At 43.9% G+C, this 144,179-nt stretch overlaps 2 protein-coding genes across 5 annotated transcripts; one reads left to right on the top strand and one right to left on the bottom strand.

Moving 5' to 3' along the window:
* Positions 1 to 55,744: 55,744 nt before the first annotated feature.
* HINT1 (histidine triad nucleotide binding protein 1) lies at positions 55,745 to 66,851 on the bottom strand. Its single transcript, XM_062189224.1, has 3 exons — positions 66,637 to 66,851; positions 64,750 to 64,854; positions 55,745 to 56,055 (listed from the first exon to the last, which is right to left on the bottom strand). Exons 1-3 carry the CDS (start codon positions 66,745 to 66,747, stop codon positions 55,891 to 55,893), a joined length of 381 nt encoding a protein of 126 aa, XP_062045208.1. The 5' UTR covers positions 66,748 to 66,851; the 3' UTR covers positions 55,745 to 55,890.
* A 5,571-nt stretch (positions 66,852 to 72,422) lies between these two features.
* LYRM7 (LYR motif containing 7) lies at positions 72,423 to 111,906 on the top strand. 4 transcript variants are annotated; one of them, XM_062189220.1, is made up of 5 exons: positions 72,423 to 72,527; positions 82,056 to 82,128; positions 85,600 to 85,667; positions 91,503 to 91,584; positions 110,736 to 111,906. In XM_062189220.1, exons 1-5 carry the CDS (start codon positions 72,510 to 72,512, stop codon positions 110,837 to 110,839), a joined length of 345 nt encoding a protein of 114 aa, XP_062045204.1. In that variant the 5' UTR covers positions 72,423 to 72,509; the 3' UTR covers positions 110,840 to 111,906. The 4 variants fall into 4 exon arrangements, with proteins under 4 accessions (XP_062045204.1, XP_062045203.1, XP_062045206.1 ...); XM_062189219.1 differs by having other exon boundaries at positions 85,597 to 85,667; positions 110,736 to 111,904; XM_062189222.1 differs by lacking the exon at positions 110,736 to 111,906 and adding an exon at positions 98,837 to 99,637.
* Positions 111,907 to 144,179: the final 32,273 nt, after the last annotated feature.

Genomic DNA, 144,179 nt, shown 5'->3' with positions numbered 1-144,179 from the left:
CAGCATTGCAGGCAGTATCTTAATCCATTATACCACGATAGCAGCCCCATTGATGACAATCTTTAACTGAATGAGCAAAATAAAGAGCCTCTAAATCTTGGGGAAAGAAAGGAGCTCCACAATGACTATAAATTATAGACTCTAGGGTTGACTGAAATAGGTATTTCTTTGGTCACGAGCTTTGTTTAAGGACTTGTTTATGAAATGAAAGGTTTACTTGTCTGCTCCAGAAGTTACTATACCATGCTTCAGCTCTGATTCCATTGCCTCAGTGTTATATTATAAGCATTCACCACTATAATTAATGTGTTTTCTCTGTACAATTATAAAGAAAGGTGTGCTTTTGTAGGGAAGAATCTATTCTTACTTAGAATCTGAACTGAAAATAGATATCTCCTTTTCACAGACGTGACATTTTCCATGCAGCATCATTGAGCATCCTTTAGAAATGCCCAAAACAGATCACTTCATTACCACTTAACAATTGTAGCACATTTAGCACCTAGACAAGTTTCTCACTCCATACGAAGCACTCCAGGATATGTGCTTATGGCCCTTTCCTATTAAGTAACAAATCTAAGGACGATAAGGAAGCCCCTCTCATTTTTAATTAGTGTTTTCTTCTGATTTTTGGTGTATTTTTACATTATGTTAAGCTTGAGTTTGTCTAACTATTTTTCCCCACACTTAGAGCAACAGATAAAAGCCTTTCAGCCCTGAGTGCATCTACAAATGCTCCTTGGCTTTCAGTTACATTACATTATAGTGGGGCTGATTTCTCTGGAACTACTGCACTGACCAGTGGCTCAGATTCTATATAATCTTCTCATTGAACTGACCACTAAATAGATCAGCCTTTGCTTCCTAAGTACAAATTCCCAGAAGGAGGTAAGTAATTTTCCTAGCTTACGCATTGGATTGATACCTGTTTACTCAATTAGCTGAGGTCACATTGTCCTGAACTTGACAGCAGAAATTCATCTACAATTTGAGGTCAGTATTTTTAGGAAAATATTAAGTCATTTGATAGTATCCCATAAACTCAAGTACAATTTTAAGTTCTTCTAATTCTTTTTAAAGATTTATTTATTTGAAAGCCAGAGTTACACAGAGAGAAGAGAGGCAGAGAGAGATGGAGAGAGATGGAAAGAGAGAGAGAGAGAGATAGGTCTTCCATCCGATGGTTCACTCCCCAATTGGCCGCAATGGCTGGAGCTGCGCCATTCCAGAGCCAGGAGCCAGGAGTTTCTTCCGGGTCTCCCACACGGGTGCAGGGACCCAAGGACTTGGGCCATCTTCTACTGCTTTCCAGGCCATAGCAGAGAGCTGGATCAGAAGTGGAACAGCAGAGTCTCAAACCAGCGCCCATACAGGATGTCAGCTCTTCAGGCCAGGGTGTTAACCCACTGCGCCACAGCACCGGCCCCAAGTTTTTCTAATTTTTTCTTCTTGTTTTTTTCTCTGTATGACTGAGAAATTTCCAAAGAGTTGTCTTGTAGCTCAGATATTCCTTCTTCTACCTCAACAAGTCTGTTGTTAAGTCTTTCCATTGTATTTTTTGACACATTGAATTCTTCATTTTTAGTATTTCAGAATGGTTTCTCTTCCATATCTCTGTACTGACAAAAAAAAATTTTCATCCATGTTGTATATGGATTTCTTTAATTCGTGAATTTGTTTCTCATGCTTTTTGAGTAATATTATGATCATTCTTTTGAATTCCTTTTCTGGCATTTCATCAATCTCTTCATCTTCACAACATTCTAATATTGAAGTGTTGTATTCCTTTGCAGGAGTCATGTTATTTTCCTCATTCATGTTTCTTGTATTTCTACATTTATTTTAGGCATCTGTGGAACCACTAGGTTTACTCCTCTGATGGCTTTTTTCTTTGAAATATGCCTTGTGGATTAGTGAGGTTTCTGCTCCTTCAGTGAATAAACAAAGGCCTGTGGTCAGTGGGGCCAGGGAGCTCCAGTTAGTGTGAATGGCAGAGCAAGAGCCCAGGGTGACACCCACGTTGGGTGTGGTAGAGCCCCTCTGTTGTCAGCAGGGGGTGGGAGGTGATCACTACCTCCTCTTCTCTCTGCCCGGGTGATCAGTGCCCAGGGTGAGCCCACAGGGACTACATACCCCACCCATGAAGGTGCATGAACTGCATAGAGAATCTGCACAGTCCTCAGGGTGAACACAGAACCCTCCGCAATGACCCACCCCAAGCACTCAGGAAACTCTGAAGCCAGATACAGTGATTTCCCAGAGACCCAGCTAGACCCCGTGCCCTGTCATACAGTCACAGAATTCCCACAGTCACAGGGAGCAGGGAACACACTCTCGGCCCTGTGAGCCTGCCCTGTCCTTGGAGAGGGCCAAGCTGTCCCCAGAGCCTGCTGCCCATTGATGTTCTGCCTTGAGAGTTTGGGTACAGTTTCCTTAATAGTGAGGAAAGGGGAGCACATCACAGGCTTCAGTGGCCGCCTCGCCACTGCCAACTCTCCATGGCACTCAAGTCAGTGGGGACCTTGGATTTATCCCTCAGACAAAATCCCCCACCTGCACACTCACAGGTCTTGGCTGCTTGCACTCACCTTATCAAGATGGCGCCTCTTCCCTGCTAGTTGTGGGGAGCCCTCGTGGGGGCAATGAGAAGTAGGCAATGTGCTCTCCCTTTAAGGAGTCAGCTGGGCACCCTGCCCCCGCTAGCAGTCCAGGCCAGACTTAACGTGGGTATGGACTGAAGGTTCTCCCTCGGGCAGTATCTGCTGCCGCACAGGTTGCCACAGACTCCTCTCACGTCACTCCAAGGGGGTGTCGTCTCCTCCTGATGCCGATTCAGACGCTGGAAAGAGTGACCAGAGGCTCACTGCCCGACGTTGCTGCCGAGTGTGGCTTCCTGTGGGAGGAGAGGAGGACTGTGGCTTCCTGTGGGAGGCGAGGAGGGGAGGAGGCAAGGCAGCTTCCCTGCTCCAAGCCCAGGAGTTGCTCAGACCACAGTCAGCTCCCCAGAAAAGAGCTCCACAGGCTGAAGTGAAAGTCGTTCGGTGACTCTGGAGTTCCCTTTCAGCTAAAACTGCAAGCCGTGGGGTGCACAGCAGCGTCTTCCTACGCTGACGCGGCAAGATGGCGGCTCGCAGCCAGCAGCTGGCAGCACTGTGCGACTGGCGACAGCAGTGTCCCCGTCTTCTCTCCTCTTGTCCCACAGGGTCTTCATTGTTTTCCGTTCTTCACTGAAGATTTCCATCACTCAGTCCCCTGGAACTGTGGTCCTTCCTTTGTTCTTTTCATATCCCAGAGCAGCTGAAGTCCAGCCATCTTGGAAGTCCCAGATAATCACTTTGTCTTTTCCTCTAATAATAATCTAAAGCCAACACAACTATTTTAGATGAGAACTGAATAAGGCAGAGTATGTTGGCCTCTGTCCAGCGTGCAAATACTTCATTTAATGCAACACTAAATTGCATTATACTAGTATTTTAATATTTTTAATCTTAAGTATCAAAGAGACCAATGATTGCTATCCTTCCAGAAACTTTCTAATTTTTTTTTATTTTTATTTATTTATTTTTTTTGACAGGCAGAGTTAGAGAGAGAGAGAGACAAAAAGGAAGGTCTTCCTTCCATTGGTTCACCCCCTAAATGGCCGCTACGGCCGTCGCACTGTGCCGATCCAAAGCCAGGAGCCAGGTGCTTCCTCCTGGTCTCCCATGCAGGTGCAGGGAGGCCCAAGCACTTGGGCCATCCTCCACTGCCTTCCCAGGCCACAGCAGAGAGCTAGACTGGAAGAGGAGCAACCAGGACAGAATCCAGCACCCCAACCGGGACTAGAACCTGGGGTGCCGGCACCGCAGGCGGAGGATTAGCCTAGTGAGCGCGGCGCCGGCCAGAGAACACTATCTTAACCAAGGAACCAAAGTAATAACATCAGTGATGTCATATATTCCCTAATATGATGCGGGAAGGTTGCTTCATTCCTCTGGCATTCCTCCCCAAACCTCATAGGCCCAGCCTCATCAAAAGAAAGACACCAGAAAATCCCAAATTAAAGAGCGCCCCACTAACTTCATTCTTCAAATGTCAAGCTAATGAACGCATGGAAACTTGGTTAATTTTTCAAAACAGTTAAGGCTATGAAAAAAAAAGTAAGGTCTGAGCAGCTATCACTCATCAAAGAAGTCAAAGAAGACAAAGTTAAGTTCGTTTTGGTCCCCTGGCTTGGGTCTTGTGAACAGGGAAAGGATGGTAGTGGCAAAACTGTTGAAAGCTATGTAAGTTTTTAGTTAATAATTTGGACTAATATTAATTTCTTAATTTGGACAAAATTGTAATAGGTGAGATGCTAACATGAATGGATATTAACTGAAGGTTATTCAGAACCTTGCTTCATTATTTTTGCAGCCTCTTAGTAAATGTAAAAATTATCCAAAAGTATTTATTTTAGAATATATATATGTTAAATGAAGGTGGTCTTGCATATGATGAACTACTTGAGTCTCTGTTTTCCAATTTTGCCATTTACACTGCTTTATCATTTCTTACTTTTGTTCCACTTTTGGGGAAAATACATGATGGTGCTTGAAAGCATGTTGGTGGGGCTGGTGCTGTGGCTCAGTGAATTAAGCCTAAGCCTGTATGTAGTGCCAGCATCCCATATGGGCACTGGCTTGTGTCTTAGCTGCTCCACTTCCCATCCAGCTCCCTGATAATGTACCTGGGAAAGCAGTGGAGGATGGCTCATGTGCTTGGGTCCCTGCTGCCCATTTGGGAGACCCAGATGAAGTTCCTGGCTTTGGCCTGGAGCCATAGCTAATGTGGCTACCTGGAGAATGAACCACCAGGCGGAAGACCTCTCTTTGTTTATCTCTCCTTCTCTCTTTCTCTCTCTCTGTAACTCTGCCTTTCAAATAAACAAATTAATTTTTGAAAAGCATCTTGGCTCTCGATTCACCTATGGAAAATAGGACACAAGAATAAATAGCTGTATAAAGGGACTGTTGTGCTATCCTTTGTAAGCTTGGAGCAATAACTAATGTGCTAATGATATTTTAGGATGGTTTTAAGTGTATTTGATAACATACATTAGAAAAAAGACTATAATTGTTCTGTGTTCTTGAAAGCCTTTTAGACACATGGTACAAAGCATCTTTGAACACCCTGTGATTATTTTTCTTTTACTAAGTTTATTTCGAATGTCGCACTCAGTGATGTATGCTGAAGGCAGAGTATTGACAGTTCCCATTTATGGAGGCCTTGCCCTTGCCAGTGTGCTGACAGACTGTTTTTCCCCGCAGAATGCATTTCAATGCTATTTCAAATACAAACGCTTTTTGGGAAATATTCCAGTTGTTTCTTCTTTGTACTAAAGGGTAGGATGAATGACTAAATCTCCCTCCATTGACCTGAAATGAATGAACAGGGCCAATACCTTTGATGTTTATTAATTTCAAATGTAAATTGTTTTGGTTTTAATAACATTTTTGCTGCGTTTTCCAAGGTTTCTGTTTATCCTTGGTGAATGGCAAGTATTATACACATATCACAGGAAGTTGGTAGAAGGAATAAAAAATGTTGGTGGGTGTTGGGTACATCTTTAAAAATAGTCTGTCTTAAATAAACGGTTTCTTTGTGGAGAAAAAAAAAGAATTAAGAGTTTGTCTCCTAAGAAATATACAAGTCTCAAGAAGGTAGGGCTGGGTCTTGGTTTATTTTTTTTTCCCTCTGCACATCCATAAAGTGCACTTGATAAATGTTTGAAAAGAAAAAAAAAAAACGGTCTATCAACAAAGAATGTCTGAAATTGTGTCTGTGTTTGAACAGAAAATCTAATGTTGTAAAGAAAACCCAGCACTCTAACGTGTGCACATGCACGCGCACACAGTCATTCACACATACATATTCTTAATCATCACACTCACTGAGGGCACTCCATCCCCATGGAGCCCTCCTTGCCCTCTCAGCTAGAAAGAATCCCTCTAATACTGTCTTAAAATACTTTAACACTGAAACTGTATGTTAGTCATTGAGAGGGTTGTGTTTTCTTATTCAAGAAGAGCGCTTTGTTCCAATAACCCGATATAATGCTGACAACGATTAGCATTTACTCATCACATAGATACATTTATTTGTAAAATAATTTTTATTAAATATTATTAGAATAAAAACTACATGATGACTGCATTATCAGTTTATTTTCATAAATTCCCATATATTAAGTAGAATGGCTGTGTATTAAATTTTGTAACCTCCATGGGCCTACTATAGTCATTTTCATTTAGCAAGTAATCAATAAATATTCATTAAGTGAAGGAATGTATGCAGTTGGTAAGTTTTCATTTATAGTTCCTGAGTTGGCTCCCCCAGTGCCAGTGTTCTTGCAAAAACAAAACCATATCCCAAACATGACCATAAACCAATGGACATTAAGCTCAATGCCATATATGACCCATGCCTCTATTCTCATCTTCTTTATGGGTGCTTATTCATCTGTGAAATCGAGACAGTAACACCAGGGCTGTTCTGAACTTCAGTCCTTCATCATTTCATTCATTCCTTTATCAAGCATTTTCTGAATACTTCCAGGGAAATCAATTAAAATAGTGATATATGAAAATGACAATATAAAAATCAATATTAATGACAGATATTAACAAATGTGATCACATATGTCAACAATTTAATTTTCTTGTAACATTAAGCTTTCCACACTTTGGAGAAGATAAAAATATTCTACTGCAGGAAAATAGGACTGAGCTTCTAAATGGATCTCCTATAATAAACCTCAGACATGCCCCACAACATGCGGATAGATCAAGGCTGGCAATAAAATAAAATTAAAGAACAACAGTAGGAAGAAATACTTTCTTTTGTTCCCACATTCTCGTGGTTTAACTTTCATGTTGTAGCTGCAAGTTTTCTCATGAAGAATAAACCCAGATGACGCCTATGTTACTTAAAGAGAAACACTCAAAACACAGCACCAATGTTGATCATTATTAGTATTACATGGGTTACTGAAACGAAGGGCTCCTCTTGAAATAGGAAAGCATAGCCTTCTAAACTATTGACAAGTAAGACACATTCCCCAGCTGCATCCAAAGTCAAAAACACCTGCAGGCTTCGAAAGGATTCAGATGATGCACTCAACAGGGGTGGAAATGTCCTTCTTTCCTGTAAGCTTAGTGTCAAAAAACAAGGAAATTCAACTTAATATTAGACATAATCACTCTTTAATTAAACACTCAAGTGTTTTCCTGTGCACAGTAGTGATTTTCTTAGACATGCGAAGAGTTTCATTACCAAAGGTCATAATATAAATAGCTTTGGAGGATTTTCTATAAAACTTACATTAAAGCCACTTCCAAGAGTTAAGTAGTGGTTTAATTAAATATTTGATCATGTTTACTTATCAATTTTTCAGTTATTCAGTTTTTCTAATGATTATACATGAAATAATCTCATAAAGTTTGTAGTACAAATTGTGAGCAATTCCAGCTTAAATGTACTGCTACTTCCACATGAATTTTGTCTATTAGCACTCATAAGGAAATGCCAAATTAAAAAGCTAGCATGACATACACATTTTTCATTCAGAACTTCTAATGTGTTTACTTAAAAAAAACTAAGTCTTCTGTTTCAACATTTACAATATGAAGCAAATTATTTTTATTTTTTAATAAAGAGAATCAATTTCATGTATTTCATAGATAAAATTTTAAGGCAAAAATGGTGTTTTTAACACCATTTTACAGATTATGTCACTACTTTCAGATTAGACTGTATACAATTAACATTACGGAAATCTATTTTAATGGTTTAAATGTATCATTTGAAGCTATTGTAAGCCCAGTGCCGGGGCTCTCTAGGCTAATCCTCTGCCTGTGGCGCCGGTTGGGGTGCTGGGTACTAGTCCTGGTTGCTCCTCTTCCAGTCCAGCTCTCTGCTGTGGCCCGGGAAGGCAGTGGAGGATGGCCCAAGTGCTTGGGCCCTGCACCCCATGGGAGACCAGGAGGAGGCATTTGGCTCTTGGCTTCGGATCGGCACAGCGCGCCGGCCATAATGGCCATTTTGGGGGTTGAACCAACAGCAAAGGAAGACCTTTCTCTCTGTCTCTCTCTCTCACTGTCTAACTCTGCCTGTCAAAAAAAAAGAAAAGAAATTGAAGCTAATATTATCTCTTGTAACATTAAATATATATATATATGTGTATATATATATATATATATATGCCTTATTACTAGGGTAGCTTAGTGTTCACAGAAAATTTTAATTTATCTTTTCCAAGGTTAGAGAAGCCCATGTAAGAGCAATTTCAAGTTTTTTCTCCAGTTTTATTTTAATTATGAGTTTACAGGCACTGTGGTTTACAGTTCATGGTTTAAAATGTGATCAAGCCTATACACAGGAGAGGCAGAAATAAAATCAGAGCATCTAGAGAGAAAAACAGAGGAGGATAAATTAAGGGAAAAGATGAAAGAAACTGAGATTGAAAAAGATAATGCATTAATAACAATAACCTACCATACATAAAAAGATTTAAAATGCCAGTTACTGATTATGGAAGAACAGCAGTTGAATAGACCGCTTAGCAAAGTATGAATTGAAAGAACTTTTGTAAGGGAAATTTGGAAGTACCTGCCAAAATTTAAATATATTCACTTCGAACCCAAAACTTTCAAAAATGTCTACTAGTGAAGATTAGAATCAACTGCTAATGACAGGGGAACAAAGCAGAATGTGTTCAAACAATATTGAAGTTTCTTTGGTTCTCATACATGGGCATGGAGATAGGCAGGCCAGGAATGTCCTGGGAGATCCAGGTAGTAGTCAGCTTGTCCATGAGGTGTCACCCACATGCTTATGACCCAAGGGACTACTCACACTTCAGACAGCAGGACAGGAGAAGTGAGGAAGAAGAGGGGCAGAGGGCACATACAGGTGTCTCTGAAGGAAAGTGCCCTAGTTGCTGCAAAATACTTCCGTTTACAATCCATCATGCACAATTTAGTTACATGGCCATACCAAAATCAAGTGTTTCTTCTTGGCAACCATTGAAATCAATAGTCCTCTACCCAACTGTATATTTTGTTCCCTTTAATGACATGCCGTTAGTACCTAAGTCTCCAAATATTCCCAGCTTCCTTCTGAGATGTGGTAGCTAAGTCTTGTAGCTCCTTTAGGGCTCCCTTATGAGGCCCAGCATACCCTTAGCTGAGTTCTGAGACTTGGCTTCAGTTCAAGATCCAGTGACTAGAAAGGCAGGAGTGGGCAGATGCCTTAGGAAGCCTCCTTTGCTTTTCAAAGGAATGGACTTGGCTCTGTTGGCTTCTACCAGAGAGACAGACTCCTTCTATAGATCTGAATAGTTCAGAAGTGTCTGGGGAGTCAAAATCTTTGAGGGCATTCATCCAGATGTCTGTGTCCCATGTTTCCAGTTTTCAGGTCATCCAAAAAAGAGGCCTGACCTTGGCATAACATATCTGCCTCGCTGGGTATTTAACCTTCTTTGAAGTTCAGCTGTGAGGCTGTTAGCAAGTCCTAGCTAACATTGTCTTGTCATTACAGGATATACTGCCTTGTGCATGCAAATGAAGTGACATTTTGACTTTCACACCATGCTTTCTAGAGGATATTACTTCCTTTTGATGATCAGTGGATCATCAGTAAGTTTTAGCAACAGGCAATTAATCCATTGCCTCCCCCATTATTATTATTTTCTCCAGAATTTCCAAACACTTGCAACAATGTATCTGTAAGAGAATTCCCTTCGTTTTTTTTTTCTTTAAAGATTTATTTATTTGAAAGTCAGAGTTACACAGAGAGAGAAGGAGAGGCAGAGAGAGAGAGAGAGAGAGAGAGAGAGAGAGAGAGAGGGTCTTCCATCCGATGGTTCACTCCCCAATTGGCCGCAACGGCCGGAGCTGTGCAGATCCAAAGCCAGGAGCCAGGAGCTTCTTCTGGGTCTTCATGCTGGTGCAGGGGCCCAAGGACTTTGGCCATCTTCTACTGCTTTCCCAGGCCATAGCAGAGAGCTGGATTAGAAGAGGAGCAGCTGGGACTAGAACCGGCGCCCATATGGGATGCCAGCACTTCAGGCCAGGACGTTAACCCGCTGCACCACAGCGCCAATCCCCGCTTTTTTTTTTTTTTTAAACAAACTTATTTCTCACACTTTTGAGGACTGCAAAGTCCAAGACCAGGGCACCTGGAAATTCCACGTCTGGTAAGGGCTCCTCTTCTTACTGATGAAGCCCTACCATCTGCTCTTACATGGTGGAAGGGGCTTGCTGGCTAGCTCCTCCAAGTTTCAGTTCTTTTTTTTTTTTTTTTTTTTAATTTGAGAGGTGGAGAGACAGCGAGACAAAGAGACAAGGAACTCTCATCCACTGGTTCACTTCCCAATTTCGCTCAACAGCCAGCACTGGGCCAAGTCAAAACTGAGGGGCAGGAACACAATTCAGGGTCACCCACATGGATAGAAGAGACATGTGAGCCACCAGCTGCTGCCTCCCAAGGTCTGCATTAGCAGAACTCTGGAATTAGAAGCCAGAGCTGGGCATCAAACCCAGAATCTCTGATACGGGATGTGGCCATCTTAACCAAAGTCTTAACTGCTAGAGCATTACCTTGTGATAAAACCTTCCCAGTTCACCACTAGAGTTGTAGCAAGCGCCAAGGGGCTGTCTAGGCTCCACCCACCACTAGAGTGAGGTCCTCTTTACCAGGCAGTCAGTCATCCATCTCCAAAACCTCATCTTACTGTGCAGACAACCGTCATCAGTTAGGTTCTCTGGGATGGAGTTTGGGATGCAAGAAGTTTACTAGGGATCAATGCCTGTAAATAAGAAGTTGGGGAATCAAACTGAGCAAAAATTCAACTGTGATGCAAGCCTGACAAAGCCTTGGCCAACATGGTAAATAATATCAGTGATTGACAAATGTTTCCAGTCGGAATGCAGTAGTCCCTTACACCTTGCTGTCAAATGGCCAGATCCCTGTGCTGCACCTGCTGAGTCTTCAGACGCTGACTGCCATGATCCTGTGTAGCTCCAGCAGAACCTGAAGAGACTGCAGTGGAGGGTCTGCTGGCTGCTGTCTCCCAGCTGCCACGCGAGTCCTTCTGTGACTTGTCCGCTCACCCATGTCCACCACAACACGTGTGAATTTTTTTAAAACTTCATTTAAAAATGAAAAGCCTGGAACAGGCATTGTGGCACAGAAGTTAAGCAGCCCCTTGGAATGCCTGCATCCATATCTGGAGTGTCTGCTTCAAGTTCTGGCTACTCCACTTCTGATCCAGCTCCCTGCTGATGCACCCAGGAGGGTAGAAGATGGCCCAAGTACTTGAGTACCTTTCACCCAGGTAGAAGACCCAGCAGTGGCTCCTGGCTCCTGGCTCCTGACTACAGGCTGGCCCAGCCCCAGCTGTTGGCAGGCATTTGGGGAGTGGACCAGCAGATGGGAGATAGCTCTCTCTGTCTCTCCCTCTCTCTCTGTGAGTTTCTCAAAATTAAAAAAAAAAAATACATCTTTGAAAAAAAATGAAAAGCCTGAGACAAATGATAAACTGCAGTGGATACAAGATAATGGATTTAAGTTGTGAATCCTCCCGGAAAACCAGAACATGTGGTCATCCTGCTTCTACGTAAACCAGGCTGTGGTTGTCAGTCTTCAACCCTGTCCCTCATGCAGAAGCAACCCACGCAGCCCACCTGAACAAGTCTTGAAGGGACACCTGACTCAAGAACACATTAAAATTATAAGCTACCAACAAAACACAATGTGGCCTTAAGCAAGAACAAGATCAGCTGATCAATTTCTCTTCCTAGGAATTTTACTCAAGAGAAAAAAGAGAGAGAAAAGAGCAGTTTGCACCATGAAGCAGAAGGGAGGTGGTCTGATGCAGTTAGGGGGCGGGGTGGGGTGGGGTGGGGGCGCGGCTAGAACAGAGGTTCTTTGTTTTGAGGACCGAGGGAAGCAGACAGACACAGGCCCAGTGGGTCGCGAGGAGGGCAGAGCACTCCTGTTGCTCTCATGGCAGCCTCCCGTCCTGCTCTCCCACAGGCCCTGCCAGACTTCAGCTCTGTTGTACAGGAATCTTCCACCACGTTACCCCCACTCCTTCCTCAGAAGGGTAGCAAACCAGTGCTTCCCAAACTTCTGCTTCTGAGAGATTCTGTAAAACTTAAAACCCAAAGTTCTGCCTGCTGCTTTCATTTTGACTTGGGATAGATCTGTTGTGTCATGAGCAGGTTTTGGCTTAATATTGCTAAGTTCTGAGTTCTTCTTTCCTGTCTCCACCCCCAGAAACTCCAACTCCTTCAAAATATCTTATTCAGTGGCGATTCTTTCTGGTTCATCTGTTACAGTTATTGAGCCTCACGCTCCACTGCAGCATCTCCTGACCCAAGAGATAATTGCACCCACAGCAAGAATCTCAACAGCACCATGCCGGATCCTTTAGCAAGAGGATGACAAAATTGGATTTTATGACTGCTTATCGTAGATTCCCCTCAACAACAACACCAGCTGTGGGAAGTTCAGATAATACGCGTGTGTTTCTGACTGCCTGACCTCAAAATGTAAGTACTAAATTGCTTTTCTAGTAAAAGGGCTCAGTGCTAGTTTCCCCTACTTGAATTGTATTTCTCTACTCTCCTTACAAAATATCATTCTCAACCGGGTCTAGGGAGCCACCTGCTGTTTCAAAAACAAACTGCAATGAATGATTATTTCTCAAACCTAAAAAGGCCCAACCAACTGATAATGTATTCTCTCATCTTCCCTCACCTCCCTTCCAATGTCCTGCCAGTTCCTCTCTCGTTTCTCCGTTGTTGTTGGTAGTAGGGATACAGATGGTGGTGAATCCCTGTTTTCCAAATATTAGGCTGTGCCAAATTCAAGAGAGTATTTCTATTGTGGTTGTGAACATACCAAAAAAACTCCCTCTAATTATATGTCCAAAGTCAGGAGCCAGGAACTCAATATAGGGCTCCCATGTGGGTAGCTGGAACCCACATACTTGAGCCATCATCTGTTGCCTCCCAGAGTCTACATTAACAGGAAGCTGAAGTCAGGATCCAGATTCTGGGGTCAAACCTAAGTATTCTGGTATATGATGTAGTATCTGAACCTTAAGTTAAATGCCCACCCACATGCTGTTATTGTTTTAAGATTTATTTATTTATGTGTTTATTTGAAAGACATAGTTAGAGACAGAGAGAGAGATTGTCCATTTGCTTGCTCACTCCCCAAATGGCTGCAATGGCTGGGGCTGGGCCAGGCCGAAGCAAGGACCCAGGAGCTTCATACTGGTTGGGTGACAGGGGCCTAAGCATTAGGACCATCTTCTGCTGCTTCTCCACGAGCATTAGCAGGGAGCTGGATTAGAAATGAAGCAGCTAGGGCTGGAACCGATGCCCATATGAGATGTCAGCATCACAGGCAGCTGTTTAACCCACTACTATACCATCATGTCAGCCCATATTTTTCAGTTTTTTAATGCACAGGAATCATGCCCTGTTGGAAATGAGATAGAAGTTTTCTCTTTGCTGCTTTTAACTGGAGAATATAGCATCAGCTCTTCCTCTAGATTATTCTTGAACTTTAGAAACACTCTCAAAACAAAGGTCAACTACATGGGATGTTAAACACAGTGCCTGCTATTAGAACTGCAGTTGGGCTTTGATAAGGAGCCCGGTCCAATTAACAACCTGGGGAGCCTACACTATGTTTCAGAGAAAAACTGTACAAGGACTTCCAGGAAATAGTTTTATAACAGACCCGCTGCTCTGATGCCTTCCATTTGAAAACCTGAATGTGTGATGAATGAAGACACTCACGAGTCTGGGAGTGCATGCACAAACTCCCAGAGCCATTCCCTGTCCTCCCGGTGCCTGGTGCCCGATGCAAGAGAAAGCGCCTTGCAGTTAGTAAAATCTTTACAAATCATCATGTTTATTCCTGAGAGTAGATTGAAAAAAACCAAAGGAAGAAGAGATGCCTTGGGCTTGATGTTAACTGAAGCAAATGGCCTCTGGAAGAGCAAAAACATAAAACTCTTGATTTCTTTTTTTTTTTTAACTTTTATTTAATGAATATAAATTTCCAGTATACAGCTTATGGATTACAATGGCATAATTAAAAGATAATGACTCCAGAGGGTGGTTCCAGTTAAGATGGAGAAAGCACGCTCCGCCCTGTTTTATCCATTGAATTCAACTAAAATCCATGCACCCACTGTGTGGAGCAGTTATCTGGGGACTTTCAGAAGTAATATAGCAGGCTAACTGGAGAATAAAAAGTAGAACTTCAAGTAAAATCAGGCCACCGAGGCTCTCTTCCCCCCACTATTTTTTGGCCTTAGTTTTAAAAGTACCCAAAACCCAGAACTCTGCATGGGTCCAAACACAGAGATCTGAGGAAGTCCTCCCATTCTGGTCCAAAGAGCAGGAAGGGGCATCCCTAGGGCTCGGAGAGAGGGAGGGAAGTCCCCCAGGATGTGTTTCGGTTCTGCCCCATCACAGCCCAGGGGCACCCATGGAACTACTCAGAGTGGCGCAGTGGTGGCTGTGCAGGCACCCACACTTCTGAGGCGGGAGACGCCCTTCACTCTGGCCGGTACTGTGCTGGCAAGAGCATAGAAGAGGATCCTGATGCTTCCCCCAGCTCTCCCTCTCCTCATGGTCCTGGAGGCGGACGCAGTCACTGGAAGCGAGCAGGTGCGCAGAGAAAGTGAACATGGCTCCCAGCCACAGCGTCACACTTCAGAAAGTGGGCACAGATTATCCGTGAGCAGGGTAACACAGCTCAGCCACGGCTGACTAACGTGAATACACTGATTAAGCCATTTCTGAGAGCAGTAATTGTGGACGTGGGCACTGAGTAGCTCTTTGTTTTGGCCGTAGGTATTTTGAGATAATATTTTGAGGCACATCTAAGTTGAGACCTGCGCCATCATCAGGATGAAGCATTCTGTTTTCATCCTGTGTGGACCCTCTTTATCTCTGCAAGGTCTGCCCTGGTTTGCATGTTTGAAAGGACTTGCCATATTTTCCAGAATATCTATGCATAAGGCTTTTGTTTGAAGGCAGATGGCAGAAAGTAGCAAGAGAGAAAGAACGCACACAAGCCTGCCAGGTCCCAGCATGAACCTAGAGGTGTGCAAGGAACTGTACAGAAAGGGCTAAGGACCCCAGAACCTTCTACAGACTGGGGGAGTAAAAGGATTGTGCGTCACCCAAGAGTCTCAGAACCTGGTTTACTGTCAGAATCATTCAGGAAGCTAATTGGAGAATACAGGTTCCTTATTTATTACTATTATTTTTTATTTTGTATTTATTTAAGGTGAACACATTTTGTATATGCAGATTTAAGAATATAATGATACTTCCCACTCTACACTCACTGCAGCCCACGCTCCCACCCTCCCTTCTCCTTCCTTTCTTCTTGTTTCTTTTGATTTTTACGATATGCTTTCAGTTTGTTTTATAATCCCAAATTTAATGCTCCACTAAATAAAGAATGCAGCAAGTAGTAAGTGGAGAATCCACTGTTCCTCAAGAGTATAGTCAAGGGCTATAAACAATAATCAACTTTCAAAATGACAGTTTTGCTTATCCTGCCCATCCCTGCCATAGTCTTACATAGATAATGGGAGAAGAGTATCCTAGGCGAGGAAATGGCACATGTGGACAGCCTGAGGGGCATGAGCGCTTGACCCATGCTGAGGACTGTAACACTGGTCACAATATCAGAGCGCTTTTTACATTTTCACACCTTTTTCCTAACAGTGTGTATGCAGCTGTAATGTGGATATTCTGCAGGGTACTAGCGTTAACAAGCACATGAATAAATGCTAGAATGCTGGTAATATGAGAATTCATGTTCTTTTTTAAAGATTTATTGGGGCCAGTGCTGTGGCACATGGGTTAAGCCACCCCCTGCAGCACTGGCATCTCTTATGGGAGCTGGTTTGAGTCCCAGCTGCTCCACTTCCTATCTAGCTCCCTGCTAATGTGCTTGAGAAAGCAGTGGAAGGTGGCCCAAGTCCTTGGATTCTTGCCACCCCCATGGGAGACCCAGAGGAAGCTCCTGGCCTCCTGGCTTCAGCTTGGCTCAGCCTCAGCCGTTGCAGCCATTTAGGGAATGAAACAGCAGATGGAAGATCAATCCCTCTCTCCCTTTCTCCCTCTTTCTCTGTCATTCTGCCTTTCAAATAAATTAATAAATATTTGTTTATTTAAGGATTTATTTATTTGAAAGGCAGAGTGACAGAGAGACAGAGAGAGAGAGAGATCTTCTGCCTGCTGTTCCACTCTCTAAATGTCCAAAAGTGCCAGATCTGGGCCAGGCTGAAGCCAAGACCTAAGAACTTCATCTGGTCTCCCCCATGGGTGGCAGGGGCTCAACTGCTTGGGCCATCTTCCAGGGCCCTTCCATGTGCATTAGCAGGAAGTTGGGTTGGAAGCTCAAACCCACACTCTGATGAAGAATGCTAGCACCACAAGCAGCAGCTTAATCTGCTGTCACAATGCCGACCCCCAGAAATTCTTATTCTTAATCACCCATAGATTATTGCTTTTATGGTAAAAATTTTATTTTACTTTTCCTTTAAGAGCCTGATGGTTGATTTCAGATGCCAGTCTGACATGTAAAGAACTCGGGAGTTCTTACTCCCACCCACACAACAAGAAAAAAGCTTAACCTACTGAAAATCAACACCTCTTCTTTGATCAGAGAATTGAGCAACTACAGCAAACTGCTGCTCAGAAAACAGGAGGGCCAGGGAGGTCGATACAGAGAATCACAGCTTTCCAGGAGCAGATGTTTGCAGCTGCAGGCAGTGTTGGTAGGAGCACTTTACATTCTGACAGATTGCTGAGTGCTCAGTGTAGATGGCTTGAGAGTAACTCCACAGGAGGCTTGAGGCACAGGGGTCCCACACACAGAAGCGGGAAAGTGGCCATTTCCTTCATCTGAGCAGCAGAGTGACAGAGATCTCGCATCTGCTGCTTCATTCCCCCAACACTAAAGCCAGGAGCAGGAACTCAACCCAGGTGTCGCATGAGGGTGGCAAAACCCCACTCCTGTGAGCCATCTAAGAGTGCGACTTTGAATTCCCTATCACTGACATCCCTGGTGATTTGCTCACTGAATGTGTGCATTAACAGAAGCAGGCACCCAAACCACTACTCTTTTCTCCACACCAAAGGGATAGCTTCACAGGTCGGGTAAATCAATCAGATGGAATGCCACCCAGGAAAGCACAAGCCACATGAGCCCAAGGGGATTGGCAATAATATACAGCAAGGCAGTGTTTAAAAAGAGAGCGAGAGAAGAAAAATAGCCCAAAACACATTCACTATTTGCCTAAAATAAGTTTTCTCTGCCTGTTAGTACAGAATCAATACGGAGTTATATGAAATGTCTGGCAGCAAATACCATGCTGGCTCTCAAGCAAAGCCCGCATCATGAGATCTGGACTGATGATGTGACCCTCATTATCCTTCCTAAAGGGGAAAAAAAAATGAGAAGCCCCACACAGCTGCATCCATCAGCTAAGTTTAGAGTTGGCCTTTACCTTCTTGCTTCCTCATTCCCCTTTCCTCATTCATTCCTTGTAGAAATATGTGCATCTTAAAATTTGTGTTAATGACTTCAAATACAAAGTTCTAACTTGTTATTAAGATCCCTACTGCAATCACTGGAATTCAAGACATAAATAACTACCAGTGCACATGGAGACATTGCACTCACTCATTCCCTCTACAGCTAAAGAATAGAAATGAGTGCAACACGGCTGTCCATTCTCTCACATTGTACTGTCCAGGGTTTTCGTGTCTTGGTACATCCAGATTTCCATGGTCACCCATCCCAGGCCTTGGCATGAGCCGAGAATTGTGCAGAATTCCCTAAGCAATATTCTAACTCCTGCCTGGTGCCCATGCATTAGTGGACCAGAATCCTTCTATGAGGAACTACGGATCTAGGTGACAGAAACAAGCCTAAAATCATTGATTACGGTAATGTACTAAACGTTCAAGGACAGGGTGGGCGTTTGGTGCAACATTTAGGTTGCCCCTTGGGACACCCACATCCGATATCAGAGTGCCTGGTTCAAGTGCCTCCTGCTCCACTCTTGATCCCATTCCCTGCCATTGCGCTGGGGAAGGCCCCTGCCACCCACAAGGGAGGCCCAGATGGAGTTTCTCAACCCTGGTTTTGGCCTGGCCCAGCACAGCCTGTTGTGGACATTTGGGGAATAAATCAGTAGATGAATGTCGCTGAGCGTAGTAATGGCATGGAGGCAGTGTTGTTCCCAGTAAGGCTTTTTTATTATGCAGTAGGGAAATCACACATTTTAATTTATATAACACAACACACTGGATAAACCAAGCACCCGAGGTTCCCATGGTACCTCAGGTGCTCCTCACACCATGTCTTAGCCAGAGGGCGGAGCTGCACAGCGTTCTCAGGCTGGTGCCTCTAAGCCAGAAAGCACAGGTCTTCAAGGGCAGTCGATCAGAGTCTCAGCATCTGGCTGGTGGTTCATCTTCAAGTGGGCGAGTCTTGGCTCAGAGAGAGCAGAGCCTCAAAGGCTGGCGAGCACAGAGCTGGCTGGAAGAACTCTCTCGCAGGAAGATCTGAATGCGGTGCCTTGACCCTGAGCTTCTGCTCGGCCATGCTCAGAAGAATCTGTTCAGAGAGTCTCCACTAGCCTCCTGAGTTTGTGATTTTATGTATTTTTGGACAATCATTGTAGGTTTGATAAGGTCCCCAGGAGGGTGTGCACATGCCATGGGTAGTTCTTAGCAAGTCCATGCAGATCTCCTATAGTCAGCTTGGCTCTTGCTTTTTTTTTTTTTTTTTTTTTTTTTGACAGGCAGAGTTAGAGAGAGAGAGACAGAAAGGTCTTCCTGTTTTCCGTTGGTTCAACCCCCAAATGGCCGCTATGGCTGGCACGCTGCACCGATCCAAAGCCAGGAGCCAGGTGCTTCCTCCTGGTCTCCCATGCAGGTGCAGGGCCCAAGCACTTGGGCCATCCTCCATTGCACTCCCGGGCCACAGCAAAGAGCTGGACTGGAAGAGGAGCAACCGGGACTAGAATCTGGTGCCCCAACCAGGACTAGAACCTGGGGTGCTGGCACCGCAGGCGGAGGATTAGCCAAGTGAGCCGCAGCGCCAGCCAACTCTTGCTTATTTTTGTTAATATTATGGTAAAGTTGTTTAATTTTCTGCTCCTTACAAATGAAAGATATGTCTCTAAGTGTGTGTCTCTCTGCCTTTTAAGTGAAAATAAATAGGTAAACAAAACTTTAGAAAGTGATAACTGCCTCTAAGAAAAAAGAAGTTCAAGGTTAATGTCATCAAAATCAGTAGACTCTGCCCATCCCAGCCCATTAAGTAACTTTGGGCACAAACTTTTCCCTCCTTCTTTCCCAACCCTAATATGCAGAAACAGTGAGGGTGGGGAACCAAGGAATCTGATAGGTGTTCATAACCCATGGAAGCACTGTGGGGCTGGGAGGGGGTTAGAGCGAGAGAGAGGAGTGCGGAAGGGCATCCTTTACAAAAAGGTCCTGTGAATTTTGAATTGGATTTTCTTTAATGTTCCTTGAAAAACACTAGCAAAGGTTTGAATGAATTAGAATTACTGCTGACTGGTCAGCTCTGTCTTCTTTTTTTTTTTTTTTCCTTTTTTCCTTTTTTTCTTTTTTCCTTTTTCTTTTTGTAAATTTTAATTTTTAAGTAGTTGCTAACAGATTCAATGTAATTTGTAGATATAATTCTAAGAACATAATGATATTCCCTTCATCCCTCCCTCCTGCTCTTTCCTCCTATCCTCTCTCTTTCTCCCTCTCTTTTTTTTAATTTTTGAGATAATATATTTTAAAATTACATTACAGTAAAAAGGCTTAATACTCCAACAAATAAGTTTAATAAGTGAAAAGGAGGCCGGTGCCACAGCTCACTAGGCTAATCCTCCCCCTGCAGCGCTGGCACCTCATGTTCTAGTCCCGGTTGGGGCGCTGGATTCTGTCCTGGTTGCTCTTCTTATAGTCCAGCTCTCTGCTGTGGCCCAGGAAGGCAGTGGAGGATGGCCCAAGAGCTTGGGCCCTGCACCTGCATGGGAGACCAAGAGAAGCACCTGGCTCCTGGCTTCGGATCAGTGCCGGCCGCAGTGGCCATTGGAGGGTGAACCAACGGTAAAGGAAGACCTATCTCTCTGTCTCTCTCTCTCTCACTGTCCACTCTGCCTGTCAAAAAAAAAAGTGAAAAGGAAAAAGGCTCTGGCTTAGTGAGAATAGAGAACAGCTATAAACAATAATTGAATGGAAAAATACCCATTTCAACTACGTATAGTAAATTTTAAAGTTATCAAGGATCATTAAAACTATAGTAGTATCACTTTTTTTAAAGAGTTATTTTATGGTGTTTGAAAGGCAAAGTTATAGAGAGAGGGGGAGACAGAGAAAAAGAGAGGTCATCCACCTGCTGGTTCACCTCCCCGAATGACCACAACAGCAAGGGCTGGCCAGGTGGAAGCCAGGAGCCAGGAGCTTGTTATGGGTCTCCCGTATGAGTGCAGAGGCCCAAGCACTTGAGCCATCCTCCACTGCTTTCCTAGGCACTTTAGCAGGGAGCTGGATCAGCAGCAGAGAAACCAGGGCTCAAACCAGCGCCCATATAGGATGCCAGTGCTGCAGCCAGTGGCTTAACCCACTGTGCCACAGCAGCAGCCCCAGAAGTCTAACAATTCTTAGTTTTACAGAGTTACAAAACAAAGTTATGTAAGACTGTATTTGCAGCAATACTTATGTACACAGACTTTTTTTTTTTCGTTTCTTTTTTGTTTTTTAAAATTTTAACTCCCACATATAAGGGAAAACATGCAGTATTTGTCTTTCTGGGTCCAGCTTATTTCATTCAACATGATGTCCTCCAGTTTTGTCCATTTTACTGCAAATGCTAGTATTTCATTATTTTTATAACAATAATATTCCATTGTATTTGTATACCACATTTTCTTTATCCATTCATCTGATAATGGACACCTGGGATGGTTACAAATTGTGGCTGTTGTGAACAGTGCTGCTGTAATGATGATAGTGCAGGTATCTCTTTGATACGTTCTGTTCAAGTCTTTAGGGTAAATACCCAATAGTGGGAGTGCTGGATCATATAGCAAGTCTATTCCTAGTTCTTTAAGAAATCTTCAAACTATTTTCCACAGTGGATGCACTAATTTACATTCCCACCAACAGTGTTTAAGTGTCCTCCTTTGTTCTCACCAGCATTTGTTAGTCTCTGTGTTTGGGACTTCAGCCATTATGATAGGAGTGAGGTGATTTCTCATTGTGGTTTTGATTTCATTTCCCTGATGGCTAGTGATGCTGAGCATGTTTTCATTTATTTGTTGACCACCTGTATCTCTTCTTTTGAAAACTGTCTATGGAAGTTGTTTGCCCATTTCTCAACTGGACTGGTTATTTTCATGTTGAGTTTTTTTAAGTTTCTGATATATTTGAGATATTAATTCTTTGATATATGGTTTGTAAATAATGTTTCCCATTCTGTTGGATGCCTCTTAATTCTGTTGATCATTTCCTTTGCTGTGCGGAAGATTCTGAGTTTGATAAAGTTCCATTTGTTTAATTTTGTTTTTGTTGCCTGTGCCTTGGGGATCTTGTCCAAGAAGTCAATCTGTACACCAATGTCTTGGAACGTTCCCTTACATTTTCTTCCAGCAACTTCATAGTCTCAGGTCTTAAATTTAGTTGTTTGATCCATCTTGAGTTGATTTTTGTATACAGTGAGAGGTATGGATCTAATTTCATTTTTCTACAGATACACATCCACTTTTGCCAGCACCAATTGTTGAAGAGATTATTCTTAGTACACTGTATGGTCTGAGCATTTGTGTTGGCTATATGCATGTGGATTGATTTCTGGGCTCTCTGTTCTGTTCCACTGATCTATATATTGGTTTTTATGCCAGTACCAAGTTGTTTGAATTACTATAGCTTTATAGTATGTTTGAAATCAGGTATTGTGATGCCTCTTGCTTGATTTTTCTTGCTTAGGAATGTATTGGCTATTCTAGGTCTTTTGTGATTCCATATGAATTTTAGGATTTTTTTTCTAACTCTGTGAAGAATGTCATTGGTATTTCGATAAGGATTGCATTGAATCTGTACATTGATTTAGGTAGTATGGACATTTTAATGATGTTGATTCTTCCAATCCATGAACAAAGAATATCTTTATATTTTTGTGTGTGTTCTTGATGATTTATTTCATCAATAATTTTCATTGTAGAGATTTTCATTTCTTTTGTTAATTCCTAAATATTTGATTTTTGTGGCTTTGTGAATTGGATTTCTTTCTTAATTTCTCTTTCTGTGAAATCATCATTAGCATTAAAAAAAAAAAACTACTGTTGAAGCCAGCACTGTGGTATAAAGGATAAAGCTACCACCTGCAGTGCTGGCATCCCATATGGGCACTGGTTCAAGTCCTGGCTGCTCCACTTCCAACCCTGCTCTCTGCTAATGGCCTGGGAAAGCAGTAGAAGATGGCCCAAGTGCTTGGACACCTGCACCTGTGTGGGAGACCCAGAAGAAGCTCCTGGCTCCTGGCTTTGGGTCAGCACAGCCCTGGCTGTTGCAGCCATTTGGGGAGTGAAACAGCAGATGGAAGACCTTTTTCTCTTTCTCTCTCTCTCTGCCTCTCTATAATTCTGCCTTTCAAATAAATAAATAAATCTTCAAAAAAAAAAAAAAAAAGCTGTTGGGCCAGCGCTGTGGTGTAGTGGCTTAAACCACAGCTTGTAGCATGCAGTTTGAGTCTCAGCTGCTCCACTTCTGGTCCATCTCCCTGCTAATGCAGCTGGGAAAAGCAGTGGAAAATGGCCCTGGTCCTTGAGCCCCTGCACCCACATGGGAGACTGTGAGGAAGCTCCTGGCTCCTGGCTTCGACCCAGCCCAGCCCTAGTCATTGCAGCCATTTGGGCAGTTAACCAGCAGATGAAAGGCCTCTCTCTCTCTCTCTCTCTCTCTCTCTCTCTCTCTCTCTACCTTGCTCTGTAACTCTGTCTTTCAAATAAATAAAATTAATCTTTAAAAAAAAAACCTACTGGTTTTGTGTTCATTTTGTAACCTGTAACATTACTGAATTGGTTTAGCAATTCTGACAGCTTTTTAGTTGAATGTTTAGGTTTTTACTTGTACAGCTCTGAACTGTGGCAGTATATTAAGATTGGGCAACACAGAGCCTTTTGAGCTACCCAATTACAAGAAAACTGTACAGGAGAAAGGTCTAGAACACAGTGAAAAGAAAAGGTTGAGCGGCAGAGTCAAGAGAGGCAGGCCCAGCTTTCCTCGTGAGCAGAACCAGCTTGCAGGCACCATGGTTCTTTTCCCACCCTCTCTCTCGAAGACCAGCTCTGTATGTAGATATGTTCTGGGCCCCCAGGCCAGGATGGGCAGTGGCCCTGCTAAGTGTGGGTAGAACTAACTCTGTAGGTATAATTGTCTTGCTGACTGCTAACTAAATCATCCCTAAGCCTGACAGGATGAAGTCAGATTTTATTCTTCCTTTGGAGAAATAACGTCTCTCGTAAAACACCAGGAACTTTTCCTGGTCTCATAGGAGAGATGAGTGGAACAAATATTGTATGTCTAGAGGAGGCTAAAACTACTCAAGTGGGGCCCCGAGTTTCGGTCCCAGCTGCATTTAGCAGGGCTCAGGAGCCCACTTCCTTCTCCTTTGGGCGCATTCTACCATCCCTGAGCTTTTCTAAAATCCAGTACTTTCAACTTTGGACCAACAGCATTCACGGATGCTCAGCAATAAACTTAGGCCAATTTTCTCCTCTTTGGAACTCTTGTCCCAGGTCCGTTATTTTAAAACTCTGTTCTTCCAACCCACATTTAGATATTTTACTTTGGTAAGTCAGCCTTTATTCACGCTTTAATCTATACCCAGTCACCCAAGCCAAACACTAGGGACAGAGTAGGGGGGGAGGGGGGGCGTTCATCCTTGCCTCGCCTTTCTTTTATTGGACTCTTGGTCATGGGATTGAACCTCCTCAGAATCTCAGAGTCACTCTTCTGCTGCCAGAGTCTTGCCCTGTAGGCCTTCATCACCTCTGGGCTGACTAACGTCTGCACCATCACTGAGGGCTCTTTCCTGCCGGTGTGGCCATGTCGCTGCCCAGGTTTAAACCCTGGTTTTTGTCCTTCAGTTTGTTAATGTGATTATCACATTGACTGATTTGCGAATGTTGAACCATCCCTGCATACCAAGGATAAATCCCACTTGGTCTGGGTGAATGATCTTTCTGATGTGTTGTTGGATTCAATTAACTAGCATTTTGTTGAGGATTTTTGCATCTATGTTCATCAGTGAAATTGATCTATAATTCTCTTTCACTGTTGTATCTTTTACAGGTTTAGGAATTAAGGTGATGCTGCCTTTGTGGAAAGAATTTGGAGGGCTGACATTGTGCATAGCAAGTAAAGCTTCCACCTGCGGTGTCAGCATCCCATTTGGGACTCCATATCCCATTAAGCTGGGTGGTAAAAATGCCATCTTAAGTGTTAAAGTGACCATATTAAGTTATGAAGTTATCATATAGATAGACTTAAATTTTAAAAGGATCATATAAATAAGATCAAATGTCTGATAATGATAATAATAATAATAGATAAAATTAAAAAGGAGAGAATGTTTCAATATGGGAAGCAGTCCACACAGATGACTCATAGAATGACAATTGCTTTAAATAGCACTCTGACCTCAGAATCAGCCCTTAAGGCATTCTGGTCTGGCTGAAAAGCCCATGAGAGCATTTCAGACATGGAAAGCCAAGACACTGTGGCAAAAAATATCCTAAATGAAGGACCTCTGTGGGTGAGACCCCAGTGGAAAGAAGTGGTCATCAAAGAAGGATGTACTTTTCTCTAAAGGGAGGAGAGAACTTCCACTTTGCTGATGGTCTTATCTATATACTGACCAAGATTGTGGATTCAGAAGACTTCCATAGCCTTGGCAGCTCATGTCAAGAGCGCTGAGGTCATACATAAGAGTGTTAATTGTTAAATTAACGACAGGAGCCACTGTGCACTGATCTCTCATGCATGACCTCTGCCGTCAAAGAGTTGTATTAGGAAGAGTTAGCAATACAACTTGTTTTCATAGATTTATTCAATTTTAGTATATTAAGTGGAGGATATACTTAGGTCTCATAAATTTTAGTTAGACCAAAATATCCAACTCCACTGCTTATTTTCTTAGATGCTTCTTTAATAACGACAAAAAAAACTTGTTTCCAAAGACTTACTTTCTCTTAATGTTTTAAGTGAAGGATACTCTTATGTCTTATAAGCTAGTTATGTCTAAGTGCTCAGAAAAGATGAATCACTCTTGGGTGGTTCTTTAAAGTTAATTAAGTTTCTAAAAGACAAACAAACAAAAAAAAAGGAGTGAAAATTAACTTAAGATGTAATGACTTTGAACAGCACTTGTCTCAGCTGTTGAAAACAGTTTCATGGGTTTTTTTAATTTCTCTTTTACTTTTTGCTTTTATCATACAAATTGATGAACTTGTTACTTACTATAGACTTAATCTTCTGTGCATAAAGTTGATTGAAAATAGATCTTAGTATAAAATAAGACTAGGAATAGGAGAGGGAGGAAGAAGGGGATGGGAGTGGGGATGGGAGGGCTAGCATGGTGGGAAGAATCACTATGTTCCTAAAATTGTACATAGGAAATGCATGAAATTTGTACTCATTAAATAAAAGGTAAAATAACCCACTACCACAATCTATCTCTGTAATACTCTTCATTAGATAAAACTTAAACTTGATACTCATTAAACTGTAACTCCTTGTTTCCCCAGGTCCCGATTCCTGGGAAACCATTTTTCTATCTTCCGTCGCTATGATTCTGACTAGTCTAAGTACATCAAATAAGTGGAATTTTACAGTTCTTGTTTATTGTGCCTGGCTTATTTCACTTAACCTGTCTTCTCAGTTCATCCATAGTGGAGCAGGTGTCAGAACTCCTCTTTTAAGGCTGAATAATAGTGTATATTTCTCTTACTTTCATCTACTGATGGTAGGGGGCTTCTACATTTTATCGATTTTAAATAGCTAGGAGCATGGGTTTACAGATATCTGTGAAGCCCTGCTTTCAATCTTTTTGGACATATACCCAGAAGTGAGATTGCTGGATCTCATGTTAATTTTATTTTTAGTTTCTCAAGGAACTACCATACTACTGTACTGTTTCTACAGCATCTGTACCATTTTACATCCCTACCAACAGTACAAAAGGGTCCGATTTAGTTAGTGTGTGTCCCAACATATGGTCTATCCTGGAATATGTCCCATGTGCACTTGAGAAGAATGCATATGCTGTTGTTGTTGGGGAGAGCGTTGTGCATATGTCTGTTACATCTAGTTCATTTATTGTGTTCTCACTTTCCTTACGTATCTCTGTCTGCCTGTTATTGAGAGTGGCATATTAAAGTCTCCAACTATTATTACAGAATTTTATGTATTTTTTTTCAGTTCTGTCAGGTTTTGTTTCATTTTCATGATCAGTTATTAGGTGTGCAAATTTTTATAATTGTTGGGACACGCATTTGGCTAGAAGATGCCACTTAGGATGCCAGCATTCCATATCAGAGTGCCTTTACTCAAGTCCCAGCTTCACTTCCAATTCCAGCATCCTACTAATATGTACTTTGCAAGGCAGCAGCAGTGGCTCAGGTAGTTGAGTTCCTGACACCCACGTGGGAGACTTGAATTGACTTCCCAGCTCCCAGCTTTAGCCTGGCTGTGCATGGCTGCAGGCATTTGGGGGAAAGAACAGGAGGTGGGAGATTCATATTTATTCATTCTCTCTCTCTCTCTCTCTCTCACTCTCTCTCTCTCTCTCTCTCTCCCCTTTCCTCCCTCCCTCCCCCATCCTTCCCAAATATATAAATATTTTAAGCTTATAATTATTATGTCTTCCTACTATCTTGCCACTTATTAATATATAATAATGTCCTTCTTTGTAAACTTTTTATTTGAAGTCTGTTCTGTCTGGTATTAGTAGAGCCACCTCCAACCCTCTTTGGATAACTATTTTCACACAATATTTTTTATCCTTTCACTTTCAATCTGCTTGTATCTAAACTGAGTCTCTTGTAGAAAACTATGTCAAATCATGTGTTTTTCCCACTCTGGTAATTGTTATTTGATTGAAGAGTTTAATCCATTTACATCTAAATAATTACTGATATGGAAGGACTTACTCTGTCATTTTGTTATTTATTTTCTATATGTTTCATAACTTTTTTGTCCTCTATCTCCTGGACTAGTCTTTTTTTTTTAATTTATTTTTAACTTTTATTTAATGAATATAAATTTCCAGTGTACAGCTTATGGATTACAATGGCTTCCCCCTCCCTAAACTTCCCTCCCACCCACAACCCTCCCCTCTCCCACTCCCTCTCCCCTTCCATTCACATCAAGATTCATTTTCAATTCTCTTTATATACAGAAGATCAATTTATTATAAAGATTTTAACAGTTTGCACCCACATAGCAACAGAAAGTGAAACATACTGTTTGAGTACTAGTTATAGCATTAAATCAAAATGTACAGTACATTAAGGACAGAGATCCCACATGAGGAGCAAGTGCACAGTGGCTCTTGTTGTTGACCCAACAAATTGACATTCTAGTTTATGGCGCCAGTAACCACCCTAGGCTGTCGTCATGAGTTGCCAAGGCTATGGCAGCCTTCCAAGTTTGCCGACTCTGATCATATTTAGACAAGGTCATAAAAGACAGAGTGTGGATAGTAACCAATGGTCCTAAGAGTGGCATTTACCAGGTTTGAACAATTATACAGCTTTAAGTGGGGAAGAGGACCATCAGTACACACAGGTTGGGAGTAGAGCCATTGGTGGTAGAGTAGAGGTTATGATTACAAAGGAATGAGGCCCAAGTGCACTAGACAGGGCCTAGAACAAAGGACAGAGTCATTATTAGAGGAGCTAAGAAAGGTGCTGTCTAAGCTACAATTAAGTTTTCTGATTGAGAGGCAAATAGAACCTGATAGAAGGGGCTTGATAATAATCTGTTGGGCTTTAGGCCTTGTGAGTTAAGAGGCCCAGACCTATCTATCTCTTCACATGGGGTATATCCTAAGGGAGGTGTGAACCTCCTAGGGGAAGGCACTCTGTTGACTTTCATTACTTGGCTGGCCTGGGAGGAGAGCTGGCCAGGTAAAGGCAGGGGGCATCTCTAACAAGAAATTTACAGTTCTGCCTGCAATGTTCCTGACCCTACTTGACCATCCCCTCAGCTGCAGTGGTCACTTTGGAAGTTGGGCTGAGTGAAGGGCTTTTCAGCTTGGAGCCAATAAGATCTGTGGCTCTGACCTGGGCATCCTTCGACTCCAGGGCAGGTCCATTTCCAGTGATCCAACTCTTGGCAGAGCTGCCAGGGCTCTTCACAAGCTGACTTCTGCTGAAGCCCAGGCTTACCATGGACTAGTCTTTCTTTTAAGTTTAGTTGGCTTTTTTTTTTTTTGTAGTGAATGTTTAAGTTACTTTTTAATTTCCTTTTGTGAATATTCTATACTACTTCTTTAAGGTTACCATGGTAATTACATTTAAAATACTAGAGTTACACTTTAATTTGAATTTCTATCAGTTTTACTTCAGTAATGCTTTAAAAATACCATTCCTCTACAGCTCCATCCCCATCTCTTTCAGTTGTTGTCACAAAATTACATCTTTAAACATTGTGTGCCCCTAAAATAGAAACTGATAATTCTTCTAAATGCATTGGTCTCTTAAATTATGTATAAAGCCAAGTTACATTACTACTAGCTTTTAGACTACTTTGGTAGAGTATTAATTTGTTAAATCATGAGAAAACTAAAAATGGAATTACAAAACATTATTAACAATACTGTTAGATTCTATAAGGGTCCATGGCTTTGGCTTTTGAAAAGTTGGGTCATAATGTATGTCTGTATGGCTCTCAAGTGAATTTTTTATTTCAGCTATGGTAATTTTTAGCTCCAGAAATTTTTTTTGTTTCTTTCTAAGTTTTTTATCCATTTTTTGATGTCTCCATTTTGTTCATGCATCGTTTTCTTTGCTTTCTCCACATCTTCCTTGAGTCCTTTGTATATCTTCAGGACAACTATTTTAAAATCTTTATTTAGTAGCTCTGCCTTCAGGACTCTCTCATGGTCTGTTTTGTTGATTTGGGTATTTTGCCTTTGAATGGGACACACTTCCTATTTCTTTGTATGTTTGATCAATTTTTTTAAACTGAATATTGAATCTAATAATATATTAGAAATATATTATTAGAAATTATTATATTAAATCATATTGCCCTCCCTTCCCCCAGTGTTTGCTGTTTGATTATTGTTTAATTTATTGTGTTTCTTTTTACTGCTGTAGGCTGTCTCTTTGCCAAGGATCAGCTGAGGTGTACATTTAATGCCTTCTCGAGTCTTTTCTGAGCCTGTACCTTTCCTCTGAGCATGTACAGTCCCTTTCTTATTTTCTTCCATATATGCAATTACTTTTGAACGTCCTAGTCTTTAATGTCTGGCCCCCCCAAAAAAAAAAACAGAAAGACCACAGTGAAGGGGAAAGGGTCTAGCCTTTTAAATCCCCCTAGAAACTCCTCAGCCTGCAACAGTGGAGGGGAGGGCAGCAACAATGACCACCTGCCTCTTTGCACTTTTGTGATCAGAGGAAGCAATAAGCAAGCAGAGCACAAGTTCTGATATTTGGATCACAAGGTCTCTTTTGCCCACTCTGCCTCCTGCAAAATGTGTCTAGGTTGCTTCAGGAATGCGTGCATGGCTGCCTGCCACAGAGCTGAGCAATGAATAATGGTAGCTGCTACTGTGCTATGACCTGAAATTAACCCAAATGAACCATGATTTTTCATATCAATTCTGCACAAACCATCCCCAAGTCTACTGCGAGTCTTCAGTAGAGTCCAGAGTTCTGAAATAGTTGCGTGAGACAATTTTTCCAGTATGGTGGTATAGGTAGAGACAGAGCTTCCTAATGTATTGTACCCTCACATCATCAGAATCCTTAACTTTCTTATATTTTCTGTTACATTTCCAGTTTTTGACAAAGTTCTTGCAGGTAAAATATCTTGAACCCAGAGATTAAAAATTCAAATTGCATGTATGGGTAAAATTAGAAAGTGACTGTATATACTCAGAGAAAGGAACAGGCTCAGAAAAGACCTGACAAGGCATTAAATTTACACCTCAGCTGATCCTTGGCAGAGAGACAGCGTATAACAATAAAAATATTCAACATATTTAGAAAGGAAAAGTGAAGGATTAATTTCAGTGTTTGCTTTTTAGAAAAAAAAGCCAGCACCAGATTTTACAGAATCTTTTTACATTTCTCAAAAAGAAATGTAGGAGCACAATATATTACCATTCATAATGCTTCTGCTTTTAAAGCTTGTCAGGCTTTGAAGCTTTAAATAGTTGATAAGTAAAACAGTCACAGCAGTATAAGCAAGTTAATTATCTGATTCCTTCTTGATGTCAAGGGGTTTCTCTTGTGCATTTAACTTAACCTAAGGTGGCATCAGGAGGTAGCTCTTTGTCCTCTCTGATTAACCATTTCCATTTCTCTATAGCTTCTGAGATAGCCAGTTAACTCTCAAGATAGGTAAAAGTTATAGTCCATTTATATCAACATGGGTGGGATTCCTAGGCTCTAACCAGGAGAAACACATCAGAAGATCTGATCAAATGATCTGCAAATATTTAATGATAGAAAATGCATCTACTCTTAACATTCTTCAAAGACCAAAAAGATCAAGGGAAGTGACAAATCCAGCGCACATTTTAGGACATCATGTAATGGGGCTAGCCCTGCAAACAGTAATTAATGTTGTGTCTTTGTCTCTCTCCCTGGCTCCTTCTATAATTTTCCTGCCTACCATCCATCTCAATTTATATTGGTTTCCTATGGCATTGTAACAAATTACCACAAATTTAATGGCTTAAAACAACACCAGTGCACTATCTTACCGGTCAAGAGTTCAAAATGGGTCTCACTGGGACAAAGCTCCAGGATTCCTTTATCTGAGACCAAGAGCTTAAGTCACATAGAATCAACTAGTAAACATTATTCAATTGGTCAATGTGGTGGAATGAGAAGGCCATGCCAAGGTGGCCACTGGCAAGCGAGCGTCAGTTACTCAGGAATGGCTTTGGAAACTGCCTGGCAACAGGCTGTGATTGGATGGCTTTAGAAACTGCCTGGCAACAGGCTGTGATTGGATGGCTTTGAAACTGCCTGGCAACAGGCTGTGATTGGATGACTTTGAAACTGTCTGGCAACAGGCTGTGATTGGATGGCTTTGGAAACTGCCTGGCAACGGGCTGTGATTGGTTGGGGCATAGACCACCCCTTGACCAGATTGGCTGGTCTTGGCTATATAAGCTGTTGTACCAACTGAAATAAATGAGTCTGCCGGCTGCTTGCCTCAAGCCTGCTTTCACCCTATTCCTGGGGTCTGTGTGGTGACTCTGCGCCTCTTGCCCGCACCACGCTGCTCCTGTCAGAAACAAATCCACTGCAACAGGTCAACAGAGGTTAAGCTTAGATGGGAAGGTTGATGCAAGTGTCCCAGGGTTCAGAGATAACTATAGATCCCAAGGTTCAGATAATTTCCTATACTGTCTCCCTCCAAACTCTGTAGAAAATATATGTGGTTATTTGGAGCGAACTCTCTCAGCTTCACTTCTCAGGTATCAAATTGGTTAGAAAGTTATATATATTTTAGAACTTGTTAAGGGATATGAGGATGGAGAAAGAGAGGGTCCAGGGCAGGTCACCACTGAAAGCTAAGCCCTTGGACCACTAGAGCTTACTACCACAAAATCGGTAACTGCTCGCTTTAGAGAAGCCTCAGAAGTTACACCGAGGAGAATGGTATTTCAATCTGTTGAAGATTACTTACATTCACTCTGAAAAGTGCCTTTTTTCTTTAGGAAATCTCCTACCATTTGGTAGTGCTCCCACACTACTGACAGTCATAAAAGACAAGCCTGAGATTTCTGTTTTAGTTTTGGTTGGAGTTTGCATTTCAGACAATAAGATGGAGCCAGTATTGTGGCATAGCAGGTAAAGCCACCACCTGCAGTGCCAACATCCCATGTGAGTGCCGGTTCAAATCCTGGCTGCTCCACTTCTGATCCAGCTCTCTGCTATTGCCTGGGAAAGCAGTGGAAACTGGCCAAAGCCCTTGGGCCCCTTCACCTAGATGGGAGACCCAGAAGAAGCTCTTAGCTCCTGGCTTCAGATTGGCCCAGCTCCGGCTATTGCAGCCATCTGGGGAATGAACCAACAGGTGGAAAACCTCTCTCTCTCTCTTTCTCTACCTCTGTAACTCTGCCTTTCAAATAAATAAATAAATCTTTTAAAAAATAATAAGACAATAAGAAGATGGAAAAGAGGTTTAAGAAGTGACAGTGAACTCAATGAGTTATTTACTGCCCAACTTTCCCTTCTCTCCCACCATGAAGCATGTGTCTTATGTTTTCTCCCTCTGTGCATTTACATCTGAGAAGCCTCCAGAGATGGAAGGGAGTGGGGGAAAGTGTGCTTATTCTGCATGCAGAGAGATGCTTCATTTTGTTTAAAGCTTGTAATACCAACAGGATGCTTGAAGCAAGTGAACTTCTTGGTGGAAATTGTGTCGGTCCAGCTTGATTTTTAATACTGTGATCAATCCATTTTCATGTTACTCATATGGCTGGATGGAGTTTATATTTCAAAGCCACAGAAATACACAAGTTACAAATTTTCTAGTGTTAGGTGGAGTAGGAAAACCTTTTGATGTTTCTGAGGTGAAAATTGTCCATCAAAGAGGTGAAATTAATCATGTATGATGGAAAAAGTATTATATCTTAGTAAGAAAATTTATATCCTTACGTTTAGAAAAAAGAAAGACAAAAACCAAAAATCCTATAATTCAACGTGTTTGGACTTCCACGGTAATTTTATTAATTTTGAACTTCCACAGTGATTTTATTCTTAGGAAATATTAAGACAAAAATATCAAAATTAGGTTTATCATCCAAGCCTTGACTTACCCATTGCAAAATCTAAAATTCCAATTATCTTCTGCATGTAGTATTTCTGCCCTATTCCATTCTTGCCCCAAAACTCACACCAGGAGACTGGTTAGTCTTCATAGATTGTAACAAAGTGTTTTTTTGGTGTTTTTTTTAAGATTTATTTTATTTATTTGAAAGCCAGAGTTACAGATAGAGGCAGAGAGAGAGGTCTTCTATCTGCTGGTTCACTCCCCAGATGGCCGCAATGGCTGGAGCTGAACTGATCTGAAGCCAGGAGCCAGGAGCTTCTTCTGGGTCTCCCACCCAGGTGGGACTTGGGCCATCTTCTACCACTTTCTCTGCCCATAGTAGAGAGCTGGATCAGAAGTGGAGCAGCTGGGACTTGAACCGGCACCCCTATGGGATGCTGGCACTGCAGGTGGCAGCTTTACCTGCTTTGACACAGCACCGGCCTCTGTAATAAAATTTAATGCAGTAAAACCTGTCATTGATAACTTGTTCTCCCACTGATTTTCAAGGACAACATGAAATCTGTAATTCATTCCCCTCCCATGCACAGTAGTTGGATTCCAATGAAGTTAGCCTAATAAGTAAACTATCAGGAAGAATAAATAATCAGTCCCTCAAACAAGTTATCTAAGCGTTGGCACTATCGACCTTGGTGCTAAGTTGTCAGAAGTTGTCCTGTGCTTTGTAGGAAGTTTCACAGCACCCTTGGCCTCTACTCACAAGACGCCAGGAGCACGCCTCTTCGTTGTGACAACAAAACTGTACAGAGGCACGGCCCTAAGTCCCCCGAGGAGATTTTTCTTCCCAAATGCCTGCTTTCTGTACAGGAACTCTAAATTTATGTTACCCTGCGGTGGAAGTTGGGTCCCCCCCCCCCTTAGTGGAATGGTGAGTTCAGTTGTGCATGGCTGTATCCACACAATCATCAGTAGGGAGCAACAGTCCCTGAAGAACTGGACTCCTAGAGTTCAGGGCTCACACTGGGCTGGGCGAGAAAGGGGCTGAAATGCCAGAGGAGAAGGAAGCGGGCAAGTGACCTCGCTCGGAAACACGGCCCCACTCAGCCTCACCTGGAGGCCGAGGGCCTCGCAGCAAGGCCCCTCCTCCACATGCCACTCTGGCTGTTGCCTTTTTATGGTTTTTCTTCCCCTCACTCTCCCTCTATGGCTCCCACGTCTCACGTGATACAAATGAGCAGCAGGATATACATGAAAGAGAGATGGTGGCTCATACGATGGTGTCTGAGCTCCCAGCACTGGTCCTGTGAACACTGGCCCAGCTCTTTCAGAATGAGTCCGTACCTACTTCCAAAACCACACGTTGCCTTTGCTGTGCAGTCTAAAGCATCCCGTGTGTCCTGTACAGAAGTATAATCTGCACAAACCTTGTGATACCTCAGGCTGAATTCCTCCTTGGTCAGCTAGTGCAATGCTTAGCTTTGCCAGTGGAGGGCGCCGAGTGGCCACTTCAGGAAGAAAGGGCCCTCTTACTAGGGCTCCTGGTGTGCTCTCCTGCCTGCTTCCCCCTGCGGCGTCTGACAGCATGCGGGGCAGAGTAGAGCTAACCCGCAGCAGCTGGCAGGGCACCCAAGCAAGCAGCTTTCTGGCAAGTTTCGTGAATTCCCCGGATGACTCAAGGTCAGCAGCATCCTGCACAGGTACTTTCTGTCCCATAAGTTTTGCAGATGCTTGCTATGGTTGGGGTTTTTGTCTCCCCAGTCTCAGGAGTTTATTCCTCAAGTATGTTAATGGTACTAAAAGAGTGGAAACTTAATCCAATTATGGGTAAATGCCACCTCTCCAGACACACCTCCCATGACCTTCCAGCTGCAATGCTTGCTTATTTCCTTAGTAATGCATAATGCAGTGTGCAGGTGTGTCATTTATTTACTTGTCTGCCTTGCCCACTAGAACATCAGATCCATGAAAATGAGGAACATTGCTGCCTTGTTCATCGTTGTATCCCCAGTTACTAGCACAGCCGTGGCTGAGTAGATGCTGAGTGAGTGAATGATGAATGGTGCCTAGTGAAAAGGATCATCTGCAGTACCCTAGCTTCACCTTCAGTTGGTCACTGATTGACGTTGCTAATTTCTCAATCAGGCGCCTGCATTACTCCGTTGTGGTACTGATATTTAATCAGCTATCTAAAACTAAAAAAGAGAGGCGGACATCTGACCCAGTGACTGAGATAAGCGTATCCCATCTAGGAGTTCCTGGGGTTGATGATCGCCTCTGAGACCCGACTCCATCTTCCTGCTAACACAGGACCCTGGCAGGCAGCAGTGATCACTCAAGTGGTTGGGTTCCTGCCGCCTATGAGAGACCTGGATTGAGTCTCCAAGTCCCAGCTCCAGCCTGGCCCTGACCTGGCAGATATTCTCTGTTGCTCTCGCTCTCGCTGTCTCTCCCTATGCCTGAATCTCTCTTGCTGTCTCCCGTAAAGCAGACATTTTTTAAATTATGAAGAACTAACAAAGACTTACTAGATATATCATAGCCCCCTAGAAATCCTCAAAGACAGGAACTGTAGCACATTCCTACTGGAGACATCTGAACGGGAAGACTGCGCGACACGATACTTTCCTTGGACTTTAAAAAAAGAAGCAGGAGCATAGTTTGAGATACAGTGACCCGTGAACAAGAAAGGGACGGGTAGAGGACTGTTTCCAGTTCCAGAAACCTACTGAAGAACATGGAAGTGGTGAACATGTTCTTTGATTATTGTAAATCCCAGCCTCACACTAAGCCACCAGCACAGTGTTGGTGAAGGGTTCCCATCCTTCCCAAACAAACAAACAAAAAAATGTGAAAGGGAAGGGAAAGTCCTCTTTTAACGGTGTGGAAAACCAGTCACAGAAATCTGGCACAGTTAGAACTTCCTCAGCGTCCCCCGGATGGAACTAAAGCAGTGATGAGCATGAAAGCGGGGCCAGGGGGAGTACCTGCACTGTGGGCACAGCTGGTTAGTAGTAGGACGAAGGTCTTCAGACAGATCCTTCATTTGGCTTTTTGAACTAAACTCTCAAAATAAAGTAACTTTTTTTTTTTGACAGGCAGAGTTAGACAGTGGGAGAGAGAGAGACAGAGAGAAAGGTCTTCAGTTGGTTTACCCCCCCCCAAAATGGCCACCATGGCTGGCGCAGTGTGCCAATCCGAAGCCAGGAGCCAGGTGCTTCCTCCTGGTCTCCCATGCGGGTGCAGGGCCCAAGCACTTGGGCCATCCTCCACTGCCCTCCTGGGCCACAGCAGAGAGCTGGACTGGAAGAGGAGCAACCAGGACAGAATCCAGTGCCCTGACCGGGACTAGAACCCGGGGTGCCGGTGCCACAGGCGGAGGATTAGCCTAGTGAGCTGCGGTGCTGGCCAAAATAAAGTAACTTTTTTTTTTTGACAGGCAGAGTGGACAGTGAGACAGAGAGACAGACAGAGAGAAAGGTCTTCCTTTTCGTTGGTTCACCCTCCAATGGCCGCCGCGGCTGGCATGCTGCAGCCGGCACACCACATTGATCCGATGGCAGGAGCAAGGTGCTTCTCCTGGTCTCCCATGGGGTGCAGGGCCCAAGCACTTGGGCCATCCTCCACTGCCTTCCCTGGCCACAGCAGAGAGCTGGCCTGGAAGAGGGGCAACCGGGACAGAATCTGGCACCCCAACCGGGACTAGAACCTGGGGTGCCAGCACCACAGGCGGAGGATTAGCCTTGTGAGCCGCGGCACTGGCCAAAATAAAGTAACTTTTTTATTTTTTATTTTTTTATTTTTTGACAGGCAGAGTGGACAGTGAGAGAGAGAGAGAGATAGAAAGGTCTTTCTTTTTGCCGTTGTTTCACCCTCCAATGGCCGCCGCGGTAGGCGCGCTGCTGCTGGCGCACCGCGCTGATCCGATGGCAGGAGCCAGGTGCTTCTCGTGGTCTCCCATGGGGTGAAGGGCCCAAGCACTTGGGCCATCCTCCACTGCACTCCCTGGCCACAGCAGAGAGCTGGCCTGGAAGAGGGGCAACCGGGACAGGATCGGTGCCCTGACCGGGACTAGAACCTGGTGTGCCAGCGCCGCTAGGCGGAGGATTAGCCTAGTGAGCCGCGGCGCCGGCTATAATGTAACTTTTTAATATTCTACTATGCCTACTCCATACAAGGGTACTAGCCTCAGCAGTATATTGTCAGTAAGGATAAGTTCATCAGTTTCCTTCTCAGTCTCATTACCCACAGGAACTGTTTCAGTAAGTATTCTGTGGACTTGTTGGTGGTGCAAGCTAGGCAGATAAAATCTCAATGCTGAACCCCAAGGCAAGTCCGACCATGCCATGCCTTCCACGCCTTCAGGAGCGTGGCCTCCCCCACTGCAGCTCGCAGCACGCACGATAAACAGCCACTGTGTATTTGTCAGAGAGCTCCCTGCAAGATGCAGACATTTCCCCGAAGTCTGGGAAGAAGATCAGGGACGTTAACTTTTGGTTTACATTCATTGCAGACTCAGCAAAGGCAAGCCCTGCACTCTTTTATCTCCTTGTGAATGTCCCACAGTCTTTTCAGGATCCCCAGGGACTTGTGATTCATAAGGATGGTGGACTATGTGTGCCCTTTGTGTATTCTAGCAGAAATTTCCTGACTTCCCAAGCCGACAGTTTCTTCCAGAGGGACAGATGATCACTTCTTCCTGACTTGATACCAGTCCAGTCTAAGCATTTGGGAGGTCTAAGCATATTAGTCATTCTTGAACGTTTCACTGGTCAAAATCAGACACAGAACTTGGAAGTCCAAGTCAGCTCCTCATTTATTCTCCCTTTACTAAATCATTCACTCAGTTGGCTGGTCATCTGATGCAGACGGAGGGCTACTGTATCTTCAGTAGGGAGAGGAGATGGTGAGTAACAGACAGCCTCCATTTCAGTCAGGGAATTATAAACATCAAATACTCAACAAGGCCAAATTTGATCAGAGGCACTGCTATTGATTTGGTCGGTAGGGAGAGCACTGCAAATGGAGCAAACAAGGGAGATTCAACTAAAAAAAAAATAATGTTGTCATATCTTAGTTCAGAAAATTGGTTAAATTATGAAGACAAAAAAAAAAAAACCACAGAGCAGATAAACAAGGTGCAAGCGCTAAGATATAAACACATGGCTAAGCCTGCTGCAGGGTCCTGGTTCAGTATAAAGGATCACAGCATGTAGGAATCTTTGAATGCCAATTTAGGCTTAATCTCCAAAATAACAGAGAAGTTCTAACATTCTTGAGTAGAAGAATAATGGAATTGTAACATCTTTGAACTGGAGTTTCTCGAAAAATTAAAAATATAGCTACCATGTGATCTAGCAATACCATTATTGGGAATACATCCAAAGGAAATGAAATCAGTGTGTGAAAAAGATATCTGTACACCCCTGGTCATTGCAGCACTATACACAGTAGCCAAGATTTGGATCCACCCTAAGCCTCCTTCAACAGATAAAGAAAATGTGGCAGAAATACACAATGCGGTACTATTCTAGAAAAAAAGGAAATCTTGTCATTTGCAACATGGGTAAGACTGGGAGACACTATGTTAAGTAAAACAGGTCAGGCTTACCACACAATCTCACTGATATGTGGAATCTAAAATGTTGATGTCCCAGAAGTAGAGAATAAGATGGCAGTTACCACAAATAGGTGGGGAGAGAGTGTTGAGGAGATGTTGGCCAAAGGATACAAAATTTCAGTTAGATAGCAGGACCAAGTTCAAGAGCTATTTGATACAAGTTGGTGACTACTGTTAACAACAATGTATTATAGTCTTTTGTTGAAAGATAAATTTATTTTGAAAGCATCACAGACAGAAAGAGAAAGAGACATGTTCTCCATCTGCTGGTTCACTCCCCAGATAGCTGCAATGGCCAGGGCTGGGCCAGGAGCTTCACCTGGTCTCCCACATGGCTGCATGGGTCCAAGCACTTGGGCCATAGTCCACTGCTTTTTGAGGCACATGAGCAGGGAGCTAGACCAGAAGTGGAGCAGCTGGGACTCCAACTGGCACCCATATGGGATGCCAGCACCACAGGCGCAGTTTTACCATCTCAATCTCAGCGCTCATACTGTAGTCTTGAAAATTGCTGGGGCCGGGGCCGTGGCGCAGGTTAATCCTTTGCCTGCGGTACTGGCATCCCATATGGGCGCCGGTTCTAATCCCAGATGCCCCTCTTCCAATCCAGCACTCTGCTATGGCCTGGGGAAGCAGTGGAAGATGGTCCAGGTCCTCAGGCTCCTGTACCCGCATGGGAGACTGGGAAGAGGCATCTGGCTCCTGGCTTCGGATTGGCACAGCTCCAGCCATTGCGGCCATCTGGGGAGTGAACCAATGGAAGGAAGACCTCTCTCTGTCTCTACCTCTCACTGTCTGTAACTCTACTTCTCAAACAAATAAATAAAATTTTTTAAAAATAAAATAAAAATTGCTGAGCAGTAGATTTTAAATGTTCTCACCATAAAAAAAATGACAAGTATTTGGGATAGTGAATATGTTAATGAGGTCAATTTAGCCATTCTACAACGTATACATGTTTCAAAATAACATACTGTGCATGGTAAATATGTACAATTTTTATTCATCAATTTGAAAATTTTAAAGAAGAAAAAAGCATTTGGTATAGCACAATAAAAAAAAAAAAAGAATTTCTATGCACTGGAAATGACCTTAGAGATCTAAAACATACTCTCCCAAGACTAATGTGGAAACAGGGGCTAGCCAGAGTAGAGGACAGAGAGATGGAGGTGAAGGGGCAGACCAGCTGATAGGGAATTACCCTTAGATGATAATTTCAGAAGTAACAAGGAGGAGTCTAAAGATGGAGATGGGAGGAAGTAAGAACTGATTGGCTTTGATGAGTGACCGCGTCTTAGATAATGCCCACGTCTCAGCCTCACATGAATGCACAGTAGTGGTGCCCAGCATTAAAGATGTCTTAGGGGCTGGGAGATGATGACCACTGGATGGTCGAGTTCATCTAAGGTCAGCAGGGTACCCAAATGCATTTCCACAAAGTGGTTGGAGTTTTATAGCCAGAATTCAGGAGTGATCAAAGCTAGGGATGTGGATTTGGAAGAATTGTGTAGGGATTCTGCCAATGTTGAAACTATGGTCCGAGAACAGCCTCCAGCTTCCGAGAAGCCACAGATGTTGTGGCTCTTTCATGTGGACCCACAAAAAAGAATTCCCTATGTTTTAGTTACCCAAGAGAGAAGAGTAGACAGAGCATATTCCACAAACAGTAGTTTCCTATAAAAATCACAACAAATACAATGAAGTCAGCACATCTGATGATGAACAAGAAGGCCTTATTCTTCTTGTCTTTGCATCCCCTGTGCTTTGTGAATAGACGGTGACTCGCCAGATACTTGCTGATTGAGTTAAAATGAAAGCTAGCTTTGGCTGTAATTAAAATATCTAAAATACACACTTAGGGGGTTAACAGTGCCAAATGAGAAAATAGTGAAAACCCCATAGAAGCTGAAAAAGCTCTGGCCGTATTTTTTCCAAAAGGAAGGAAAAAGATTTTAAAGCTCTTCATTTTGTATCTTTTTTTGTAAAGACTTATTTATTTATTTATTTATTTGAAAGTCAGTGTTACAGAGAGAGGAGAGGCAGAGAGAGAGACAGGTCTTCCATCCGATGATTCACTCCCCAGCTGGCCGGAACGGCCGGAGCTGCGCCAATCCAAAGCCAGGAACCAGGAGCTTCTTCTAGGTCTCCCACGTGGGTGCAGGGGCCCAAGCATTTGGGCCAACTTCTACTGCTTTCCCAGGCCATAGCTGACAGCTGGATCAGAAGTGAAGCAGCAGGGTCTCGAACTGGTGCCCATATGGGATGCCGGCACTTCAGGCCAGGGAGTTAACCCACCACGCCACAGCACCGGCTCCTTCATTTTGTATCTTAAGTACTTTTTTTTTTAAAGATTTTATTTATTTATTTGAAAGGCAGAGTTAGAGACAGGCAGAGTTACAGAGACAGATCTTCCATCTGCTAGTTCACTCCCCAAATGGCTTCATTGGCCGGTGCTGAGCCAATCCAAAGCCAAAAGCTTCTTCCAGGTCTCCCACACAGGTGCAGGTGCCCAAGCACTTGGCCCATCTTCTACTGCTTTCCCAGACCATAGCAGAGAGCTGGATCAGAAGTGGAGCAGCCAGGACTTGAACCAGGACCATAGGGGATACAGGCACTGCAGGTCGCAGCTTTATCCTCTACGCTGCAGCACCAGCCCCAATATTTAGTTTTGTACCACAAAATTTAGCATCTGGTCATCTACAAGGAGATCTTCACGAAGTTCATGGAAACTGCATATATATAAAACAAAACTATGCATTGATTTTATGATGTTTTTGCACCAAAATAAACTTAAGTCAGTTTTCCACAAACTTTGTGAAGTACCTTTGTATGCTTTGCCTTTATCCTCTAAGTCACAGAGTGAAGATTTTAGAACTAGAGAAGCCTTAGTTCTTTTCCGTTTGCAGGGGTAACAAATTTAGGTTGCCAACAGTGTTTCAACATGCAGGGGTCTTACCCCTACAGCTTACCTCCCACTCCCAAACTGTGCATTCTGAAGGCTTCCTTCCTTGCTGTTTTGAAATTCCTTGTTTTGGCCAAGTGGTCAACACATGGTGTTTCATAAGTACTTGTCATCTTGTATGCATGTGTCCCAAACAAAACCTTAACCTTACAAACATCAGCAGGCTATATCCTGCTCAAATGAGGGGTCAGAAAGCCATTTTTCGTGAGGCATTAGTCTCTTGCGTCAGCGAAAGTCCTAGGCCAGAAGGAGCCAAGTAGCAGGGTGAATGCTGGCTCCCCCCCACCCCCAGCTGGGAGCTGTGATGCAGGCTCAGGGCAAGCTGCCCACGTGTCCTCACACACTCTATGTATCTTTGCTATTTTTCGACGTACTGGCACCTTCCCAGAGACCTACTTATAGACCAGTCTAGAAGCCAAGATGTTGGGAAAGCTTCCACAAGGTGTTTATATATCTGTAGAAAGGACAACACATGGGCTTTACGTCCTGCGCCTAAGGCATAGAAAGACCAGGTGCAGCATCAGGTCAGTGCTTCTCAAACGGCTGGTCCTGAACCACAAGAGCAAAACCAGTGTTTGTCTCAAGCACAAGGCTGACCCAGACAGAATTAAAAGCAGTGTTTCAGAGCCAACCCTCAGTATCCTTCAGATGATGTTGAACACACACAGACACACACACACACTTTTACAGAGAGCGTGGAACTTCTTGAGGAAGAACTTGTAAATTAAACTAGCACTACTTGAAGCAAAGCATTCACAGGGTTTCAAATTAAGCTGCACAATCCAGTAAGGCAGCCCATGCTGGTGATGTTCCAACTGCAACACCACAAAATGTATCAATTCAATGGTGCTGCTCTGCCCTCCTGTGGCAAAACTGAGACATGCAGGAAATGTGGTTCAAGTTAGAATCAGGTAATGCGTCTAGCTAGAAGCAGGCAAAGTACAAATAAAATATAGAGGTTTCTCATCTGATAAGAAATGTATGCAAAATACTCATGTTTTCTTAGTGTAATGTTACTGTGTGTGAAAGGAGATGATATAAATACCTTAGAAGGAAAATAATTTGCAAGTGTCAAATGATTTCTAGTTCACCCACTTATAAAGTTAAATTTAATTCTTCTGTATATTTGTTTCCCAGTTTTTCCAAGGTGAAATGTCATTTGATGATGTATAAGACATGGTTATGGGTTTAAATGTGAAGAGGGCAGGAACTGTGGCACAGCGTGTTAAGCCACTGTTTGTGATGCTCATATCCCACATCAGAGTGCCAGTTCAAGTCCAAGCTCCTCCACTTGCAAACTTCAGCTCCCTGCCAATGCATCCTAGGGGGCAACAGGTGATGACTCAAGTGCTTCAGCCCCCACCATCCATTTGGGAGACCGAGGTGGAGTTCCAGGCTCCTGGCTTCAGCCTGGCCATAAAATAAACTTTTTTTAAAAGATTTATTTATTTATATGAAAGGCAGAGTTACAGAGAGAAAAGAAGAGACAGAGAGAGAGCTTCCATCCTCTGGTTCACTCCCCGAATGGCTGTAACAGCCGCAGTCTAAGCTGATCTGAAGCCATGACCTAAGAGCTTCTTCCAGGTCTCCCACACAGGTGCAGGGGCTGAAAGCACCTGGGCAATTTCCTTGGGCACATCAGCAGGGAATTGGATCAGAAGTGGAACAGCTGGGACTCAAACCAGTGTCCAGATGGGATGCTGGCACTGAAGGCCATGGCTTTAAACCTGCTGCACCACAGTATCAGCCCTAAAAGAAACCTTTAAAATGTGAAAAGCAAGTGTTATAGTAACAATTTAACATTTATTGAGCAATTAGCATATGTCAGGTACCAAGCAAATATTCATTCATTTCATCTTCACAGCAGACCTAGGAGATGGATATTAGCTTTTTACGTTTTCCAAGATGCTCTCATGTACGTGTTTGCTCCTCACGGGTGCTCTGAGACGAGGAACCTCACAGTAGTCATAACACCTTGAAGACCTTCAGAAAGCAAACAGGCCCCCACCACTTCACAAGAAGGACACAGTCCCAGTCCAAGTATCCTGACTCCTAGTCCGGCACCCGCTTCCCTCAGATAAACACAGATGAGAGGAAGCCATTTAGCAGACCAGCCTTCATTGAGAACCGACTTAGAAGCAGACATGTGGCCTGCATGCCGTGTCTCAGTGTTTGGGTTGAGTTCCTGGTTCCACGTCCTGATTCCAGTTTCCTGCTAATGTTGACCCTGGGATGCCACAGTGATGGCCCTAGTGATTAGGTTCCTGCCACCCACACAGAAGACCTGGATTGAGTTCCTGGCTCCCAGCTTCAGTAACTGCCCCAGCCCAACCCCATTTTGGGCTTTTGGGAAATGAACCAGCAGGCAGTAGCTCTCTGTCCATCTCTAGATAGATAGATAGATAGATAGATATGTATGTATAATTTTTTTAAAATGAAACACCGATAAAAATTGAATATGCAGGGGCTGGCACTGTGGCATAGTGGGCTAAGCCTCCACCTGTGGCTCTGGTAATCCCATATGGGCGCCAGTTCATGTCCCGGCTACTCCTCTTCTAATCCAGCTCTCTGCTATGACCTGGGAAAGCAGTAGAAGATGGCCTAAGTGCTTGGACCCCTACACCTGCATGGGAGATCCAGAAGAAGCTTCTGGCTCCTGGCTCTGGATCGGCCCAGCTCTGGCCATTGCAGCCATTTGCAGAGTGAACCAATGGATGGAAGACCTTTCTCTGTCTCTCCCTCTCTCTCTGTATCTGTACCTCTCAAATAATATAATTAATATATTTTTTAAAAAATTGAATACATAGAGAGTATTACAACTGCAGCTGACAATCACATATTTTTCTTTCTTTTTTTTTTTTTTAAATTCACCTATTTATTTACTTGAAAGAGTTACACAGAGAGAAAAGGAGAGGTATACAGAGAGAGAGAGGTCTTCCATCTGCTGGGTCACTGCCCAGTTGGCCGCAAAGGCCGAAGCCAGGAGCTTCCTCCGGGTCACCCACTCGGGTGAAGAGGCCCAAGGACTAGGGCCATTTTCTACTGCTTTCCCAGGCCACAGCAGAGAGCCAGATTGGAAGTAGAGCAGCCGGGACTCGAACCCACACATATATGGGATGCCGCCTTCAGGTGGCGGCCTCACCCGCCACGCCATAGCGCTGGCCCCATCTCTTTTTTAATATTAAAAGAAAAAAGCTGAGTTAACTCTGAAAACAATAAGATGTAATTGTTCTATTACATATTAAGCGGGCTCAGTTTAAACTAAATTATTTAGCATTCAAGTCCCATTTGAAGGCCCCAAGTGAACTTGAGAAGATTCTGCTTTCCCAAAATTCACACATTTCCCCCTCATTGATTTGACCTACTTGAATCCTGTTGCTAAAATCTAGCCATGCATATGAGAGTTCCCAAGGAGCTCCTATGGCTCGGTCTGCTTTCTGCCTGGTTTCTGTGTCCGGCTCGCTTTTGGATTTGGCTTTCTTTAGTTTTTTGTTTGTGTTTTGGCTTGGTTGGGTTTGGCTGACTTGTTTGGTCACTAGGCTCTTGCCATCAGTTAGGTTTGTACTTTCCGGTCTGGTTTTCAAATTCATTTTGAAAATGGCACACTAGGCCCGCACCATGGCTCAATAGGCTAATCCTCCGCCTTGCGGCGCCAGCACACCGGGTTCTAGTCCAGGTTTGGGCACCGGATTCTGTCCCAGTTGCCCCTCTTCCAGGCCAGCTCTCTGCTGTGGCCAGGGAGTGCAGTGGAGGATGGCACAAGTGCTTGGGCCCTGCACCTGCATGGGAGACCAGGAGAAGCACCTGGCTCCTGCCTTCGGATCAGCACGGTGCGCCGGCCACTGTGGCCATTGGAGGGTGAACCAACGGCAAAGGAAGACCTTTCTCTCTGTCTCTCTCTCTCACTGTCCACTCTGCCTGTCAAAAAAATAAAAAGAAAAAAAAAAGAAAATGGCACACTAAACTGAACTTCATTGCCCTAGCAACATTTTCAAGATCAACATGTCCTATATAGTTCACACTTAGTAAAATTCCCAACTTTAAACTGTGTTCATACTGACAGTTTACAACTACATCTGGGAATGGACAGATGCAAGGACTGGGGTCAAGTTGGCACAAAATCTATGGGACCTGGTTTCAGACTTACACATGGGTTACAGTCCGCTGTACAAAGTACATGGAGACGAATCCACCACAGGCACTTGTTAGGGAATCTGAGCGTAAGGACTGTCCACCTCCATTATTTCTCCATAAGAAGCAAAGCAGAAAGACCTGCACTGAGTTGTTTTGAGAGACTGGGTAGAGTCTCTCTACTGGGAGACTTAGCTGCTCCCCACCCTCTGAGCTCACTGGCTCTACAGCAGACTAGGGTCTGAAAGTCTGTGTCTAAAACAGGGCCAGTGTGTGCTTCCAACTCTGTCAAGTGGGAAGCTCAGGAGAGACTTGGCTCTGCATGGGTACTTTTCAAAAATCCTAAAGGAAGCTTACACCTCCCATTACTGCCCACTAGTTGTGGCTCTGAAAGGAACCGGGTCCTCCCCAAAGCCTACAGCCTCGGGCTAAAATAGACTAGGAAGAAATGAATTTTGTAGTTAGATAATTCTAGACTTTGGCGAATTTAATTTTGGATTTTAATTCCTTTGACCTTACGTGTCTGTGGGATTAAATTTGTAAGAGGATTTGAATCACTGGACTTTCTTCCTGTGAATTTCAGAGAGAATTTATATTCACATCTGGCACAGTTCCAGATTTTCAGGTTTTTTTATTATGTAGAATCTCTGACATGCTGCATTGGATAATGTGACTGGCATAAATTGGGATGGAAAATAGAGAATAATCAGCTTTGGACACTGAACTTTTTTTGTAGAGTTCAACCCAATTTTCTTATTAAAAATGTCCCGCATTTTGGACTTGAGGGTTTATCTATCACTTCCTCATTGTTAGATTCAGATTTAACATTTCTGGCAAGAACAATACTTATGCTAGGTGTTATTTGCTTCTTACTCAGTTATTATTGGTAATAGCATGGGGGGGGGGGTGTCTCCCATTTGCTGTCATTCCACAAATACCCCCAACAGTCTGGGTTGAACCAGGGCTGGACCTGGAGCCCGGAACTTTCCGCGGGTGTCGCACAGGGTTGGCAGGGACCCAAGTACTTGAGCCATCGCCCCGCTGCCTCAGGGGTGCGTTAGCAGGAAGCTAGTCAGGAGCAGAGCTGGGGCCGGAACCCCAGCAGTCCGTCGTGGGGTGCAGATATGGGGTACGGGCATCCCAAGCCCGGGGCTGTGCGCAATGCCAAATGCTGGTCCCAGTGATGTTTTTGTTTTTGGGGTTTGTTTTTTCTAAAAGAAAGGCTTCAATTTCATTTGGGCCACGGCCCGTGGAGAGGCTCCAGGGTGTAAGACGCTGCCCAGTTGCTGGAGGGAGAGGCCCTCAACCCATCGGGCTGGGGCGGCTCCCAGCGGTGCTCAGGGGGAGCCTCCCCAAAGACCCCCGCCCCGCCAAGCCAGGCGGTTGCCGTCTCCTGGCGACCCCATCTGGGAAGCGGCTCTCCGGGGAGTCGCAGAGACCCGCGTGCGTGCGGGCAGAAGCCTGGGCACGAAGGTCCGAGGGGGCCGGGCAGAGAGCGCGGGGCAGGCCCTGCGCGGCTCCGTGGCGGCCGGGGCCTGAGCGCTCTCGGCGCCACCGGAAGAGGGCGCGCACGCCGCGCGGGTGTTCGTGCTCAGGGCGCGCCCGGCGCCTCACGGCAGTCAGGTCTCTTTCCCCGTTTGCGATTAAGAAATGATTGGGCAGAGGCTGAGCCCGGCTCTTTCATCCAGTGGTGCGTTAGCATGGGCGAGCCTTGCTTGGATCAGTTGTCTTTCAGTGAATTGCAAAAGGATTTTTTTTTTTATTTGAACATTTCTTCTATATTTACTAGTCGGCACTTTTTTTTTAAAGGGTCCCGCAGTACAGATTTTTCCCATGTATTCTTAGACTCGGGTTGGCCACACTTTGAGGACAGGCGTTTGGCGGTGAGTGGCCGCTGCGGATTGCAGCTTCCTACTGAAGGAGACCCTGAGGGGCCCCTGGTCAGTGCTCAGGTATTTGGGTTCCTGCCAGTCACCTGGGAGGCCGGGTTTTGTTCTGGGTCCCTGGCTTTGGTCTGGCTGTTGAAGGCATTTGGGGAATGAACCAGCAGATAAAAAATCTCTGCTTCTCCCCGCCCGACACTGCCTTTCCAATAAATTGAAAATAAATGTTGAATTTTGTTAATTGCTCAAACTTGGCCACTGGAAGCCCCTTCAGCCCATCTCCTCTGAACTCCTGATGTGATCTCCTCATTCTTCAAGCACTTCCACTCCCCAGGCTGCAGGCACAGATACCCCGTGTTAACCTTGAACTGCCCCTGACAACACCTGGAGGCGGCCATGTGTTTCAAGGAACCCTGGTACCTTCAGGTTGAGGATGGCATTTAGAAACCACGAGCAGGGTGTCACATAGCAGTGACTGTTATTAGGCCTTTCCAGTAGCTTTGTTTTCAGTCATCAGTGTATCTTCTCAACTTCATAGGGATTCTTTCTCACCATCCCCCATTTTGGTTTTTATCTCCTTTCTTGCACCATGATAACTCTCCCATTCTCACTAATATCTTTACTTATTTGTCCCACAGAACACACACACACACACACACACAAAGTTACAGCACCTAGGACAAGCCCAGGTTGTAAAGTACAAGATTTCTTTGTGCTTGTGCTTGTCTTTAGAAGTTATGCTTAAAGGTCAGTGTGCTGTGTTCAAAGTTTCTTGCATAACATTCTCTGTGCGTTTATGTCTGCAGTGTTTGTACACAGTTGACTTTACTTGGTTCTCATACTGGACTTCAGGGTCTGTGTTTTTATGTTTGTAACGTACTTCCCGATTGCTCACTTTTCGGTGTCTCCAGCACTTCTTTATCCGTATCAGTAGAAGGTTTTACCGTTGCCTGGCAACTTCTCTTTCTCCAGTTCTAGGGGTAGTCTCAATAGGAAAACCTGGGTCTCTTGGGTTTTCTGATAATTACAAAGAAGAGAAATGCAGGAGGTGCGTGCAAGAAGTGAATCGGGCATGAGACAATTCCTTCTCTCTCCGGAGAGAGAGGCATAGGGATAGCTGCAGTAGGGAGAGATGGAGAAAGGCCTTCAAGCTTCCACGCCTGCGGAGAGGCCGCTTCTGCAGACGTGGGAGGCTCGGAAGTTGGCAATACGAGTGTTCCGAGTTCTCCAGGTAGCGCATTCCAGATATTTGGATCTACTCTTGGCTGGCATTATCCTAATTTCCTCTTAAGAGACTATGTAAAGTTATGAACTAAAATAATAAAATTTGGCAACCTTGAGGAGCAAACATTGCTTGGCTTACATCTCTTTCAGAGTTTACATCTTGCAGAATCTCTTACAGATTTATATGGCAAAAGTTCTTGGGTTTCATCTCATAACTTGAGTGAGTAATTTGGAAAACTTAGTTTCATTCTTTCTTTTTTAAATTTACTTATTTATTTGAAAGAGTTGCACAAAGAGAGGAGGAGAGGCAGAGAGAGAGGTCTTCCATCTGCTGGTTCACTCCCCAATTGGCTGCAACAGCTGGAGCTGCGCCAATCCAAAGCCAGGAGCCAGGAGCTTCTTCCAGGTCTCCTACGTGGGTGCAGGGGCCCAAGGACTTGGGCCATCCTCCACTGCTTTCCCAGGCCACAGCAGAGAGCTGGACCAGAAAAGGAGCAGCCAGGACTCAAACCGGCACCTGTATGGGATGCCGGCACAGCAGGCGGCGGCTTTACCCGCTGCGCTACAGCACCAGCCCCAGCTTCATTCTTTAAAACGTCCTGTGATACTAGAAACAGTAGCAGCATCTCCACAGTCCTTGAATTCCTCCCACAGTTTATAAGGCCCAGTGGCAATAGCATTTAGAAGCCCAAAGCCTTGCCTTCAATTGGTACATCAATAAAGATGGAATTAAAGGACTGATTTAAATAGCTGTTTTTGCTCTTTGCCACTGGTCATGAAAATGCCAGCTCTCCACCACCCCATGCCACCTTTTCCTGAGAATCTATTGCTTACACACATTCCTGTTAAGAATTTCTCCATCTTGAAACACTCCTGACAAGTAAAATAGAAAGAATAAAAATAAACTCTGCAGATAATACCAGGACCCTAAATAAAAGCAGAGTAATGGTCTGTTGCAAAGCTCTACAGCTGCTACTGCACACAGGAACCACAGCTTGCACTGTTGTCATCCCAGATATTCAACACTGGATCCAAGGGTTGGCAACACAGACACTGTTGTGCCTGCCAACCTGATGCTGCTGCCACTGACACCAGAAAGAAGTCACCATTGTCCTTGTTCCTTTGTGCCATTAGTTTCAGATTCAAAATCCCAGATGAGTGCATCTGATCGGCAGAGCCTGAGTCAAGGGCCTACATCCCAGCTGGCACAGAAGCTGAGATACTAGGTGTCTGTTCATTTCAGCTTCCCTTTGGGGAGGCAAGGAATCTCTCAAATAGAGAGGAGATTCAAAACCTGTACTTCAATAATTACAAGTGGGGCAGGCATCTGGCCTAGCACTTGAGATAGCAGTTGGGATTCCCACTTCCCGCTTCAGAGTGCCTGGGTTCAAATCCCAGCTCCCCTCCTGATTCCAGCTTCCACCTAATGCACCCGGGGAAACAGCAAGTGATGGCTCGAGTAGTTGGAGCCTTGCTACCCATGTAGAAGGCCTGGATTAAGTTCTTTGCTCCTGGCTTCCTCCTGGCCCAGCCTTGGCCATTACAGACATTTGGGGAATGAACCACAATATAGGAGCTCTGTGAGATAAAAAATAATTACAAGTATCCATTATGCATAAGATGCTCTGAGCAAATACCACATGATATAGTAGATATTCAAGTTGTTTATATGTAGTACTACGTTTAATATTTATAGCACAGTGCCTGTCTCATAGCAGGCACTAAAAATTAGCAATTGCTATTAATGTTATTGTAATGGTTTGGTAATTGCTATCATAATACTGTCATCATTACAAAATGTCAACCTATAGAGAGCAATGAACAAGAATCAAATGAGAGGGGCAGGTGTTTGGTGTAGCAGTTAAGATGCCACTTAAGACACCAAGGTCCCATATCTGAATCCCTAGGTTTAAGTTCTGGCTCTGTCCCTGATGCCAGCTCTCTGCTAACGTGCACCCTGGAAGGCAGCAGGTAATGGCTCAACTAGTTGGGTCCCTGGCAACCACATGGGAGACCTGGATTGGGTTCTTGTCTTCTGTTTTCAGCCTGGCCTGGCCCCAGCTGTTGTGGGCATTAGAGAGTGAACTAATGAATGAAGGACTGTGTGTGTGTGTGTCTTTGTGTGTGTTTCAAATAAATAATAATTTTTTAATCAGAGGTTCTGCCACACCCCCTGTCCCTTTCTGTGAGAGTTCACACACTGGCCACCACACCAGCTTGCCTCACTACAGAGGAAGACAGTCAATAAGATGTTCTGCAGCCCAGGAGATGTCCTGACCCCAGACTCATGCCTTGGCAGCCCCGTAATCTCCCTTAGGAAGCATGGACTCAAGTCAGACAGAAACAGTCTTTGTTAAAACTTATTTTTTGTTTATTTGAAAGGCAAAGTTACAGAGAGAAAGAGAAAGAGGTCCTCCATCCGTTGGATCACTCCCCAAATGGGCACAATGCCCAGGGCCGGGTCAAGCCAAAGGCAGGAGCCTGGAACTTCTTCCAGGTCTCCCACATGGTTGCAGGGCCCACGCACTTGGGATATCTTCTGCTGCTTTTCCAGGAGCATTAGCAGGGAGCTGGATGGGAAATGGCATGGTCAGGACTCCAGCCGTCACCCATATCGGATGCCAGCATTGCAGGCAGCAGCTTAACCAGCTATGCCGTAACACTGATGCTAGAAACAGTCTTAATGGCAGGACAGAAAGAAAGTAGCTGAGTCAACAACATAATAGAAGTAGGACAAACTTTTTATTAGCTGTATGTTCCTGCAGTCCTAGTATGCACATCCCTTTGCAATGTGACTTTTCTCCTCCTGTGCAGGAGTGATGTCTATTAATCTACCCTGCTAACTAGCCTTGACCAACAGAATGTGCTGGAAGTACCACTATGTGAGGTCTGAAGACCATGCCTCAGTGGACCCTGTGGCATGTTTGCCATCTTGGAATGGTGTTCCTGAGAACCATATTCTGTGATGAAACTTGGGTGGAAGACAACATAGGGAGAGGCCGAAGCATCTACGGTAAATGCATCGTGCTGCCAAACCCTCCATTGGATATGGCTGCACGAGTTAACCCAGGGGAGATGAGCAGGAATAAGAACTAAACACAAGCAGGAGAAATAATAAATTTTTTTCCCTGCAGTCAAACATTGATCTCTCACTGTAAGACAAGATATTAAAACATCTTCAAAGGTCAGGGCTGGGGTGTAGTGAGTTAAGCCAGTTCAAGACCCAGCAGCTCCACTTCTGATCCAGCTCCCTGATAATGTACCTGGGAAAGCAGCAGAGGATGGCCCAAGTGTTTGGGCCCCTGCACGCACATGGAGACTCAGATGAAGTCCCTGGCTCTTGGTTTTGCCCTGGCCCAGCAGCGGACATTGCAGCCATCTGGGGAGTGAACCAGCTGATAGATCTCTGTCTCCTTCTCTCCAACTTTGCCTTTCAAATAAATAAAAAATAAGTCTTAAAAAAAGGAGGGGGGAGTCTAATGCTGACATGATTTTTGCCATTTTCTTCTTTGCTTTTTTTTTTAAAGATTTATTTATTATTTATTTGAAAGTTGGAGTTACACAGAGAGAGAAGGAGAGGCAGACAGACAGAGAGGTCTTCCGTCTGCTGGTTCACTCTCCCATTGGCCACAACGGCTTGCAACTGTTTTATGGATTTTGTAGGCTACTTCTAACCTACACAAATGAAAAATACAAAATAATGAAAATAAGGATAAATGACCACTTTGATTTTGTGAGTGGCTTATTCAGTGATAAACCAAGTCCCAAATCTTCAATCTGACATTTGATATTAAGGGTAAGAGTTACTTCCCTCACAGATCAGGTCAATCAAGCTATGATACCATAGTCCCCATAGAAACTAGCTTACACTCCAGTTACCATCCCAGTATCTCCAAGTTCTGAGCCACCAAACAGCTCATTCGTTGCTGCACCCCTTCTGCATCTTGCCAATCAAGGAAAGGAAAATGCAGGGAGATCTTTTAGGGGCTTGGCAATGGCCTGAATCATTTCCTCACATATCTCAGGGACCAGACTACAGACACACGGCCCCACGCAGCTGAAGGGAGGCAGGGAAATGCAGTCTAGCTTTATGGGAAGAAAAAAGAACAGTTTTGGTTAGCTTTTGCAATGTTATAAGTTACCTCAAAATTTAGTGCCTTAAAATAGGATTCATTCTCTGTTTCTGTGGATCAGGAATTTGGAAGTGTCGCCAGGTGCTTCTGACCCGGGGACTCTCGTGAGGTTGCAGTGGGATGTTGACTAGGATCCTAGTCATGTGGAAGCCTGACTTGGCTGGGCAGTCTCCTTCCAAGGTGGTTTGTTCACACAGCTTGACAGCATTGCTGACTGGTGGCAGGCCTCCGTTGCTCTCAACACAGACTTGCTCAAGTGTCCTTGGCCATAGTGGCTGGTTTACCTGAATGTCTTGTATTAGACAGGGTGGCTTATAAACAACATTTACTTCTTACTTCCTCTTGGCTGGGAAGTCCAAGATCAAGTAAATTGTCAGATATAGTTTTGCTGAGAGCCCACTTCCTGGTTCATAAGGAGCTATCCAGTCTCATCCCGTAAGGACACTAATCCCATTGATGTGAGTCTGTCCTCACCATCTGATGATCTGCTAAGGTCCTACCGCCAATCGGAGGTTAGGCTTTGCAGCATCCAGTAGGTGTTCGGCCTGTTGGTACGACAGGGGTTAAGATCATTGTATCCCATGTTAGAGTATCTGGGTTTGATACCCACTACCACATCCTGACTCCAGCTTCCTGCTGGAGCAGACCCTGGGAGCAGCCATCTTCTGTGGCATTCCCAGGCTCATTAGCGGGAAGCTGGACTGGAAGCAGAGCAGCTGTACCACAATGCTGGCCCCCCATATTAAGTCATTCTTTATTGTGACATTAATTCCCTCGATCTTTCCCCAAGAAAAAATATACAGCCATAAAAATAAAAATAGTAGGGAGGGGCCGGCACTGTGGCACAGCGGGTCAACACCCTGGCCTGAAGCGCCGGCATCCCATATGGGTGCCAGTTTGAGTGCTCCACTTACAGTCCAGCTCTCTGCTAAGACCTGGGAAAGCAGTGCAAGATGGCCCAAGTCCTCGGGCCCCTGCACCTGTGTAGGAGACCCAGAAGAAGCTCCTGGCTTCGGATTGGTGCAGTTCCGGCCATTGCAGCCAATTGGGGAGTGAATCAATGGATGGAAGACCTCTCTCTCTGCCTCTCCTCTCTCTGTGTGACTCTGACTTTCTAATAAATATACATCTTTAAAAAAAATAGTAGGGAAAAAATAATGGTCTTTAAAAAAATCCTCTTGGGATTGGGAAAGGCTTTTTAATTAAATTCATTACAAATGGATGTGTGAGCTATACAAATATTTTAAACACCATAAACAAAGTAAGGAGGTAAATAACAAACTAGGGGGAAAATTGTTACACATCAAGGGCCAATTTCCCCAAGTAAAAAAACTTGAAAAAAAAAATCACTAAGAGGGGCTGGTGCTGTGGCATAACAGGTAAAGCCACCGCCTGCAGTGCCAGCATCCCACTAGTTTGAGTCTCAGCGATTCCACTTCCAATTCGGCTCTCTGCTATGGCCTGGGAAAGCAGTAGAAGATGGCCCAGGTGTTTGGGTCCCTGCACCCATGTGGGAGACCCAGAGGAAGCTTCTGGTTCCTGGCTTCAGATTGGCCCAGCTCTGACCGTTGCAGCCATTTGGCAGGTGAACCTGCAGATGGATAACCTCTCTCCCTCCCTCTGCCTCTGTCTATCTGTAATTTTTCTCAAATAAAAATATTTTTTAAAATAATCACTAAGAATAAAAAAATTAGAAGAAAAACAATTTTCAATTAAATATGTCAAAACCCTACTAAAGATCTTTTTAGAGATCTAGAAGAAATCCGTATGCACAAAGAGAATGGAAGAGGAGAAAAAACCAAACAAGAAATGTCAAGTGAACTTTGGAAGCTGCAAACTGCTTACATGAAGGAGAACCACTCCAGTTACAGAACACTAGGAAGGGTCCATGTCAAGACTAAAACCGGGCTGATGCCGTGGCTCACCAGGCTAATCCTCTGCCTGCGGTGCCGGCACACCGGGTTCTAGTCCCGGTTGGGGCGCTGGATTCTGTCCTGGTTGCTCCTTTTCCAGTCTAGCTCTCTGCTGTGGCCCAGGAAGGCAGTGGAGGATGGCCCAAGTCCTTGGGCCCTGCACCCGCCTGGGAGATCAGGAGGAAGTACCTGGCTCCTGGCTTCAGACCGGATCGGTGCAGTGCCCGCCATTTCTCTCTGTCTCTCTCTCTCTCTCATTGTCTAACTCTGCCTGTCAAAGAGAAAAAAAAAAAAAAAAGACTAAAACCAGAAGGGTTGGCTGGTAATCTACAAAATCAGATTCTGATGTTCCCTCAATTCCATATAGCAATGTGTAGCTTCCAATGACAGACCTTTCACCCCTTCCAGATTCTTCAAGATGAGAAGAAATGTGGGCTGGATATAAAGCATTCACTGTTTCTAGATCCACTGTCATTTTCTGGACCAATCACTTCAGTGAGCCTGTGTTCTTAGAAAATACAATGAAGAGTAGAAAATCTCCTCCTAGGCTAATATTTTGAGATGAAAGGATATTCCTAAGTCAAAGCACTGAATTTAGGAATTCTTATCATTTGTCTTCCAAGACCAGTCAAGCTATTATCATTCTATGAATGCAATGTTCATATGTTGAGTCATCCTAGGCAAATGAAACCTCCAAAACTAAGAGCCCAACTCCCTACATTCCAACAAATACATTTTTTAAAATAATCAATTCAGAGAGACTATAAAAACCATGCAATAATGTCTTTTATTATGTATGTTTTTATTTTTCGCCAGTATTTCCTCAATCTGTATACATAGGCAAAAGTATGCTGTTTGACATTAGATGGCAAACTTTATCACTGCCTGGAAAAGGAACAATTGGCCTAACATGCTTAACCAGGAGGCCAGTTCATCTGCCGACCCCCAAGAACGTGGAGATGAACGTGATAGACCGACTGTCCGCCATCGGAGCCCTCGTTCACCACCATTCGGTAACCCTTCTTTAGGCCCAGGTCAGCAGCACATTTCTTGCCAACAATCATTAAATGTCCAAGAAGCTGGAAAAGAAAAAAAAAAAAATGTGTTAACTAAGAACAAAGGATTTATGACTTCTTAGCATTAAATAACAAACTATCATGCTAAAATATCAAATTAAAAAACTGCAAGCTTGGGCAAATATTTGGAAAACTCAATCCCTATATAATTTAAAATTCATTAAGATTATGTATTTATTCAATACTAATCTCAATAAGGACATACATTTGTTACTCAATTTGAAAATATTTTTTTCTTAAAGATTTATTATTTGAATTACAGAGAGAGCGAGTGAGCAAGCGATCTTCCATCCACTGGTTCATTCCCCAGATGGCCACAACCACTTGTGCTGGGCCAATCCAAAGCCAGGAGCTTCTTCCAGGTCTGCCATGTGGGGGCAGGGGTCCACAGACTTGGATCATCTTCCACTGCTTTCCCAGGCACATTAGCAGGGAGCTGGATTGCAAGCAGTCAAGCAAGCAACCAGCTCGAACCGGCACCCATATGGGATGCCAGCACTGTAGGGGCAGGTTAACCTGTAATACCACAGCACCAGCCCCAAAAACTTTTTATTTTAAAGATTTATTTACTTATTTGAAAGAGTTACAGAGAGGGAGAGACAGAAACAGAAATCTTCCCCTCCACTACTACTATCTTCTACTCCCCAGATGGAACAGTCAGGGCTGGGCCACACCAAAGCTAGGAGCTTCATCTAGATTTCCCCCATGGGTAGCAGGGGCCTAAGCACTTGGGCCATCTTCCAAAGCTTTTCCCAGGCCATTAGCAGGGAAATGGATCTGAAACAGAGCAGCCAGGACAGGTACCAGCACCCATATAGGATTTCAGTATTGCAGGCAGCACCTTTACCCGTTACACCATAGTGCTGGCCCCCAGATTAAAAAACTTTTTTAAAAAAGATATATTTATTTGAGAGGCAGAATTACAGACAGAGAGAGGGAAAAACAGACAGATCTTCTGTCCACTGGTTTATTCCCCAAATGGCTGCAAAAGCCAGAACTGGGCCAATCTGAAGCCAGGAGCCAGAAGCTCCTTCTGTGTCTCCCACATGGATGCAAGGATCCAAGAAAGCACTTGGGCTATTTGGGCTATCTTCTACTGCTTTTCCAAGCTATTAAGAGGGAACTGGATCAGCAGTGGGGCAGCCAGAATGTGAACTGGAGCCCATATGAGATGCCGGCACCACAAGCAGAGGCTTAACCTACTATGCCACAGTACTGGCCCCCTGAAACTTCCCATTTATACTCCAAGTGGTATTTAAAGTTTTCTAAATAAAACAAGATATCCTGCTTTCTTTGTATGGGGTAGTGTAATAACCAGGATAGGTTTGGTTGTACTGTGGTAACAAACCACCCCGAAGTTTGGTTAACAACAAAATGTACAGAAGCGTTTCACATTCTCTACAGGTTCACCACAAGCTAACTAGGCTATAGATTCCACATCTTTTTTCAGTTTCTGATCTAGACTGATAAAGCAGTGACAGAGTTAAAAGGGAATAAAGCAAATCAGGTACTGGCTTTTAACATTTCTACTCAACAGACACTTAGCACTTGTGCTTGGATTCACTGGCCAAATCAAATCTTAGAACTAGGCCTGCCTTTAGTAAGGCAGGAAGTATAATTACCCCTAAAAAAAAAAGTGGTGAGGGCCAGCATTGTGATACAGCAGGTTAAGTCACTGCCTGAGACACCAGCATCCCATACTGAAGCACTAGTTTGGATCCCCGCTGCTATGCCTCTGGTCCAGCTCCCTGCTACTGCACCTGGGAAACCAGCAGATCACCCAAGTGTTCAGGCCCCTGCTACCCACATGGGAGACCAGGTTCCTGGCTTTGGCCTGGCCCAACCCTAACCACTGCAGCTATTTGGGGAGTGAACCAGCAGATGAAAGGTTCTCTTTCTCTGTTACTCTGCCTTTAAAATAAATCTTTAAAAAATAAATAATGGGGCTGGTGTTGTGATGTAGCAAGTAAAGCTGCCACCTACAATGCCAGCATCCCATGTAGGTGACAGTTTGGATCCCAACTGCTCCACTTCCAATCCAACTCCCTGCTACTGTGCCTGGGAAAAGCAGAAGATGGCTGGAGTACTTGGGCTCCTGTACCTACACAGGAGACCTCTCCTTTGGCCTATCCCAGCCCCAGCTGTTGTGGCCATTTGGGGAGTAAACCAGCAGATGGAAGATCTCTATCTTCCTCTCTTTCTCCTTAACTCTGCTTCTGAAATAAATAAAAATAAATCCTTTCAATAAATAAATAAGAGTAATAAGTACTTACAAACAATCTAGATACAATCTACCACGAAGAACATTATTAAAAATTTTAATTGAGACAGTGCTCCAAGGCAAAACCAAGTAATTCTTTCTGCTCCCTGTGAAATCAACTGTACCCTTCTATGTTGACAAAAAAACCAGTGTGACCAACTAATCCTTGTTTGGGATGCCTTTTTTTTTTTTTTTTTTTTTTTTTTTGACAGGCAGAGTGGACAGTGAGAGAGAGAGAGAGACAGAGAGAAAGGTCTTCCTTTGCCGTTGGTTCACCCTCCAATGGCCGCTGCGGCCGGCACGCTGTGGCCGGAGTACTGCGCTGATCTGAAGGCAGGAACCAAGGTGCTTCTCCTGGTCTCCTATGGGGTGCAGGGCCCAAGCACTTGGGCCATCCTCCACTGCACTCCCGGGCCACGGCAGAGAGCTGGCCTGGAAGAGGGGCAACCGGGACAGAATCCGGCGCCCCAACTGGGACTAGAACCCGGTATGCTGGCGTTTGGGATGCTTTTGTGTAGGAATCTTCTTCACCTGTTCTTTTGATATGTATATATACATAATTTGATGAGAAACAACTTGTACATTCAAAATTAACGAAAGAACTAAAAGTTGGGCCTCAAAAAATGAATGTGAAAGTCTCACATCTCCCACTGGTGGAAGCTTACTCCAGCTGGCCCAGGAGAACACTGCCTATCAGGTACAGAAGCTCCTCTTTGCCACTGCGCCCAGATGCTAAGAAAGCAAAGCCTGCTCCAGAAATGAGGGCACTTCCGGAAGTAGAAGACCGAATACAGGATGGCAATATTGTTTGCTAAATACTGTTTCCCTACTGTATTTAATACTGAACAAATGTATGTGAAACATTTTCTCTGTCTTTTGTGACCTTCAGTGCCTCATTGACATTTTAAGAATCAAATTATGGCTTTGGCCAGAACAGGGACACAACCGTAAGATTCAGATTACAACAGACCTTACTGCATGAACAACACAGTTCACAGGTGCTGAGGCTTAGAGGGCCATGGGAATAGAAATACATGACTCTGTCTACCTTCCCTCTTTTCTTGCCATAGAAATGAAAGCAGCTTCCTTCCTTGAGGGTTTGATAGAATATTGGGAAGAAAGGTTAACCTGCGCCATTGTTCTCTTCCATGAGAAACCATAAACCATGAACTGAAAGTTTCAGGTTTTTCTCTGGCCAACCCTCCCACCTTTAACTTTTATTAGAGAAGAAAGTTGGCAATACACAAATAAACTCCATCTGCAAATGCAAACTGCGCATAAGCTGATTAAAGAAACAGAAACAAGATGGCCCAGGGTGACACCAACTGTTTGCCTCAGGACCTAGATAGTCCTCAGGAAAAGCTACCAGCAGATACTAGGAAGTTTACTGGGCAAAGCAGAATATTTTGTCACAAAACATTCTGATAACCAAAGAAGTCTCCAATCAGTTCCAAGTAGGCTTAACTATTAAAAGCCCAAATTCAAGAAAGAAGATTTCTGTGAGTTAACTCTGAAATCAGGTTTTGAAATCGTAAAAAAAAATCCTTATTTAAAGTGTTGAACTATATACAGCATGTACCTGTGCTGGTCACAAATTTAATTATGAGCTAGCAAAGTTTTAAAGCTGGTCCAGTAAATTACTGCTGACAATGAACAGTGTATTCTTTGTAAAAGAGCTGACCTTAAATCTCCAATTAAGAATGTTAACTGAGTAAAAATTCACAGTCTACCCTGACCGACAAGAGCTGCATTTGAATAAGGTCTGACTTCAAAATGCCAGAATTGTGCAATCAGACTGAATGTTAAAAACAGTATTCTGATGTTTTCAACCTTCTTATGACAAGTAAGATGGCATTTCACCATTAAGCACTCACTGTAAGCTTTGAACTCTCTGGTTAAAAATTAATGTCCTAAAGTTTTAAGTTTCAAAAGTATCTTGCTTTAAAAAGGTATCCCCCAAATAAATAGGTAAAATGCTGAACACAAAACATCAATTTCTTAATTTCAATATCTTTAAATATTTTGTGAGATACTACATACAGATAAAAATGAAAACATGTGAATCAAATAAAGAACAGTAACAGAACACTACCTTCCAGATCAAGAAATAGAACTTTACACGATTCCAAGTGACCCAACTCAGTCACACTTTCTCCACCTATGTCCCTACTCCAAAGGTTACCAATCTTTTTCTCTCTGTGGTTTGACTTTTAAATCTCTTTATGGAATCTGTTGGTGAACATTAGGTTCTTAAATTTTCATGTGCTCGGCCGGTGCTGTGGCTCAACAGGCTAATCCTCCACCTAGCGACGCTGGCACACAGAGTTCTAGTCCTGGTCGGGGCGGTGGATTCTGTCCCGGTTGCCCCTCTTCCAGTCCAGCTCTCTGCTATGGCCTGGGGAAGCAGTGGAGGATGGCCCAAGTCCTTGGGCCCTACACCCCATGGAAGACCAGGATAAGTGCCTGGCTCCTGCCTTTGGATCAACGCGGTACACTGGCCGCGGCAGCCACTGGAGGGTGAACCAACGGCAAAGGAAGACCTTTCTCTCTGTCTTTCTGTCCACTCTGCCTGTCAAAAATTAAAAAAAAAAAAAAAAAATTTCATGTGCTCAATTTAACCTTTTCTGTTTCTAGACTGTACCTCTTGTTTCTTGTGAAGAAATCCTTTGCAGCACCAAGGTCATAAAGATAGTCTTAATTTTGGCTACTAGAAAAAGCATCCCTAATAGATTTTTAGTGGACCTGAAATGATTTTTGTACAAAGTAATAAGCTGTCCGGTTTTATTTTTTGATATGAATAATAATTATCCCAGCATTATGCTATGTCCATGATTTGCTTAAAAAAAAAAAAAAAGACTAGGGGGCAGGGCAGCAATTGGTGCTCGCAGTTGATACAGCTTGGGACAAGAGCATCCCATAACAAAGTGCCTGAGTGTGAGTCCTGGCTTCTCTACCAATTTGGGGTTCATGCTAATGCGCAACATGAGAGGCAGCAAATGGAGTCTCAAGTACTGGAATCCATGCCACATATGTGAGAAACCAGCTGAGTTCCAGGCTCCTGGCTTCAGGCTGGCCCAGCCCCAACTGCTGCAGGCATTTAGGGAATGAATCAGCAGATCAAGATCTCCATCTGTCTTTCTCTGACTCTGCCTTTCAAATAAATAAAGATAGAAAAATAATGAATAGCAATGGTGAGGATGTGGAGAAACTGAAATATTCACACGTTGCTGGGGAGGATATAAAATGGCCCAGCAGCTTTGGAAGACATCTGGGAAGCGCCTCAAAAGGATAAACATTGTTACCCTAGGGCCCAACAATTTCAGTCCTAGGAATATATCTGAGCAAATGAAAATTTATGTCCATACAAATATGTGAAACAGACGTTCACAGAGCATTATTCACAGGAGTCAAAAAGTAGAAAAATAAAATGGGGCCTATCTCTACAATGGAACATTATTTGGTCATTAAAAAAAAAAAGAAGAAGAAGAATGAAGTACCAAAACATCCTATGGGAAGCTTGACAACATTAAGTGAAAAAAAAAAAGTTACAAACATCATATAGTGGATCCATTTCTATGCAATGTGCAATAGGCCAATCTAGAGATGAAAAGTGATTACAGGTCCCCTTTGGTGCAGTGGCGGGGGACATGGAGAAGTGGGCAGAATGGAGAGCAACTACTAATACCTTTGGAGTTTCTTTTGGAATGAAAATGTTCTGAAACTAGCTAAGGTGATGGTTGCCTAACTTTGTGAACAAAGCAAAAATCAGTGACCTGCATACTCAAAATAGGTGGAGCATATGACGTGAATTACATCAGTAAAGTTGCTTGTTTTTACGTGTGTCTATCCAAACTGCTCCAGTTAAGTCACTTCATGTAGTAAACGGAGAGGGTCCTTGAGAGAAGCATCCCGTACCAAGCTCATATACGACTTTTTCTTTATGAAAATAAGTGAAAGAACAGCAAGCACTGTGCTTCAGTAACAGGCCATTCCTGTCTGCCTTGAGGGAAAGCCAGCATCTCCTACCAAGTGTTGGCCAAAACGTTTTGTTTAGTAGTAAAGAGGGAGAAACCTACTGTCCACCCTTAAAACACCGCAAAATGAAATGGATTTCATCACAGACTACCGACTTATGCCCTGTAAAGGGGAATAAAAAGGACAAAGATATCCTTTTTCTTTATCGGAACAGCAGCACAGTAGAGCCAGCAAAGGCATTCACTTTCTCTCACCAAAGGGAAATGTCATCAAAATATTAAAGAGGCAGCCTTCAGAAAGAGGGCTGCTAGCAAGTAAATAGATGAATTTGGTCATCGTTCTTCTTAAAAGAATGAGATTCTTCAGCTCACCTGTTTTTTGATGTCCTTGAAATGTTCATCTCTCTGCTTTGAAAGAACTGAAATAAACTCTAGTCCTCCCAAGAATCATTCACATCTTTTGCAGACCAAATAAAACCCCAAAAACTTACACTTAGTAACCCAATCTCAAAGGAATTCTCAAGACAAAGGAAAATGAACAGATACTAAGCACTGAAAAAAACAAAACAAAACAAACAAACAAAAAAAACACCTGACCTTCTCTGGCATTCACAGCTACTACCTAAAACTATCCAGCTTTACATTACTCAAACTAGATATATCATAAAAAGTTTTGTCAGAAAGCAAGTATTATTCAAGTAAAACCATTACCCTGAATTAGGGGAGTATTTACAGTTTTTTATTATTATATAATTTCAGGGAATTTTGTTCCCTTTTTTCTACTCAATCTTAAAGGATAATGAAATTCAAGTAGAATATAGATTTAGAACCAATAAACTCATTAATAATGAAAATCAAGATTACCAGAAAACATAGTTTAAAGAAAGATATAGAGTAGGCTTTTGTCCTAACAGGTAAGCCATCACCATTCCACCCAAACTCCACACTGGAGTGTGGGTTTGAATCCTAGCTTTGGCTCCTGATTCCAACTTACTGCTAATGTGGATCCTGCCACCCATTTAGGAGACCTGGATTGAATTCCTGGATCCCAGCTTTGGCTCCCTACCAGGACACTATGGGCATTTTGGGAATAAGCCAGTAGATAGGCACACCCTCTGCTTCTCAAATAATTTTAATTTTTTTATTTACATATATACAGATTTAGGAGCATGGTGATACTTTCCACCTTACCTTCTCTCCTACCCACACTCTTAGCCTCCCTCCTCCTTCCTTTCATATTTTTTCTTTTCATTTTTCCAGTGACATACTTTCAGTTTATCTTATAATCATATGCCTAACCTCCCACTAAGAATGCAACAAATAGAAGAAAAAAAATCCACTGTTCTTCAGCAATAGACAAGCGCTGTAATCAATAATCACATCTCAAAATGTCAATTTTGCTCATCTACATTACTTTTTTTGTTTTCTATTAGTTATCACAGGGAAAATGTGTTATCTGTCTTTTTTGGACTGGTTTCTTTTCACTAAGCATAATGGTTCAAATAATCTGTTTAAAAAAACAAATGTTTAGAGCATTTATCAGCCTTCTAAATATTTGGTTTTCAAGTATAATGAGATTAATTGCTTATATATAAGATTTGGGGCACCTTCCGGCTCTAAAATATTGTTTTCCAGCATAGATGACAAAAATAGTTATAATTCCTCTCATTTACATGTAAGTTAGCAATCTACAGCTAAGTTCCAGAAAAAGTATTTCTATAAAGTTCTATAAACAACAAAATGATGTTCACTAAAATAATGAAGATTAAAATAGCTTGAGAAATTCAAGCTTTTAGTAAAGATTTCCTTTGGAAAAATATTTACTCTATAGGTCTAAAAAACCCTGATAGTTAAACAAATGTCATAAATCCTCACAGAAGGAGCAACTTATGCATACGGGTGAAATGATGGAAATTTACAAAATCTTTCAATGTGATATAATTCCATCTTACTGAGTTTACTCAAGATAATTTACCTTTTTGTGACCACTCAGAGTTCTAATTATAACAATTAGAAATCCTATCCAGTAGGATGTAAGATATTAAAACCTATTTATTTTATGAGTAGTTTCTGTACTATTATGCTTTACAAGTAACATCTTTATGTCACAGGTTTCTTCATTCCTTCTACAGTTAAGTAATCAATTCTGACTAGCTCTAGCAGTCCCTCCAAGAGTCAGTAACTTTCTCTCAAACACCAGAATTTCACAGCTTTAATATTTTCCATTCATATATTTCTGTCTGATTGAAACATACTATGCCAATTCCTGGTCTGAAGACATGCTAATAAAATAAATCTTATTTCTGAAGGTACCCCCTTTAGAAAAAAATCACACTTTATATAGCACATTGGACTCCTTTTGGTAATACCCTTAGGAAGATGAAAATGTGACATCACTTTAAGGACAAAGTTTGATCCCCCATTTTAAAAAGCAAGAAAAGAAACTGTCAGGAATTTACTTACACTTTCATCAGCCTCCTCTGCTGCGGAAATCTGGGATATATGTTTCTTAGGGATCACCAGAAAATGTGTTGGTGCTTGAGGGGAAATGTCGTGGAAAGCAAGGCACTAGGAAAGAGGAAAAAAATCCAAGTTTCAGTACATCATCTAGTAGGCTAACACTTCAAGTATATACTGAGCACTAACCACGTGGAAGTCGCTGTACTAGATGCTAAGGAATCTACAGGATTCACAAGGCCTTTTCTTGTGCAACTTTTGAGGCTCATGGAACACTGACTTTAAACAAATAAAAGTGTAATTACCAAAGGTCGTGCATGTTGGGAAAGAAGAGCAAAGGGTGAAATACATGATTACCTCGCAAAACCTGATGGAAGTTGAGTGTGACGGACAGCCACTCTAAGCAAGTGGCATTTAAACAGAGCCAGTGGATGAGCAGAAATGAGCCTCCCAGTCCGTCGACCCCTCCAGGCTGATCTGGGGTCCTTCTCAGGGCGCCACCCTCGGGGCTTCTCCAGCTGCCGCCCACCCCACTCTACCGCAGTGCTCTCCCTCAGCTCCAACCTCTGCCTTCCCAACACAGAATTTCTGAAGGAACTCCTGATTCCCCTCTGTCCCTCCTGCCCACTCCCTTCCCCCATCTTTCCAAGGTCAAAGTCTTAGTTTTCTGTTTTTTTCCTTTACTGTAGTGATTGGTAGTCACATATTTGATAGCTTATTAATACCCATTCTACTCAACTACTTAAGAAATAGGCCCATTTTCTTTTGTGGAACTGAGTAGTTTAAGTAGCATTTAGACAAATTCCCAACCACACTGGAAGCGTCTGTTCCTAAACATACGACATGAATGTTTTCGTGCCCTCGGCTCTCTACTGATGCTTAAAGCCACCGGTGTGTATGTGTCTTTGGGGAAACCTTACCGGGCACGCCCTACAAAATGCTGCATCATTTAGAACACTTCATGCCGTGGTTCAAACGTCAGTATTTCGAATATCATTCACAGTACGCAACTGTGGACTTTTAGATAGACATCATGCTTCTAAAACAAAAGAAGACCCTCCTAACGAGCGACAGATAAAGGTAGTTAAACGAAATTCACCTTTAAGGAACCGAATTCAATCTTAGTTAACGCTTTGAATCTAAGTAAATACTACTAGCAGCGTCAGATGAATCGTTTTCTTATACTCCCCATTTCTGACATATGTTTGCAGAAACTTTTCCTAACTAAACGAACCAAGCATCTTGCCAAGCTGAGTATCTGAGATCCACACCCACAAACACCAAAGTCCGCGAAACACTGGCAATTTACCCATCAACAGGGACTCCACCTCCAACGAAACCAACCAAATAAAACCTTCATGTTTAGCTCCTCGACGTGCAAGAGTTTCCTGTCGAATATAAAAGGAATCTTCCGACCGCTTCTGAGCGCGGAAACCCTCGGCCGGGAACGTGGGATGAAGCGAACCCCGGGCGTGGGCGCGGGCTTATCTCCGGGTCCGGGGGCGCCTGCAGGCCGGAGCAGCGCCCCGGAACGGCCAGGGCAGGCCGGCCGCGCGCGGGAGATCGCGGAGATTGGGCCCGAGTCAGGGCGCGATCGGGTTTCTCCCAGTCAGGCAGAGCGCTGACGAGATTGCGAGATTCCTGACAGCGGCGAGGTCCCAGGCAGCCGGGAGCCGGCGCGACCCGCACACGCGCCTGGGCCCCGCGGCCCGGCCCGCGCCCGCCGCTGATAACGCGTAACCGGAGCGCCGGCACGCGCCGGCAGGCCGCCTCCGGGCGTCCGCGGCCCTGCCCGCTGGCGGGGGGCCCGTCCCTCGGCCGAAAGCCCGCGTGTCCGCAGGCCGCCGGCCCGCGCCTCAGCCCACCGCCCGGCGACGCGACCCCGGCCCCTACCCGCTCATCCTCGAAAATGATCTTGGCCGGGATTTCCTTGCGGATGATCTTCCCGAAGATCGTGTCGCCACCAGGCCGGGCGACCTGAGCCTTGGCGATCTCATCTGCCATCTCGGGCTGCCTCCCGCGCCGCGGCCCCGGGAGAAGCGCAGAGGAGGGAGGACGCCGGGAGCCGGCAGAGGGCGGGCGCGCGCGGCCAAGCCTGCGCACCGACCGCAGCTCCCGGGCCCGAGCGCGCCCGCGCGTGCGCACCGGCGACCCGGGCGGCGGGTGCGGCCCGCGCGCGGGAGCCGCGAGGGAGCCGCCCCCAGGGACTGGCCGAGGCGGCTCCAGGGAGACGCACCCGCGCCGCACTTACTTATTCTTTTCCTGGATCCGGGGAAGTGGAGTCACTGATGTTAGCCCTTAATTCGCCTGGCCACGTTGGTGGGAAAAGCTGAGTCCTGTAAGAGAGATTTGAGAATTCAGGCGGTCCTGGCCACAATGCTGGCTGAGGCCCCAGCTGCACTTCTGTGCAGCTGAAGGTCTTCGCGGCTGCAGTGAAGCCCTCCATGCTTCTGCTCTGTCTAGCAGTGGTTCTCAACCTTGAATTCACAGGAAAATTACCTGGGGAGCTTTTCAAAATCCTGAACCTGGCTGCACGCCAGAGCAATTAAATCAGAGTATCCGGCGGGGCGACGCAGGCATCAGTAGTTTGCAAACCTCCCTAGAACGTTCTACAAAGTAGTTTGCCCAGCCGCCATCATCCTGTAAGATGCTCCACCTTAACGGAACGGAACCTTCCTCAGTCCTGCATCTCCCGCCCTATCGCTTAGTTTTCCACATACTGTGTCTACTTTGCTCATCTCTCATTTCTTTTCAGGTTTATTTTATTTATTTGAATGGCAGGACGCTAGAAGGAGAGTGACAGAGATCTGCCATCTACTGGTTCACTCCCCCATATGGTGGAAACAGCCCCAGATGGGCCAGGCAGAAGCCAGGAGTCAGGAACTCCATCCTGGTCTCCCACATGGGTGGCAGGGGCCCAAGTACTCCAGCCATCATCTGCTACTTTCCCAGTCATATTAGCAGAGAGCTGCATGTCAAGAGGAGCAGCCAGGACTCAAACAGTACTCCAGTATGGAATGGCAGCATCACAGGCTTTGGCTTAATCCAGTGAGCCATAACACCAGCTCATCGACTTTGATTTCTGAGCCCATTTCCCTCTTGCTGAGGTCACTAGGGACCTCCACTCACAAAATCCTACAGGCAGCTCCAGTACACATCCCACTAGACCTCTCGGCATTATTCGCCACTGTTGACCTTCAGCGACAGTCTTCACGCTCCTACCTGTGTGAATGCTCTGTCTCCTCCTGGTGAGCCTCCAGTTCCAGACCTCTCAATGGGTGTGTGCTTGGCCCTCTTCTCTAGCGAACGCCCAATTTCCAAGTGTCCATCTTTAGGAAAAATCAACTATACCTCCTGAACTGCCCTATGTGATTACAGCTTACCTGTGAAATTGTCTCCTAAATTAGTGATTCATTTTCATTTCAAAACTCCCATTTGCTGCTATCAGAGACATTACTGGGACATTTGGTGAAATCTTAATCTAAATAATGTTAATCTCTTATTAAGGTAGTTAGAGATTGGAAGTCATGTTAACATCTCCTTTCATAACCACAGCAAAATTATCAAAATCACTTGGTCTGGGGTAGAGTCCTACAAATTGGAGTTCCTGCTGGCCCTGGAACCATACTTTGAGTACTGCTGATGAAAGGGAATGCCTTTGCTTGTAGGGGAACAAAAACCCATGGAGGTATTTAGGAGTTGCAAGGTTTATTTCTGCAATTTGATTTCAAACAGCTCAGAGAGAGAGATTCCATATATACAAAAATAGAAAAATGGACAAAAGCATTTGCAGTAATATGTTAACATTTGTGCAATCTGAGTAAAAAGTATATGCTCATTCTATGTATTATTCTTGCCACTTTTCTGTACACTTGAAATGGTCAAAGTAAAAGGTTAAATCACAGACTGGGCGTTTGACCAGCAGTTAAGATCCTGCATTCCACAACAGAAGTAGCTGGGAATGGCTCTGCCTCCTGACTTCAGTGAACATCCTGCTGACACAGACCCTGGGAGGCAGTGGTGATGGCTCAGGTGACTGGGCTCCTGCCACCTGTGTGGGAGAACTGAATTGTGTTTCCAAATCCCAGCTGTGGTCCGCTTCAACTCTGGCCACTGTGGCCACTGGGCAGTGAACCAGTAAATGGAAGATTGTTCTATATGTCTCTCCTCTCTCTCTCTCTCTCTCTCTCTCTCTCTCTCTCTGTGTGTGTGTGTGTGTGTGTGAGAGAGACTCAATTTTTTTTTAAAACTGGAGTTCTACTTTTTTTAAGTTTTTTTTTTTTTTTTATCATCCACTTAAAAGGCAGAGCCACACTGAGAGAGAGAGCACGCACTTCAGTGTGCTGGTTCACTCCCCAGATGCCTGCAACAACCAGGATGGACCAAGCCAAGATAGGAATCCATACTACATAGAGTCTTCCACATGGATGCAGGGGCCCAAGCACTTGAGCCATTATCTGCTACCTCCCAAGGATTCAACAGCAGGAAACTGGAAATTATTTTCTTAAATGTTAAAAAAAAAAAGTGTGCTGGTTTAACTAATAAATACAGCTAACTCTCACTCAATCCAAAAGCTTAAATACCTATAGAGAAATTACTCCAAAGTACTTGTCTCCTGATCTGCCTGTTAACTTAATTTCAAAATGGTCTATGAAACACATGGCTACCTACTCACTACCCCCACTTGGATATATATCAGGAAGTTCAACTTTGTTTTTACTTCCTCCACAACAAACAAAAACTTCCTCTTGCTGTATTTGCTATCACCATTCACCCAGCTGGTCAAGCTAAAAACCTAGAAAAATCTCTAAATCTTTCTTCTGTTTTCAACACATATCAGGATTCTAATCACCTCTCACTTCCTCCACCTTCAAAGACTCCAGTCTAAGCCTGTACCATAAGTTGCCTGAAGTACTTTGAGATCCTCCTAGTTGGGAGAGATTCTCTCCTCCCACAACAGTTTGCAAAAAAAGCACCCCAAATTATAAAATATAAATCATGTTGCAACTGTCCTGCTAGTACTAATCCATGGCATCCCATTACAGAATGAAAACAAACATACTGGGGGCCAGCACTGTGGCTTAGCGAGTGAAACTGCAGCCTGCGGTGCCGGCATCCCATGTGGGCAGCAGTTCGAGACCCGGCTGCCCACTTCCGATCCAGCTCTCTGTTATGGCCTGGGAAAGCAGTAGAAGATGGCCCAGGTCCTTGGGCCTCTGCACCCACGTGGGACACCTGGAGGAAGCTCTTGGTTCCTGGCTCTGGATCGGCGCAGCTCCGGCCGTTGTGGCCAGCTGGGGAGTGAACCTGTGGATGGAAGACCCTCTCTCTCTCTCTCTCTCTCTCTCTCTCCCTCTCCTTCTCTCTGTGTGTGGCTCTGACTTTCAAATTCATAAATAAGTCTTTAAAAAAAAAAAGAAAACACGCTTACCGTGGCTTACGGCCCCACGTGATCAGCAACATGTCTGCTCTCCTACCTCGTTTCCTTCCATGTCAGCCTTTTTGAATGTGCTCACCCAAACTAGGAGGGGTAGGTAAGGCAGCAGATGCCCAAGGCCTAATCCCTAGAACCTGTGAATATCTTACCTTACATTGCAAAGGAGATTCTTGCAATTTGATTAAGTTAAGGATCATGAGATGAGAAGATTGCTGGATTAACCAAGGAAGCCTCATGTAAGGACCAGGACCTTTGTAAAAGAAAGACAGAACACAGAGTGAAAGCAGCAGATGTGATTATTTAAACAGCAGCTTACAATACTGCCTTTGAAAATGGCAGATCCGTGAAGAGGTGGCATTCTGGAAGTGAGACTGAGTGTTGCTGAATTAAAGTCTGGGTTTCCAGCAGAGCTCCCTTCTTTTCAGAAATTCTAGGGAAAATCCTTTCCCTTGCTTTTTCCAGCTTCCAGAGACTACCTACTTTCCATGATTTGTAGCACCTTCCTCTTCCTTAATCTCTAAAGCCCGCAGTGGAGGCTCTTCCAACCTCCCTCCCTTCCTTCTTCCACTTACAAAGATCCTTGTGCTTACATTTGGCCTACCAGACAATCCAGGATAACTTTTCCATCCTAAATCCTTAATCATATCTGCAAAGTCCCATTTGTCGTGTAATAGAATCATAGCTTTTAGGGATGTAAGCATAGACATTTTTGGAACCATTATTTTGTCTACTACACAGTGCCACATACTCACATTGTGAACATGTTGAAATTTCTTATTCAGCTCTATGCCATAAAATTGGAGATGCATACAGATCAGGACATATTCCCAATAACAACCAAAACAGTAAAGAGCCACCTCATTTGTGGAGCCATTGAAGGAACCCCATAGATCAATATAAGAGAAACCCCAAGACTGAATTGACTTTTTGGCACTATAGAAACTATTTCCAGATATCAGCAGATAAGGAGTTTTGGTTAACCGAATACAGGACCCTAGTTAGCCAGAAATTGGGCAATGATCCTGAACTGGAAAATGGAGAAAAGCATCTTTTCCTCATGGTCAGCATTCAGAAGATGCTGTAATACAACATCATATGGGGAACCTGTCTTCTGCCAAGGGCCTTTTGGCTATTTGTAACATCACACCTGGGGCATACAAAGTTATCAACTTGAAAATTAGCCTGCCAGATTTACTGAATTTAAAAGTCCTGCCTGTGGTTGCCTTGGCAGGGGCAGACCAAATGATTTTGCTGGCCTTACACTGCCCTGGCCATACATTTCCCACACCGGCTTCATGATTCCCTAGATAAAAGGCATTATCCAGTTCCGCTTGTTTAATCACTCACATTAAGTATTCTGTATGTCTAATACACCTTAATAATAATTTTTTTAAAAAGCGGACAATTATCTCGTTAGCTTTTGATGACTTACAATAATCTTTAAATTAATAGACCACAGAAAAGGAAAAGGGCCTTGGGGACTCATTGGTCCAAATCTTTCTACCAGGAATGCTGTGCAGGTATAGATATGAAATCAGCACAAAGTTGCTATTTTTCTTGACGCTTGTAAAGACATAAAGTAAAACACTGAAGTGCTTTATGATTGTTTATGACCATGATGCTACTAATAAACCACCCATTTGCAGCCTCTTTACAGCAGAACCAAGTAACAAGGCAAGTTGAGAAGGCAGGATGCAGAGGGAGACTGGAAGCTTTGGGGCCAGACACAGTGGATTTGTACCCCAGACTTCCATTTAGTAGCCACGTGAACTTGAGTAAGTTCTCAACCTCAGTGTCTGCATGAGTTAAGTGAGGGAAAGTACAAATAAAACTTTGAGGAGTCAGCGTTGAAACCAGGTTGTGGTGGTGAGTGCTCTGCTCTTATTTATGCACATTTCATTGGAAATGGTTGCAGCTGGGAACGTTCAAGTAAGGGCTCTTTAACAGACGGGCCTGACCTCCAAACAGGACGCCAATGACGCACAAGTGCAGACGCTATCCGTTAAATAACCCGATCTATGCACCAGAAGCTTCTTGGGCCGGAAGTGTCTCTGCCCCTAACTAACATGGCGGAAAGGTGATTTCCGTTCTCTTCCAGCCGCCAGTAATTGGGCTCCGCAGCTTCTCGCGGTTTTACGGGTAAGCAACACCTCTCCGTCGTCCTCCAGATGAAGGCGGGGCAACGAAGGAAATACTGCCTAGTGATTGGTTGCGGCGCTCTAGGAACGTGGCTACAGGGCGTTGGATACTCCACGCTCGGCTTTAACTGGTTGCCAAGAGGCGGGGCGACGCGACCACTACAGAAGTGGCCGCCGCGGCGAGGAGAGCCATGGGTCGGGCGGCGAAGGTGACAGGGCTCAGGAGCGGGTGGGGTGGTGCCGACTGGGAGGGTCAGGGGGTGGCCTTTCGAAGGTTTCCGGAGTCTGGCGGCTGGGCGCGGGACCCGCCATGGAGGACGCGGCCGCTGCCTCAGAGGAGCCGAGTGGCCAGCCGAGGGCGGAGGAGGTGGGAGGGAGGCTGCCCGGGCGCTCGTACTTCTGCTTCCTAATAGGGTGCGGAGCGCGTGTCTGATGCGGGCCAGCCCCGTGAGCACCGCCCCGGTTTCAGCCCGGCCCAGCTCGGGGAGGCGTGGGCGATGCGCCGGCCGTCCTGAGCTGCAGCCTATGCTGATGGGCACAGCTGGCGGGGACACACAGAGGTGCACAGCAGCCCAGGAGCCGAGGAAGCCGAGTTCGCACAGACACGGCTCGCCCAAAGTACCACTCCCTTAGCCAGACGGAGCGGAGAGCCGTGAGATCTGAGTGTGCAGCGGGAGCCCCGGCCCCTCCCAGGTCACCCCTCTCAGTCCCGGGTCTGATTCCCTTCTTGTCAAGCCGATGCTTGTTCCTGGCCGGGGCACGCATCTTCGGGGGCAGCCGGCGGTTAACTTCAGGTTAACGCCGTCAGAACGGCCAGCCGGGACTCGCGGGTGCTGCTGGTGAGCAGGAATCGGACTGGGGAGGGGGAAAGGCCTGCTACAGCCCCGTGAGGGAAAGCAGTGCGCTGGGCTGGTGAATGACGGAGCCACCAGGTTGTCCTCAGTGCTTCTGATCTTGGGTTATCAGCAGACTTTAATGTGTGTCACAGCACCCACAGGAACACTTGGACAGCGTTATCCATGTGAGGAATATAGTGACTGCCCGTGAAAGCTATTAATAATGGTAAATGCTAGCCAGCGTGCAGCCCGTATCGACCAGGCTTCACGGATGCAAAAGTAAACTGACCCCGGGAGCCTTCATGAAGTCTAGCTGGTAGTAAGATTTTGAACAAGTTTTTAATTACAATTGTAATAAGTGCTTCAGAATGAAAATACAGTGTGTTCTGTACACATATAACTAGGATTTATTCTATTTGGAGGAACACAAAAAAAAAAAAAAAGAAAAAGAAGCCTCAAGGTGGTATAAATAAGGTGAGGCCTGACGTTTGACACTAATCAGCTAGAACAAAGTATTTCAGAAAGAAACTAGCACATGGGAAGCCATTGAAATGGCAGGTTGCTTGGAGGACATGGATACAATTGAAATTAAGTAGGATTCATTCCACCAACACTTGCCAAGGCATACCATCTTTAGTAGGCACCTATACTGAGTAAATGTGGAGGACACAAAGGTGACCTAGAAGGCTTTGAAGAAATATGGAACAACAGTAAGTAAGCATTTAATACGCGAACAGTGTAGTAAGTGCCCAAAGCCGTGGCTGTACTAGGGAAGAGACTTTGAAGGGATGCATAAATACGACTGTCTAAAGTGGAATCTAGTACAGAAATTATATCATACTTATACACTGTTCAAATTGGCCCATTACTTAAGAATATTGAGGTCAAAGGGGTAAATAGTTTATCCAGGCTTATAATAAGTGACAATGTCGGATTCATACTGATTTGACTATAAAGAATCCTTTTTCCATATACCATGCATAAATTTATCCAATCAACCTAAGTAAAAGAGGAAGACAGTCTGTGACCTAGCTTTCAGCATTTTAATAAAATTGATAAGCTCCAAGATTATATTAGCTCCAATGGTTCTGTGCAGCAATAGTGAAATTTTCTTTTTCTTACACAAGTTCTTATATTCGAGATAGAGTTCATTATATTAATGGAGTCATCTTTTTCTCTTTTTTCCCCTTAAGTAGTGTGTGAAATGGTTAGGTTTATACACATTAAACTTTCCTAGTGCTATGTACCTGTCTTTTACCACTCTTGCATAATTAAACTCCCTGGATTTCTATAATTTTTTTTAAAAAAGATTATTTATTTGAAAGGCAGAGTTACAGAGAGGCAGAGAGAGAGAGAGAGAGGTAGGTCTTCCATTTACTGGTTCACTCCTTAGGTGGCTGCAATGACCAGAGATGCGCCGATCCGAAGCCAGGAGGTTCTTCTCGGTCTCCCACAGGGGTGCAGAGTCCCAGGGACTTGGGCCATCTTCTTTTGCTTTCCCAGGCCACTTCCAATGTACCATATTGTATACCATGTTGTATATTCCAATATACCAACATGGTATATTGGAAGTGGAGCAGCTGGGACTTGAACCGGTGTCCACATGGGATGCCTGCACTGCAGGTGACAGCTTTACCTGCTACATTCCATAATGCTTTTAAAATGCATATATTTACCAAAACAGTGTAGGCTTTTACAATCAAGCACTTCAAAAAAAAATTTTTTTTTTAAAGATTGTGTGTTTGAAAAATAGAGAGGAAGGGAGAGAGAGAAAGAAATCTTCATCCACTGGTTCACTTCTCAAATGACAGCGACAGCCAGGGCTGGTTCAAGGTGAATCCAGGAGCCAGAACTCTAATCTGGTCTCCCACATGGGTATTAGGAGCCCCAGTAGGAGCTGTCTTCTGCCTTCCCATATGCTCCCTGCAAGTGGAATATCAGGATGAACTGGCAGTCTGATACGGATGCCAGACTCTTAAGAAGCAGCTTAATCCCAGTGTGCCACAATGCTAGTCCCCTTCCTATGTACATTACTCAGTTCCAAAGCCACTTCCATGTTTTCAGTTACCTGTTACAAGCAGTCCATTTCATAGTACTGAAATCTGTTCATTTTCTCTGGCTGCCGTTAACGGTGCAGGTCTGAAATCAGGAACACTACTGGTCCCAGATATTTTGGGTGAAGAGTATTCAACCTGTGCCATAAACTGGGTGGCTTAGAACAACAGAAATTTATTATTTCACAGATCTGTAAACTAGAAGTCCTAGTCAACATGTCGTTAGCACTGTGCTCCCTCTGAAATTCTGGAATCTCTGCTTTCTTTTCTTCTTTCCTGCTGTTAATCCTTGGTGTTCTTTAGCTTGCTGTTGTATCACACCAGCGGCTGCTTTTGTTGTCTTCACACGACTGTATTTCTCAGGACATTAGTCCTATTGGATTAGAGTCACCCTAATAACCTGATCTTTTTTCATTGTTATTCTGTTAATACAGTGTATTACATGGATTGATTTTCAGTTATTTCAGATGTTAAAGCATCTTGCTTTCTTCAGCTAAACCTCACTTGATCATGCTGTATAATTTATATTGTTGGATCTTCACTGCTATTACTTACTGAGGACTTGTTTGATATCTTTGTCTAGTTTTGGTGTGGTTGTAATACTAACCTCATGATAATAACCCTGTCTTTGTTATGTCTTCAAAGACCCTTTTTCCAAATAAAGTCACACTGGTACTTGAGATTAGGATTTTAACAGGACCTTTGGGAAGACACAATTCAAGCCATAACACTGTGGATAATCCACATTTTATTTATGCATTCATGAGTTGATGGACATTTTTTTTCCACTTTCTGGCTATAATGAATATTGCTGCTATGCACATTAATGTATAGCTTTTGTGTATCCTATATTTACACTCAATAGTGGAATTACTGGGTCATATAATATGGTATATTTAACTTTTCAGCAAATGCCAAACTCTTCCAAAGCAGTTACACCGTGTTACGTTCCCACCAACAAAGTATAAGAACTCCAATTTTTCCATCCTTGCCAATACTTGTTACTATCTTTTTTACTTTAGGCATCATATTGGATTGTAGTAAAGGGGTTTCTTATCAAGGTTTAGGTTTCTGTTTCCCAGATGGAAAATGATGTTGAGCATCTTTTCATGGCTCATTGTGCATTCTTATTTTAGATAAATTTCTATTCAAATCCTTTTCCTAGGGGCAGAATTTATGGTGCAACAGATTAAGCCGAGGTCAGTTCAGCTTTCAGCTACTGTATTTCCAGTCTAGCTTCCTGCTAACGCAGCTGAGAAGGCAGCAGATGGTGGCCCTGCCCACCAACATGGGAGATCCAGGTTAACTTCCTGGCTCCTGTCTTGGGCCTGGCCCAGTCTTAGCAGTTGCAGGTATTTAAGGGAGTGAACCAGTGGATGAAAGATAACTTTGTGTCTTTCATCCCTCTTTGCTCTGTTACTGTCTCTGCCTCTCTCTGTCACCCTGCCTTTCAGATAAATAAACATGTCTTTTAAATCTTTTGCCCAGGGGTACACATTTGGTCTAGTATTTGAAGACATAGTTGGAATGCCTGCATTCCATAATGGAGTGTCTGGATTCTAATCCTGGCTCCACTTCCAGTTCCATCTTCCTGCAAATATGCACCTTGGGAGATAGCATGTGATGGCTCAGTGGTTGGGTCCTGGCCACCTGCCTGGGAAATCTGGATTGATTGCTGCCACCTGGCTTTGGCCTGGCGCTTCCCTGGCTATTGCAGGTCTTTGGGTGGTGAACTAGCAGGTGGAAGATCTCTGTTTCTGTCTGCCTCTCTGTCTGCCTTTCAAATAAATTTAAAAATAAATAAACATTTGTATGTTTTAAAGTTAGGGATTTCAAAATTGTCATTGAGTTGTAAGAGTTTATATACTGTAGCTACTAGACTTTTCTCATATGTATGATTTGCAAATATTTTCTCCCCTTCTGTAAGTTGTTTTTAATAGTGTCCTATTTTTCTTTTTAAGGTAATTAATGTATTTTCATTATTAATATTTCACCATAATTGGGCCAGGCTGAAGCCAGAGTAAGTTGCAGGGACCCAAACACTTGAGTCATCATGTGCTGCCTCCCAGCGTATGCATCAGAAGGAAGCTAGAATGAAAAACAGAGGCAGAACTTAAATCAGGCACTCTGATGTGCAATGTGGTCATCCCATGTGGTGTCCTAATCACTGCACCCTCTCGTTCCCTATTTAAAATATATTTTTATAAAGATGTGAATGCATATATAGTGCTAAAAGGTGTTACAGAAAACTAATAATTACCTACCTCCTTCTATTGGTTCTTAATTCCTGCAGGGAAAGGCCCTTTTAATCATTTTATCTTGCCTCCCTGCTTCTAAACAACATGTTTAGACTGCTCTTTATTGTTGCTTTCCCCTTTGGACTTACCCTTTATTGACTTTTAACCATGGAAGATTAGGGCTAATCTCCCCCTTTACCTCCTGTCTTCTTAGTATATAAAAGGTGGTCATTCACTTTTAACCTTTGATCCTATTATTCCTATGTAAAAACTGTCCCTAGCTGGGCCCTCTAATATAGTACATGATTGCATTGCCTTTCTTTTCTAATTCTTAGCTTTTCTTGAAATTAATAACTTCCAACAGTATCTTTTCTGGAGCAGGCCAATCTTTTCCTGTCCTTTGGACCAGTTGTGGGCATTTATTTGTCCTTCCCCCTCCTCTCTTTGTCTCCTATTTTAAATCACACGTTGTTAGATTTTGTGAGTCACCCTCTTGTTTTCATCAAGCAGATTCTTCTTTAGCATTTTAATAAAGGATATACAACAGTTTTAAAAACTTGACCTTTCTGAAAATGTCTGCTTGCCCTTGTATTGGGGTGGTAGTTTGTGTATGGTATTCTGAGCTGCACCTTTTCTTTCAAAACTTGAAATTATTGTTAGATTATTTTCTTTCTTATAGGGATACTATTTTGAAGTCAAATGCCTTCTGACTTTATAATCCTCTGCATATAAATTATTTTTTCTCTATCAGCAATGTGCAGAATTTATATCATGAAATGCTATGATATGAGTTTTATATTGGATACTTGGTAGAATCCTTTGTGTCTAGCAACTTAAGTGGTTTACTTAGTGAAATTTTCTTGATTTACCTTTTAACTTGTTCCTCCTGTCTATTCTTTTTGGTACTCCTGTCAATAGGTTGGACCTTCTAGACTACTCTCTATTTTCTATATCTCGATCTATAACTCTAAATGTTTAGTCTGCATGTGAGGTAGTTTTCTTCTTCATCTTCACTGTCACTTGATATCTGATTCTGGCGAGTTTTCCGAATATTCCTTTATAAATTTACTATAGCTTGTATTTGTTGTTATTCTATGTTTTCAATAATTCAAGTTTCTGAAGAAGTTTGTTATGGTCATTTGGTTTTTAGTTTTGTTTTATTTTTAAGTTTTCTCCCCATTCCCTGTTTCTCTTTTGGTGTCTGCCTTTGATATTATGGATTTATCATTACGGCCATGCACAACATAATGACTTTTTGGTCAATGATGACTGCACAGAAATGTAATCCCGTAAAACTGTAGTGGAGCTGAAAATGTCCTGTCTGCAAGCACTACACATTACTCACATGTTTGTGGTCATGCTAGTGTAAACAAACCTACTGCACTGCCAGTCAAATAAAAGTATAGCACATCCAATTATATACAGTCCGTGATCCTCACACTTGGTAATGATAAACGCTGGCATACTGGTTTATGTATTTACTATACTAAACCTTTTGTTCTCATTTTGTAGAGGTATTCCTTCGACTTATAAAAATAAGTCATTGTAAAGTAGTTTGCCACATTACGCAGCAGTAGCCGTCTATGTCTTGTGTTTATTAGGTTTCTTAATTGCATTGAGAGCACGTTGTGTGGCCTGTACCACCTGGCTTTGTGTAAACATGCTCTATGATGTCTGCACAATGTCAAAATCACCTAATGACATGTTTCTTAAACCATATCCCTGTCATTAAGCAACATATGACTGTGCATAAAACACAAGACGGTGCTTAGCACACTGTGCTATGTCCCTGTTGAATACTGCTCTCTGGAGAGCAGCCTGGAGGAAAAAGGCAGTGGTGGCAGTGTGGCAAACCTTTATCAAACATCTCAGGGAGATACAAGGAAGGTATGGGGATTGGAGGGTTGGAGGATATGAAAAAGATGAGTGACAGTCCTAAGGTTTCCACAAGTAGGGTCAGGTACTTGACCTGTAGGGCAGGCAGATGGCCTAGCGGTTAACACACCTAGGTTCACTACCTGGTCCCAGCTCCTGACTCCAGCTTCCTGCTGATGGGGATCCTGGGAGGTGGTGGTGATGGCTAAGGGATTGGGTCACTGGGGAGTAAATCAGCAGGTGGGATCTCTCTTTCCCTCTTCCCTTATCCCCTTCTCCCCCTCTCCTCTATATATTTACTTCTCTGCCTCTCAAAGAAATAAATAACTTTTTTTAAAAAAGAAAAAAAAATGACCTTCAGATTTCTGACTTGAGGAACTCAGTGACCTGTAATAACTGTAAGTGAGAAAGAGCAGAAAGAGCAGCATTGGGAGAACAGTTCTAACTGTCTTTGTGCAAGGTGCTCAGGAAGTGTGAGATGAACGCACCCTTTCGCTAAAGCCTCTTCACAACCTGTCTTCTGCAGAAATTCCAGACTCTGTTCTCTCCATTTGTTCCCACACACACTCAGCGTGTTCTTGGATCTCAGCTTTCCTCTTTGCTTTTGAGAACTCGCAATCAGACTTGCCTAAATTGTTAGAAACTTCCTTTTGGGGTCTCTTAAAATATAATAAATTCCTGATTTTGTGTTTGTATTATTTTAAGAGAAGGTGAAAGCCTCAATATATTAAGAAAGATCAGGGGTAGGCATTTGGCAGAGCAGCTCCGTTGTTGTATGGGATACCTGCATCCCATCTCTGAGTGTCAGGTTGAATCCCAGCTCCTCATTTCTGATCTAGCCTCCTGCTCAGGCTCACTCAAGGCAACAGATGATGTCTCAAGTACTTGGGCCCTGCCACCCACATGGGAGACTGGATGGAATTCTGGGCCCCTCAATTCACCCTGACATAGCCTTGGCTATTGAAGGCGTGTGGGGAGTGAACCGGATAGAATTTTCTTTGTCTCTCTACCTTTCAAATAAAATTAAAATTTTAAAAAAAGATGAGACAGGGCCGGTGCAGCGCCATGGCTCACTTGGTTAATCCTCCGCCTTTGGCGCCAGCATCCCATATGAGCGCTGGGTTCTAGTCCCAGTTGCTCCCCTTCCAGTCCAGCTCTCTACTGTGGCCCCGGGAAGGCAGTGGAGGATGGCCCAAGTGCTTGGGCCTTGCACCCGCATGGGAGACCAGGAGAAGCACCTGGCTCCTGGCTTTGGATTGGCGTAGCTCCAGCCGTAGCGGCCATTTCTGGGGTGAAGGAAGGAAGGAAGACCTTTCTGTCTCTCTGTGTAACTCTGTCAAATAAGGGGGGGAGGGGGGAGGGAGGAAGGAGAGAGAGAAAAAGAAAGGAAGGAAGGAAGGAAAAGTAAAGAGACTACTGTAGCCTGGTAAAGTTGGCTATTTTGGAAGAATGGTCTCTGGCAAGAGGATTGCAAACTTTTCAAGAAGCATGTCTCAATTCAGTTATAGGCAAAGTGGACATGCATCTTTTGACTTGAGAACTGGGCTTTGCTTCAGATGAGATAAAATATCTCTTAGGATTTTTGTTTTTATTGTTGTTTAACTTACTTGAGAGGCAGAGGGAAGGAGCTCCCATTTGCTGGCTGACTCGTAATGCTTTCCCGCCTGGGGAGTGTTGAACCGAAGGTGGGAGTTGGGAGCTCACCCCAGAGTGTCAGGAACCTGCTCACATGAGCAAGTCACCTTTTAGTTCCCAGGGTCTGCATAGCAGATGACTGGAATTAGTAGCTTCAGCTGGTGTTGGCACTAAAATGTGAGACAGTGGCATTTTAGCCACTGGGCTAAATGCCTGCCCCCAGTTGATACATTTTTTAAAAGATTTTATTTATTTTAGAGGAAGAGTTACAAACAGAGGGAGAGACAGAGTCTTCCATCTTCTGATTAACTCCCCAAATGGCTGCAATGGCCAGAGCTGATCCAATCCGAAGCCAGGAGCCGGGAGCTTTTAACGGGTCTCCCACACAGGTGTGGGAGCCCAAGGACTTGGGCCATCTTCTATTGCTTTCCCGGGTCATATCAGAGAGCTGGATGAGAAGAGGAGCAGCCAGGACTAGAACTGGTGCCCATATGGGATGCTGGCACCGCAGCCAGAGCCTTATCCCACAACGCCACAGCACCGGCTGTGAACTTCTTTTAAAATGTTTGTTTGTGTTCATCCACTTGAACAGCAAGGAAATGGAGACAGATCCTCCATCTGCTGGTTCACTCCTCAGATGGCTGCCAGGGTTGTGCCAGGCCTAAGCCAGGAGCCTGAAACTCCCTCTTGGTCTCCCATGTGGGTGGCAGGGGCCCAAGCACATGAACTGTCATCTACTGCCTCCTGAATTCATAAGCAGGAATCAGGATCAGAAGTTGCCGGGACTAGAACCAGCATTCCAATATGAGCTGCAGGTATTTCAAATGATACTCCAACCGCTGTATCCCACTGCCTGTCCCCTATTCTTAACTTTTTGAGAACTTTGTGTAATTTTTAAAAGTAAAGCAAGTAGTTTTTAATTTAAAGACAAATAACAAGGGAAAGTTATTTTGTCAAGCCCTGTTTTTCACCAGCTATTTTGAAAAAATCTTCTCAGAAACAACAGAAAAATAATCCTGTATAATCTTTGTAACACAGTTAGGTAAACTGTGAATTTTTTTCTTTGGAGGTGAGACCCAAATTCCGATTTTTCTTTACAGGTTTTGCAGCTTTTTAAAACACTGCACAGGACCAGACAACAAGTTTTTAAAAATGATGCCAGAGCATTAGAAGGCAAGTGTACTTTTTCTTACCATTGGAAGCAAGTCCATTCTTTACATGGCTGCTAATCTATCCTCAAGACCCTATATGGTCAAGACCCTTCTCAGGGAGTGACCTTCACTGTTCTTCCTTTAGTGATGTGTTTTAAAGATTCATTTCCATGACACTTCTTTGAGGAATATCTAGTTAGAAAAGGACTTTTTTTTAAAAAAAGATTTATTTATTTATTTGAAAGAGTTACACAGAGAGAGAAGAGGCAGAGAGAGAGAGAGACAGAGAAACAGAGAGACAGAGAGGTCTTCCGTCCGCTGGTTCACTCTCCAGATGGCCGCAATGGCCAGAGCTGCACCAATCTGAAGCCAGGAGCCAGGAAATTCTTCTGGGTCTCCCACGCGGGTGCAAGGACCCAAGGACTTGGGCCATCTTACACTGCTTTCCCAGGCCACAGCAGAGAGCTGGATCAGAAGAGGAGCAGCTGGGACAGGAACTGGCACCCATATGGGATGCCGGCACTGCAGGTGGCGGCTTTACCCGCCACTCCACAGCGCCAGCCCCCCAAAAAGAAAATTTTTAAAGATCAAGTTTTCATAAAGAATCAGCAAAAATGAACAAGAATTTTACTGTTCTCCATTGCTTTGTTCAAGCTTTTCTGAGGTGGGGAACGTCCAGCCTACAGGCTGTAAAAGGCCCAAATAATCATTTGGTGTGGTCCTGCCAAGGCAGCCGCTAGTGGGACTAAAAATTTAATAAATCTGCAGCAGGCTAATTTTAAGTTGATAATTTTGTATGACCCACAAATGTTGTAAATAAATCAAAATGGCCCTTGGCAGAAAAATGATTCCCTAACGCTACACCATTCCTCCATTATGTAATCAAATTTCACATTTTCTAGAGCCACATGCTACCATATATTGTTATGCTGTTTATTAGCCTGCAAGTCACAGCAGCTGTGAAAGAGAACGTCCCAACTGATTCCAAATTCACTCTCTCCGCTGGTTTAAGTAGCGTCTGTCAAGTGGAAGTCACAGCTCTAAACGTTAAGTTTTTTGTGTTAGTCATGTTCAGTCTCCTCCTCATGTACTGGTAAACCCCCTTAACAGAACACTGGGGTAAAATGTCCCATTGCCCCCTAGGGATTCAGTTTCTGTAATTCACCTAAAATAATTTAAATATTTTAGTATATATACCATTTTATGTGTACTTAATATGAGTTCTTGATTTAATTTTCATAATGGCTCTGTGTGAGGTGGTTACAATTATAATCCTACTTCTTCAGATGAAAAAAACTGACAAAACATGAAAAGATTTGCCCCCGGCCGGCGCCATGGCTTAACAGGCTAATCCTCCGCCTTGTGGCACCGGCACACCGGGTTCTAGTCCCTGTTGGGGTGCCGGATTCTATCCCGGTTGCCCCTCTTCCAGGCCAGCTCTCTGCTGTGGCCCGGGAAGGCAGTGGAGGATGGCCCAAGTGCTTGGGCCCTGCACCCGCATGGGAGACCAGGAAAAGCACCTGGCTCCTGGCTTCGGATCAGCGTGGTGCGCCGGCCGCAGCGGCCATTGGAGGGTGAACCAACGGCAAAAAGGAAGACCTTTCTCTCTGTCTCTCTGTCTCTCTCTCACTATCCACTCTGTCAAAAAAAAAAAAAAAAAAAAAAAAAAAAAAGATTTGCCCCCATCATATTTAGGAAGAGGTGGAGCTGAGATTTATCCTAAGCAGTCTGATATGAAGCCCAAAGTTTTCTTTTTTTTCTTTTTTTTTTTGACAGGCAGAGTGGACAGTGAGAGAGAGAGACAGACAGAAAGGTCTTCCTTTGCCGTTGGTTCACCCTCCAATGACCGCTGCGACCGGTGCACCGCACTGATCCGAAGGCAGGAGCCAGGTGCTTCTTCTGGTCTCCCATGGGGTGCAGGGCCCAAGGACTTGGGCCATCCTCCACTGCCTTCCTGGGCCATAGCAGAGAGCTGGCCTAGAAGAGGGGCAACCGGGACAGAATCCGGCACCCCGACCAGGACTAGAACCCGGTGTGCCGGCGCCGCAAGGCAGAGGATTAGCCTGTTGAGCCACAGCGCCAGCCCCCAAAGTTTTCACCTTCTAACATATCTGGACAGAAGGTTTATGGCTATTGCTGTTCTCCATCAGCATGGTATATTTTTTTGCTTTAAATTTTTTAAGATAAATACATATTAAGAACAGTTAACATGTACTGCACTTTTATTATACTTTATATATACATACTTTATACTTTGTGTGAATTGTTCCATTAAATGCTCAGTCAGCACAATAAGGTCAGATTGGACTCAGTCACACTGCTGTAATGTTACCAACATCTCAGTGACATATGTGAATAAGAGTTTGATTTATCACTCATTCTACTTTTCAGCCAAAACACTCAAAATTATGTTTCCTGTTTTCTGTGATTTTTATTTTAATGTTTGTGTGTATGGGTAGCGGCCATTTAGGGGAGTGAACCAATGGAAGGAAGACCTTTCTCTCTGTCTCTCTCTCACTGTCTAACTGCCTGTCAAGAAAAAAAAAAAAAAGGCATTTTAATCCAAATCCTTGGATTTATAGAAATCAAGCATTGAATTGGTTTTATTAGAATCCTTTAGCTATAGGTCCACAGATGAAGCCATAAGTTTTAGAGTGCAAAAGTTTCTGTTAGGTTTATTTGCAAATTTGCCAGCCTGTCAAAACTCTCCCAGAGACTTCCTTAATAAATTTTTATTTTGTTTTTTGTGCTGGTGGGATTGTTTTTGTTTTTGTTTTCCGTTACTTGAAAGGCAGAAAGAGAGCGAGAGGGATCTCTTCCATCCTCTGGTTCACTCCCCAAATCCCCACAACAGCCAGGGCTGGGCCAGATGAAAGCCAGGAGCATAGAATTTCATCCTGGTCTTCACATGGGTAGCAGGGACCTGGCCGGCGCCGTGGCTCAATAGGCTAATCCTCCGCCTGCGGTGCCGGCACACTGGGTTCTTTTCCCAGTCCGGGCTCCGGATTCTGTCCTGGTCGCTCCTCTTCCTGTCTAGCTCTCTGCTGTGGCCCAGGAGCGCAGTGGAGGATGGCCCATGTCCTTGGGCCCTGCACCCGCATGGGAGACCAGGAGAAGCACCTGGCTCCTAGCTTCGGATCAGTGTGGTATGCCGGCGGCAGCGGCCACTGTGGGGTGAACCAACGCAAAGGAAGACCTTTCTCTCTGTCTCTCTCTCTCACTGTCCACTCTGCCTGTAAAAAAAAAGAAGGGTGGCAGGGACCTGAGAACTTGAGATATCATCTGCTGCTTTTCCAGGGTATGCGTTAGCAGGAAGCTGGATTGGAAGCAGAATAACTGAGACTTGAACCATCACCCCAAATTCTTATTCCTATGCTTTGTTTTACATGGAGGCAAAACCGTTTCCTATACTATCATAATAAATAACATGTAAATTATTAGAACCAGAATTATAAATTAGAAAAGCTAATAAATATGTTTCTCTCTCCAGCAGCCAGAATAAAGATAAATGAAGAATTCAAAAGTCATAAAAGTGAGACTTCTCCCAAGAAAATAGAAGAGGTACAGTAGTTGCATTTTTCAGTTATAATAAAGCTATTACAAATTCTCTTGGCATAGAGGAAGTGATAAAAATGGAGGGCTGATGTAAAATGAAACCCACTAATTGCTAGTTAAAGCCATCACAGCTGTAGGTAGCCTTCACTTGTTTGGTGTGGCGCACCTCCTCAGGACCTCTGACCATACTCCCAAGACAGCAAGTTGCCCAGTGAAAAGAACATAGAAATAGCCATGGTCATAGCAGGAGCATCTGAACCAACCCCAAAACCCACCGAAAATCTTTCTTCACCTGAGGCAAGTGACTCAAACAAGGAGATTGAATTGTAGTAACTCAGAACTGCAAAGGAACCTCTCTTTTATCTCATCCAAGCAGTTTGAGTCCCAGTTCCTATCTGGGCAAGGGTAATAAACAGCCACAGTTTCCGAACTTTTCGTTGTTTGAGTTCTGTGTTAGTTGCTTGCTGTAATTAAAGACACTATGACACTAACCTGTGAGCACCCTAACAGTTCTAATACATATTGATTGAAAAAATGTGCCATTATGTATTCTAGCAAATAGACATTGTCTGAGTTTCCTGTGTCTTAACTTTTTATAAGGGTAGGGAAAGGATCCATAGGAAGAAAACAAAAAATGGAAAGTTACCTGCAGAGGTAGTTATGATTCCAAGAAATGGTTTGTAAAAAGGAAGGTACAAATAGAAATTCTTTCATGTTTTATAGAATTTCTGCATATGAAAAAAATCTTATAAAAATGAATTTGTATTTAATAGAATATAATACTATTTTTGAAATAGTAAATAACTATAATAAATTGAGCTTAATGAAACAAAATGATAGCTTACTTATTTCCATCTGTATAACTTAATGACAAAAAGAAAATATTTTTGCTTAACTATAATTTTCAAATGATAAATCATGACTAGAAGAAAAGTTAAAAGGTGTATAAGGAAGTTGGTACTATTTCCTGTGCAGTACCCTGTTTAATAACAAGTTGGTACTTAGTTTTAAATTTTGAATTTTTATTGAAGATTTTTGTTTGATGTCTGTTTATATCAGTGGAACTGGGAAAATGAACTGAAGTATCCCGAGTTGATTTTACTTATTGGGCATTAATATAACAAATAATCTAAAAAGTATATATTATCATCTACTCATGTATATTTTGTATTTTTGCAATTCTGCAAGATTTACAGATGGATTAGTTTCTAGATAACTACATTCCATGTATTAGAGGGTTAATGAAGTCTTGGTACCAAAAGAAATCTTAAACATCCTGCAGGCTAGCAGTGCTGATGCTTCGTGATCCTGAGACACCTTTACTCTTAAAAACTGAGGGCTCCAGAAGGCTCTGCTTCTGCCAGTATTTATCGTACTAGATTTGAACTGAGAATTTGTTAAATATATATGAACTTACTTTAAAATAGCAATAATAAGCCCATTTTTAAAAACAAATAGCATAATATTTATGAGAAACAACTATATTTTCTAAAAGAAAATTAGTGGGAAGAGTGGCATTGTTGCTAATCTCTTTAATGTTTTACTTAATAAGAATCAATTAAATTCTCATATCTACTTCTTAGTCTGGTTTGATATGATTTTTATGTTGAAATATATAAAGGAAATCCAGCCTCATCTCAGCAAATAATTGGAAAAGGGTGGAAGTGCTTAATAGGCTTTTCAGATAATTGTGGGTATTCTTTGACACTATACTACAACAACAACAAGTGACAATGTCTTAAAGGTTAGTTGCAGGCCAGTGCCGTGGCTCACTAGGCTAATCCTCTGCCTGTAGCACCGGCACCCCGGGTTCTAGTCCTGGTCAGGGCGCCAGATTCTGCCCAGTTGCTCCTCTTCCATACCAGTTCTCTTCTGTGGCCCAGGAGGGCAGTGGAGGATGGCCCAGGTGCTTGGGCCCTGCACCCGCATGGGAGACCAGGAGGAAGCACCTGGCTCCTGGCTTCGGATCGGCGCAGCGCCGGCCGTAGTGGCCATTTGGGGGGTGAACCAACGGAAGGAAGACCGTTCTCTCTGTCTCTCTCTCACTGTCCACTCTGCCTGTCAAAAAAAAGGTTAGTTGCAGTGTGGAACTCCATTATCTGTTAAACCTTCGGGTGTTTTTTGTTTTATTTTGTGCTCCAGGATTCTTACAGACTACCTCCTACTCATAGTCTCTGCTCTCCCATAACCCCTTGATCATAAGTGATCATAACTAACCTTGTTTCCAGCCTTAGTTCTATGTAGGACTTAACTCTTTCTTTTTATGAAGATTTTATTTATTTATTTGAGAAGTAGAGTTACAGACAATGAGAGAAAGAGAGAGAAAGGTCTTCCTTCCATTGGTTCACTCCCCAAATGGCCTCTACAGCCACAGCTGCAGTGATCCGAAGCCAGGAGCCAGGTGCTTCTTCCCAGTCTCCCATGTGGGTGCAGGGCCCAAGCACCTGGGCTGTCCTACACTGCCTTCCCGGGCCACAGCAGAGAGCTGGAATGGAAGAGGAGCAGGCGGGATTTGAACCGGCGCCCATATGGGATGCTGGCGCCACAGGCGGAGGATTAACCTACTGTGCCACCCCATTGACTCTTTCTTTATGTACCTCCAGTAGGTGAGGAAGCCCCCTGTCCAGCCTTCCAAGCTCCCTCCCAGGTATCAGGAAGTGAGGTTTTGTTCTCATAGCCTTCTCCATGTCAGTTAAAGGCTGCTATCTCCTTTAGATGAGCAGGATAAAGAACTTGTGCTTTCCCTGTTGACTGCTGTCTTCTCACTCTTAAGCACAATCATTAGCAAATCCTGTTGCCTTAACCTTTAAAACATAGAATTCAACTGCTTTTCACCTTCTCCTCATTATCTCTCAGTCCAAGCCACCATCATCTCTCCCTGGATTGTTAGAACAGTCTGTTTCCGGTTTCAACCCCTCTTCCCCAAGTCTATTCTCCGTACTTTTAAAGTCAGGGTGAACCCATTAAGAAAGGCACCTTCCATTGCTCTTCTCTTTGCAACCCTGATAGCTCCTCCCAGCCAAAAAAAAAGCAAAGTGCCTGCCATGACCTACATGTCACGTGACCCCTGTTCCTTTCCCACCTCAGTTTCAGCCATATACCCTCCTGCAATGTCAGTACCCTTTGAAGGTTGTTGTTTTCTCAGCTGCCCTCAAAGTTTCATTTATTGGACTAATAGATTTTAAAAAATTATTTATTTATTTGAAAGGCAGAGTTACAGAGAGGCAGAGGCAGAGAGAGAGAAGGAGGTCTTCTATCAGCTGGTTTACTACCCAAATGGCCGCAACAGTCGGAGCTAGGCCAGTCTGAAGACAGGAGCCAGGAGCTTCTTCCGGGTCTCCCACGTGGGTACAGGGGCCCAAGCACTTGGGCCATCTTCTACTGCTTTCCCAAGCCATAGCAGAGGGCTGGGTAGGAAATAGAGCAGCTGGGTCTCGAACCGGCACCCATATGGGATACCAGCACTGAAGGGCAGGCAGTGGCTTTACTCACTATGCCACCGTGCCAGCCCCTCTGTTTTTGTTTACTATTGGTCTTTCCTGCTAGGATGTAAGTTCCACTATGTGTGCTGCACACAGGAGGTGCTCAGCAAATATGTGCTTCATGAATGTGTACTACCCTGTCACACTGGCCAGGAGAAGAAAAATGCAGCCTAAAGCAGTGACTTTTTTAATCAGTGTCCTATGCAAAATAGAGTTCAACCAAGTTATTTCCAGCTGCAGGAAGCTGAGAGGGAGGTCAAATGGGCAAGGTTGGCCGGCACCGCGGCTCAATAGGCTAATCCTCCGCCGGCAGCACCGGCACCCCGGGTTCTAGTCCTGGTTGGGGCGCCGGTTCTGTTCCAGTTGGTCCTTTTCCACTCCAGCTCTCTGCTGTGGCCCAGGAAGGCAATAGAGGATGGCCCAAGTGCTTGGGCCCTGCACCCGCATGGGAGACCGGAAAGAAGCACCTGGCTCCTGGCTTAAGATCAGCGCAGCACCGGCCGTAGTGGCCATTTGGAAGGTGAACCAAGGGAAGGAAGACCTTTCTCTCTCTCTCTCTCTCTCACTGTCTAAATCTGCCTGTCAAAAAAAAAAGGGGCAAGGTTTAGGAGTCTACCCTTCATTCATCCACTGTCCTCTGTTTTAATTGTTAAAAGTCTTAGGAAAAAATTCTTTTGAGACAGGAATTCTGCTTTTAATACAGCATGTTAGAAACTCATTGATACGGCAAAATATATGAATATGTTTTTGTATATAGGGTGTCTTTGAAAGTTTAATAGAAAATGTATATTATAAAAAAGCTATGGGCCGGCGCCGTGGCTCAACAGGCTAATCCTCCGCCTTGCGGCGCCGGCACACTGGGTTCTAGTCCCGGTTGGGGCGCCGGATTCTGTCCCGGTTGCCCCTCTTCCAGGCCAGCTCTCTGCTATGGCCTGGGAGTGCAGTGGAGGATGGCCCAAGTGCTTGGGCCCTGCACCCCATGGGAGACCAGGAGAAGCACCTGGCTCCTGCCTTCGGATCAGCATGGTGCGCCGGCCGCGGCGGCCATTGGAGGGTGAACCAACGGCAAAGGAAGACCTTTCTCTCTGTCTCTCTCTCTCACTGTCCACTCTGCCTGTCAAAAAAAAAAAAAAAGCTATGAATGGATGACAAAATTTTTTGCTCTAGAATATTTGTTTTTAATTTGACAGATAGATAGTGAGAGAGAGAGGCAGAGAGAAAGGTCTTCCTTCCATTGGTTCAACCCCCAAATGGCCACTACGGCCGGCACTGCACCGATCCGAAGCCAGGTGCCTCCTCCTGGTCTCCCATGCGGATGCAGGGGCCCAAGTGCTTGGGCCATCCTCCACTGCCCTCCTGGGCCACAGCAGAGAGCTGGACTGGAAGAGGAGCAACTGGGACTAGAACCCACCACCCATCTGGCATGCCGGTGCCACAGGCGGAGGATTAACCAAATGAGACACAGCACCGGCTCCGCTCTAAAACATTTTTAAATTCTGTTTTCCCCAATATTTTGGAGCACCCTTATATGTCTTTATGTATTTGAATAAAAATGTGTCATGGAGAATCTTAAAAACATAAAAGAATCTGTAAGTGTTATGAAGTTATAAAGCTAATCATGTTAGATACATGTTCTCCACAATTCCAATTTTTGTTTTAAAGCTTAAATTTTATCATTTTCAGCAAATACTGTCTATTAGGTTGTTTTTTTTTTCCCCCTTGAAGTGACGTACTCTATTCCTTTTCAAGAAAATGTCTACCAAATAGCCAAGTCTGAATTATCATAGTGGTACTTTAACATTAAAAAAAAAAAAAAAATAGGAGGGGGTGATACTTCCCATGAAGAAAGCTCTACTTCTGTTCACAATTCAAAAATGCAAAAGGCTGTACGGTCCTATGAAAATACAGCTCCCTGAAAGGTTCTCAAGGTCCTCAAGGGTCCCTTGCTTTGAAAGTTGTTGTTTAGTCCAGTTCATCCTGCTTGTGGCAAGGTCTGAAACTCAGAGTGAGTAGGTAATTAACACAAAGCCATCCACTTACTGTTAGAGCTGGATTCCAAATGTTCGTATTCCTTGATCCAGTACTCTAATGTTCAGAAAAGCCAACTGCATAAAAGGAAGATTTAATCTCCCCTCAACAGTGTACATTTAAACATTTAAAAATCAAGTTTTAACAAAAGAGTAAATCATGAATTGATAAAAGTTAAAACTATATGCATGTCTGATATCTCTATACCACTCAGATAGTTACAGAAAGTTAGAAGCAATATAACTTCAAAAGTAAAACTATAGTTTTCAGAAAAGTATATTCATGTAAAATACTCAAAGGATTTATTCTACTCGTTTGCTTTTCTTAACAGCTAATGAAAATAGGTTCCGATGTGGAATTGTTACTCAGAACATCTGTTATACAAGGTATTCATACAGACCACAATACACTGAGTAAGTAAAAGAAATGGTTTCTGACTGCCTTATGTTTTAAAACATTGAACAATTATAACTTTTAATGCCTAATAAAACAGTTTTATTTTACCAGACAATACAGTATGTACTGTATACATATGTATAGGTACAATATAAAGATGCTAAATTATAAAACTTTTTTTATAATTTGTCTTTTTTCCCTGCTTTATTTTTATCTTAAGTCCTGGTTATATTATAAAACTGCAGTTAGAGTGATGATATGATTATTTTTATCATTTATTTTAGAGTCTTAATTTTCTGGCATCGTTTACTACTTCCCTAGACAAAGTCTATTTCTATATCTTTTACTCTATAATTACTTATTTTGATTCAGAATTGGAATTATAAGAAAAGGACATATAATTGAGTATCCTCCATTTTACCTCAGGTCTCCTGGTGGGCCTTCAGCACAACCTCATTGCACATTATAGTTTACTTTCATGCAATGCAGTGTCTTAGGGACATCAGTAACAGCAACAAAAAAGATGACATTTAAAATTTTAGAAAGACTTTGCTGTTTAAGTAAACCATTGAAATACAGCAGTAATACCTGAGTACCAACATCCACATCAAGCTGTGTAACCTTGCCAGTGCCTCATACTTTTGTGCTCTTCACCACTTCTCTACAAAGATAACCACTCTCCTGACTTTTAACACTACAGATTATGAACTTTATATAGTGAAATATTTGACCGTTAGGTCAGTGGTTTCATATAGGATGACAATTTTTGTCTCTCTTCTTTCTGTTGACATTGTATTTGTGAGATTCATCTTTATTGTTGTATGTAGCAGCATTATTGTGAACATTGTTTAAACAGCGAAATTTATCCTCCTTTTCTTTGAGTAGTTCACAGTTTTGGACTATAATGAATAATTTTATGAACATTCCTGTATGTGCCTTTTGATGGGAAAAGTGTATGTATGGTTGTGTTCACATAATGTTTGGGTTGACATCAGACTGCATAACGTAATCATAATCCCGTTAGGTTATAATGGAATTGAAAAATTCCTGCCGCATAGTGATGTTACAGTATTAATAATGTCATAGCCTTGGCATTACTCATGTTTCTGCTTATACTGGTATAAACAAACCTTCTGTACCATCAGTTATATAAAACTATAGTACATACACTTAGGTGTGTTATGTAATACCTGATAATAAATGGCTGTTATTTATGTGTTTACTATTTTAATAATTATTTTAGATTTTTACTTCTTTTCATTTTATATGAAAGGCAGAGATAGATTTTCCACCTACTGGCTGACTCTCCAAATGCTCAGAATAGCCAGGGCTGGGCCAGGCCAAAGCCAGGAGCCTAGAACTCAATCTGGCTCTCACACGGTGGTTTCAGGGACCGAAGTACGTGAGCCGTCATTTGCTACCGCCCAGGGTGCACAGTCACAGGTTGCTAGAACTGAAAGCAGAGCCAGGCATTCTAATGTGGGACGTAGGCATCTCAAGTGGCAGCTTAATTCCTACACCAAAAACACATCCCATTTGCCATGATTTTAGAGTATATTGCTTCTACATTAAAATTTATTTATTTATTTTACTGTATAATATCTGAAAGTCAGAGAGAGATCTCCTATCCTCCTATTTGCTCTCCAAATTCCCACAACCGCCAGAACTGGGCAGGGCTGAAGTCAGGAGCCAGAACTTAATTGGATCTCCCACATGAATGGCAGGGAGCCAGCTACTTAAGCCATCACCTGCTGCCTCCTAGGATACACTTTAGCAGGAAGCTGGAATAGCAAAAACTCCAACTTGAGTATGTAATAAATTAGATTCTTTTAATATGTTTTTTAAAATTACTTTTAAAAAGATTCTTTTAGGGGCTGGCGCTGTGGCGTAGCAGGTAGGGCTGCCACCTGCAGTGCCGGCATCCCTTATGGGCGCTGGTTCGAGGCCTGACTGCTGCACTTCTGATCCAGCTCTCTGCTATAGCCTGAGAAAGCAGTGGAAGATGGCCCAAGCCCGTTGGCCCCTGCACCCATGTGGGAGACCTGGAGGAGGCTCTTGGCTCCTGGCTTTGGATCGTCACAGCTCCAGCTGTTGCAGCCATCTGGGGAGTGAACCAGTGGATGGAAGACCTCTCTCTTTCTCTCTCTCTCTGACTCTCCTTCTCTCTTTGTGTAATTCTGACTTTCAAAGTAAATAAATAAATCTTTAAAAATAAATAAATTCTTTTAAGTGATAAATTTAAAGTGACCAGAGTAATAAGGCTTTTCAGGGGCCTAAATAAGGAAATAAAACATTATCTCAGTATAGTTGCTTATGAAGGATCTTCCAGCTTCAATAGGATCTTCCAGCTTCAATAAAGTAATGTTCTAATACCTAGATCTAATGTGGAAAGCAAAGTCAAGGATTTTCGTAATCAATAAAGCAACATTACAGTGAAAATAATGCATAATATTTAAATACAGTTGGGTGCATTTAGCCTAGGTGTCAGCTGTTAATTAAACCAGAAAAATTCAAGAGTAGAGTATGTTTTTAATTCCAACAATATTTTTTAGATTTCTAATTTCTTCTTTTCTTTGGTTTGCCTGTTTCCTTTCCTGTTCTCTGTCTTCTAAGTCTGATATTCTCTCTTCTGCTTCGCCCATTCTGTGTTTTTAATTCCAGACATTACTTAATAAGGTGCGTTGAGTGAAGAGATAGAGTAATGGCTATTTGACAGTTTTGTGGTTCTTTACCACTTTTTGGATTTCCTTCCTTTGTTTTGAGAATTTTAGTCTTTATGACTTCCCTATCCCAAGGACAGAACCTAGAAAATTCAGTTCCTCAGTTTCCTTTGCAGCTCAGGTATGGACATTTGATAAAAATTCAGCACAGTCACCCAGACTGGTAAGTAAACTTGAGGAAAGAGGCTTGGCACAGAATTTGCTTTTCTGGCAGGAATGGCATCAGCGGCTATAGGATCCGCTTCTTCACAGAGAAGTGGCATTGGTGTGGTGGCAAAAGGGGGTGTAGTAAAATTGAATTTCTGGCAACATCTGAAATACAGCATCTTGTGTTCTGTAAGGCAAAAATGGTGGCAGTTTCTGCGAGTGCTGTGTGGAGGACGCTAACTTCTATTACTGTGCCAGTTCTGTGCATTGGTTTGGTCAGCATTCCTGAATCTCAGTCTCTAACTTGCCTGGTTCTTTGGGCCTCTCAAATCCATGCGTTAGACAAGGACCTGTTAAGTGGCTTTTCTGCTTAACCAGCCAGAGTCCAATTCTGTTGCTTATAACTAAGACCAACAGAACTTTTTCCCAGAAGTGAGCTCCTGAAAATTATACAACCTAAAATGTGAAATCAGTTGAAGGGAAGGTCAGGGTACAGGGTAGTGTGATTATCATGGGCCTGACCATTATAGGCTCCAAGCTGGTAAACTATGAAGTCAGTGCCTCTTATTTCTTGGAATATAGACTGAGTACTACCTGAGGCTACAGGAATAAGAGAAATAGCCAGAATGTTAGTGTATGCTGGAAAATTCTTCCTGCTTTCAGCAAAGTACTACAAAAGAAAATGAATGCAGATTCAGCTAGTGCATCTGCAAAGCAGAAACAGAATGAAATATCACTTTGCTGGGGACCACTCTTCTGTCCACACTCTGAAGTCTGAGTAAGAGTCCCATACTTCAGAGCCTTGCAAAGTTGAAAATGCCAGTTGCCCATATCCACTAAAACCAAAGCCAGTACAAGTAGGCTCCACTATGAAATAAGATCATTGCCCCAAGACTTTCTCATATCAGATATATGACCTACTTACCAGAGCTGATTATTTTTCATTGCTTTAAGAAGTATCTGTCCAGTAAGGATTAGGGAGTGGGCAGAACATAGAGGCTATACCAAAAGATGAGAATCTTCATGAATAAAAAATGTCACGCTGTTTGCTCGTGGCAGTTTGCACATAGAAATGACTGGAAGCAGATTTTTAGTTAAAAAAATTTTAGTAAATTGCATTACCAAGAAATCACAGTTTGGCTAGCTCTCTTTAATGTTGAGACCATCCCTGAGCTCCTGAAATACCAACAAGTGAACCATGAAGGTTTCCAGAGCTCCAAAGAAGGGCATTTGCCCAGCATCTCTACCTCCAGACAAGGAGAATCCTGCAGAGGACAGAACCAGGACTAGAGTGGACTAGGGAGGATCTTTTTTTTTTTTTTTTTTTTTTTTTGACAGGCAGAGTGGATAGTGAGAGAGAGAGAAAGGTCTTCCTTTTTGCCATTGGTTCACCCTCCAATGGCCACTGCGGCCGGCGCATTGTGCTGATCTGAAGCCAGGAGCCAGGTGCCTCTCCTGGTCTCCCATGCGGGTGCAGGGCCCAAGCACTTGGGCCATCCTCCACTGCCTTCCCAGGCCATAGCAGAGAGCTGGCCTGGAAGAGGGGCATCCGGGATAGAATCCGGCGCTAGGGAGGATCTTTGAGTCTCCTAGCAAATAGAATTAAGTACTGCCAGGTTAGCCATCCAAGGAATTTATTCCTTTACTAAAGCAAAGGTGTTTGTCCTACTTGTCCAGCAGAATTTTAGATTTTCTGTAGACCAGTGATGCTGTGTGTTTCTCATTTCAGGCTTTTATTCCTGTATCATGTTTGTTTATTTTCACTGAGCTCAAGTAGGTTCTCTACCATGTTAGCAACAGCTGAACCTGATAAAAGGGCTAGCACATCATCTATAGATCTTTGATTTCAATCTGGCTGAGACTTGAGGGGACAGGAAGTGAATGGATGTACTCCATAAATGAGAAGATGGCTAGTTTTGCTTGTGTAATTAATGTGCAGGTGCTGAAAAATTATATTCAGGGTGCAGCATTGCAAAGCAGAAAAATTAAGATAATTTCCTAGAGCCAATAACATCTTTCTGGATTACATAAGCAACTGTCTACTGGAACCAAGAAAGCATTGTTGTTAAAAAAAAAAGCCATTGTTTTCCTGTTAAAAATAGGCTAAACTGAAGCTCTCCTTTTGCCCTTTTCTCCTCTCTCTCCTTTCTGTGTGCAGTGCAGATGTGATGTGACATTGTTGGTGAAAACAAAATCACACATGGGGTGTAGCAGAAAAGGAGGAAAAAGGCCAGGGTTGTTAGTGGTATTCAGGACTTGCGCTAGACCAGAGCTGCACGGGAAGTGTAGCAGCCAGGACTCAAATCAGAATCCACATGGGATGCCGGCACTTCAGGCCCCCAGGATGTGCTTTAGCAGGTAGTTGGATTGGAAGCAGAGTAGCCAGAGCTCAAACCAGGTACTCTGATATGGGCCCTGGGTGTCCCAAGCAGTGACTTTACCTGCGGAACCACTTTTTTTGGTTCACTTCTGTGATATTTGATGTTTTGAAGAATATAGAGGAAAAAAATAATATAGGCAGGTTATTTCATAGAATGTTGTGTGAGCATTTTTGGATCATGACAGTTTACCTGGGTTTAGCTTTTCTGGAGAAAACACAGAGAAGCATTTATGTCCTCAGCATTTTTTTTTAATCTTAAGATCTTTCTCTTGACTTCATTAAGATATCATGCCTAGGACTCAACAGTCTTTTGTGTAATGATTTTTCTCAGTGAGGACATATTGGCATTTTTGCACAGAACGTTTTTTTACCATGCCAGACTGTCCCACACATTCATCGCAGATTTGCATCCTTGGCTCCTGCCCACGAAATTCCAGTAACATTCTCCAGTTGGTATGACAGCTCAAACACCCTTGGTTATCAACAATTGTCCTCTAAAATTTGGACTCTTTAAATTAGGAGAGTGTTTTTTCTCTTTCTATAGTAAGGAGTGTAAACAGATTTCTCATTTGACAGTTCTTTTTTAAATTTATTTTATTTATTTGTAAGTCAGAATTAGAGGGATGGAGGAAGCGGGGGGAGGGAGGAAGAGAGATCTTCGATCTGCTGGTTCACCCCTCAAATGGCTGCAGCAGCCGGAGCCAAGAGCTTCTTCTGGGTCCCTACTTGGGTGCAGGGGTCCAAGGAGTTGGGCCATCTTGTGCTGCTTTCCCAGGTGCATTAGCAGGGAGCTGGATGGGAAGTGGAGCAGCCGGGACTTGAACCGATATCCATATGGGATGCCTGCACTGTAGATGGCCCCTTAACCCACTGTACCACTGCTCCACAGTGCCCAGCCTCCCCATTTGACAGTTTTAAGCTTCAGAAATTGATAATTGGATAGTCAATAATATATTTTATCTAAATTCTGTTTAATTTATTAGTTAAATTTAATAAATGATAAAAGATCAAGTTGATTACGTATGTTTTGCTTTAATGAGACAAAGAAAAACATACACAGACCAAAAAAAACCACTGAGCCAAACACCTACCTCTGTTTTTTTTAAGATTCATATTTTATTTGAAAGGTGGAATTAGAGAGAAAAGAGTTGAGAGAGAGAGAGAGAGAAATCTTCCATTCGTTGGTTCACTGCCCTAATAGCCGCAACTGGAGCTAGACCAAGCCAAAGGCAAGAATTTGGATCTCCATCCAGGTCTCTTACATGGGTGGCAGGGGCCCAAGTACTTGGGCAGTCTTCTGCTGCTTTCTCAGGAGCATTAGCAGGGAGCTGGATCAGAAGTGGAGCAGCTGGGACTTGAACCAGCATTCCTATGGGATACTGATGTTGCAGGCAGAGGCTTAATCCATTGCCACAATACTTAACCCATTAATCCACAATACTGGCCCTGCCCCTGTGTTTTTATATAATCTGAAATGAGAATCCCATTTACTGTCTCTATTTAGAATCAAGGACTCTAATTTAAATGTTAACTGAAATAAAATACCCTTGGAAGGTTTACCTCAAGGTATTTTACTTTTATAAATTTTAGGAGGAAGGGGCCGACACTATGGCACAGCAGATTAAAGCCCTAGCCTGAAGCACCGGCATCCCATGTGGGTGGCGGTTAGAGGCCGGGCTGTTCCACTTCCTATCCAGCTCTCTGCTGTGGCCTGGTAAGGCAGTAGAAGATGGCCCAAGTGGGAGACCTGGAAGAAGCTCCTAATTCCTGGCTTCCGATCGGCGCAGCTCCGACCATTGAGGCCGACTGGGGAGTGAGCCAGCAGATGGAATACCTCTTTCTCTGTCTCTCTCTGCCTCTTCTCTCTCTGTGTAACTCTGACTTTCAAATAAATAAATAAATCTTTAAAAAAAAGAAGTTTGAAAAAAAATTTAGGGGGAAATGAGTACACTTGCACTTAATTATAATCTCATGATTAACCTGTTTTAATAACTTGAATTATTCTTCTTATTTTTCTTTCAGAATTGGTCCCTAGGAAAGACCTTCTTTTAGAAAATGTGCCATATTGCGATGCACCAACTCAGAAGCAATGAATTTTTTAGGATGGACCAAATCTTTGTACCTTTTAATTTTAAGATAGATAACTCTGGCAGAAGTCCTAGATGTACAGACATTCTTCTCAGAACTGACATATTGAAAACTGATGAATTAAAGAATAGCTTCATAATTAAATTTCACTTTAAAAGGACATTGCTGAGAACTGCAGAACATAAGTACTTCTAAAGAACATTAGATAAGAACGCATTTCATTTTCATTGAAAATCAAACCGTATAAAGTAAAATAAATGCTTAAGGAGGCATATTGCATTTTTTTTTTTTTTTACCTTAATAGTATTTTGGTCTTACAACAGCTATTTGAGAATGCAGTGTTTTGGCAAGTTAGTGAGTTTTCCTCTCTTGTGAAATACAATGATTATGTTTAAATTATTAGATTAGGGCCGGCGCTGTGGCATAACGGGTGGGGCTGCCGCCTGCAGTGTTGCATCCCATATGGGCACCGGTTTGAGTCCCGGCTGCTCCACTTCCAATCAAGCTCTCTGCTGTGGCCTGGGAAAGCAGTAGAAGATGGCCCAAGTCCTTGGGACTCCTGCACCCTCGTGGGAGACCCAGAAGAAACTCCTGACTTCGGTTCGGTGCAGCTCCAGCTGTTGCGGCCAATTGGGGAGTGGACCAGTGGATGGAAGACCTCTCTCTCTCTGTGCCTCTCTTTCTCTGTGTGCTTCTGACTTTCAAATAAATATTTAAAAAATTAGATTAAAATGATGTATAGCCCCACAAAAATTGTTTTTTGTTTTTACCTAGAAACCTTTCATTTGAGGTAAACAAACTTCACTTTATATATACAAATTTAGGAACATAATGATTCTTCCCACCTTACCCTCCCTCCTGCCCATACGCACAAATTTTTAATTGATCAAAAATCATAGTGTGTGACAGCTCTCTACTGAAACAGGCTTCTGTTTCCTAAAGAGCTGTAGTTATTTGTGCAGGTAACAGATAATCGTATTGTTTCATTTTATAGATAGGCAGTGTCTTTGTGTTCTTGTAAAGACATTTTCTTTATCACTCTTCCAAAGACAAATAAGTAAAATATAAAAACCTCCCAGAATTACTATAAAGCAATCCTCATTTTTATAAGAAAAATGGCTCTTGATTAAACTTTATAATGCAGCCTTAGTAGAGTAAGCTGTATTTAGACCACAGGTAGACTTCATTGTGAAAATATAATATATGTCTGTTTTCTCCTCTTTTTCATTAATAAAACTTAAATGACTTCGCTTTACACATGTCCCTTCCCTGTTGAGAGTGTCAGTATCACTGTAGGATCAGGCCTTCTACCATCTAATGCTTGGAACTAGAAGATCGTGTTTCATATTTTTGTTTCTCTTTTATCTTTGCTTCCTTTTCATTCTGTTTTCTCAGTGAACGGTGTGTTTTATCTCATTCACTGATGAATTCACCCATCTCATGATGAAACAGGGTTTTTTAACTTTGAAAATTTGAAGATTGTCCATGTAAGCTTTCTTTGATGGCAAACTTACTGGTTTACCCATACTGGATATTCAAAATATCAGATATTATCATCTTTGCAAATAATTCTAGGAGATAAAATTAGTTAGACATAATACACTTAAACATTAAACCTGAGACTACCCTTAATGCTTCCTCATACTTTTGGGATCAGGTGGATTATACCCGTCAAAAGATTAACTACAGGGGACCCGGTATTGTGGCTTTGTAGGTTAAGCCACTGCCTACAATGCTGGTATCCTATATGGGCACCTGTTGGAGTCCCAGCTGCTCCACTTCCAATCCAGCTCCCTGCTGGATGTCTGGGAAACCATCACAAGATGGCCCAAATACTGGGCCCCTGCACCCACATGGGAGACCCAGAAGAACTTCCTGGCTCCTGGCTATGTACTGGTCCATAGCCACTCTGGTCATTGTGGCCATTTAAGGAATGAACCAGCAGATAGAAGATCTCTCCCTGTATCTACCCTCTCTCTAATAAATAAAATAAATTTTTTTAAAAATTAAGTAATTTTCATCTCTTCTATATGTTTCTTTTTATGTATAGAGTTATACCTAAAGAAAAAGTTGTTTCAGATTTGAAATTTTTTCTAATACACAAATGCTGAAAGTCATCATAGCACAATCACTATAGATATGCTGACTTACTGTTATTTAAGTTAACAGTAAGTTAACTTACTGTTATTTAAGAAGTGTCTGTATGATGCATTTTGAGGAAATTTTCTTGAAGTAATTTAAATTTAGTATACTATGAGGCCGGCGCCATGGCTCAATAGGCTAATCCTCTGCCTGCGGCGCCAGCACACTGGGTTCTAGTCCCAGTCGGGGTGCCGGATTCTGTCCCGGTTGCCCCTCTTCAAGTCCAGCTCTCTGCTGTGGCCTGGGAGTGCAGTGGAGGATGGCCCAAGTCCTTGGGCCCTGCATCCCATGGGAGACCAGGAGAAGCACCTGCCTCCTGGCTTTGGATCAGCACCGTGTGCTGGCCGCGGCAGCCATTGGAGGGTGAACCAACAGCAAAGGAAGACCTTTCTCTCTGTCTCTCTCACTGTCCACTCTGCCTGTTAAAAATAAAAATTAAAATTAAAAAAATTAAATTTAGTATACTATGTTATAAATACAGAAATAGAATATGTCCTATATTTTCTAATACAAAAATGGGTAGATGCAAATTAATAGGACTTTACTTTGAAAAACTAGAGAAAGTATTTGCAAATCACATAAGAGTACTTCAAAAAGTTCTGGAAACGAAATTTAAGTTAATGTGGGCATTTGGAGAGTGAACCAGCAGATGGGAGCTATCTTCTGCCTTTCTCCTTCCTCCTCCTCCAACCCCCTCTCTCCTTCTCCCTCCCTCTCCTCCCTCCTCCCTCCTCCCCCCCCCTTGTGTTCCCTCCTCTCCTCCCCTCCCCCTCCTCTTCTCTCCTTCCTCTCCTCTCTCCCCACCTCCCATTCCCCTGCTCTCCTTTCTTCTCCTCCCTTCCCCTCTCCCCTCACCTTCCCCCTCTCCTCTCCTCTCCTCCCCTCCACTCCATGTGTCTCACAATAATAACCATAATAGTAGACTAACATATTGCGTAAAAATTAACATACTCAAAGGGAAAAAAGAAAAGAAAGTAAACTCTCTTTTTTCCTCCTAATTCTCAACTCTCCCCTAACTTTGAAATTTCTGAAATAAAGTACTGTCAGGAATTAAAATTGAATTTCATCCAGCATCTTATTGTGGGAAGGGTTCTATATTAATTTGGTTTACATGTGTCCCAACTTAGAATTCAGATACCAATTATTTTAAGAGAAAATATGTTTCTCAAATGTCTTTCTGGAAATACAATGTTAATATCTCTAGGTTTCTGAAGATGAAAAATCTTAGTGAAATAGGTTTTGGACCTTCAGTTTAGTTTTTTTTTTTTTTTCCTAGTGTAATCTTTCAAATTTCAACTAAGTGCAATCTCTGCATTTCTTCAAGCAACATTAACTGAATACTTGCCCAGGGTCCATCTCAGGGACAGATAGATATGAGGGATTCACATATGAGACACTAGCAGAGAAGAATGGTAAGAAGTGGGCAGTTGTAACAAGTGCTACCCAGAGATTAAACACAAGGTGTTAAAGCTATAAAAATAATTTATTAGAATGTGGCTTGTAAATTATAAGTGTACCACATAATATGTTTTTAGTCTCAGAGAACTAACCAGGGGGTCAGTGCTGTGGCGTAGTAGGCTAAGCCTCCACCTACAGCAGAGATTTGTGTCCCAGCTGCTCCTCTTTTCATCCGGCTCCCTACTGATAGGCCTGGGACAGCAGTGGAAGATGGCCCAAGTCCTTGGGCCCCTGCACCTGCATGGGAGACCCGAAAGAAGCTCCTGGCTCCTGGCTTCGGATTGGCACAGCTTCAGCCGTTGTGGCTATTTGGGGGAGTGAACCAGTGGATGGAAGACCTCTCTCTCTCTGTCTCTCCCTCTCTCTGTGTAGCTCTGCCTCTGAAATAAACTAACCAGGTATAACTCATATAAAACACCATTAGAATGAGAAAAACAGAATTGTGTTGTGATTGAGGGACCTTAAGCTTTCTGTCACAAACTGCTTCATGTAGCACTTTTTTCTCCTGGTGATCTTTTACTCTAGTAGAAAAGTGAGAAGGCTACTGTTTAGGTGGAATTCACAGAGAAACAGACTCTGAGATGGAGGTTTGCTGGCAGGAGGTTTAAATCGGGAGTGCTCTCCGGAAGGGAGGCTGGAACGTTGCGGACAGGAGCTGCTGGACTACAGTGCAGTTCCAAAGGCGGCCTGGGGCTGACCTGACCTTCAGAATCATTCTGAATGAAGGCGAAGAGACTGAGCCTTGGTTCCCGGGCACAGGGAGCAGGGCTACCCCTGCACTGGCGCAGCAGTTCCTGTCAATGGGGCAGCTCCAAGAGTGATAGCCATGAGCCCTCGGTGGCCAACACTCCCAGGAAGCGATTGGCTCCTGAAAGGGGCATCAGGACGTGCACAGAACCCACTGCACCACGGAAGGCTTTTCCTTGATGGGCTGAAATACATGGGCACTGGAAGCAGAACCCTAAAGCTGAGTGTTTCTCCTCTGGGTATCAAGTGCCCTAGGGACAGTTGTTAGCAATACAGACCAAAAGAGGGCAAGGCCATCAGAAGAGAGCTCTTTGGAGTGTGTTGGGATGCAGTAGGCTAGGACACGGAAGTGTCAGCATCCCACATTGTGTGCCATTTGCGAAATGAATGAGTAGGTGGAAGACCTCTGTTTCTCTGTCACTCTGCCTTTCAAAGAAATTTTCAAAAATAAGTGTTTTTGTTTTTTTGTTTTTTTTTAAACATCATTACAAGTTGAGATGCAGGGTCAGTTAATGCATGGAGTCATTCAGTAAATTTCTCTCTCGCATTATCTAGAGAAAAGCCCAAAGAGAGAAGGCTGCCTTGTGCTCACAGCTGTCACTGAAAATGGAGTCTTGAAGCCATTCATCTGCCCTGGCTCCTGGGCTCCTGTTTCCGTTCTTGTGGATGATATTCATCTAGCTTTGGAGAGAGAGAAAAGAGATAATTGGTTTAAAGAATAAATTTATGGGGCAAGCATTTGGCCTAGCAACTAGAATACTGGTTAAGGCACCCATGTTCCATATCAGAGTGCCTAGTTTGCACATCCAGCTCCAGTCCTGCCTCCAACTTCCTGCCAATGCACACCATGGAGGCAGCAGGTAATATCTCAAATAATTGAATTCCTGGCACCATGTGGGAGACCTGGATTGAGTTCTTTCTTCCTGGCTACTGCCGCAGTCCAGTCCCAGATGCTGGAGGCATTTGAGAGATGAATCAGCTTCCTGTCTGTCTGTCTCTATCTCCAACTCTTTTTTTAAAAAATATTTATTTATTTATTTTAAAAGTCAGAGTTACAGAGAGGAGAGGCAGAGAGAGAGGGAGAGAGAGAGCTTCCATCTGATGGTTCACTCCCCATTTGGCCACAATGGCTGGAGCTACGCCGATCTGAAGCCAGGAGCCAGGAGCTTCTTCTGGGTCTCCCACATGGGTGCAGGGGCTCAAGTGCTTGGGCCATCCTCTACTGCTCTCCCAGGCTATTGTAGAGAGCTGGATCGGAAGTGGAGTAGCTGGGACTCAAACCAGTGTCCATATGGCATGCCGGCACTTCAGGCCAGGGTGTTAACCCGCTGCAGCACAGTGTCGGCCCCTCTATCCACAACTCTTACCCATCTCTCCATCTGGCTTAATGCCTGTCAAGTAGATTAATTTTTAAAAAATAACAAATTTGTGCCTTGTGGACTCAGGGTTGGAGCTGGGCTTTAGGAGCAGCCTGGAGTACAGTAGGAAATCCAGGGGCAGCCCCTGCCCTTACCTCTGCGCCCTCATTCTTCACTATAGCTGTGGTCCAGCTCACACCAATTTTCAATTTCCATGAGGAAAATAACTGTTAGCAGTAGCTCCTGAGTTTTGACTCAGTTACACTTATGCTAAAAATCCCTTCGTCGCGATTCTGAGTTGTCTAAGAAGAGTGTATTGGCCTCATTTAGATCAAAGGAACAGCTTCTGTTTCCACACTTGTGTCTAGGTAAAGAATTCAGGGAGGAGAATTTTCTAGAAAAGGTTTAGAGGAATTCTTGACAACAAGTGCACTGCTGTCATCTGCAAAATCCTCTGATTTGATGGAAGAAAATAACTACCTCAGAAAATTAAAGTCTCCCTGATCCTTAAATGATGTTTTAACGTGCCATTTAAAAATGATGAGTGCTGGAGCTGTGGTGCAGCCGGTTAAATCCCCTGCTTGCAGCATTGGCATCCCATATGAGCCACCGGTTCTAGTCCTGGCTGCTCCTGTTTCCATCCAGCTCTCTGCTGGGGCCTGGGAGAGCAGTAGAGGATGGCCCAGGTCCTTGGGCCCCTGCTCTCATGTAGGAGACCCGGAAGAGGCTCCTGGCTCCTGGCTTCGGAGCAGCCCAGCTCTGGCCATTGGGGCTATTTGGGGGAGTGAACCAGTGGATGGAAGACCTCTCTCTGTCTGTACCTCTCTCTCTGTAACTCTTTCAAATAAATATTTTTTTTAATTATTCTGGTTAAAAGGCCAGTGCCGCGGCTCAATAGGCTAATCCTCCGCCTGTGGCGCCGGCACACCGGGTTCTAGTCCCAGTCAGGGCGCCAGATTCTGTCCTGGTTGCCCCTCTTCCAGGCCAGCTCTCTGCTGTGGCCCAGGAGGGCAGTGGAGGATGGGCCAAGTCCTTGGGCCCTGCACCTACATGGGAGACCAGGAGAAGCACCTGGCTCCTGGCTTCAGATCAGCGCAGTGCGCCGGCTGCAGCGCACCAGCCGCAGCGGCCATTGAGGGGTGAACCAACGGAAAAGGAAGTCTCTGTCTCTCTCTCTCTCACTGTCCACTCTGCCTGTCAAGAAGAAATTATTCTGGTTAAATAAAATGTATAAGTTGCGAAAGGAAATGTGGCAAGGAGGGAAGCTAAGGCAGTAGCCCTCAGCAGAATGCAGGTAGCACTTCACTTTCCTGTTCAGTAGCTGAACTGACGGAGTTATCAGTCAATGAAATACCAAGCAGTACCTTAGGGCCATTCTTAGAGCAGCGAAAGACTTGATGTTTTAAACCCCTTAGACTGGAAATGGGTTTTCCTGATTGACTTATGACCTGGGCTAATTGCTGATCTTATTTATTTATTTAAAAGTAGAGTTACAAAGAAGGAGAGGCAGAGGGGGAAGGACAGAGAGAGAGAGAGAGAGAGAGAGAGAGATCCTCTTTCCGCTGGTTCACTCCCAAAATGGCCACAATGGTCAGGGCTGTGCCAGGCTGAAGCCAAGAACAAGAGCTTCTTCCCTGTCTCCCATGTGGGTACAAGGGCCAAAGTTCTTGGGTCATCTGCTGCTTTTCTAGGCGCGTTAACAGGGAGCTTTACTGGAAGTGGAGCAGCCGGGACTCAAACCGGCACCCAAATGGAATACCAGCATCACAGACGGCAGCTTTACCCGCTGTGCCACAGCGCTGACTGCAGTTGCTGATCACTTCCTGTGAAGATCGTAATCTGTCAGTAGGAGTGCAGCTATCATAGGGTTTGTAGAGAGATGGGCACAGGTGAGGACACAGCTCATTTACACACACAGTAGGGGACACGGTAGAGTTTCCAATTCTAAGGACACAGTTCCTTCACCTTCAGGTCCCCACGGAGATGTCAAACTGCCAATAAAATGACCTGATAGAGGGGATGAGCCAGGCAGCTGCTTCCAGGAGTTACCGTCTTCTAACTGAACTGAATTTATACCACATGAACTCTTCCAAGACTCTCGCCATGTGATGGCCTGCAGTGGTTTCTTGGAGGTGAGTCTCAGCATCAGTACTCAGGAAGGAGCTAACATAGCTTCAACTGGGTGAATCAATACCAACTCCACTGCAAAATCACCCAAAAAAATCTGAGCAGGAGTCTGCCTGAGGTCTCTTCCTGCACCAGGATTTCATTCATGCAAGGAAGTAGTCAAATGCACAAATATTTGGTAATTTTGATGACAGACTAGAGCAGGACTTGAAACCAAATGTAATCTCCACCTGTTTTGTAAATAAAGCGGGAGACCTGGGTTGAGTGCCTAGCCAAAAGCCTTACCCCAGCCTTTGCCATTGTGTGTGCATTTGGAAGTACACCTGAGGATAGAGCCCGATCTCTCTCTCTCTCTCTCTCTCTCTCTCTCTCTCTCTCTCTCTCTGCCTCCCCCCTCCCTCTCCCTCAAAAATAAATTTTAAAAAATTTTCAAATCAGAATGATGAATAACTTTTGAGAAAAGGAGCAAGGAGCTAGGATGCTAGCAATACTATATATAGTCACATACCACTCATGACAGATAGACTCTGAGAAGTGCATTGGTGGGCAGTTTTGTCATTGTATGAGCATCATAGCAATACTTATACATATCTAGACAGTGTAGGTCAGTCATATGTCATGGCCTCTCGTGGAGTCAAGAGTGTCATAAACGCTGGATATATAAGGCTGCTGGTGGTATGACACAACATACTGTCTCATGGTAAATATTTTGTAAAAAGGTTTTGAGTGGCAGAAAGAAAGAGAGACAGACAGACAGACAGACGGGTGGAGGAAAGTCACAACCTCTGATCCATTCCCTCAAATATCCCAACCCCAACTGCAACGAGGAGTCTTGACCTCATTCCAGGTCTCTCTTGTTGAGTAACTGGAACCTGGTCAGTCACTTCAGCCAGCCTGGTCAGTCACTGCTGCCTTCTAGGGTCTGCGTTAGCAAGAAATTAGACGCAGGAGCTGGAACCAGGAACTGAACTCAGGTACTCCAAAGAAGGATACAGGCACTTTAACTAGTAGCCTAAATTCCTGCCCCTCACAATAAATTTTTTAATGTAAGTGAATAGATATACTTATAAAATAATGACCAAAAGTATATAGTATAGTAAACATGTAAGCCAGTAGCATTGTTGTTTATCACTATTGAGTTTATCACTATTGGGTATTGCACCTCATACACAATTGTATGCTCCACTTTTGTACAATAGTGTAGGTTTGTTGATATCAGCGCAGCCACAAACAAATGAATATTGCATTGCACTATGTTGTTATCATGGCTTTATCTCCAGGTGATAGGGGTTTTTCAGCTGCACTGTTACCTTGTGGGACAACTGTTGTAATGTAGTCAGTTGCTGACTTAAAAAGGATTAGGTTGGCTGGCGCCGTGGCTTAACAGGCTAATCCTCCGCCTTGCAGCGCTGGCACACCGGGTTCTACTCCTGGTCGGGGCGCCGGATTCTATCCCGGTTGCCCCTCTTCCAGGCCAACTCTCTGCTATGGCCCGGGAAGGCAGTGGAGGATGGCCCAAGTGCTTGGGCCCTGCACCCGCATGGGAGACCAGAAGAAGCACCTGGCTCCTGGCTTCTGATCAGCACGATGCGCCAGCCGTGGCAGCCATTGGAGGGTGAACCAATGGTAAAAAAAAGGAAGACCTTTCTCTCTGTCTCTCTGTCTCTCTCTCACTATCCACCCTGCCTGTCCAAAAAAAAAAAAAAAAAAAAAAAAAAGGATTATGTCACACATGATATGTTTTTTAAAAGATTTATTTATTTATTTGAAAGGCAGAGTTACACAAAGATAGAAGGAGAGGCAGAGAGAGAGAGAGAGAGAGAGAGAGAGAGAGAGAGGTCTTCCATCCAGTGTTTCACTCCCCAAGTGGCTGCAACGGCCGGAGCTGTGCCAATCCAAAGCCAGGAGCCAGGATCTTCTTCTGGATCTCCCATGCGGGTGCAGGGGCCCAAGTTCTTGGGCCATCTTCTACTGCTTTCCCAGGCCACAGCAGAGAGCTGGATCAGAAGTCAAGCAGCCAGGACTCGAACTGGTGCCCATATGGGATGCCGGCACTGCAGGTGGCAGCTTTACCTGCTTTGCCACAGCACCAGCCCCATATGATGCATTTTGATCCAAGCAGAAGTTGTACGATTGTGTTTGCTTTCAAAAGAGTTTATACACTTGTGATTTGTCTGCATTTGTGTGTGTGTGTTATGCTACAATAACATATGTATAAATATTTTATTTAAAAGGAAAGTATAAAGTTGCAGATTATAAAATCAACATACAAAAATCAATACCATTTGTATATAAAAACAATGCCTTAGTTTAGAAAGAACTTATAAAATCAGTCTCATTTACAATTGCTACAAAAAGTTTTAAATCCCTTGGAATACATTTAACCAAGGATATGATAGATCTCTATAGTGAAAATTCAAAACATTAAGGAAAGAAATAGAAGACACCAAAAATGGAAAAATCTTAATATGTTCATCGTTTGGAAGAATTAGTATTATCAAAATGTCTATACTACCCAAAGCATTTTATAGATTCAATGTGATCCCATTCAAAATACCAATGACAATCTTCTCAGATTTAGAACAACACAAGAATGCTAAAATTCATATAGAGGGGCTGGCACTGTGGTGTAGTGGGTAAAGCTACTGCCTGCAGTACCACCATCCCATATGGGCACCGGTTCTAGTCCAGACTGCTCCACTTCCAATCCAGCTATCTGTGATGGCCTTGGAAAGCAGTAGAAAATGGACCAAGTCCTTGGGCCCCTGCACCTGCGTGGAGAACATGGAAGAAGCTCCTGACTCCTGGCTTTGGATTGGCACAGCTCAGGCCTTTGCGGCCAACTGAGGAGTGAACCAGTGGGTGAAAGACCTCTTTGTCTCTCTGTGTCTCCTTTTCTGTCTGTGTAACTCTGACTTTCAAATAGATAAATAAATCTTTTTTAAAAATCATATGCAAACACAAGAGATCCTGAATAGCTAAAGCAATCTTAAACAACAAAAAACCAGAGGCATCACAATACCAGATTAAAAGACATATTACAGGGCATTTATGATTAAAACAACCTGGTACTGGCAGAAAAGTAGACATATAGAATGATGCAACAGAATAGAAACCCCAGAAATTAATCAGGGCATCTACAGTCAACTATTCTTTGTCAACAAGCTAAAATCAATCCCTCCAGAAAGGGACAGTCTCTTCAACAAATCATGCTTGGAAAATTGGATTTATGCATGCAAAAGTATGAAACAAGACCCCCTAACTTACACCTCATACAAAAATCTACTCACAATGATCAAAGTTCTAAACTATGACCTGATACTATCAAATTGCTAGAGGGAAACATTGGGGAAACTCTGCAAGACACTGGCATAGCCAAATACCTGTTAGAAAAGACCCCAGAAGTATAGGTAATAAAAGCCAAAATAGACAAGTGGGATTACATCAAGCTAAGAAGCCTCTGCACAGCAAAGGAAACACTCAACAAAGTGAAGAAGCAACTAACAGATTGGGAGAAAATATTTGCAAACTATGTGTTTGATAAAGAATTAATATTGAGCATATATAAAGAACTTATGGAACTGAACAAGAACAAAACAATCCAGTTAACAAAGGGGCTAGGGACATGAATAGACTTCTTTCAAAGGATGAAATGCAAATGGCCAACAAATGTATGAAGAAATGCTCAGGATCACTAGCTATCAGGGAAATGCAAACAAAAACCACAATGGGATTTCACCTCACCCCAGTTAGAATGGTTATAACCCCCAAATCGCGAAAAAATAACAAACACTGGTGAGGTTGTGGGGAAAAAGGTACCTTAAAACACTGCTGGTGGGACTATAAACTAGTACAACCATTATGGAGGACAGTACAGAAATTCCTCAGATATTTGAAAATATACCTACCAAGTGACCCAACCATCATACTAGTGGGAATTTACAAAAATGAAATGAAATTAGCATGTAAAAGAGTTATGTGTACTCCTATGTTTATTGCAGCTCAATTCACGATAGCTAAGATGTGGAATCAACCCAGATGTCCATCAACTGATGGCTGGATTAGAAAAATGTGGTGGTGCCAGCGCTGTGGTGTAGCAGTTTAAACCATCGCCTGCAGCACCAACATTCCATATGGGCACCATTTTGAGGACTAGCTGCTCCACTTCTGATCCAGCTCCTTGCTAATGTGCCTGGGAAAGCAGTGGAAGATGGCCTAAGACCTTGGGCCCCTGCACCCGCATGGGAGATCCAGAAGAAGATCCTGGCTCCTGGCTTTGGCCTGGCCCAGCATGACCATTGTAGCCATTTGGGGAGTGAATCCGCAGATGGAAGACCTCTCTCTCTCTCTCTCTTTCTCTGACTCTGCCTTTCCCTCTCTGTAACTTCACCTTTCAAATAAATCTTTCAAAAAATAAAAAAAGATCAGGCCAATGCTGTGGCACAGCAGGTTAAAGCCCTGGCCTGCAACACCGGCATCCCTTACGGGCACTGGTTCGAGTCCCAGATGCTCCAGTTCCAATCAGCTCCCTACTTATGTGCCTGGAAAAGCATCAAAAATGGCCCCAGTCCTTGGGCCCCTGCACCCACGTGGGAGACCTGGAAGAAGCTCCTGGCTCCTGGCTTTGGATTTGCCCAGTTCCAGCCATTGCAACCATTTGAGGAGTAAACCAGTGGACAGAAGATTCTCTCTCCTCTCCTCTCCTCTTCTCTCTTTCTCTCTCTCTCTCTCTCTCCTCTCTAACTCTGTCTTTCAAATAAATAAAATAAATCTTAAAAAAAGAGAAAATTTAGTAGATATACACAATGGATTACTACTCTGCCACAAAAAGACTGAAATCCTGTCTTTTGCAGCCAAATGGATGCAACTGGAGACAATTATGCTTAGTGAAATAGGCGAGTCTCAATGAGACAAATATCATGTGTTCTCTGATATGTGGTAGTTATTATAGAATACCCAAAAAAGTATAAGAGTTAAACCAATGTCTTGTGATTTGATTATTGTTTATAGCCCTTGTTTATAATCCTTTGGAATAGTTGTCTTTATACTTGTTGAACATTATGTTTAGTGATACATGAAACCTGTGATTATAAAGTATGTCATTGCAAAAATTAAAGGGAAAAAACGGAGACAGGAGGGGGGATTGATAGAGTGAGGAAGGGAGGGAAGTATGGTTGGCTTCTTAGAATTCTGTCTATGAAACATATAAAATCTTTTCTATGTATATTAATTTTTAAAAAGTATAATTTATGTTAGATTGTTAGTCCTTATGATCTTGGCATAATGACTTTATAATACATAGTTGAAAAAAAACTAATACTGAAATGGTATGGATTACACCACTGAGCCTACAGTTCTGTTATATTTTAAGACTTAACGGCCAGCACCACAGCTCACTTGGCTAATCCTCCGCCTGCGGTGCCAGCACCCTGGGTTCTAGTCCTGGTTGGGGTGCTGGATTCTGTCCCAGTTGCTCCTCTTCTAGTCCAGCTCTCTTCTGTGGCCCAGGAGGGCAGTGGATGATGGCCCAAGTGCTTGGGCCCTACACCTGCATAGGAGACCAGGAGGAAGCACCTGGCTCCTGGCTTTGGATTGGCACAGTGCGCCAGCCATAGTGGCCTTTTGGAGGGTGAACCAACGGAAGGAAAACCTTTCTTTCTGTTTCTCTCTCTCTCACTGTCTAACTCTGCCTGTCAAAAAAAAAAAAAAAAGACTTAAAGCTCATCAGTTAAGGGCAGATGTTTGTCCTGGTGGTTAAGGAACCCATGTCCCACATCAGAGCACCTGGTGCCCAGCTCTGGCTTCTTGGTAATGCACGTCCAGGGAGACGGCTGTGATGGCTCAGTAGCTGGCGTTCTGCTATCCATGTGAGATACCTGGACTGAATCTCTGCCTCCTGGCTCTGGCCTCCAGCCACTGTGGTCATTTGGGGAGTGAACCAGAGCAGAGCAGTTCTGTCTTTCTCTACATAAGTAACTAAACAATTTTTTCATCAATTACCATTTAACTAAGCCTGGTATTAGGAAGCTCCCCAGAGGCAGTTATATATAACCCCATCTTTGTTGCTTATTCTGAATATACCTCACTCTCCTTTTCAGAAAACTACAATTCTGATCCTTTAAAGTAAAAAATAAAGGCTGGCCATTTTTTCCCCAGGAACGATTGCACTTTATTACTTCTTTCCACAATAGTGAACAAATGAGACTAAAACACACAATTCAGTAAGATGGATCATTCATTATTAGACTCAGAATTTGGGCTCCTGTAACGTCACTTAGAAAAACACCATTTTGTGGCTTTGATACACACCCAAAGCCTGAGAAGAGAAGTTGTGGGTTGCCACAGCAACTGAAATGTGGGTATTTGTTGGAACAAGGTTTTAATTACTTCTATTTATGATCACTCTAATTCCTCTATATTTTATGTCAGTATGACTGAGAAATGGTTGATACAGGAATTGCTTTGAAGTATTGAATTTCTGTAAATGTAAGTTGTCAGCATGTAATGCTCTCTCTGGTCATATGCTTGTGTTTAATTATGTCATTTGTTTCCAGAATAGCTATGCTTTAAAAATACTTTAGATTTCTTTTCTCAGAAGATATTTCTAAGCAAGCAACAAATAGCTTATTTCCATCTGCCACAGCACGTTTAGCCAGTGTGAATTGATGGCACCTTTATAAAATGTTCTATTAAAGATGTAGAAAAGGAGATGGAATGACAGAGATGATGCATTATTTAGGATCACAAAGCAAATCAGGTCAGAGCTATTACTGCAGTTTTGCTCAGGATGAGCCATGCACCAGGTGGTGCTTTTGTGAATTTTATGCTATGACCTAATTTACAGGAACACGACTCCGCTATGGGTGCCTGTTCACATTGACTACAGTATGATGTCCAAGTTGTAGACACTTGGCTTGTGTGTCTGCAAGACCAAAACGTCTCCAAGAGCACCTCACTGGAGACTTTAAATGTTCTGTTTATCCAGTCTGTCTCCAGGCCACATCAATATTTATTAACAACCTCCTAAATGCAAAGCACAGCTCTAGATACTGTGCGAAATACACACACACAGAGAGAGAGAGAGAGAGAGAGAGAGAGAGAGAGAGAGAGAGAGAGAGAGAGAAATGTCATACACGTGCACACACCAGAGTTCTCACTGTAATATTCTCTTGCATGCGCACATTGCCAGTGGGAAGAGCCCAGGCAACCCCAGAATGCTCACTCTGTTTTCCCAAAGGCTGAGCTCTGTGTGCCACTTCTAATTATTATAGGTTGGAAAAGCTTCAGCTCACAACAGCTCTCTTCTGCCTTCTTTGTCCCATTCCTCCCTGATCTGTAACAGTTTCTAAAGTGAAGAGGAAATATTTCCACTTACTTGCAAAAAATAAATTCTTCTTTTCATTTTCTCCCTCCATTTGTAAATTTCTTTTCCCCTTTCCCTCTTCCCATTCCCATCAGGTGTCAATTTAATATTTTATGAATTGTTAAATATTGGTGTTTAAAACAGCAGAGTGAATTACTGTTGATTTGTATGTACATGTAAAGCCAGAAATTATTTAACAAATTTATGAAGAACATGTGCAGTAAGCATTGTGTACAGTTACAATTTTTGCATGATTAAGCAATCAGTATTGTGAATAAGGTATCGCCCCCTCCAAAACCTTTCAAAGAGTTCTGACTAATCCTTATATAATGCTCACATGGAAGAATGTTCCAGAAATTATATGAATTCGTGGGAAACAGGAGCTGAGCTCTGCTGCTTTAATATTTCCGTGATGACAAGAAATTTCTACTCAAACATTTCATTCATTTGGGATGCATTCTCATAATACAAAGATAAAATTGATTTGTCACAAGCACACACAAAACCTGTATGGAGTTCTTGGCAATCCAGAAATCCCTGAGTCCTGACGTAAATTATCAGTGGTCAGAAGCAGAGGTTCTGGGGCTGGTGTTGTGGTGCAGCAGATCAAGCTGCCGCTTGCACCGCCATTCCCATAAGGGAGAGCCAGTTCAAGTGCCAGTTGCTCTGCTTCCCACATGGAGTTTTTGGTTTCAGCCATTGCAGCCATTGCAGCCATTGCAGCCAGTTGGGGCATGAGTCGGAAGATGGAGGCTCTCTGTCGTTTTTCACTCAGTCACTCCACTTTTCAAATAAGTAAATCTTAAAAAAACAAAACAAAAAAACATAATTTTTGCTGTAGTCTGCCTGGGTGGACTCCCTGATTCCTGACTGGCTGTGCACACAGGCAGTTTGCCTAACCTCTCGGTGCCTTGCTCTCCTCATCTGTAAAGAGCAAACAATACTGCTTATGTGAAATTAATTAATATACTTAAACTACTTAGAACAGCATCTGGCACATTGTGAGCAGGTGCTAGTTAGATATTCTTTGCACTATTTGATAGGAACACTGATTCAGAGAGACCAGAACTATCGCTTCACAGAATTGAAAACATCTTAAGATGCATGGAAGTGAAGACACTCTCATGGCCCTGCACTTGCTTTGTGTGTCTACTGCGTGTACATTACCAATAGAGTCCCCCACAATCCGGTTTTAGACTTAGATCTACACGGTCTGCTCCTTGTCCAGTTTTCTAATCTCCACAGGCTTCTTTAATGGGAGTTGTGTTTGCTGGTGTGGACACAGGAGGGTGTGAAGGGGCACAGCCGCACTCACTTCCCAGCACCTCTCCCTGTGATCCCCTCAGGAAGACGGAGAAAGGACAGCGTCAGTTCCCGGTTTCCTCCTACCACCTTCTCCAGTCTTGCCTTCTCATTCTGTTTCTTGCAGCTGAGGTTCCAGCCTTGTCCTAGATTCAGGTCTTCGGCTCTCTCACCCTGAAACCAGCACAGCCTGATTCCTAGCTAATGTAATTAAATCATTGTCACCACATCCATTTTCTTAAAATAGCAGGTGGTTTTCTCTCCTTCTTCCTGGCACTGTTTCTTAGCTAATTTAATTGACTCGTCATCGCCCTATCCACTGATTTTAAAATAGAAAACTGTTCCTACCCCTTCTTTCTCCTTCCTTTCCAGTCCTAAATAGAACTTAACCAGCTGTAAAACATAAGTATTTCTTTATACTATTCCTAGCTGACATTTCAGTGTTATCTGGAGCATCCTTAGACCAGAACTGAATGCCACTGACCATCAGACAGGCTCCTGTCTGGCTTGCCCTGCAGACACCTGGAGCACATGTATGGTCGTGCGCCCTGACCTGGCCTACTGGAACAGAACATGTTTCTGCAGGCGGGGTCCTGGGGGAGGCTGTCCTGGATGGCACAGCTGCTGCCTTTGAAGCTGACTTTCCATTGATCTGATCAACACTCTGACTTTCCTGTGATCAATATTATAAATCAGATCCAAAAAAAAATCCATTTTTTTACATAAAACAAAAACTCCCCCCAAATGGATTATTTCCATAGACAAACTATTTCTCTTGAATAATAAAAAGCCCGTTCCTCCACTAATTCACTAGATCCTATCCTCTTGCCCAACAAAGGATGTTGCTAGTAGTTTCTGCTCCCCAACCCAAGCTACCAGCCTTCCGCTCTCCACGGAATCATTGCCGTCAGCATGCAAGGACGCTATCGTTTGTACCATCTTAAATAAAATGAATGAAAAACTCCTTTTGATCTCCTTTCTGCTCTTTCTGCTTCTTTCCAGATGAGCTTCTTGGCAACCATCTGTAAACTGTTTTCAATTTTTTCCTTCCCACTCTGTCTTGAACCTGTTCCAACAAGGCTTTTGTCCACATCTCTCCACCAACACTGTTCTTGTCAAGGTCACCAAGTGGCCTCCATGTTGATCATTCCAATGGTCAGTTCTCAGTCTTTGTTTCACCTGACCAGCAGCACTGTCTGACCAGACTCTTCAAATAGTTAGAGGGAAATAGAATTTAAAGATTGTTTTGGTGAAAAAAAATTCAAAATCCATGCATAGTTTCTTTCATAATATCCATTTTCTTTTTTTAAAGAATTATTTATTTAAAAGAGTTACAGAGAGGGCGTGGGGAGAGAAAGAGAGATCTTGAATCTACTGGTTTACTTCCTACATGGCCATAACACCCAAGGCTGAGCCAAAGCCTGTAGCAAGGAACTCCCACCGGGACTCCTGTATGTGTAACAGGGACCCAATCACTTGGGCCATCTTCCACAGCTTTCCTAGGCACATTAGCATGGAGCTGGATCAGATATGGAGCAGCCAAGACTTGAACTAGCACTCCAATATGGGATTCTGGCATTGCAGGCAGTGGCTCAATGCACTGTGCCATGATCCTGTCTCCTTCCTGAACCTTCTAAAGATCACTATATACATGGATTTAAACTTTTTTTAAAAAAAGATTTATTTATTTAATTGAAAGAGTTACACAGAGAGAAAAAGAGGCAGAGACAGAGAGAGGTCTTCCATCCACTGGTTCACTCCCCAACTGGCCGCAACAGCCGGAGCTGCACTGATCCAAAGCCAGGAGCTTCTTCTGCATCTCCCACACGAGTGCAGGGTCCCAAGCACTTGAGCCATCTTCCACTTCTTTCCCAGGCCATAGCAGAGAGCTGGATGGGAAGTGGAGCAGCCGAGTCTCAAACCGGCGCCCATATGGGATGCCAGCACTGCAGGCGGCAACTTAACCTGCTATGCCATGGCACTGACCCCAATTTTAACTTTTTTGTGTGCCAAAATAAACCTTTTAATTCTATTGTCCACAAACCCTTTTTTTTTTAATTTAAAAAACGTTTATTGATTTGATTTATTTGAAAGATAGAGTGACAGCATCAGAGACAGAGTGATCTTCCATCCACTGGTTCACTCACCAAATGCCTACAATATCCAAGACTGGAATAAGCAGAAGCCAAGAGCCCAGAACATCATCTGGGTCTCCCAGAGAGTCAGGAACCCAAGTATTTTGACCTGTCACCTACTGCCTCCTGATATGTATTAGCAAGAAGCTGGATCTGAAGCAGAGGATTTGAGACTCAAACCAGGCACTCCAACATGGGGTACCATCATCCCATGTGGTGGATTAATGTGCTGTGCCACGATGCCGCCCTCTCCACAAACCTTTTCAAGTGCCCCCATCCTCTACACTTGGCTTCCAGGGAAGCACAGTCTGGGTTTTTCTTTGACTTTCCTGGCTGTTTCTTCTCAGTGTCTGGCTGACTTGGTCTCCTCTCTGATGTCTTCGTATGGGAGTAGCCTACCCAGTCTCCATCCTGGGCCATCTCTTCTTTTCTATCCACACTTACTCCCTGGAAATTCTCATCTGTTCTCTGGGCTATAAATGCCATCTGTAACCTGACCACTCCCCAGTGCATCTCCACAGCCCAGGCCTCTCTTGTACTCCTGACTCATGTATCCAACTCTACCCAACACCTTCCCTTTAATATCTAATTGGCATCTAAAGCTTCCGAGGCCTGACAGAATTCTAGATCTCAGTTTTCACACCTTCCCCATGTGCAGCCTCCCTTGTGTTGGCTTCTTGGATGCTTGTGGCAGCTTCATCCTTCCACCTGTGCAGGTCGGAAGCCTTGGCAGTACTGTGACTCCTCCTCTCTGGCTCTCGTAGCTCCCGTTCCACCACTCAGCTGTCCCTTCACGTATGTGCAGAATCCACCACTCCCCCCTTACTTCCTTCCCTGTTCTGAGCTCCATCCTCTCTCTCCTGCCTACCTTAATAACCTCTTCCTTGGCCGGCACCGTGGCTCAACAGGCTAATCCTCCGCCTTGCGGCGCCGGCACACCGGGTTCTAGTCCCGGTCGGGGCACCGATCCTGTCCTGGTTGCCCCTCTTCCAGGCCAGCTCTCTGCTGTGGCCAGGGAGTGCAGTGGAGGATGGCCCAAGTGCTTGGGCTCTGCACCCCATGGGAGACCAGGAGAAGCACCTGGCTCCTGCCATTGGAACAGCACGGTGCGCCGGCCGCAGCGCGCTACCGCGGCGGCCATTGGAGGGTGAACCAACGGCAAAAGGAAGACCTTTCTCTCTGTCTCTCTCTCACTGTCCACTCTGCCTGTCAAAAAAAATAAATAAATAACCTCTTCCTTGCTCCTTCCTCTAACACAGTCCCCCACAGTCATCCTCAAAACAGCAGCTAGGATGACCTGTAGAAATGGAAGCTGGATCGCCTAACCTGTCTGTCCAGGGTCCCCAGAAACATCCTATTTCACGCAGAGAAGCCAAGACTCCTTCAAGAGGCCCCACGTCCTATCAAACCCATCATTCTATTATCTCCCTGACCTCACCTCTCCCTGCTCTCCCCCTCACTCCCTGACCCTGTCACTGCCAAGGCTCTTACCTTCCAATGTAAACATACTTACTTATTGTACTTGTTGTTTATTGTCTCGCAACCAAAATGCAAGCTCCTTAAACAAAAAGTTCCAAAACATGTCACAGTAGGTGCAATTGATGAATAGTTTTGATATATATTTTACTTATATATATGGAAAAATAAAAAGTCTTCTCCCTCTGATAATGCCCAGAGAGATGTGAAATTCCATGGTGTGCGCCCATCCTCCATTTTTGCATGTGCAATGGGGCCGGAACCCACCACAGGATTCATTTGCATTCACTGATTGAGTCACCAGTTAAGGCTTCTTCCAGCAACAGCATTTGGACTTTGTTCATAATTAGGAACTGAAACAGAGTGGAAGACTGAACTGAAGGAAAGTGGATCGTGCTGCTCCTGTGAGAAGGCTGGCAGATCCATAAACCCAGTGATGGGGCTGGGATTTTAAGAGGAGTTCCAGGCAAGGTAATACCTGTGGCTCAAGCTCTTCAAGCCTCTGTCTCCATCCTCATCACCAGCACGGATGCCTCTTTACAGGAGGGCATGTGAATAACACCAAAGGTGAGACCCCTTACACTGTTATACCCCCTCTCACCACCCCGTGGGGGCTTCTACAAGAGAACAAAGCATGGGGCTGGCGCTATGGCTTAGCGGGTAAAGCCGCTGCCTGCAGTGCCGGCATCCCATATGGACACCGGTTCGAGATCCAGCTGTTCCACTTTCGATCCAGTTCTCTGCTATGGCCTGGGAAAGCGGAGTGTCAAGTGATGGCTCAGTGGTGGACAGAGGACAGTGCAACTCGTGTGGCAGCCTGGTCAGAGTCAAAGCAGTGGCCCCAAGCCAAAGTGAGCCATAGCTGAAGTAAAGGAACATTGCACACAGTGGCTTTGCCTGATGCGTGACACTGTGTGACAATCTCTAAAACCCTGGAGCTAGGTGCATGGGAGAGAACTTCGACGGACAGCTAGTGTTTTGCTTATGAACAGGAGAGCTTTCAAACACAGAGTTTAGGACCTAAATATTACAGAGACTTTGTTTGGACCCAGAAGCCAGTGTGTTCCAGGGCCATTCACATTCACGCACTGTCCTGAAGGAAGGTGTATCCTGTGCAGTAGCAAGGTGAAATTCTCCGAAAGACAAAGCGGCTCATCCTGCGTCTGAGTAAATTATAAGTCCGTTTAAGCCTACAGCTCTCAGGGTCTCCTTCACTCGAGTAAGATACTGACTCGGGAGAAGGAGGACTTTGGAAATGGGGGTGGGAACTCCATGGGCACGGCCGAGTCAGGCTTGGTCCTTGCTCGAGATTCTTCCAAGCCTTTTTTGCTTGAGGAATCAACCCCGTTCCTTTCTAAGAAGGTCTACTCCCCTGGCCTGAAGAAACTGAGTGGGGGCTGTGCAGGAGATGGAGCCCCCTCGGGCCCTGTGGCCACCCCCCCTTTCAGCCTTCCTAGTCCACTTAGACTTCAGTCCCTGCGGAGCTCAGGAGGCCGGTTACACGGTGTGCCCTGGAAGAAGGAGCCAGCTGCCCCAGAACAAGAGCCAACTTACTAACACCGTGTGCACCCTGGGGTCCGCAGAGTGTTGGACCAGAGTGGAAGGCGCGTAGACATTCAGGCCGCATTTATGACAGCATGCATGAAGTGGGCAGTCTGGATCTGCTGTGTGTGCCCCAGAAATTGGGACTGGCTTTCCCAGTGTGCTTGGCCATTCACTGAAACCTCGAACCAGAGGCTGATGGGCTCCTCGGCTGGCAAGGGCCGAGTGGATGTGCCTGACCAACAAAGAAAGTGCAGGGCCTGCTTTTGGTGTAGCAAATAAGACGCTACGTGGGACACCATATTCCACACCAGCGTGCCTTGGTTCAAGCCTCACCTCCATCCCTGACTCTGGCTTCCTGCTAATGAATGCCCTGGGAGGCAGCAGGTGATGGCTCAAGTGGTGGGGTCCCTGCCACTCAGGTGGCTGGCACAGACTGAGTCCCTGGCTCTGACTTTGATCTATCTCAGGCCCAGCTGTTGAGGGCTTTTGGGACATGAATCAGCTGATGGGAGACTTCTCTCTCTCTCTGTCTCTCCAAAAAAAAAAAAAAGTGATTTTTTTTTTTTTTTTTTTTTTAAGGACAAGGTGGGTGTGACTGACATAATGGGCAGCACAGCTGAAGTAGTAATCAGGAGGGGCTGACCGAGGTGCTGCAGGGGTTTGCAGTTACGACAGTTCTTTCTCTCTGCTGGGTTTGTGTCTCATGTAGAAGAGTGTGTTAAACAGAAGTGGTTTACTGAAAGAAAGCAGAGAGATTAAACCAAAAAAGAATGAAAAGGCTCCCAGCAACACCAAGAGGAATCCCTGAAGGAGAGAGCTGTTTTTTAAGGATGATTGTCTAGGGTTTTTAATAGGCTGTTAAAGGCTACATTATTGTGTTCCCCAGGACACATAGAGTTCTTCTTACCCACCCCGGTTACAAATCCTTAATGACAAGGAGTAGCCTGCGACATTAACATTCTTCACACAAGCTGATTTTTCTGATGTCCTCCAGGACTCTTCTTCAGAATAGTTGGGGAGGGTCTCTCTGCTCCCTGTCTGCCTCGCCAGGAGTCTATATCTCTATCAACAGAGGTCCTTGGAATCAGCCATTGTTCATGATGTCTCTCCATCTGAATTAGCTGGGCAGTCTACTGAATCTCACTTTAGTCATTAAATATCATTTGTATTTAGTATGATTTGAATAAGCAGGCAAGCTCTAGGTTTAAGTCTGATTTTGATCACACAGCAGAATCTCAGACAGACCCTTAACCAATTCCCAAATTTGGACCAATTCATAAACTTAGAGCCCCTTAGGGGATTCCAGTTTCTCTGAGGAAGAAACTTGATTCACTGTCAAAAACTGAGACCATAAATCGTTGAAAGGGTCCTGCAGCAGGTCACGGGATGATGTGCTTTCGGGAAGGTGAGATAACCAGATTTCATGGAGGACACAGAACACTGACTCTAAACTGGGGTGGGACTGGAGCACCCCGTGGCTCACCAGTCAGAAGATCGGGTGATTTTTAGAGTTTTCACTTTGGCCCTCTTCGCAGCAAGCCCAGTAACTCCTCTGCACCACAACACCCACTCCCTTTCTCTTAAGAAGTAAAACCTTCGCAGTATCACTTAGAAGCTTGCTATCATTTTTTTGTTTGTTTGTTTGATAATGTAGGACCTGTAAGTACTAGAAATTGGCAGCTAGAAGTTGGGTAAGGTTCAGTGTGTTATCATCACTAAATTGTTGCCAATTTAGATCCATGTAATTCATTTTCTTAACCTTGATCTATTGTCCAGTAGAAGGTTGCTAGTTCAGTGTTCACTGGAATGCATGATGTAAGCATCTTTATCCTGTATTTGTCTTCACAGGACAATTTTCTAACACTTTGCCACTGATATGATATTTGTTGTAGAGTTTGCTGTATATCTACTCCAGTTATTAACCAGTTAGAAAAAAAGGAAAGCACTTCAGGTATTTCAAACAGAAGGGAGTTGTTAGCATAGGGAACTAATTACAAAATTAGTGGAAAGGCAAAGGAGCAACAAGACGTCATAACCTAGGGTTGCTCTGCTTCTGGGCAGCTGCCACATCTGTTTAAGCTGCTGCTACTGCTGACAGAGCCAGACACACCAGATGGGAAGAAGTGGCTTCTCTCCCTTTGCCACATTTTCGGTGCCCACCAATGTATCCCACTGGAAGAATCCAACTAACCCACAGCAAGGGTGCGTGGGAAATGTAGTTGTCAGGCTTCTAGCTCCCTGTGATCCTGAAGAGAAAACCAAAGTGCAGGACTGAAGCTAACAGCTAAGTCACATAAACTGCGTGGTATCCTTCACCGTGGGGAACATTCCATCTGCTCATGGTCTTACAGGGTGTTGTTTTTTTTTTGTTTTGTTTTGTTTTTTATCGTGTTGTCTTTTCTGCACCTGTTGAGATGATAATATGGCTTTTCTTTTTTCAACCTCTTAGTGAAAATAATTGTATTACAGATGTTCTCATTGGTAAACCTGCTTTACATCACTGCCTCAAAGCCTACTTGCTCATGATGCGTTCCTGAGCATACTACATAATCATTCAATCATGTATTTGATTTCTATGTGTGTATTAAAATGGTAGTTGTTCTTTACTGACATTTTGCTCAAGGCTTTTACATCTGTGTTTATTAGCACTGTTGATCTTTAATTTTTCTTTCTCCTGGCTTTCTTGTGTAACTTCACAAAAAAGTTATACTTGTTATACCAGTTTGTGTCTTTTCTCTACTTTTTAATTTTCTGGAAGATTAACTTATTTGAAGTTTGGTCTTTTTAAAAACTCCTATAAAACTCTATACCTAGTGCTTTAAATGAGGGTATAGTTTAGATTAATGGTTTTATAGCTCGTTAGTAGTTTTCTCATTCTTTTTAAATTTGAATCTGTTTCTGGAATTAAGTTTTCCTAGCAAATTGTCTTTTTTCTTTTTTTTTTTTTTTAATTTTTGACAGGCAGAGTGGACAGTGAGAGAGAGAGAGAGAGAGAGAAAGGTCTTCCTTTGCCGTTGGTTCACCCTCCAATGGCCGCTGCAGCCGGGGCGCTGATGCCAGCGCACCACGCTGATCCGAAGGCAGGAGCCAGGTTCTTCTCCTGGTCTCCCATGGGGTGCAGGGCCCAAGCACTTGGGCCATCCTCCACTGCACTCCCTGGCCACAGCAGAGAGCTGGCCTGGAAGAGGGGCAACCGGAATAGGATCGGTGCCCCGACCGGGACTAGAACCCGGTGTGCCGGCGCCGCAAGGCGGAGGATTAGCCTATTGAGCCGCGGCGCCGGCCAAATTGTCTTTTTTAAAGTTTTCAAATTTAGTAGCATAAAATTGTTAACAGTAATCTAATTCTTTGAATCCCAACTCTATAAATTACCTTTTGCAGCAAAGCAAACCATGCCAAAACACTGTGACTGAGGACAGCATTTACTAATCGTTGTGCTTCTGGGGGTTGGCTGAGTGTGTCTCCTGGCCTGGGCCCGTGGCTGGGACACGTAGTCTAGGAGCCTTTCTCCTCCTTCTCCTGCTTGGCAGGCTCCTTGATCTAGAGGGGCCCATCAACAATTCTCTTGTCTTTCGTTTATAAATGCAGTCTGTTCACATGCATTGTGATTCTGATACCCTTGAATTCATTACTCCCAATGCTGTTGCACTTTTTTTGCCTTCTGTTGAAATAATTAACTTTTTTGCCCTTTCTCTACAATCATTAATTTTACATCTGTTCTTTTAGTGATTACCTTACAGTTTTTTGTTTTATGTTTTGAAAAGGTTGCATATAGTAAAAAAATTCTTTTTTGAAAGCTACAAAAACGTATGCAGAGGAAAGCCTGCTTCCTGTCTCTGCCCCTTGCGGCAGCATCTGTTCTGCGGAGGCAATCACTAGTATTGGTTTTTGTTTTGTTTTCTCTTTTTAATATCCTTACTGTAGGGGCTGGCATCTTCCAGTCCAGCTCCCTGCTAATGTGCTGGGAAAGCAGCGGAACATGACCCAAGTCCTTGGGCCCATGTCACTCACATGGGAGACCTGGAAGCAGCTCCTGGTTCCTGGCTTCGGCCTGACCCAGCCCTGGCTGTTGCAGCCGTTTGAGAAGTGAACCAGCAGTTAGAAGACCTCTCTCTCTGTCTTTCCTTCTCTGTAACTCTGACTTTCAAATAAATAAACAAATCTTTTTTTTTTTTTTTTTTGTCAGGCAGAGTGGACAGTGAGAGAGAGAGACAGAGAGAAAGGTCTTCCTTTGCCGTTGGTTCACCCTCCAATGGCCGCCGCGGCCGCTGCGCTGTGGCCAGCGCACCGCACTGATCTGGAGGCAGGAACCAAGTGCTTCTCCTGGTCTCCCATGGGGTATAGGGCCCAAGCACTTGGGCCATCCTCCACTGCCTTCCCGGGCCATAGCAGAGAGCTAGCCTGGAAGAGGGGCAACCGGGACAGAATCCGGTGCCCCAACCCGGACTAGAACCCGGTGTGCCGGCACTGCAAGGCGGAGGATTAGCCTAGTGAGCCGCAACGCCGGCCTAAACAAATCTTTTTTAAAAACTACTCTTGCTTTAATATCCAAAATCATGTAGCTAATAAATTGGGCAACAAGAATTTAAACTTGGATTTGTCTGATACCACATTGAAAAACAAACAAACAAAAAGCATGTTCTTCTTATAGTAAAATAATTATCAATATGTAGAAAATCCAGTGACTGGGAATATTCATTGGTGGTCAATTTCTGATTTTCTCAAAGAAATTTCTTACCTCTTCTTTGACTTCAAAGTTTTTTCTTGGGTGAGCATTTGGCCTAGTGCTTAAAACTCCACTTTGGACGTCCACATCCTCGTCCAGCTTCTTCAATATCAAACTAGAAGTAGGATGTGCATATACAAGAGAACTTCAAAAAAAAAAAAAAAACTCCTGGAAAATGAATATTCTGAAAATAGTGTATGGATTTCAATTTTTCACCAAATTAAACTTATCTTTTAATTCCTTTTTCCCATGAACTGTGAAGTTCTCTCAGACAAGAATATAAGAATTTGTAAATATTTTTTCCTTTTTTATGTAAACGATAACATATGACCTACATTACTCAACATGTTGATTTTTCATCTGAAAATGTTTCTTGGGCACTATTTTATCATCACATATAACCCCTCAATCCTTTGTAATTTATATAAGCATCTGTAATTATATGAATGTATCTATATTTAAATAGATAATCATTTATAACAATGATTTTATAATTCTTACAATAGCCATTATGTACATGTATCCTAATATATAAGAGTCCCTGAGAAATTTCATGAAAAATGGGATTAAAAGGTAAGTTTAGGGGCCAGCACTGTGGCGCAGCGGGTTAGGGCCCTGGCCTGAAGCGCCAGCATCCCGCGTATGGGCGCCAGCTCAAGACCCGGCTGTGCTCCTCTTCCGATCCAGCTCTCTGCTGTGGCCTGGGAAAGCAATGGAAGATGGCCCAAGTCCTTGGGCCCTTGAACCCACATGGGAGACCCAGAAGAAAATCCTAGCTTCTGGCTTCAGATTGGCACAGCTCCGGCCGTTACAGCCAATTGGGGAGTGAACCATCAGATGGAAGACCTCTCTCTCTTTCTGCTTCTCCTCTCTCTGTGTAACTCTGACTTTCAAATAAGTAAATAAATCTTTAAAAGAAAAAAATGGCAAGTTTAGGGGTGGGTGTTTAGTCTTATAGTAAAGACACTCATTTTCTGCATGGGGTAATCAAACCTGGGTACTTCCGTATGGGACATAGGCATCCTTATTGGTGTCCAAACTGCCAGGCAAAATGCCCACCCAGTCATATTTTTATATATAACCCCTCCTGCAATCCCTCTGTTCCCTTAGAAACTACTTTCAGGCGCATACCGGGTCTTCCTATCTGTCCTTCACACCTCTCAACCTCTCAGTCTTATTTTCTGTCCTGTTGCCCACTCCCCGCGGCAATCTGAGTGGTTCTCTCTGCTCCAGCTTCCCTGCTACCATTTTTTCTTCAGCTGTGTATAGTCCATATTTTAATGAAAGCTCATTGAGTTTTTCAATTCAGTTGACTGTTTTCCACATCTAGAGATTTATATATTTAAAACTTCTTTTACGTTTTACTTATTTCAGAGACAGAGAAACAGAGAGAGAGAGACAGAGACAGACAAAGACCAGCCTATCCACTGGTTCGATCCCTGAATGCATGCAGTGGTGGAGGCTGGGCCTGGCAGAAGCTATGAGTCAGGAGCTCAGTCCAGGGCTCCCAGGTGACGGGAATACAACTCCCTGAGCCATCATCGGTGTGCATTAGCAGGAAGCTGGAACTGAGAGCAGAGTCGGGACTTGAACCCAGGCACTCGAATATGACATGTGGGTATCCCAACCTGCATCTTAACCCCTAGGCCAAATGCTCATCCCCCATTTTTTTTATTTGACAGGTAGAGTTATAGACAGTGAGAGAGACAGAGAGACAAAGAGAAAGGTCTTCCTTCCGTTGGTTCAGCCCCCAAATGGCCGCTACGGCCAGAGCTACGCCGATTCGAAGCCAGGAGCCGGTGCTTCCTCCTGGTCTCCCATGCGGGTGCAGGGCCCAAGCACCTGGGCCATCCTCCACTGCCTTCCTGGGTCACAGCAGAGAGCTGGACTGGAAGAGTAGTAACTAGGACTAGAACCCGGCGCCCATATGGGATGCTGGTGCAGCAGGTGAAGGATTAACCAAGTGAGCCACGGCGCCACCCCCACCCCCGTTTTGTTTTAAATAATTTTTTTCTGTAATATATATTATGCTGTAATTTTGGTTCTTTTTTCTTTAATCTTTTTATCTTTAGAAATTATTAGTATCATTATGATTATTTCTCTTAAAATATTTTTCTTTGATCTTTTTAATAATTCAAAAGGTAATTTTTTATAGAATTATTTTTCTTTCTTTTTTTTAATATTTATGTATTTATTTGAAAGGTAGAGTTACAGAAAGGCAGAGGCAGAGAGAGAGAGAGAGACACAGAGACAGAGGTCTTCTATCCATTGGTTCTGTTCCCCCAACTGCCAGAGCTGGGCTAATCTGAGGCCAGGAGCCTGAAACTTCTTCCAGGTTTCCCACGTGGGTGCAGGGGCCCAAGGACTTGGGCCATCTACTGCTGCTTTCCCAGGCACATTAGCAGGGAGCTGGATTGGAAAGTGGAGCATCAGGGACTTGAACCAGCACCCATATGGGATGCCGACACTGCAAGTGGTGGCTTTACCCGCTACACCACACCGCTGGCCCCTATAGAATTATTTTTCTATAACTCATGACCTTGAACTTGTTTCACCTCTTGTTGATAGTGTCTTTATGAACTATAATTTAATCTCTGCTATTTGTCATTTTTAAAAATTGTATATTTTGAGTGAATTTGTCAGTTTTTATTGTGAACACAGAGTACAAAATTCATGTGAGCTTTGTTGAAGGAGCAGTTTTGTGTTCATCCCTGCCAGGCACCCTAGCAGTTTTTCACTGGGGTCTAGCCCCAGTTTTAATATTAATGTCTCAACTTGGACTTCCTTCACCATAAGGGAGGAGTAAATTGAGATTCCACATGGGGGAGAGGTTTGCTTTGTGTTTCCTTCTCTGTCGGAGAGGGACGTTTCCCTCCCAGCATCCTGCTAAGAACCTTTGCCTGACTCTTGTCTGGTTTGACAGGCAGTTTTCTGTTCCCTTACACAGAGGGGAAGTCCTTCTGGAGGTCATTGCTGTTCCTTGGAAGTTTCAGTTCCATATTCCTGCCTCACAAGGGCTAAGGCCATAACGTTATACCCAGCTATGGTGTTCAAACCGCAGTCTCTAGCTATTATGGTCACCATTTATGTCCAGTCATGCCCTCAGTGGCAGTCAGTGTACCTGCCACTCTAGAAATGACTTGCCTATCTTTTCTGCTACCCAGGAATCACTCTGTGGAAGAGACTCAGTTAAAGTTTGAGTCATTTTCCATGTTTTATGCAACATTTTCAGGGTAAAAAAATTCATGTTATGAATTTTTATTGTGTTCTGTCTTAGCTCAGGGACTAAACTACTTTTTCATTCTATTTGTTATTTCATAGATACAGCAGTATTGAATTTCTCTACTCCTAATGTTCTTTCCTATGTTTGTTTTTGCCTGGCTACCTCTCAAAGTGTACTTCTAGTTTCTCCTGCCCATCTATTTTAGAACCTTGTAAGATATATCAAGAAAGTACATTTATATATCAGGGTGCATAACATAAGTCTTAGCCATGCGCCCATGAACTTCAGACAGGTCTTGCTCCGAACTGAAGCCCGTTTCTCAGAGTCTTGACATCTCTGGACTGTGAGAGCATCACAGAACAGGTGGCCTTCACGCTTAGTTCCTATGATTTGTTGTAACGTCATCTGGCTCATAAACTTCGGAGTAGCAAGTCCCTGACTTTAATAGAATATTATCTATTTTTTATCCAATTCCCTTGAAACATAAAAGAGCTTTGAGGAAATATGTCCTGAAGTTAGTACAGGAGAACTACATGCCCATATAAATGATGTTGTAAGTGTTCTCATGTCGGAAGTTAAAAAATGTGTCATGATGTAATTCATTTTTGCTTCCAGGGCCAGGCCACATGGAATGCAATGCAGTATTTATTGACAGTCAATGAATTTCTGGTTAATTTCTATCCCTTGATGTCCCTTAAGATAGTTTCTATGTTTTTGCAAGATTATAAAATCATGGTCTTATGTTTGCCCAGTGCTCCCTTTGTAAACTGTTAGGTTAATAATTCACTGAACACCAAATCTACCCAAGTGCAATTTGACAGAAGCCTGTTTTCCCTGATACTGTACCACAGCTCTCAGAGTTATAGATTCGTACCTTTCCAGCATATGTACTTTCCTTTTTGCCATTACCATAACCACTATTTCTTTTTTTGTTTCTTTTTAAGATTTATTTACTTACTTGAAAGTCAGAGTTACACAGAGAGAGAAGGAGAGGCAGAAAGAGATCTTCAATCTGCTGGTTCACTCTCTAGGTGGCCGCAATGGCTAGTGCTGTGACGATCCGAAGCCAGGAGCCAGGAGTCTCTTCCGGGTCTCCCACATGGATTCAAGGCCCCAAGGACTTGGGCCATCTTCCACTGCTTTCCCAGGTCACAGCAGAGAGCTGGATTGGAAGTGAAGCAGCCAGGACTTGAGCCGGCGCCCATATGGGATGCCAGCACTGCAGGCGGCAGCCTTACCCTCCCTCTATGTCACAGCACTGGCCCCTCACAATTTACTTTTACTATGAACTCAATTATAAATTTTTAAAAATTCATTTATTTGAGAGGCAGAGAGACAGAGCTCCTATCCACTGTTTTACTCCTCAAATGCTTGCAATGGCCACTCAAGGCTAGGGTGAAGCCGGGACCCAGGAACACAATCCAGATGTTTCATTTGAGTGGCAGGAACCCAAATAATTGAGTCATCAGCACTGCTCCCAGGGTCTGCATAAACAGGAAGCTGGAGTCCAACACAGGCACTCCAGTGTGGGATGAGCGTGTCTTAACCACCAGTCCAAATGCCTGCCCCGACCTCATTTGTGAGTCATTTTCTCTGATCTCAGACAACGAATTGTCTTTTCTCTTTACAGATCCCATGCCTTTGCCTATGTCCCTTCATGCACCCCCTTCTCACCTCCCAGGCCTTCCTCCATTATTTATCTCTTCTCTTTCACATTTAGTCTCTTCAAATCCACAAACACACCCCACATTCCCTGCCTCTTCTTTAAGCATTTTTTCACATGTCATCTTCTGAGTCTAGTCTGCTTTGGCCACTGCTTCATTTAAAATTCCTACCTTTCTCTACTTCCTGTTCCTTGTAGCTGATTCTTTTTTTCTCTCTTGAACACTCTGGATGTTCATATAAATAGTGATCTCATTTTTACTATCTCCCCATCTGACATATAGTAGGCACTCAATAAACATTTGCTGAATGAATTGTTAATGATACTGTTTTTCATTTGTTCAAATAATGAAACATTAGTATCTTACTAGATATCTGAATCTTAATTTGCATTGATATTCTTCATTGTGTACATCACACAACTATTATTTACTCACCGGTATATATTTATTTCATCTAAATTATTTTCTCCACAATGAAGTCTAAAGGTAGCTTTGGGTAGAAAATGTTCAGAAAGTACAATTGAATTCTGGATTCCTTTTTCTTCCTACTTCAGTACTACTGTCTTTTTTTTTTAATATGTGTGTGTATGTGTGTGTGTTTGAGAGGTAGAGTTACAGACAGTGAGAGGGAAAAACACAGAGGAAGGTCCACCCTCCACTGGTTCACTCCCCAAATGGTGTCAACGGCCTGAGCTGTGCCAATCTGAAGCCAGGAGCCAGGAGCTTCCTCTGAGTCTCCCACGTGGGTGCAGGGACCTAAGTACTTGGCCCATCCTGTACTGGCTTCCCAGGCCACAGCAGAGAGCTGGACTGGAAGAGGAAGTGGAGTAGCCGGGACCAGAACCGGTACCCATATGGGATGCCGGTTTGTCAGGCCAGGCGTTAACCCGCTGTGCCACAGCGCCGGCCCCGGTACTACTTTCTTGTAAGTGGTAATTGTTGTGCTAAATGGAGCAGAAGTGAGTTCCTTCTCCTCCACTACTGGGGGTAAATTGTCTTCTGAAATTAATAGCTGAGAATTAGAAGAATTCATTTGTATACCTATTCTCTATAGAACAAGTGTACAGGTTTGCAAGAAGGTCGTCCATTTCTTTCTGAAGTTTGATGACTTGTTTCTTGCAAACACAGTTTGTTGAATTTGATTGCAGTGCTAATATAACAAATGGGTCCATCTGTTATATTAGGAAAAGAAGTGATCAGATCAGCAACAGAATCTGTGTCTCATAGGTCCAGCTTCCTTGGTGTACAGTGTGCAGCCACACAGGCTCTGGAATCAGAAGGGCTTGTGCTCTTGGTTTACTGTTTTGCTATAGCTGTCTCGCTAGTCTTAATTTTCTTAAGAAGCTCTGCATTTTCATTTTGAATTCACAGGGGACTCTAAAATTGTTTAGCGAGCTGTAGTCTCAAAACTTAGTGTTTCTGGGGGCCGGCGCTGTGGTGCAGCAGCTTAAAGCCCTGGCCTGAAGTGCTTGCATCCCATATGGGCACCAGTTCCAGACCCAGCTGCTCCACTTCCCATCCAGCTCTCTGCTGTGGCCTGGGAAAGCAGCAGAAGATGGCCCAAGTCCTTGGGCCCCTGCACCCACGTGGGAGACCCGGAAGGAGCTCCTGGCTTCAGATTGGCGCAGTGCCAGCTGTTGTAGCCAATTGGGGGGGGGGGGGAGTGAACCATAAGATGGAAGACCTCTCTCTCTACCTTTCCTCTCTCTGTGTAACTCTGCTTTCAAATAAATAAATAAATAAATCTTAAAAAACAACAACAACAACAACTTAGTGTTTTTGAAGTATTGATTCTTGGAGAAAATAGAGCATTTCTAATGTCAGTGCAAATGTAAAATTCCTTTTAAATTGAGTTTTTGTTTCTAGTTTAGGCCAAGAGGTTCATAATCTCAGTCATTGCCAAAATGGACTTTGGCCTAGAAGTGGTTGTTAAGAGCTGTCTGAGCTGGAGTTCATGCTGCCCAGGCTTACTCCTGCTGCTTATATCCTTAAGGGAGCCAAGGTTAGGTCCCAAAAATGACAATGGAAGCCAGAAGACAATGGAATGGTGGCTTCAGTGTGCTGAACAAGAGTAGCTGTCAATGAAAACTCAATAAACTCCCATTGTTTTGAGTGAAAATTTTGAAGTTGAAAGAAGAGGAATGGAAAAAGTTAAACCATGCAAATAAAATCCATAAAAAAGCTGATGTGGCTTTAGCAATTTCAGGCTTTTTTATTATTATTATTATTTGACAGGCAGAATGGACAGTGAGAGAGAGAGAGACAGAGAGGAAGGTCTTCCTTTTTCTGTTGGTTCACCCCCCAATGGCTGCTGCGGCCGGCGCACCGCGCTGATCCAAAGCCAGGAGCCAGGTATTTCTCCTGGTCTCCCATGCAGGTGCAGGGCCCAAGGACTTGGGTCATCCTCCACTGCCTTCCCGGGCCACAGCAGAGAGCTGGACAGGAAGAGGAGAGACCGGGACAGAATCCGGCGCCCTGACCGGGACTAGAACCTTGTGTGCCGGTGCCACAGGCAGAGGATTAGCCTATTTAGCCGTGGCGCCGGCCACAATTTCAGGCTTTAAAATAAAAAATGTACTACTAAAGATAAACACTCCATAATGACAAAAAATCTATGTCTACTTCACTAGGAAGATACAATAACAACTTCACAACATGACCTTAACATCTAAAAAGCACAAATTGATATAATTACAGGGAGAATTAGATATCTTACTGGATGCTATTAATCTACCTCTTTCAATATTGATAGAATAATCAACCTCAAAATATCAAACCAGATAAAAATTTAAACAGTACAAATAGCAAGTTGATTTAATGGACATATGGAGATCATTGTACCCCAAAATGCAGAAAACACATTTGTTTCAAACACACAAAGACCATTTTCAAAAAAGTGCCTAATAGCAAATGCCTGAAACCCTGGAGTGAGCAGAAGGCAAGGTGACTGCTGCCCCAGGGCTGAGTGGGATGATCACAGATTTCCATGATCCTAGCAGCAAGAGAGGCTGCTGAGCAATCTGCAGCAGGCTCTTGTGAGTGGGGTCTTGGCAGCAAGGACCACTAACCCTCAAAGCCTGAAAATAAGAAGGCTGTTTCGAAAGGAGGTTGATTTACTGTAAGAACAAACAAGCACGAGAATGTTGTATTCTTTCATAGCTAAAGATGAGGAACTAAGAATTAGAGCAAAGCTAAGAATGGCTGCTTTACCAGTGGCCACTTAGATTTTCAGCCAGTCTGATGGGCTCATAAAAATACCTGGAATAGGGCAGGTATTTGGCCTAGCAGTTAAGATGCCCACATCCCATACTGGGGTGCCCAGGGTTGAGTCCCAGCTCCACTTCTCGTTCTAGCTTCCTGCTGCTGTGTGCCCCAGAGGCCACAGGTAATGGTTCAAGTAATTGGGTCCCTGCCACACATGTGGGAGACCTGGGCTGAGTTCCCAGCTCCTGACTTTGCACTCCTCCTACTTCCACCATGGGAAGCCTTTGGGAGTGAATGCAACACATGGGAGTGCTCTCTTTGTCTCTCGTTCTTTTTTTTTTTTTTTTTCTCTTTCTCTCTCCATCTCTCCCAAATTAAGAAAGAAAGAAAAAAACGCCCACTGAGATGGATTTCACTACTTCTGTGGAGCAAAACAAGTAAAGCAAATAGGCTGATGGAAAAACTCAGACTGGAATAAGAAAGTTACAGGATCAGGAAATAAAGGTCAGGATCAAGTTTGGCATTCAACTCTCATCTTTTATGCCAAAGAGAAGGCCCCAGCCATGCCGCGCCGTGGCTCAATAGGCTAATCCTCTGCCTTGCGGCGCCGGCACACCGGGTTCTAGTCCGGTCAGGGTGCTGGATTCAGTCCCGGTTGCCCCTCTTCCAGGCCAGCTCTCTGCTATGGCACCGGAAGGCAGTGGAGGATGGCCCAAGTCCTTGGGCCCTGCACCCGCGTGGGAGACCAGGAGAAGCACCTGGCTCTTGGCTTCGAATCAGCGAGAAGCGCCGGCCGCAGCGGCCATTAGAGAGTGAACCAACGGCAAAAAGGAAGACCTTTCTCTCTCTCTCTCACTATCCACTCTGCCTGTCAAAAAAAAAAAAAAAAAAAAGTGCTGGATAGCAGGACTTGCAGGTGGTTACTGTAGGGTTTATTCTATTTGGTGTGTAGTTTATATATTTTGGGACTGTACCTTACTTACTCTTCTTTTGTCAGTCACTGTAGCGGATATGGATGCCCTGGGCAAGGGGAATACCGATTGGATGTTTTCAATGTAATCCTGATTTCTGTAACATGAGCCAGATTAATCATCAACAATACCCTGTTCTTGACAGGATTGCACACTGAAGCAATGTCATACCAGTGAAGAAAAAAAAAGTGCTTAGTTTTCTCACATCACTGTAAGACGTAACATGCAGGTTGTTGCACACTGCTGTCTTCTAGTTCATGGTCCTGGGCAATGGAGGAAGTCCACAGGGCTTGGTGTCTTACCATGGCCCACAGGGACTTAGGAGAGTGATGACCATTCTACTGTTATCCTAGAGCACAGTGGTCCCTACATTTTCCTGTGGTCTGGAATCACTTGGAGATCTTATGAAAAGAAAAATCCCAATGCTTTTACCTTCCTTGTCTTCCTACACCAACTTTTGCTAAAAAGCAGCATTATTTTAACATCAGAATGTATAACATTTACATTTTGTCCCTTTTTTTTTCAAAAAAATATTTATTTTTTAATTTAGAAAGAGTTATGGAGAGAGAGGCAGAGACAGAGAGATCTTCCATCTGCTGGTTCACTCCCCAGATGGCCAAAATGGCCGGTCGGGGCTGGGCCAGGCTGAAGCCAGGGACTAGCAGCTTCACCAGGTTTCCCATGTGGGTGCAGGGACACAAACACTTGCGCCATCTTTTGCTGCTTGTCCCAGGCCATTAGCAGAGAGCTGGGTGGGAAGTGGAGCAGTCAGGGCACAGACTGGGAGCCTTATGGGATGCCAGTGTCACATGCAGCAACCACAACGCCACCTCTACATTTTGTTCTTTAACCATGAATCTTTTAATTTAGTTTATTCTCACAGCTAAATTCACTCAGTATTTCACATCTTGTAGTTTCATCATTCATATCTCAGTTAAAAATAAATCCTCAAGTAGTTTGTTCAAGAACTCATGGGGGTGGGGGCAGGTCTGTGGTTCAGTAGTAAAGATACCACTTGATGGGTTTGCAACCCATATCGACTGCTGGCTTCCAGTGCTGGCTGCTCCCTTTCTGACCTAGCTCCTTGCTAGTGTGCACCCTGGGAGGCAGGAGAAGATAGCTCAACTTGTTGCATCCCTGCCACCCACATCGGAGACCCAGATTGAATTCCCGGTTTCTGGTTTCAGCCTGGCCCAATCCTGGCTGTTGTGGGCATTTGCGAGTGAACTAGTAGGTAGGAGCTCTCTGTCTGTATGTCTGTCTCCCTGCCTCTTAGATAAATAAGTAAATAAGTATCATTTTAAAAGTAAATTATCGGCCGGCGCCGTGGCTCAACAGGCTAATCCTCCGCCTTGCGGCGCTGGCACACCAGGTTCTAGTCCCGGTCGGGGCACCGATCCTGTCCCGGTTGCCCCTCTTCCAGGCCAGCTCTCTGCTGTGGCCAGGGAGTGCAGTGGAGGATGGCCCAAGTGCTTGGGCCCTGCACCCCATGGGAGACCAGGAGAAGCACCTGGCTCCTGCCATCGGATCAGCGCGGTGCGCCGGCCGCAGCGCGCTACCGTGGCGGCCATTGGAGGGTGAACCAACGGCAAAAGGAAGACCTTTCTCTCTGTCTCTCTCTCTCTCACTGTCCACTCTGCCTATCAAAAAAATAAATAAATAAATAAATTACCATGGGCCGGCACTGTGGCTCAGTGGGTTAACGCCCTGGCCTGAAGCGCCAGCATCCCATATGGGCCCGGTTCTAGTCCAGGCTGCTCCTCTTCCAATCCAGCTCTATGCTATGGCCTGGAAAAGCAGTGGAAGATGGCCCAAGTCCTTGGGCCCCTGAACCTCTGTGGGAGACCTGGAAGAAGCAGTGAAAGATGGCCCAAGTCCTTGGGTCCCTGCACCCACGTGGGAGACCCGGAAGAAGCTCCTGGATCCTGGCTTCAGATCGGCGCAGCTGCGGCACTTGTGGCCAATTGGGGCGTGAACCAGCAGATGGAAGACTTCCCCCCCACCCCCACCTCTCCTCTCTCTGTATAACTCTGACTTTCAAGTAAATAAATAAATCTTTTTTTTAAAAAAAGTAAATTACCATGGCATAGACAGACACACATAGAAGACCTATAAAGACCCACTGTTAACTGCAAAAAGCAAATCTGAAAATCATATTGTATGATTTTAACAATATAACATTCTGGAAAAAGCAAAACTAAGGAGACAGGAAGAATATGAGTTGTTCCAGGGAGGGAGTGGGGGAGGATGAATAGGGGATTTTTAGGGTGGTGAAACTATTTTGGATGATATTGTAATGGTGAACATGTGTCATTACTCATCTGTCAAGATCTGTAAAATGTGGTACTGAAGAATAAGCCATATAGTTATCGCTTTCTATGGTTAACATAAAGTTATAGTTTATATTAGTAAACTAATACTAACATTAAGTATGAGCTTTAGTTAATATTAGTGTATCACTGTTGACTCATGAGTTGTAACAAATTACCACACTAACGAGGGATATTCATAAAAGCAGAAACTGTGGAGGATGGAGTGGGAAGTGGGGCTAGATGGGAACTCTCTGTACTTTCCACTCCCTAAACCTAACACTGGTTTTAAAAATTGCATTAATTAAAACAGTTTCAATGTACTTTTAGAAAACAATTTTATTTATTAATGTGAAAGGCAGAGAAAGAGAGAGAGAAAGAGAGAGAGAGATTCCATCTGCTAGTTCATGCCCCAAATGCCTGCAAAGCCAGGAGCCTGTAACTCAGTCTGGGTCCCCCACTTGGGAGGCAGGGACCCAAGTAACTGAGCCATCCTCTGCTGCTTCTCAGGATGCACAGTACCAAGTCGTTGGAATCAGAAATGGATCCAGGACTTGAGCCCAGGCACCCTGATATGGGAGACACAAGTGTCCTAGGTGATACCTAACCACTGTACCAAATGCCTACCCCTAAAATGCACTTAAAAAAATGGGGGGGGGGGTGGCGGCGCTGTGGCGCAGTGGGTTAACACCCTGGCTTGAAGCACCAGCATCCCATATGGGTGCCGGTTCTAGTCCAGGCTGCTCCTCTTCCAATCCAGCTCTCTGCTATGGCCTGGGAAAACAGTGGAAAGACAGCCCAAGTCCTTGGGCCCCTGCACCTGTGTGGGAGACCCAGAAGAAGCGCTTGGCTCCTGGCTTCGGATTGGCGCAGCTCTGGCTGTTGTGGCCAGTTGGAGAGTGAACCAGAGGATGGAAGACCTCTCTCTCTGCCTCTCCTCTCTGTGTAACTCTGCCTTTCAAATAAATAAAATAAATCTTTTAAAAAAATAGGGGGGCCAGCACTGTGGCTCACTTGATTAATCCTCCACCTGCAGTGCTGGTGTCCCATATGGGCACGGGGTTCTAGTCCCGGTTGCTCCTCTTCCAGTCCAGCTCTCTGCTGTGGCCCAGGAAGGCAGTGGAGGATGGTCCAAGTGCTTGGGCGCTGCACCTGCATGGGAGACCAGGAAGAAGCATCTGGCTCCTGGCTTCAGATCGGTGCAGTGCTGGCCATAGCAGCCATTTGGGCGGTAAACCAAATGTCTGTAACTCTACCTGTCAAATAAATTAAAAAAAAAAAAAATAGGGATATGGGGCCAGCATTGTGGTGTAGTCAGTAAAACCACCCCCTGTGATGCTGGCATCCCATATGGGCACTGGTTCGTGTCCTGGCTGCTCCAGTTTATCATCCATCTACCTGCTGATGGCCTAGGAAAAGCAGCAGAAGATGGCCCAAGTTTGGTAGATCTGAATGAAGCTCTTGGCTCCTGGCTTGGGCTTGGTTCAGGCATGGCCATTGTAGCCTTTTGGGGTGTGAACCAGTAGATGGAAGATCTGTCTGTCTCTCTCCCTCTGAAACTCTTTCAAATAAATAAATAAATCTTAAATATATAAATATATGTACATATGGATGCAATAAAACTATAAAAACAAGACTATTTTAGTAACAATACTATAGCTACTTATCACAATTTTTAACAAATAAGTGACTTTGAAAAATATTTTATTGATTTAGTTTATCAGTTAGTGCATTATGAAAGTGGAATAGACATTATTTCTTGGTAAGCAAAGGAATATGTTGGACATGTCTTGCCTGTAGTAATAAGCCTCTTTGAGTTCCTTTTTTTTTTTTTTTTTTTTTTTTACAGGTAGAGTTAGACAGTGAGAGAGAGAGACAGAGAGAAAAGTCTTCCTTCTGTTGGTTCACCCCCCAAATGGCTGCCACGGCCAGCGCACTGTACCGGTCTGAAGCCAGGAGCCAGGCCAGGCGCCAGACGCTTCCTCCTGGCCTCCCATGCGGGTGCAGGGCCCAAGCACTTGGGCCATCCTTCATTGCCCTCCCAGGCCACAGCAGAGAGCTGGACTGGAAGAGGAGCAACCTCTCCCGGCTCCCCGACTGGGACTAGAACCTGGGGTGCTAGCATCGCAGGTGGAGGATTAGCCTAGTGAGCCGCTGCACCAGCCTCCTTTCTTTTTTCTAAAGCAAGAAATTACTCTGAAGAGAGTTCTTTTTACTAAAAGTAATTTTCAATAAAACTTTTATATTTTCTATTTTCCCCATTAAAAAAATTCCCAAAAACTTGTCAAATAGCCAAAATGTTAAGGTCAAATTAAGTTTTGCTTTGTTTTATAAAATAACTTTATTTCTCTCCTAAGATATCAGCCTCTTCTAAGAGGTTCTCATATTTTTGTCTTTGCATTTTAGAAGGTAGAATACACAATTCTGTATCACGAGAGGGGGAAAAATGTCTAGGAAACAAACATGAGTTATAGAATGGCACAAAAAGTGGCATTGCCCCGATTGAATCTCATGTAACGCCATCTAATAAACAACTATTGAGATTCACGGAAAGTCACTGAAGGAAAGAACCAACCTCCAAAATAGGGATGATTGACTAAAAGCAAACAGATGAGGACTGGTGTTGTAGCATAGTGGTTAAAGCTGCCATCTGTGACCCCGGTCCCATAAGCACTCCAGTTCAAGTCCTGGCTGCTCTACTTCCAATCCAGCTCCCTACTAATGCACCTGGGAAAGCAGCAGAGGACGGCCCAAGTGCTTGAGCTCCTGTACCCATTATGAAGACCCAGAAGAAGCTGCTGGCTCTTGGCTTCAGTCTGGCCCAGCCCTGGCTTTTGCTGCCATGTGGAGAATGAACCAGCGAAGATGAAAGATCCATCTCTCTGTCTTGACCTCTCTCTCTGTAACTCTATCTTTCAAAATAAATTTAAAAAATAAAGCTTAAAAAAAAAAAGGCAGATGGAAACCAGCGTTTTGGGTTAGTAAGCTAAGCCTCAGCCTGTGGTACCAGCATCCCATGTGGGCGCCAGTCTGGGTCCCGGCTGCTCCTCTTAAGATTCAGCTCTCTGCTGTGGCCTGGGAAAGCAGTGAAAGATGGCCCAAGTGTTTGGGCCCCTGCACCCACGTGGGAGTCATGGAAAAAGCTCCTGGCTGCTGGCTCCTGGCTTCAGGTCATCCAGGTCTGGCAACTGTGGCCATTTGGAGAGTGAACCAGCAGATGGAAGACCTTTTTCTCAGTCTCTCCCTCTCTCTCTCTGTAACTCTACCTCTTAAATAAATAAAATATTTTTTAAAAAGCAGAGGAGCATAAATAATAATGTAGGTAATAATTCCACCTTGAGTCTCACTCACTGTCTTTTATGAAGCATGCAATTGAAGCAAGAATATTTTACAGTTCAGAGGTCACATATGACATATTAATCATATGCCTATATAGATGAACTTTACTCTTAAAGCTCCACCATTATGTGTTTTTGTCTTTCTGTCCATCTTGTTATCATCTTCTCAAGAAAGTCACATCCTTGGGTGTGACCTCGTGGCTTTCTGCACGCCCAGCCTCATTTGCTCCCTGTGCACACGTGCACCTGCACTCTTTCAGTAGCTTCTTACAGCATCACATCTCTCATGTTGCTCTGATTTTATGCACAAAGTTTGTTGACACCTAGAAAATTGCATCCCTGCTTTTGTTTTTCAGTAATTCCTCTCTTAGGAATCTTTTCCATATACCCTTTTTGCCCCAGGCTGAGTCAAATGTCTTGCACTAGAACCCACTCAATGATAACACTTGGCAAACCGTGCCCAACTTCCTCTGCACACCAGAGTGCTCCTGGAGCCGGAAGCTGTGGTGGCAGCTTCTTGATTCAGCAGCTTCCGGACTAGAGCCTGAGCCAGAGCAGGGAGAGGTGAGGTTTGCATGTGGCTGCAAGACAGGGAACAGAGAACGAAACACTCAAGCCACTGTCACGTTGGCTTGAGAACAAGGTCAAGACCAAGTGCTGCACTCTAAACAGAGGGTTAGAAACCCAGAAGAGACAAGAAGCTGCTTGTGAGTTTAAGAGGTGAGCTTGGGAGGACCTCACTGGCATAGGATGGGCTGCAAACTACTGTTGGAACACAGAATGGTGTGGCATTGCTAGTTTTAACATCTTTGACCTTCCCCATCCCCAACTCAACAGCTTAAGGACATGGACTCCCTCACCAGATCCCCACAACTAGCTGTGGGACCTGGCATACAACAGATGAACAGAAAAAACCTGTAGAACTGAGCTGAGCTATATGCACCTTCTCTTAAAGATAGTTCTTTAAAAATTCTCACGGAAAACCTACTCTTGTTGCCAATGGGAAAGAGTCTCATTTTACAAATTCCTGTGATAGGAACCAGCGCTGTGGCATAGTGAGTTAAGATACTACTGTGGAGTCAGCATCCCACATGAGCGCTGGTTTGAGTCCCGGCTGCTTCACTTCCAATCCAGTTCCTTGCTAAGCTGCCTGAGAAAACAGCAGATGATGATCCAAGTCCCTGGGATCCTGCATCCACATGGGAGACCTGGATGAAGCAAGTGGCTCCTGGCTTTGTTCTGGCCATTGCGGCCATTTGGGAAGTGAACCAACGAATGGAAGACTTTTCTCTCTTTGCCTCTGCTTCTCTCCCTTTCTGTAGCTCTGCCTTTCAAATAAATAAATCAATCTTAAAAAAGAAACACCAAATACTTGTGCTAGGCTTTTAGGCATCTCTCATAGTCTCTTTCCATTTTCCACCTTGTATTCTACATGTTTGGATGTGTCCTGTTTCCTTCTGAGCCCATCCGAGGAGAAAGATCCCCATCAGAATCAACTCTGAGGACTCACACAGGGCTCTCTGCCCAGTAGAAGTGACATAGATTTGGCTTGTGTGTACAAAGTGTATGTCTTTAGGTGGCTGCTGTGTATTGTTCCTATTTCCCACCAATTCTCAGTTACTTCAGTCTTTATTCTTGCAATATGGGGATATTGACTTAGAAAGAAAAAAACAAGAATATAGACTCCAGAAGTTTAGTCTAATGTCTTTAAAGGAGAAACAGGGGCCAGTGCTGTGGTATAGCGGGTAAAGCCACCACCTCCTACAGTGCTGGCATCCCGTATGGGCGCTGGTTCAAGTCATGGCTGCTCTGCTTCTGATCCAGCTCCCTGCTAATGAGCCTAGGAAAGCAGTAGAAGGTGTTCCAAGTCCTTGCACCCCTGCACCCATGTGGGATACCCTGAAGAAGCTCCAGGCTCCTGGCTTCGGATTGGCCCAGCTTCGGCCATTGCAGTCATTTGGGGAGTGAACTAGCAGATAGAAGACCTCTGCCTATGTAACTCTGCCTTTGAAGTAAATAAATAAAAAGAGACAGAGAGAGAGAGGGAGAGAGAAGAAACATAGGAAATAAATATTTAATTATCTACGAAAGGAAAAATCAAGGGAGAGTAGGCCTTTCGCCTAGCAGCTAAGAAGCTGGTAAAGACACCTGCATCCCACAATAGAGTACCTGGGTTAGATTCCTGGTTCTGGCTCCTGGCTCTTGCTTCCTGGTAATGGAGATCCTGGGAAGCAGCAGGTGATGGTTAAAGTAGTTGTATTGAGGGAATCTGGGGAGTCAACCAAAGGGTTGAAACTCTCTCTTGCTCACTGTCCTCTGTCTCTCCCTCTGAATCTGTCACTCTGCCATTCAAATAAATAAATCCTTAAAAATAAATGAAATAAATTTCTCATTGTTTTTGCTTTTTATTCATGTAGCTTAAAATTATATATGCGACTTGCCCTGTATTTCTATAGGATAGCACTGGTTTGTTATGTAACTTACTTTTAAAAAAAATTTTTTTGTTTATTTGAAAGTCAGAGTTACAGAGAGGGAGGGAGGGAGGGAAGGAGGGAGAGAGAGAGAACTATTTTCCATCCACTGGTTTATTACCCAAATGGCCATGAAGGTCAGGTCTGGTCCAGGCTGAAACCAGGAGCCAGGAGCTTCACCCAGGTCTGCCACAGAGAGGGAAGTTGCATAGAGATCCTCCTTCCACAAATGCCTGCAACAGCTGGGGCAGAGCCCAGGACTGAGTCTGGGCCTCCCATGTGGGCTGCAGAGATCAAGCACTTGAGCCACCACCTGCTGCCTCACAGGGTGCCCATCAGCAGCGGGGTAGAGTCAGGGGGGGATGGGACTTGAACCCAGGCAATCCCACATGGCATCCCTACCCCTGGGCCAAAGGCTACCTCCAGGTACATTCTTGAGTCTGGCAGGGCACTGCACAGCTGGTCTAGATAAGGCTTGATTCAGTGTCAGCGACTGTGTGGTTTCCTATTGCACTGCAACAAATTAATACAAAGTTAACGGCCTGAAACAACTCCCATTTATTAGCTCATATTCTCTGTAAGTCAAAAGTCCAGCACAGGTTCTCTGCTTACAGTATCACATGCTGCAATCAAGGCGTTTGCAAGTCTCAGTTTTCATCTGGAGGCTCTAGGGAAGGGTTCTGCTTCCAAGTTCTTTCTTGTTGGCACAGTTTAGCTCCTTCTGGGTAGAAGACTTAGGTCCCTGGTTTCTTGCTGGCTGTCAGCCAAGGGCCACTCTCTGCCTGTAGAGGCTGCCTGCATTCCATGCTATGTATCCCCTACCCCCTCCTCATCTTCAAGCCAGTAACAATGCATCACATCCTTTTCTTGTTTTGGGTCCCTTTGACTTCTCTTTCTGCCTCTAGCCAGGGGAAGCGTCCACTTTTTAGGGCTCATGTAATTAGATCAGGCCCGCCCAGATAATTCCCTTATTTTTTTAATGCCAACTATGACACATAATCTTTTTTTTTTTTTTTGACAGGCAGAGTGGACAGTGAGAGAGAGAGACAGAGAGAAAGGTCTTCCTTTGCCGTTGGTTCACCCTCCAATGGCTGCTGCAGCCGGTGTACCGTGCTCATCCAAAGGCAGGAGCCAGGTGCTTATCCCGGTCTCCCATGCAGGTGCAGGGCCCAAGCACTTGGGCCATCCTCCTTTGCACTCCCAGGCCATAGCAGAGAGCGAGCCTGGAAGAGGAGCAACTGGGACAGAATCCGGCACCCCAACCGGGACTAGAACCCTGGTGTGCCGGTGCTGCAAGGCGGAGGATTAGCCTATTGAGCCGCGGCGCCGGCCGACACATAATCTTAAAACGTGGTATCTTGTCTTAGCACATAGAGGTTTTTGAGATCAAGGCATGGAATAGTTGGGCAGGGCACACTGCTTTTTTAGCAACCTGCCCACCATAGCACCTGGGTTACATAGGACCTGTACACCAGCACAGTGGCATTGGCCAGGAGCACAGTACCAGCATCCTCCTAGCTGCTGAGCTCAGCTGAGTCACTGATGCTTGCCGAGGAGGACTGCTGTTGGAATGTGAAGGCTCCTTCCTGGTTTGCCAGTTTTCCTTTCTCCTAAGTTTGCCACCAAGTTCTTCTCATTACACATTCTCTTTATGAAAGCAACACACAGATCTCTGCTAGGAGGAAGCGGCACTGTCTCCTCCCATCTGTTTGGAGGAC

Source organism: Lepus europaeus, chromosome 4 (genome assembly GCF_033115175.1).
Source record: "Lepus europaeus isolate LE1 chromosome 4, mLepTim1.pri, whole genome shotgun sequence".
In the NCBI taxonomy this organism is placed as follows: Eukaryota; Metazoa; Chordata; class Mammalia; order Lagomorpha; family Leporidae; genus Lepus; species Lepus europaeus.
This window is presented reverse-complemented; position numbering and strand designations above follow the sequence as displayed.

Excerpts from the sequence above, each read along its gene's own strand:
- LYRM7 (XM_062189219.1), top strand. Across the intron at positions 85,668-91,502 it reads CTCCCAAGAAAATAGAAGAG|CTAATGAAAATAGGTTCCGA; the intron begins GTACAGTAGTTG and ends TTTTCTTAACAG. Across the intron at positions 91,585-110,735 it reads TACAGACCACAATACACTGA|CTCAATTCACGATAGCTAAG; the intron begins GTAAGTAAAAGA and ends TGTTTATTGCAG.
- HINT1 (XM_062189224.1), bottom strand. The coding sequence starts at position 66,747 with ATGGCAGATGAGATCGCCAAGGCTCAGGTCGCCCGGCCTGGTGGCGAC. Across the intron at positions 64,855-66,636 it reads TCATTTTCGAGGATGAGCGG|TGCCTTGCTTTCCACGACAT; the intron begins GTAGGGGCCGGG and ends CCTCTTTCCTAG. Across the intron at positions 56,056-64,749 it reads CAGAGGAGGCTGATGAAAGT|CTTCTTGGACATTTAATGAT; the intron begins GTAAGTAAATTC and ends TTTCTTTTCCAG.